This window comes from Polypterus senegalus, chromosome 1, assembly GCF_016835505.1.
Source record: "Polypterus senegalus isolate Bchr_013 chromosome 1, ASM1683550v1, whole genome shotgun sequence".
In the NCBI taxonomy this organism is placed as follows: Eukaryota; Metazoa; Chordata; class Cladistia; order Polypteriformes; family Polypteridae; genus Polypterus; species Polypterus senegalus.
The window spans coordinates 312,183,672-312,327,850 of NC_053154.1; the positions used below are offsets into that span (position 1 = coordinate 312,183,672).

Genomic DNA, 144,179 nt, shown 5'->3' on the forward strand with positions numbered 1-144,179 from the left:
CTGATGCTTTTCCTTTTTGTATAGCTGTGTAAACCCCAGGCTTCATCATCATAAAAGTGACAGAATGGACATCTCAGTGAAACAAATGCATATATTTTTAATAATACACACAACTGAAAAATAATACAGTACCACGTTAAACAAATAAAACACAAACAGAACAAACCCAAAAATAGAATTAATAAGAAATTGTGCAAAATAATATAAAAAAAAGAACAACACAAAGAAAAAACGAAGAGCAAAACTAAAAAAGTAATACAAAAAATTGGGCCAATGGCTTGAGGGATGAGAGGTCAGTGGCCTGCCTGCTTAACACCGGGGTGTCATCTTGAATGGCATTACTGGTCAACTCCAAATTCAGTCCTCCACATCCTCGTGATCGTTTCTGCCAGTCTTCACTCCCCACAGAGGTAAGGATCATCCCGAGTGAGTGCATCTCCAGTGCACTGTTAGCTTTTCCTGCTTGTCCAGCTTCAGGGTTTCTTGCCATCCTTTTCATCTTTGTGTTTTGTGTCTGAGGCCATTGATTCTGGACTCTCACCCATTTACTGAACAATTTTCCCAGTCACATTCCCAAGAGAGTCGGAGCTGGAAGTCCAGTCTATGCGCAGAGTACAATACCTCAGAACACGGCACCATGGCTGTCTTTTTTTATTCTCATCTCATTTTGGGCATGTTGGAGGCTCCACTTTACCCTAGCTTTATCCTTGCTGATGTCTCACTAGTGGCCAGTCCATTTTTGATAGAGTTTGGTGCATTTCTCTGTAAACAAAAGGAGACATGTTAGCAGTTATTTGATATTTCACTAATTTCGTGATGGGGGTACCCTTATCACACTAAAGCTCCAGCCTGTATACCATAAAAGCAAGCCTGGGGAGGATAGCTAACTACAGATGAGTTGTGTGAGAGCGACCCACCCTTGACAGGCACCACATGCTGTGTGACACAGTATAGGCTCAGGCTGAATGGGTGACATATATCTAGGTTTCCACTTATTTAATAGACCTTTTAATCCAAAGCCACTCTCAAATACCATATTTAAAGTGCATTTGTTTCCTTAGCTAACCTAAACAGATATACATATTCTGTATAGTGATGGGGGCAACATGGTGGCGCAGTGGTAGTGCTGCTGCCTCGCAGTTAGGAGACCTTGGTTCACTTCCTGGGTCCTCCCTGCGTGGAGTTTGCATGTTCTCCCCGTGTCTGTGTGGGTCTCCTCCCACAGTCCAAAAACATGCAGGTTTAGGTGAATCGGCGAACCTAAATCATGCTTGGTGTGTGTGGGCTGGGGTTTGTTTCCTGCCTTGCACCCTGTGTTGGCTGGGATTGGCTCCAGCAGACCCCCGTGACCCAGTAGTTAGGATATAGTGGGTTGGATAATGGTTGAATGGATGGAGGTATAGTGATGGCATCCGCTAGCCAGATTGTCATCACTTGCGGTTTCGATGCATTCCATCCATCCATTCATCCATCTTCTAACTCGCTGAATCCGAACACAGGGTCACAGGGGTCTGCTGGAGCCAATCCCAGCCAACACAGGGCACAAGGCAGGAACCAATCCTGAGCAGGGTGCCAACCCACCGCAGGATGCATTACACTGTGACACAGTTTTCATTTAAACTGGTGGCACACTGCATTTCATTAATCAAGAATTGAATACTATTTCTAAAGATAAACTGCAGAAATTACCATACTTTTGTTAGGGTGCCTCGTTAGCAGTTAGTGACTCAATATCATTCAGTACATTATTCACCTTGATATCATTGTATGGCTCCATTTTAACTCAGTTTTTGTAAAACTAAAATATTTAAAAATAAAAAAAATGGTCACAATCAGAAATCACACCCCTAAAGTATCATGTCATCATCCCTGTCCCAGAGCTGCCAAAGCCAAACCGACCAATCAGAACAAAGCCAAACTGACCAATCAGTTTGCTCAGTGGAATCAAACTCACAAACACTCACACAGCCAGCACCATTTTAGTTTGGAGCAGGGGTTCTGAACCTGAGGTCTGTGGACCCTCAGGGAGTCCATGGATGGGTTTCAGGGGGTCTGTGAGAGTCAAATAAAAATTAACATTTATATTCACTGTACAGCCCGATTCTTTTGGTTTAGAGTTGATGTAGTAGTAGTAGTAATGGTAGTGGAAAATGTAGTAGGAGGAGGTCTGTTTGAATTTGCACAGGAGGATTGTATTTCGGGCGGCACGGTGGCGCAGTGGTAGCGCTGCTGCCTCGCAGTTAGGAGACCCGGGTTTGCTTCCCGGTCCTCCCTGCGTGGAGTTTGCATGTTCTCCCCGTGTCTGCGTGGGTTTCCTCTGGGCGCTCCGGTTTCCTCCCACAGTCCAAAGACATGCAGGTTAGGTGGATTGGCGATTCAAAATTGGCCCTAGTGTGTGCTTGGTGTGTGGGTGTGTCCTGCGGTGGGTTGGCACCCTGCCCAGGCTTGGTTCCTGCCCTGTGTTGGCTGGGATTGGCTCCAGCAGACCCCCGTGACCCTGTGTTCGGATTCAGCGGGTTGGAAAATAGATAGATAGAATAGGCACTATATTATAGATAGATAGATAGATAGAATAGGCACTATATTATAGATAGACAGATAGATAGATAGATATAGAATAGGCACTATATTATAGATAGATAGATAGATAGATAGATAGATAGATAGATAGATAGATAGATAGATAGATAGATAGATAGATAGAATAGGCACTATATTATAGATAGATAGATAGATAGATAGATAGATAGATAGATAGATAGATAGATAGATAGATAGATAGATAGATAGATAGATAGATAGATAGATAGATAGACAGTGTTGGGAAGGTTACTTTAAAAATGTAATTCGTTACAGTTACAAGTTACCCTGTTCAAAATGTAATAGTAGTGTAACTATTTTAATTACTTGTTCTGAGTAACGTAACTAATTACTTTTTAATTACTTTTTGATTACTTTTCCAATTTTTGGATGGGTATTCTGTACCCGTAGCCTGCTTGTATGTATCCATTTTCAATTTCAAACCTGACAGTAATAATCTTTATGGTGAAATCAAGTGTGAATCAGTCCATAGCCCTGTTGTTCAAGGTGACTGAATGCTGCCTGTATATAGGAAGAAAAAAAATCTTTGATGCAGCATAGACCGAATAATGGACCAATATCTCTTACATCAATGAAGCAGAGAAAAAATAATCTGAAAGTTAATTATTGTGTCACATCCACTTATTGTTAGTTGCCAGACTATTACAGTCTATGTTGTACAGTATGTTGTATCAATTTTTTAAATTCTTTTTCCAGCTGACAGCACTTGGGGGACATCAAACAACAGAGTTATGGGATAATTCACACCGAATTTCTTATTTAAAATAGTTAAACACTTTTGATCCTCTTTTAATACACAAAGTAACATCAGAACTTTCATAAAGACACTATAATAACCACCACAAGGTCAGACTTCAAGATGCTAATAGCTATGAATTATTACAACATTATTACAATTATTAATTATGTATAGCATTAATATTAATGCTATAAGAAGAAGAAGAAGAAGAAGAAGAAGAAGAAGAAGAAGAAGAAGAAGAAGAAGAAGAGTAGTAGTAGTAGTAGTAGTAGTAGCATTAAATGGTGGTTATTATTAATTAAAACTAAATTATGGGGTAGACATTGACTATGGTGCACCACTATTGTGTTTACACTTTACAAAAAACATGTTACTTTTACTAGACAAAACATTTTACAGTCTATTTTTCAATCACAAATGCTGAAGTAGCCGATCGCTTGCATTCAAGACAATACATGTAAAACTTGGACAATGCGTAGTCTTTGTTAAAATCTACCATTCCAGGCACATTTTAAATTACATATAGCAAGTCAGGCACGCTAATATCAAAACTGACAAAATGGGAGGGAAAGTGCGTAATATGGCTCAACAACCTCCTTAGCTAGCTATCTAGAGTAGCTAGCTTAAAGTGAACCGAAATAGGGAGCTAAAATAGCCATAGGCTACATCTGCATTTGGGCACATTAAAAGCGTGTGGCTGTGAAAAGTGGTGTGGCGTCTGTGACTGTGTGACAATGTGAAGGCTTCATTGCTAAAAAAAAAACTTTCCGTTTGCTCTTACAAGCAGCACTTACCTCTAGATGTTTCCTGAGGTTGGACATTGAGGTTTTCGATGTGGACAACATCTTGATAGCCGGCAAACAAGCATTACATTGCACAGTTAGATTTATGCCCTTTTCCGCGACATATCTGAAATGTTTTCTAAATTTCCAGCTGTGAAATGCAGTTTTATTAGACATTGCTAGTAGTAGTTTGAAACTCAGATCACAACATGCCCAGGCATCTGCTATCAGACTGAGGTGATGGCGCTGGCGCTGCAATTATAGACGTGATAGGAGAGCCTATCAGAAATAATTATTGTCTGTGGGAGGGGGGGGGATGGAAAAGGACGATGTTTATAGGCCTAATGAAAACGTGCGAAACAGGCAAAAAAATATTATTTCATATTTCATAAAGGCTTTGCTGACATTTTTAATATGTAACTTAAATTGTAATTCTGAAAAATTACACAAGTAACTGTAATTGAATTACACATTTTTATACAGTAACTGTAATGTATTACCGTTACATTTATTTTGTAATTTAATTACGTAACGCCGTTACATGTATTTCGTTACTCCCCAACACTGTAGATAGATAGAATAGGCACTATATTATAGATAGATAGATAGAATAGGCACTATATTATAGATAGATAGATAGATAGATAGATAGATAGATAGATAGATAGATAGATAGATAGATAGATAGATAGATAGATAGATAGATAGGATAGAATAGGCACTATATTATAGATAGATAGATAGATAGATAGATAGATAGATAGATAGATAGATAGATAGATAGATAGATAGATAGATAGATAGATAGATAGATAGAAGGCGGCACGGTGGCACAGTGGTAACGCTGCTGCCTCGCAGTTAGGAGACCCGGGTTTGCTTCCCGGGTCCTCCCTCGTGGAGTTTGCATGTTCTCCCGTGTCTGCGTGGGTTTCCTCCGGGCGCTCCGGTTTCCTCCCACAATCCAAAGACATGCAGGTTAGGTGGCTTGGTGATTCTAAATTGGCCCTGGTGTGTGTTTGTTTGTGTCCTGCGGTGGGTTGGCACACTGCCTGGGATTGGTTCCTGCCTTGTACCTTGTGTTGGCTGGGATTGGCTCCAGCAGACCCCCATGACCCTGTATTCAGATTCAACGGGTTAGAAAATGGATGGATTGTATTTCATTATTTTAATGAGTGGCCATTACTTTTTGCATAAAAAAGGAGTGTTTTTTTTTTAGTTTAATAATACATTGTGTATGTCATATATGTATGAGACAATCAAACCGCGATAAATGAAGTACATTCTATGCATTGCATGTGAAGTTGTATTTATATGAATATTTCTGTGGAAGGAGGTCCATAGCTTTCATCAGATTCTAAAAGGGTTCTGTGACTCAAAAAAGGTGAAGAATCACTGGTTTGGAGTTAACAGATTCCTCCATACATGGTGTCTAAGCTTTGGATAGAAATTCAGTTTTCTGGTGAAGACTTACATTTACTATTGTTAGGGAAGATAATCTTTAGTTTTGGTTATGACCCCTCTCATTCTTCTTTCTTGCATTTTTCTTTTTTTTTCATGGACATTTTTTCCGTTTTGTTATGAACAACTTCTATATTTTCCATTACCTTTCCACTTATGCACAAAGTCGAACTATCATTTCCTGAACTGATACTTCAAATCTTTCTTTTGTGTTAACCAAATAACCATCAGGATACAATCATATGTCACAAGCAAAAGCTAATAAAAAGAACTAACAAAGGCAACTGAAAAAGCAATTCACATTTACAACATAATTAACAGAAACATTGTGACTCTTGGTACAACTGCTCCACTGCCAGGCTGCTCACCTACATGTAAAAAAGTCATCTTGAATAAAGGAGTGTTGGAATCATCAGATGGAGAGATTCTCTAATCAGATTTTGATGGCCAGCATAGACTTCACTACAGAAAAAGCCCAAGAGCTGGTAGGCAGCCAGTTGGCCGAGGTCTCCAGGACACTGACTGCGTCTTTGACCTTCTTTATTATTGTGGTTTCCATTTATGCTTAATCAGTATCTACCTCATTCTTTGTGTGGTTTAATATATTTGTGTGTTTCTGTGCACTAATTATGTATTTAGTGATTAGTATAATCTATAGTTTTAATATACATTTTAACTGAGAATTGTTCACAGTGCACTGTACCTGAACTCAGTGAAGTGCACTACACAGAAAATAAGGGCTCTATTCAATAAGGCGCGCACAAAAAGGCGAGCTTCAAAAGGGCGACTTTAATTGGGCACGGCGAATAAAGGCGTTCGTGGATAATTTTATACGTTCAATCATTGCCTTTATCTAATAAATTTTCTGCAATAATTTTGTTGCGTTTGCCTTTATTCGCTGCGCCCAATTGAGGTCGCCCTTTTGAAGCTCGCCTTTATTTACGCGCCCTTATTGACGGATACCAATCAACTCAATGGAAGATTTACAGTCATATGAAAAAGTTTGGGAACCCCTCTGAATTCTTTGGATTTCTGTTTCTCATTGGCTGAGCTTTCACAGTAGCAACTTCCTTTTAATATACGACATGCCTTATGGAAACAGTAGGATTTCAGCAGAGACATTAGGTTTATTGGATTAACAGAAAATATGCAATATGCATCATAACAAAATTAGACAGGTGCATAAATGTGGGCACCCCAACAGAGATATGACATCAATACTTAATTGATCGTCTTTTTGCTCCTTTGAGCCTCCAGACGCTGTCCTCCTGTAGCCTGTGATGAGTGTCTGGATTCTGGATGGAGGTATTTCTGACCATTCTCCATACAAAATCTCTCCAGTTCAGTTCAATTTGATGGACAGCCTGTTTCAAACCATCCCATAGATTGTCGACGATATTCAAGTCAAGGGACTGTGATGGCCATTCCAGAACATTGTACTTCTCCCTCTGCGTGAATGCCTTTGTAGATTTCAAACTGTGTTTTGGGTCATTGTCTTGTTAGAATATCCAACACCTGAGTAACTTCAACTTTGTGACTGATGCTTGAACATTATCCTGAAGAATTTGTTGATATTGGGTTAAATTCATCCGACCCTCGACTTCAACAAGGGCCGCAGTCCCTGAACTAGCACCACGGCATGATGGGACCTCCACCGAATTTGACAGTAGGTAGCAGGTGTTCTTCTTCCGCCATGCAAAGCACTTTTTGTTCTGAATAAATAACTCAATTTGTGTCTCATCAGTCCAAAGCACTTTGTTCCAAAATGAATCTGGCTTGTCTAAATGAGCATTGGCATACAACAAGTGATTCTGTTTGTGGCGTGAGTGCAGAAAGGGCTTCTTTCTCATCACCCTGCCATACTGATGCTCTGAATTGTAGAACGATGTACAGATACACCATCTGCAGCGAGATGTTCTTGCAGGTCTTTGGAGGTGATCTGTGGGATGTCTGTACCCATTCTCATAATCCTGCCTCTCCATATGCCACTCCTGCATTTTTCTTGGCCTGCCAGACCTGCTGAGTTGGTTTAACAGCAACTGTGCCTGTGGCCTTCCATTTCCTGATTCCATTCCTTACAGTTGAAACTGACAGTTTGAACCTCTGAGATGGCTTTTTGTAGCCTTCCCCTAAACCAGGAGACTCAACAATCTTTGTTTTCAGATCTTTGGAGAGTTGCTTTGAGGATCCCATGCTGTCAAAGGAGAGTCAAAGGGAAGGACAACTTGCAATTGACCACCTTAAATACCTTTGACCACTCATGATTGGACACTTCTGTCTATGAAGTTCAAGGCTTAACGAACTCATCCAACCAAGTCATCAGCATTGAGCAGTGACAGGCATTCAAATCAGCACAATGACAAGGGGACCCACATTTGTGCACAGCCAGATTTTCACATTTGATTTAATTTAATACAACTAAATACTGCTTCACTAAAAATCTTTGTTTGGAAAACACCGCAGTGCTCAGATGTTCCTAGGAAATGAAAGACACACCACTGGTATCTTTTTTGTTGAAAGGAGAGTAAATTATTATGCAGGCTGAGAGGGGTTCCCAAACATTTTCATATGACTGTACAATACAATACAACTGATTAGAGTAATACAATACAATGCAATAGTACAATAATATAGAATCAAGTGCATTAACTTATATGATATTTATTATGTAGAGTAAAATGAAAAGGAGAGATCAAGTGAACAACTTCAATATTATTTCATTTGCAGCTTGGGTGAAATGAAGAGAACAAGCTGCATAGACAGACTGGTACAACTTTAATGTCTCTATGCACGTCTACCTGCACAAATCTCTTGTAGTGTTTGTGTTTATGTCTTTCTCTTTATCATCAATCATATTATCTGATAGTGAAACCACCTGTCAAACCATCATCTTTTATAAACTTCTTTGATTGTCTTCTGAACTCTAACAGGACGACATGCAGAAGTGCGACTGCTGTGTCTGTTGCCGAGGCAAATGCAGGTTTGTAGAAACCACAGAAAAAACTACAAGCTGACCGCTGCCACGCACAAAGCTCTGGTCACCTGATGGGTGATGCAGGGGACATCATAACTTGGTCACTGAGGTGGCCCCGACCCCGTCTGTCTGCTGTGTCTGTGTATAGTAGAGTGGTAGGTCCTGCTACAATACTAAAATACTGAGACTCAGCCTCGTCTTTGGGGTGCAAGACACCAACTCACGTGTCACAGTCTGTGTGCATAATCATACCTATGCCTCCCTGTACATTTAAATAAATGATGTAGCTGAAAAACTACTCATTCAAGCATTTTTCAAATTAATAGGTCAGGTATTGATCCATTTGGCTTAAAAGTTAAGAGAGAGGTAAAGAATTTAGGGGTAATTATTGACACTGATCTAAATTTTAAATGACATATTAATCAGATTGCTAGGACAGCATTTTTTCACTTAAGAAATAGAGTAAAAGGTAGATCCCTTCTAACTTTGCAAGATGCTGAGAAATTAGATCACGCTTTTGTTTTTAGTCGACTAGATTACTGTAACGCACTCCTCTCAGGACCACCCAAAAAGGACAGAATCTGAACTTGAAAAAGAAAGTCCGAGCATATCACCCCAGTTCTGATGTCACTGCACTGGTTACCAGTGCCATTCAGAATTGACTTTAAAATACTGCTGATGGTTTACAAAGCCTTCAATAATCTGCTCCATCTTATATCTCTGAATGCCTCTCACCTTACACTCCAAATCGTAACCTTAGATCTTCAAATGAGTGTCTGGTTAGAATTCCAAGAGATAAACTTAAAAGAAGTGGTGAGGCGGCCTACTGCTGTTATGGACCTCAAATCTGGACTAGCTGACCGATAGAAATTCCCCAGGCTAATACAGTGGATCACTTTAAAAAACTGCTAAAACCTCATTATTTTAATATGGCTTTCTTATAATTTCATTTTAGTATAACCCTGATATTCTGTATATGCACTTAATTATCTTTTTTTTCATGGCTCTGAATTACTAACCCCTACTTTCTCTGCTGTTCTTTTTTCCGTTTTTTTGTGGTGGCACTCCGGTTCGAGAAGGGGTGTTTTCCCTAACCACTTTTCTCTCCTATTCCTCCAGTTGCACCCAGAAGACACCACCTGACTCCACCCCTTCCGGTTTCCTGGCTGTATATCATGAGGTCAGCAGAAGGAGGCATCATTCTGTGAGCAGAGCACGACACCAACAGAGCTCCTGTGACAAAATCTGAATTTCCAAGGACGACTGTGGCTATTTTGTTGCTCTTATTAGTTGCCTTTCTACTTGTGGGAGCCTGTATTTCCATTAAAGATACTTAACGTAAATGGGGATGACCGATTTGTTGCCCCAACATTTCTTTGTCTGGGACTTGCAATTCATCATATAGAGGCTCATCTTCATCCCTGCACCCAGACCTACATATCCAGTTGTGAGAAGTCACACTAAATCTGAGGGGCTGCATGTGAAGACCACTACAACCTCCATCCATCTTGTCTTTTTGAATTTTATTACCAAAATCCAATCTGTTTAAGCATACCACATACACCTCACGACACCCGAGCGTTTTTGGCTTCACTTACCTTGTACTTTCTGCCTGAAACCTGCAAATTGAAGAAAAAAAAGGGAAAGACAGTTAATTCAGAAAGAGTTTCATTTGCAGCATCTGCTTCATAATGTCCAGCCATCACACATGACACTCTGATTCACGCAGATACTAAGAGGTGGATGAGCCTGTGGAGGACCTGATAATGGACTATCTGTCAAGCAGACCTCCATTTGTGAGACTCAATGAAAGTGTGAGCAACACTGGAGCACCACAAAGAACAGGCCCGTCTACTTTACTCTGCACTCTGTACACCTCAGACTAGAAATAGAAGAGCAGGTCAGGTCACTTGCCAACATTCTCAGAAGATTCTGCACTTATGGAGGATATCAATACAGAGAAGAGGAGTCAGGGGGAGAACTTTGAGAATTGTCTGCAACTAAACATTAACAAAACCAAAGAACTGCTTGTTAGGAGACCTGGGTTCGCTTCCCGGGTCCTCCCTGCGTGGAGTTTGCATGTTCTCCCTGTGTCTGCATGCGTTTCCTCCGGGCGCTCCGGTTTCCTCCCACAATCCAAAGACATGCAGGTTAGGTGGATTGGCGATTCTAAATTGGCCCTAGTGTGTGCTTGGTGTGTGGGTGTGTTTGTGTGTGTCCTGCGGTGGGTTGGCACCCTGCCCAGGATTGGTTCCTGCCTTGTGCCCTGTGTTGGCTGGGATTGGCTCCAGCAGTACCCCATGACCCTGTATTCGGATTCAGCGGGATAGAAAATTGATGGATGGAAGAACTGCTTATTAACTTTCACCGCACCAAACAGCCTCTGTGTCCAGTCAGTACTGAAAGAGTGGAAGCAAAGATTGTCCACTCCTACAAGCACTTGAGAGTCAACATAACAAACAGCTGGGACTGGTCTCGGAAACAAAGAGGAACTATGGGAGAACGGGCAAGAGCAGGCTCTTCTTCCTCAGGAGACTGCTTTCCTTTAATGTCCTTCACATCTTCTATGACTCTATGATGGTCAGTGTGTATCCTGGGCTGGTAATGTCACTTCAAAAGCAGCCCACTACATCAACAAGCTAATTAGAAGGGCAGATTCAGTTATGGGATGCACACTGGACCCCATGGAGGTTGTAGCAAAGGAGGAGATTAAAACAAACCTGAGTGCCATTATGAACAATGCTGCACATCCTCTCTCTGACACACCAACACTAAGGATTTTCAGACAACGAAAGACACAGCTGAAGTTTGTCAAGGAACATGGATTGGACATGGATTTGGGGGGGATCCTTCATACCAACCTTAATATGCTTGTATAGCACCTCATGAGGACTGGGACTGCCAGGTCAGGAGTTTTCTTCCTTTTAAAATTTCTTTCTTTTTATTCTTTGTGATGTATGTTCACTATAGTGGGTGTTCATATTTATTTATTTATCAGTCTCTTCATGCAATTATGTATTTAAAGAGCTCCTGTTAAATGCCAGATATCTCCCTGGGGACAATTGTGGTTAGTTAATAAGTTAGTTAGTTCTATTATTGTTAAGTACATTGAGTAACTTCTGTGTATGACAATGTGCTTTACAGTAATGTGAAAAAGTAAAAGCACCCCATGCAAACTGTTGGCTTTTTCAACATCTTTCAACTGGAGAACATTAGATCTTCATCAGTTGTGTGTGATGGGGCATCCAATTCAAAGAGTGTTGCCCTCTAGGAGAGCCCTGTTTCGAAAATAGTTTTCATTTAATATGAACAAATTTAAATTATTATAGCTCATTCTCAGTGAAGCACTATGACTTCTATGCGCTAGAAGTGCTCACACCAAACCTGACCAAGCCCTGCGCAGCGAAAAGAGGCCTTTCCTTCACTGAAAAAAGTATAACATTGACGTTGTTCATTCTCTTTCATGCAACTTAAGATTAGTCATTTAGTGTTGTAGCTTGAAGTATTTGGCTTCAGATTTCAATCCAAGTAATAAAACTTAGTAAGTCACTGTAAGTAAAAACTTAGTAAGTCACTGTTGTGATGTGGGATTTTGCATATAACTTGATAAATGTTTTGTATGTCTTTATTTATAATTTAGGCAAACCAATGTAATTTAGTGGTACCTTGGTGAGAGGCATTCTTGTTTATCCCCCCATGTTTACGACTTTTCTTTGTAATTTTACGACAGGATTTGGGGGGATGTGTCTTAAACCAGTTTGATGAGCATTTCTTTGTTAAAGTCTTTTCCCCCATCCCCCACACAAAGCCAGGTTAGTGTAATATATGGTCTTGGGGGGGGCAGGAGATAAGATGTTCTATTTCACCCATTGGTCTGAGGTAGGGCTGTTTGGAATTGTCTCTTCTCAGAGGCCTTCAAGTACCATGATATCCTTTTCGCTGTAGGGAGTTGGACAGAAAACCTATAAATCTGCTTGCTCAACAACATTCTCTCTCTCTAACCAACATATGATGGAAGAAGCATCTCTCTTGCTAACCTGTGATGATGAAGACAACACAATGAAGAGCACAGCTCAGCAGCCATTTTGAACAGACATGTGGCTGAAAGCTGAGCACCAACGATGCCTTAACTAGAGACATTTTAAGTAACTGCAAGTCTGTGTGCCACCTGAATTACACATCACCATTTTATCAGGTTGTATGGTTGCCAATATTCAAATGTACTTTGCATTTTGTTATTATTTATGAATATTATCAGTAATACATTATTTTATGTGTAACTTAACTCCTGCTTGTCTTTTTACTACATCTAATTGCCTGAGGTTATAGATATAGAAGGGTAAGTTATATACAGTGGTAAGTCTGTGAGATTAGGCATTCTAAGGCTACATATTTAATAATACAATAGGGGACAGTAGAGCAATACATATATTACTCTACCAAGATAAAACAGTCACCTAAAGTAAGTTATGGTGGAGGGAACCAACATACAAATCCTATTTCAGTTAACCTAATATTTTAGGTTGTTTGTGTGCTGTGTTTGAGGGGCAGTTTGTATTTTCTTCTGGTCGAACTTTCCAGCGTGTTGGCTTTCCAACTGCCAGAAAAGAAGAACACTTCCCAGAGTGGAGTGGACGTGGCTATGCAGGTCTGGTCATTATTAGCAGCAGACTTTCATAACAGAGGATTTCTGGTAAATAATCCTGTTTCTCAACTGTTCATTTTAAGTATAAGAACTCGTAATAAAACATACTTTGAAGAAAGCTGTAGAAACGTTTAATAATTTTTTGTTGTATATTTAAGATTTAAACTGCAAAATCCTTGTGTATCTGCACTATATTTTTAAATAAATGTAAAAAGTACAGCATTTGGATGTATGTTCATAATATTTCTAATAGCATAAAAACAGGTTATGACCAATAAACCATTTTAAATTGTAACAACTTAAAAAACAGATGTACTTCAGTATAAAATGAGTGAATTACACCCAATCCCTCTAAATGATTTGACTCAACTTAAAAATTGTGGGTTCAATAAGATAAAAAGAATTATATTGGTTCAGATTGAAAATATTAAGTGTGAATTATTACCTTATTTTAAGTTGAATGGAGGTTATACTTTTTCAGTGTTGAAAACATTATGAAAACTCTTTATGTCACATGTGTAGCCCGAGTCAATCTGGGGTATGTTAGAATTCTTACATGTACAGGAGTTTGTTCAGGGTTCTTGACCTTTCACATGCGAGCTTTATAAGCACACTAAAGTCAGGAATTGTTATAAATAGTGACGACCTCAGATAAGCGGAAGAGAATGGATGGATGGATAGATGGATAGTGACGACTATACATTAAAATATTTGACTCTTTTTAATTATGCCTACAAACAGCGAATTACTACAAAAAAAAAAAATCTTCAATAATTCTAGTATAAATTCTTTCATAAGGGCACCAAAACCCTCACACCGGCCATGCATGCATTATTTTCTGTATTGAAGCAGCTACATTAGATTTTAAAGAGAACCTGCAGCTACATTGATTTTTTTTTGTTTTTGCCAGGGAAGACTACATTAATCAAACTCCTGTCAGTGACAGGCTGAAAGGGCTAGTTTAGTAATAATGTAAATTAATCGCATTTAATTCCAGACAATGACTTGTCAAAAGAGAGGGAAAGTTCTAATGAATGGTCTTTGACTGTACTCCTTGCTGACACTACCCACGATTTGCATTGCATACAGATTACCATCGCATTTTCAATCGCAAATTGTGAAAGATCGTTTTCAAAATTGAAAAGAATAAAAACTCGTCTGAGATCTTCCATGCCACAAGTGCGTCTGACCAGCCTGGCTTTAATCGGCATTGAAAAAGAATTCCTCACAGATGATGTAAAAAAATGAAGGAGTACCATTGTATGTGAAACGAAGGAGATCTAATTTGGGGAAATGAACTTACATGAATATTTAATTTCAATAAAGTGTTTATTTCTTATTTAATATGCCTTTGTTTATCATATTCATATGCTTTCTTTTCCATTCACTTTGACAGCACCTCACCTTAGGGGCATACAATCATGGAGTCATCTTCTAGCCTCTGTATGCCACTAATCTTCAGGCAAACAGATCCTACAGATAAATCTGATCTACTTGAATGAATGACACATCATAGTGACAAGGTGTATTCATTCTCATAATCGAAATTAACAAAAATTCAGATTTGCCGCAATAAAACGGTAAACCCATCCCTACAGCACGTCAAATCCATCAAATTAGAATCAGGTGTTCCAGATGAGGTGCTAAAGATTAGAGCCTCCTTAGGGAGTCTGCTAGTGGACCTGACTGTGTTATTCAAGCCACAGATATCGAGGGTCTTGTCTTCTCTTTGCTATGGAGTGTTTGGTGTTCTCATGCCAAGATCAAAAGATATCTCTAAGACCCTCAGAAAGAAGGTTGTGGATGTCTAGAAGTCTTGCAACATTGCCAAATTATTTGAAATCAATCATTCCAATGTAAGTGGTGTAGATTTCAAAACACTTCTAATTTGACCAAGACTGACCGGCCTAGCAAATTCAGCCCAAGAGCTGACCATTTGATATTAAAGGAAGTCTCCAAGAAACCGACAATTTTAAATTGTGCAGAAGTTGCTCTTGTGCACGTGTATCTACAATCAGAAAGAGATTGCACAAATTTGACCTGCATGTGAGAACATTAGAGCAAGACTAGAGTTTGCCATTAAACATCTAGAGATCAGGGCTTCTGGAACACTGTGCTCTGGACAGTTGTATGGAAGATAGAATTGTTTGGCAAGCACGGTACAGGCTGGGAAATACTGAACACGATGCGCAGTGTGCACTTCAGGACGCTGTTGTTATGTATGCAATGTTCTGACCATACTAGCGCATGTACTTTACGTAAATCTGGAGGATTCCACCAGGTGGCAGTGTGAGAAATCATCACAGTGAGAAAACAACATCCAGTTTCACTGTGTTGTGAGTTGAGGGAAGAAAGCTGTTAAAGGTAAAAATTATTTGCATTCTGACACAGAAAGTGGTATGTGAGACCTTTAAATGTATGCGTCGTTATGATGGGGAATATCTCTTTGAGGGGCACATACAGTATCTCACCAAAGTGAGTACACCCCTGACATTTTTGTAAATATTTTATTATATCTTTTCATGGGACAACACTGACGATATTACACTTTGACACAATGTAACGTGTACAGCTTGTATAACAGTTTAAATTTGCTGTCCCCTCAAAATAACTCGACACACAGCCATTAATGTCTAAACAGCTGGCGACAAAAGTGAGCACACCCCTAAGTGAAAAATGTCCAAACTGTGCCCAAAGTGTCAATATTTTGTGTGGCCGCCCAACATTATTTTCCAGCCCTGCCTTAACTCTCTTGGGCATGGAGTTCACTAGAGCTTCACAGGTTGCCACTGGAATCCTCCTCCACTCCTCCATGACGACATCACGGAGCTGGTGGATGTTAGAGACCTTGCGCTCCTCCACCTTCCATTTGAGGATGCCCCACAGATGCTCAATAGGGTTTATGTCTGGAGACATGCTTTGCCAAGGCAGTGGTCATCTTGGAGGTGTGTTCGGGTTCGTTATTATGTTGGCATGCTGTCCTGCGGCCCAGTTTCTGAAGGGAGGGGATCATGCTCTGTTTCACTTTGTCACAGTACATGTTGGCATTCATGGTTCCCTCAATGAACTGTAGCTCCGCAGTGCCGGCAGTACTCATGACACTCCCACCACCATGCTTGACTGTAGGCGAGACACACTTGTCTTTGTATTCCTCACATGGTTGCCCCACACACGTGCTTGACACGCTCTGAACCAAATAAGTTAATCTTGGTCTTATTAGACCACAGGACATGGTTCCAGTAATCCATGTCCTTAGTCTGCTTGTCTTCAGCAAACTGTTTGTGGGCTTTCTTGTGCATCACCATGCAGATCAATTTGATGCAGTGTGCAGCGTATGGCCTGAGCACTGACTGGCTGTAGCAATGCTGGCGGCACTCATACGTCTATTTTCAAAAGACAACCTCTGGATATGATGCTGAGCACTCAACTTCTTTGGTCGACCTTGGAGAGGCCTGTTCTGAGTGGAACCTGTCCTGTTAAAGCTGTCACTGTATGGTCTTGGCTACCGTGCTGCAGCTCAGTTTCAGGGTGCTGCCATCTTTACGTAGAGCAACAATTCTTTTTTTCAGATCCTCAGAGAGTTCTTTGCCATGAGGTGCCATGTTGAACTTCCACTGCCCAGTATGAGAGAGTGTGAGAGCGATAACACCAAATTTAACACACCTTAACACTTAATGAGTCACATGACACCGGGGAGGGAAAATGGCTAATTGGGCACAATGTGGACATTTTTCACTTAGGGGTGTACTCACTTTTGTTGCCAGCGGTTTAGACATTAATGGCTGTGTGTTGAGTTATTTTGAGGGGACAGCAGATTGACACTGTGATACAAGCTGTACACGTTACATTGTGTCAAAGTGTCATCGTCAGTGTTGTCCCATGAAAAGACGTAATCAAATATTTACAAAAATGTGAGGGGTGTAATCACTTTTGTGAGATACTGTATATTGCTTAAATAATTACCTGAGTGGGGCAGGAACAAATATTCACTTAAAATAATTTCGGGAGGCTTTCAATGCAATTATATTATTATTTTAACATTACACTTGCAGTCATATTTTTCAATATCACATAAACAACAATGGGGGTGTAAAATGTGGTCTTTTAAATAACCACCACCCCAGTAAACTATCATCCATGTATTTTTTGTAGCAAAGAAAGACTTCAAAAAATAAACAACTTAGTATTAATAGATCAGCAAAAAAATGAAAACATTGAAAAGGCAGTATTATTTCAAAAAGAAAACCTAATTGTAGCAATTAAATGAGAATAAAAACTATCCCTAATAGAAAACCTAATGTTGTCTATCCACACAAAAATTAGTACATAGTTTAATCCTAATTTTGTCTCTATTGGCTATTCACTTCAAAAACAGTAAAAAATCATTCTTGTTCCCAAGAGGAAGCCTAACGGTGGCTATTTAGTCAGATATGATAGCTTTTAAAACATTCCTTTCCTGCTATCAAACACGGTACACATCCACAATGTGCGCACTGTTTCTTTTTTCTTGTGCTGCAATAGGCACATCTTTGAGATGTTGAATGTACAGGCTGGTGTTTGCTGCTTTCATTGCAGATACTTTTGTCTATAAAAGGTTTCTGTAAGCTGACTGCCACCGGAGAGCTCCCTTTACTTGCAGTGGAAGCTGCTGCTGTGATTGACACTATTCTTGAGGCTAGCACATCACATTCGTCGTCACTCCTATTTGATACGTCGTCGAAAGAATGACTGACTATCATTCATATTATTATTTACAAAAGTACGAGCACTGTCACTATCGTTGGAATCCACTTCACTCTCATTGTCGGAAGGTATTTACTCACGAAGCAAATGGTAAATTTCTTCATCCGACAAACCTAAGTGATGTTATTCAAGGGTGGTGGTTGGCTGCATTGACCATATGGAAATACGGCTCTAAAGAGAAGAAACGCTTTTGTAAATACAGAAAATGACATCTACGCATTTCCTGAATGAATACTTAATGATAATGAAACGTTTACTCACCCAAAATATTAGAAGCACCAGCAAAATATTCATAGAACCTCAGAAGTAACTACAATGGCGTCCACCTGGCATCAAACTTCCACTCAAGTTGTAAACATGCGACCGAAACGCGGCCCAGTACTTCTGCTGCCATCTGACGGGTCATAGCTAAATCCAGGCGTGTGGTTAGTATGGCATGCTGCCGCCCGTGAAGTGCACAGTAAAAAACAATGTGGTGAGCAGAACCACCTAACTAACTACCTATAGAAAGTGCTTTTATGGGCGGTGGTTATTTACACTGAACACCGCCCTTTAAAGAGATATGCGATGCTTGTATTGCCTATACGAGAAATGGATGAAGAAAAGCATAATGAATACATTTGCATTTAAATCTGATGATTTGCTTCACCACATCGAACCATTCACCAAATATTGAAGCATGCACATTGATCCTGTTGGAGTTGCAATGCGGCTCGCCATCCATTACATGTTGATAGTAAACGATGATGCTGGCGTCACATACCAACTTGAACACACATGCCACTCATATTTTGGCTGGTACTGCAACTCGCACATACGTTGCGTTAATTTGTGACAAAGTGCTCAGAGGAGCGGTCAAAAGTAATACTGGGAACACATGGCAGCCATGATGAGTGTGCTTTTACGTTTTGAGCATGAAGTATAAACTGGCCCTAATAGTGGACATGTTTGACAGCATTTCAGGAGAACCACCTCTTACTACTGGAAATGTCCCGGTTTTAGGGCTGCTTTGCTGCCTCAAGTCAACTACAAATTCTGTTTCAAAGTGTGCTTGAGGAGAATGTGAGGCTATCTGTCTGAAAGCTGAACTGGAAACAGACCTTTCAACACAACAATGATCTGAAGCAAGCCCACCAATAAATGGGTCAAAAAGAAGAAAAGGAGGTTTATGGACTGGCCTAGTCAATGCCCTGAATTGACTCTCTTTGAAATGTTGTAGGACAGACAGGACATGCAAAAAAAACCCACAAACATCTTGCAATGGAAGAGATTTTGAATGGATGAGTAGTCAAAAATGTCACCGTGTTGATGTCAAAGACTAGTGGGCAGTTATACAAAACACATACAAGAAGTCATTTCTGCTAAAGGGGGCATTACCAGTGTAAATGCCACAGGGGTTGGATGGGCATTCCAACCAGAGAAGGAGATGGTTCCTTACCTGGATGGGATGCTCCAAACAGATAGACGGACAGCCCACCGGAAGAAGACGTTGTTGGGGACTCCGTATTCCCCCGGAATTGTAGATGGCAGCGGCCTTGGATACGGAACCAGTAGGGCATGCTGGGAAATGTAGTCCGGCAACACAGTCCTGCTGGGGTCCCTGGGTTCTGCAAAGGAGGGCTGCAGGGAGATGCGCTCCCAACAATAGGACTTCTTTATGACCCAGAAGTATTTCCATCGGGCAGTGGCCCTAACACCCGGGTCCTCAGTAAAAGGGACCACACTCGCTTGTCCAGGAGAGTCGGAGCTGGGAGGAAGGACGGCGACACTCAACTGGTGGAGGGCAGTGCGGGGATAAGAGTATTGTAGAGAGAGGAATTATGATTTGTAGAGAGGGAGAGAGATCACTTGTACTTGTGCTACTTGTGGAAGATTTGGTGAATAAATCATCCTTTATTTGAACCCGGGACTCAGTGTGTGTTCATTTTGGGGGTTTAGGGCCGCTGACGCCCTGCTTTCCATCACACCAGCCTCTTAGGCTAAGGGTGGACTTTCCCCCATTTTTGTTAAAGAAATGAGAAGCCAATTTTTCCTTGTGTTTTTATTCAGGTAGATCATCTTTATCTGTGGGCTCTGTTTGCATGAAGATCAGCTCTTTGCCGGTTCAAATTTGTTAAAAAGTCAACAGTTTCCATGGAGTGTACCTACTTTTTCATATGACAGCAACAATAAATGTTTTTGTACGCTTGTAAGACTCAAAGCCTTGTGAGCAGGCATCTTATAGCTTAGGTACCAGGGAAATAAGATATTTAGGAGTGCACCTCCAATGCTAGAACTTCAAAATGGTGACCTTCTATATCCCATTTGCAATGCCACCTTCCTCCCCGCTGTCCATATTGGGCACCAGTTACTGCTTCAGTTCAGAGTCGACAGCCCCTAAAGGTCCCTGCGTGAGTCATGAGTCAGGTGGGATTCAAGTCTAAACAGACATACTTACATGTCAGGATCAGGATCACTACTAACAGAAAGAGCAGCCCTGGCACAATGAGGTACATATGCCCCCTTGCCATACTATCCATTGTCTGGCTCACCATGATGGTTTGTGGGGATTCTGTTCTCTCTGCTTCAGAACCTGTGGAAAAAACATATACAAATAAAGTCTGTCAGTTCACAATGTTGTGATCTGTGGGGCTCCAGAAAACTCAAAATAGAGGCTTTTTCACAAAACGAGGCTTCACTGAGGCCTAGAAACCAAATTCAGCCTTACCTCAAAGTCAAGAAACAGGCTTAGTGGAAAAACAATTTAAAGAATGTATTAAGAAAAAAAAAAGTTAAAACAAGACAAAAAGCAAAAATGATTCACAAAAGGTGATATTTCTAAACAGACACACCTGAGTAAATAAATTCAAGTCTGAAATCCAAGAACAAAGCCAAAAACTAGAGTGAAAATATAAAAAAAAAAATCACTACAAGGAGGTATTCAAAAAGTGAACCTAATAACATGAACTGCCACTGCAGCCAACCTATGGCGTAGTTAGAATTTGATAGGCCTGGGGTGGTCCTGCAGCTAAAGTATCAAGTGGTCCCAAGCAACTTAGACTTAATATAAGAGGGTGAGGTACTTAATATAAAAGACTAATAAATACATAATTAACATCATGCAAGAAAACAATACACCTATAATAAAAATAAAATGTAAAAAAAGAATATAAAAAATTGTACAGAATAATTTGTAAAGGATAATAAAAGATCTCTCTATTATAAAAAAAAATCCTGGAGAGAAACATAAGGGCGTTGAGACGTGATCTTCACATTAAGATCACGGAAGACATTTAATAAAAACCGTGAGATGAAAGAGAATGGCCAAGGAGTGTCTTGCGGGGACCTTAAACATGAGACTTTGTGCCAAGAGATTGACTCAGGACCATCTCGGGATGACGTAAAACATGAGATTCTTGCAAGACACGCCCGACTTACAATCTATATCAAATAAGACCACGAGCAGCAAAACAGTCTAAAGGATTTGAGCACACACAGATGCGGGGCTCTCAGCGCATATAAAGCGTATAAGGACAGTACGTTATAAATGAAACGTCGACGACTAAGCGAAGAAGAAAGCAGCGTGGAGAAAAGATACTCAAAAGCGTTGGAGAGAAAAAAGAGCAAAAAAGAAAAAGAATAATCTAGGTGCAAATTCAGAAAATAAGGAAAGTAATTATCAGCCCGGAACAAGTGGAATTGAAACAAAGCAGGTCCAATCGGGCTCAGAATTAAAAGACAGAGTAAAAAACAAAGTAGAACTTCATAAAAACGTTCATAAACGTTGGTGCTAAACACATGCAGAGCAGGTTAGAGATTAGGGAAGCAAGTAATGCGAAAGGCTCAAAAAAAAAAGTTGCGATACACATGTGGAGAAAGTTAACGGATACGAAAATAGGAAAATTAGAAAATATAAAAAAAGAAAGTAAAGATCGCAGAAGTTCAAACAAACAAACTGCCTCATTTAACTACGCATCAGTCTAACTTTGGTTTTGCACAATAATCACTACACTATTGCATCTTAACACTTAATTCTACTTTATTCACATAATTGTACTTATTTATTATGTTCTACTATACTGTTACCTTTCAATCTATGACTTTTTGTTAATCTAACTGATATTCTTCTAACTTTGCACAGTTTTTGATAAGCGGATCAGGATGCATTTCACAGCGCGTTGTCCTGTATAACTATGCATGTGACAAATAAAGAATCTTGAGAATTTCAAAAACGGAGTTAACCTCACATGCATTTATTGGTTACTTTGTAAAAAAATTATTAACTGCTGATGATGTCGATCGTTTTATCTGTGCTGAAATTCCAAACAGAGAAACCTATCCTGAATTATGGTACAAAGTCATTAAACACACGTCTCACTGACCTCATTAAAAAGATTCAGCATATTGAGACTTGTAAGATTCCAAATATTGTTTTTACAGAAGTTCTGAAATAAAAGTGAAACTAATGAAATACCAACAATTCAAAGGAAAAACAAATCTTAAAAGTGTGTATCCGGAAAACCAAACATGGGGGTTGGCAAGCGAAGCGAGCAGGAGGGCGAAGAAAACATACCTGACTTAGGGATCAAACCATAGATAATCTTAAAACATGAAGAGGTGACAGGTCTCAGTTAAAAAAAAAATCTAAAGCATTTTATCAATTCTCCTAATTTAGGAAACTACTTCTAACTTCATCAGGGTTTGAAAGAGCTTGTGCGCTGTTCTTACTCACTTAGGAGCTGCCAGAGGACGGCATTTGTGCAGAGATCGGCACACACATCCAATGAAATGCAGAATGTTTTAGAAACACGGAATAACAATGAAAAATGATGTGATTTTCAAGCATTTCTCTAGCACGTTCAAAGAAAAAGTTTGCAAGGAAAATAGTACTAGGGTGTTGTACCGTGTTAGCCATTATGAATGTAGAGAAAAGCCAAGCAAAATGACCCCTTTTATTGGCTAACTAAAAAGATTACAATTTGCAAGCTTTCGAGGCAACTCGAGCCCCTGATTACATCTTGCCTGAAGAAGGGGCCTGAGTTGCCTCGAAAGCTTTCAAGGAAAATAGGAATGACATCATATGAATGTTGTAGGTTGTGAGACACTGTTGTGTTGTGAGGTGATTGTTATGTTTGCAGAATGTCTTCTCGGACTTTAGCACTCTTAATGCTGGCGACCAGGTGTCATCAGAGCCATGAAAGTACATAACGGGCCTCTTCTGCAGCAAAGGGAGTCAAGAGGATAATTCTGGACTCTCTCGTAGCATCCTGAAAAACTCCAGTATTACACATGAGTGTCAATAAGCATGTACAGTGCACCCGGAAAGTATTCACAGCGCATCTCTTTTTCCACATTTTGTTATGTTACAGCCTTATTCCAAAATGGATTAAATTCATTTTTTTCCTCAGAATTCTACACACAACACCCCATAATGACAACGTGAAAAAAGTTTACTTGAGGTTTTTGCAAATTTATTAAAAATAAAAAAAACTGAGAAATCACACATACATAAGTATTCCCAGCGTTTGCTCAATACTTTGTCGATGCACCTTTGGCAGCAATTCCAGCCTCAAGTCTTTTTGAATATGATGCCACAAGCTTGGCACACCTATACTTGGCCAGTCTCGCCCATTCCTCTTTGCAGCACCTCTCAAGCTCCATCAGGTTGGATGAGAAGCGTCGGTGCACAGCCATTTTAAGATCTCTCCAGAGATGTTCAATTGGATTCAAGTCTGGGCTCTGACTGGGCCACTCATGGACATTCACAGAGTTGTCCTGATGCCACTCCTTTGATATCTTGGCTGTGTGTTTAGGGTCGTTGTCCTGCTGAAAGATGAACCGTCGCCCCAGTCTGAGGTCAAGAGCGCTCTGGAGCAGGTTTTCATCCAGGATGTCTCTGTACATTGCTGCAGTCATCTTTCTCTTTATCCTGACTAGTCTCCCAGTTCCTGCCCCCCACAGCGTGATGCTGCCACCACTATGCTTCACTGTAGGGATGGTATTGGCCTGGTGATGAGCGGTGCCTGGTTTCCTCCAAACGCGATGCCTGGCATTCACACCAAAGAGTTCAATCTTTGTCTCATCAGACCAGAGAATTTTGTTTCTCATGGTCTGAGAGTCCTTCAGGTGCCTTTTGTCAAACTCCAGGCGGGCTGCCATGTGCCTTTTACAAAGGAGTGGCTTCCGTCTGGCCACTCTATCATACAGGCCTGATTAGTGGATTGCTGCAGAGATGGTTGTCCTTCTGGAAGGTTCTCCTCTCTCCACAGAGGACCTCTGGAGCTCTGACAGAGTGACCATCGGGTTCTTGGTCACCTCCCTGACTAAGGCCCTTCTCCCCTGATCGCTCAGTTTAGATGGCCGGCCCGCTCTATGAAGAGTCCTGGTGGTTTCGAACTTCTTCCACTTACAGATGATGGAGGCCACTGTGCTCATTGGGACCTTCAAAACAGCAGAAATTTTTTCTGTAACCTTCCCCAATCCACAGGATTGTCTCGGAGGTCTACAGACAATTTCTTTGACTTCATGCTTGGTTTGTGGTCTGACATGAACTGTCAACTGTGGGACCTTCTATAGACAGGTGTGTGCCTTTTCAAATCATGTCCAATCAACTGAATTTACCACAGGTGGACTCCAATGAAGCTGCAGAAACATCTCAAGGATCACAAGGATGATCAGGGGAAACAGGATGCACCTGAGCTCAATTTTGAGCTTCATGGCAAAGGCTGTGAATGCTTACGTACATGTGCTTTCTCAATTTTTTTATTTTTAATAAATTTGCAAAAATCTCAAGTAAACTTTTTTCACATTGTCATTATGGGGTGTTGTGTGTAGAATTCTGAGGAAAAAAATGAATTTAATCCATTTTGGAATAAGGCTGTAACATAACAAAATGTGGAAAAAGTGATGCACTGTGAATACTTTCCGGATGCACTGTAAGTAGTGAAATGTGAAAATAAATATGATTGAATTATTTTGCAAAAAAATATATTTTTTCTGCTGCTGCTGGTGGAACATTATGTAAGTGCATGAACCGAATGAATAATAACAGTTGGTGAGGAACGGGTAATTGTGCACAGCAGTAATCGACTCAAAAGAACTGAACAGACGTGATATTTATGTACATTTAGTCCCGTATGTGCTGAGGGGTACATTTAATCTGCTCAATTTAGGGTCACTGGGAGCAAGTGAATATTGTAACAGTGCTGGGTGTAAGGCAATAAGTATTGAATTTTTAGTTGATATTTAATAATCTTTCACAATTTATTACAAGTGCAGTGGCGTACAAAAGTTCTCAATGCCCTTAAAAGTCATCCTAATTTTCTGCATGACAAAAATTTGTCCATATATTTATCCATTTAGTATTTTTAATGTGAACTCTTATGCTGTAACAATTCAAAGTCCAAATAAACCATTTTCTGTAGATATTTAACTGAAGAAGAAAAACTGCCTAAGGTGTTTGTCTAAGTATTTAAACTTCTCTGATTTGGAAGCTCCAGGTTTATAAAAGTACCAGATGAATCACAAACAACACAAAGGTGACAGTCGTAATTAAACACAATGAGGTACGACTTGTAAGTCCTTTACATCTCTCTGCAAAAATGAAGACAAAGGAGCATTCTGCTGATGTAAGAAACTTCCATCCATCCATTATCCAACCCGCTATATCCTAACTACAGGGTCACAGGGGTCTGCTGGAGCCAATCCCAGCCAACACATGGCACAAGGCAGGAAACAAACCCTGGGCAGGGCGCACACACACACAGGACAATTTAGGATCGCCAAAGCACCGAACCTGTATGTCTGGACTGAGGGAGGAAACCCACGCAGACACGGGAAGAACATGCAAACTCCACGCAGGGAGGACCCGGGAAGTGAACCCAGGTCTCCTAACTGCGAGGCAGCAGCACTACCACTGCGCCACCATGCCACCTGATGTAAGAAACAAAGTCATTGAAATGCACAAGGAAGGAAAAAAATATCAAAGTGTTTGAATGTCCTGTTAAGCCACTGTGAGGTCTATCATCAGAAAGTGGAAGAATCATCACAGCACTCAGACTCTTACTAGAATAGGCTGTCCCTGCAAACTAAACATCAGAGCAAGGCCTTGATTAAAAATTCTACCATCACTTTCAGAAGTCTGCCATGTTCTTCGGCTGACACTGGAGTGAAGGTGCAGGGTTCCACAACTTCAAGAACTCTCCATTAAACAGGCCTCTATGGTAGGGGAGTAAGAAAGAAGCCGTTCTTTAAGAAGGTCCACATTGTATGGTATTTGCTACAGAGCATGAGAAAGACCAGATAAGATGTGGGAGAAGGTTTTATGGTAAGATGAGACCAAAATAGAACTTTTTGGTGAAACTTCAAAGAGGCATGTGTGTCGTAAAACTAACACTGGCCAGACCTCAAGAAACACCAGACCTATGATGACATATGGTGGTGGTAGCAGCATGCTATTGGGGATGTTTTAATGTGGTTGGACTGGGAATCTTGTCAGAGTTGAAAGAACAATGGATGGACACAAATACCACACAATATTGCAGAAGACGTTGTTCCAGTCTGCTGTGAACCTACTGTGGCAGGGAGAAAAATCATCTTTCAACATGACAAGGACCCTCAGGATAAGGCCAAAGTGACACTGGAGTGGCTCAGAAACAGAAAGGTGAATGTTTTGGAATGGCCAAGTCAAAGTCCTGATCTTCACCCTATTGAGAATCTGTGGCACTATCTGAAAACTGCTTTCCAGAGGTGCCATCCCACCAACCTAGAGGATCTTGATAAATTCTGCCAAGAAGAATGGGGAAGAGTCACTCGTGAACAGTGTGCACAACTGAGATATACCCATAAGAATGAAGACTATTATTGCAACAAAAGGGTTCTCGACAAAGTAGGCCTTGAATATTTAGGCAAACACTAGCGTTGGAGTTTTTCTTCTTCAGTTAAAATTCTACACAAAATGGTTTATTTAGACTTTAGGAATGTATTGTTACAGCATAAGAGTTCAAATTAAAAATAATAAATAAGAAAGTGGACAACTCTTTTGTCATACAGAAAATTAGGATGACTTTCAAGGGGATCAGATACTTTTGCACACCACTGTATATACGATATAAATGAAACCTTAACAGAATTAATTTTTACACTGAAGGAGAAGGACTGAATGCAGCTCAAGGGTTAACTGAGTGCTACTTAACTCTTTTAGGGCGGATGTCGACTTTTGTCGACAGGAGGGGTTGAGGGCGAATGTCGACTAAAGTCGACATCCAGGGATAGAGGGCGATAATCAGCTGTTAATGGCGACAAATCTCACTGTCACGTCACAGGCATTCCCTCTGTGCTTGGAAGAATGATAGACTCGTTGACTCGGCAACTAATCCTAGCGTGTGCGTGAGTTGCGAAATGTAAACAATGGCAAGATGGTATCGACATGTGACAATGGAGCGAGGCGAGTGCAGAAAAGAAAACACTCGGCAGACAATGACAATGTTTTGCGCATTATCGCGGAGTCGGACTCTGATTTTTCAGAATCGGATTTTATTGACAGTGATCAGGAGATTGAGCAAGAGAGTGAGAAGCCGGCATCAGCTGATCAAACACCAGCCGATGCGCGCCAGCAGATCTGCTGCCAGCTGAGCGCTTCGCGCAGCCGATGCATCTACAGCAAGGTTCACGTGGGATAAATACACAGACATTGATCCGTTGAGAGCCGAGCTGGCTACTGGACTTCACAAGACGGCATGGCTTGCTATTGGACACGACAGATCACCAGCTGCTGTACTTCAGGCTGCTCTCTCCTGATGCTGCTTTTCAGCTACCGCCAGACGAGATAAACAGGTAGGCAGAGAAATTTTTCAATCGCGGGCTGCGTTTGCATCGGATTCTCATTTTCAAAGTGTAAACACACAACAAAAGACGAGATGAAGCGTGCTGTGGTATTACAAATAGAGATGGGACAGAACTGGTGATATAACTTCAGGGAGCATTGGTCCAAACGTGCTTTGTCCCCTGGTGGCTTTGGACAGGTTATGTAGCATGGTGATAGGTACGTGCTGCTGCAAAGTTTTATTCACTTCTGTAATAAACAGAAGCAAATCCCATGGGGTGAGCTGGGCTATAATGCCATGCATAAAGTTCATAAAGTTTCAGAAGATGAAAAGAGGTGACAATACGGTTTTCATGCGGGCAGAAAACTTGGTGGCAGTGGAATGGCACAATGGCAAAAGGGTGACTTGTCTCTCTACAGCACACACTAACAATATATGTGAGAAAGTGCAGCAACAGACAATTGAAAAGTAGGCACTAAAGCAACACGTATTGTAAGCAGTGCAATGTGGCAATGACTGAAATTGGCTGCTTGGACCGAGATCAGACTTTGCAGGACTTTGCTGTGTAAAATGTATGTGATATGTATGTGAAATCATAGAGTATGCAGGCTCATACAACATGCAAGACAGTAATATTTGTCAAAAGTAAATATTTTTTGTTGATTTGATATGTTAAACAATTGCTTTGTGTTCTTTTTTAAAAAATGTTAGTTTTTGGAAAAATATTCAGCCCTGGGAGATAAGAAAAAAAAAAAAATTAGCCCTAAAAGAGTTAAAGCTGAAAGCACAAGAGGCCTCTGCCTCATCTTAGAGACGATTTTCCAAGGTTAGAATGATGTTCATGAGTAACGAGCACCCCTCCAGAAAGCAGGGATAAACTGATGGGAAAGCCCAGCCATCACTCTTCACATAGCGGTGTTGAGGATAATGGGAGAGTCGACATTAGTCAGAAATAACTCCTGTCTTTAGTTGATTGGAGGAGGTAATAAAGTTCTCCATATTAAGAGTCAGATGACGTGATGCATTACATGAGGTAATAGTAATAGAAAAGTGTAAAAGAAGATGAATTGTTTATTTGATTGCTCAATCCATGGACTGAGACATTTGTGTATAATTCTGTGCAAATAAAGAAATGTTCTGCATCCTCATCTGGTCTCCATAACTACCTTCTTTGAAGATGGAGGAAAAATTTTTCCATGACAAAAGCAAATGTGGTGGATGATGCAGTGATCCTTTTCAGGGCTCAATCACACAGCCAAGCACGTGTAATACAGAAATGGAAACCTACTAATAAAGGGTCTGTTTAATTTGAATTCATTCATTTACTTAAGATATTTTGAAACAGTGTGATCTGGTAGCATAGTTTCCAATGTTGACCTGGAGACTCAGATCGTGGATTGATAAAGGGGACTGATGTTATATCCTTCACAAAGAGCTTAACATATTTTCTTAATTGAAAAGTACAACCGACACATCTACAGTATTCAGTGTTAAAATATAGATAAATAAAGTATCTATCTATGTATCTAAAAGAGGATGTCACACACGTGTACATGGACGCAGGATGTGGTAGATTGCACTGATTCTTTTTCTCGCTTTCCTGCAGACCGCTTACAGGAGATTCCACCTGGCCCTGTTGACGTCACTTCCGGGACCGAGCCTATGAAGGAAGACCTTTCCGGCTCCGGGCCTCTGTGATGTCACGTCCAGACTTGAGCCTATAGCTGAAGACCCTTATGAGCCTGACCCTTTTGACCTCACTTCCTGTCTTCCCCTTTAAAGCCTCCACCATTTCCCTATTCCCTCAGTTCTGTTTTGGACTCGGTTTTGTGCACATCAGTGCTGTTATACATTTTGCAACTTTGCAGCCAGGATACCAATTATACGGGTGGCTGCCCAAAACCTTTTTATGACTCTTATGTCTAGTTTATGTGACAAGGTAATTAAAGTCCATTAAACACACTCACTATTAACAATCAATACAGAGATACACGAGGAAAGAACATGTAAACCGTATACTGCTGGCTTTGTGGGGAAGAAATGCCAGATCTTCACTACCACTCTACATTTATGTTAGGACATTTGTACTGAACTTTAACCTGATTACAACCAATTGCATACCTAGAACTTTTGAATTGAATTGAAGTCTTGTCACCGTATTGCAAGTTATGTGTGTGCTTGTTCTTCAGTTCCTGCTACTAGACGACTAAATGTGTGCATGTGCATGACAGCACCAGCATTATTTTTTCAATGAGCCGCTCATGCAAGAGGAGGATGTGAATCCAAAACATGTTTTCTAAGCATTACCATTGATTTCAATGCAACAAGTGTGTGGCTGTAAATGCTAAAAAACTTCTGCATGCAGGAGTTGTCTAAACTGCTCACTGTTTAAATTCTTAGAAGTGAACAGTGTTATTGAGAATCATACCAAATAACTTTTCAAGAAGTTTAGTTGCATTCTGGTAAAGTGCTAACATACAAGAAAAATGTTTAGGTGTGAAAGGACCCATGGTGTTAGTATAAGAGAACTATAAAATGTTACCATGATTGTCAATTTGTGGCTCAGATGCTGTAAAATTGTGATGTCATTTATTCTCAAACGTGACCTCCTAGTCCTCACTGGGAGTGGGTATAAGATGCTTCATAAGTACTTCTCATATTCTGTTCTGAAGTACGACAAAGTCTTTTCCTACTCCAACTTTTAGTTTTATACCTAGGAGTAATTCTGAGATAAACATAGGCACAGATCTGTACTCCACACACAAGGTAGGCCTATTAAGCCTGGCTCCAAAATTCAAGAAACAGGCTTGGTGACCTGCATGTGTCAAAAGAAGCCAAAGCTTAAATTTAAAAAAAAGTGAGAAGGAAACTGTACAACCCCCGGCCCAATGACAAAAATAATGTGCAAATTTTTACACCAACAACTGTTGTTTTGTTTTTTTTTTTTTCCTACTGTGGAATAAAAACCTACCTTTTTTTGTATATCTGCCTCTCTTATTACTCCCTCAGTCCTGGTTGGTCCCAAACTACTAGTGGGCCATCTGCTTTAGTAGACGGTTTGTGACAAATACCAAATCCAAAAATGAGGGCTGAACAGCATAAGTGAGAAAATGAATGTCCCGGCAGTAGACTGAGGCCTCTCAGGTCTTTCTAACAGCTGGGGCGTTTCCCATATCTGATACATTAGAGTCCTCCCCACTTGGGGTCAGTATATAAAACACAATGAACATAATTAAAAATCTATAATAATAAAAGGCAAAGCCCTCACTGACTGACTGACTGACTGACTCACTCACTCACTCACTCACTCATCACTAATTCTCCAACTTCCCATGTAGGTAGAAAGCTGAAATTTGGCAGGCTTATTCCTTACAGCTTACTTACAAAAGTTAAGCAGGTTTCATTTCGAAATTCTACATGGAACGGACATAAAGGTCGATAACGGTCGACAAAGTCCGCCATGTTGAACTTGCTTATTTATGGCCCCATCTTCACGAAATTTGGTAGGTGGTTTCCCTGCGCTAACCGAAACCAATGTACGTACTTATTTCGGTGGTATGACGCCACTGTCAGCCGCCATATTGAACTTTCCAACATCACTCATTCTCCAACTTCCCGTATAGGTAGAAGGCTGAAATTTGGCAGGCTCATTCCTTACAGCTTACTTACAAAAGTTAAGCAGGTTTCATTTCGAAATTCTACGCGTAATGGTCATAACGGTCAACAACGTCCGCCATGTTGAACTTTCTTATTTATGGCCCCATATTCTCGAAATTTGGTAGGCGGCTTCCCTGCACTAACCGAAACCAATGTACGTACTTATTTTGGTGGTATGATGCCACTGTCGGCCGCCATATTGAACTTTTCAACAGTCTTTGTTACTTATGGGCCCATCTTCAAGAAATGTGGTACACGGGTTCCCAACGCTAACTGAATCCTACTTACGTACATATATGCGTTCATAGCCTGCACCTCGGTCACCGTGTGAGGTGGCGTTGGCGTCCCCCATCCCAACGCCTCCCACGTTGTTGGCTGCCTGCCTATATAAGACCGTCAGTCGCTCCAGTCTCTACATTCCCTTCCTTGCTTCGCCAAGGGATTCACGTCTCCCTACTGATAACTACAGCCTTTTTATTTAATCCACGGCTTCTCCTCTGTTTTACTGTTTGTTTATTACAATTATAGTTATTGTATAGGTATTTTACACTTACTTTACATTGCTCAGGTACCCATTTCCTTTATCATTACAACCCCCATTAAAATATCTATCGAGGTGATCACCATCGATCAAAGAACTGTCACTTACCGAGTGGTTTCCATGCCCGGAGATGGCACCTATCTTTTTCATTCTCTTTGTTACATATTGCACGGCCATATCAGGCTCACTCTTGATATCCGGAAGAACATTGTGTCCTTATGTATTGAATGACTGGGACAGGCTCAAGGTGTGGACTGATGACGGTACAGGAGATAATTATACTATACAGGAGCACTAGAAGAGTGAAATGCTTAAGCCCTTCACCTATGGTTCTTAATGTGAGTTGATGGCTGCTGCTTAATTGTTCGTTTGTCACTTTCAAGTGTACCGAAATGGCCAAATATTTTACACCTTTCGACAACCGCCAATGCCTCTTAAACATCCTAGATTCACAGGTGACGATTTCAGTAGTGGACACTTTGATGTTTATGAATGTTTAAACTCTCAAAAGCTGGATGTGATTTTATCGATGAAACCGGTTGTGTACTTACAACACTTGACAGATGCCGAATGTCACTTCAACACAAGTCCTGCAAATACTGTCGTAATTGAAACAAACCATGAAACTCAAACCGATTGTGACAGCAGCAATCCAAGCTGTGAGATTTGAGACAAGATTACTGTTCACATGGCCAACTGTACGTTGCATGCTCAAGAGTAACCTCAGCGTACAGCTTGGTCATATTACAACCGGAGGGCCGAACTGACAACATGGTATACAAAGAGATCCTTAACAAATAATTATTGGTATATTTTCCCTCAGTTTAAAAAGGTTTAATTTTCTTCTTAATAAAAATTTTGATGCAGTACTTCGCCGCTGCGAAGCGCGGGTATTTTGCTAGTAATTAATAAACATGACATTGTAATTGACAGAATTATACCATAAAGGAAAACCAAAACATATTTAACATTTTGGAACAGTGGACCAGCTCTACACCCTTAGCAGAGTCCTGGAGGATACATGGGAGTTTGCCCAACCAGTCTACATGTGTTTTGTGGACTTGGAAAAGGCATTCGACCATGTCCCTCGGGGAATCCTGTGGGGGGTGCTCCAGGAGTATGGGTTACCGGACCCCCTGATAAGAGCTGTTCGGTCCCTGTACAACTGGTGTCAGAGCTTTGTCCACAGTAAGTCGAGCCCGTTTCCAGTGAGAGTTGGACTCCGCCAGGGCTGCCCTTTGTCACCGATTCTGTTCATAACTTTTATGGACAGAATTTCTAGGCGCAGCCAGGGTGTTGAAGGGGTCCGGTTTGGTGGACTCAGGATTGGGTCACTGCTTTTTGCAGATGATGTTGTCCTGTTTGCTTCATCAGGCCATGATCTTCAGCTCTCTCTGGATTGGTTCGCAGCTGAGTGTGAAGCGGCTGGGATGGAAATCAGCACCTCCAAATCCGAGACCATGGTCCTCAGCCGGAAAAGGGTGGATTGCCCTCTCAGGGTTGGGGGAGAGATCCTGCCCCAAGTGGAGGAGTTCAAGTATCTTGGGGTCTTGTTCACGAGTGAGGGAAGAATGGACCGTGAGATCGACAGGCGGATCGGTGCGGCCTCTACAGTGATGCTGGCTCTGCATCGGTCTGTCGCGGTGAAAAAAGAGCTGAGCCGTAAGGCAAAGCTCTCAATTTACCAGTCAATCTATGCTCCTACCCTCACCTATGGTCATGAGCTGTGGGTAGTGACTGAAAGAACGAGATCGCGAATACAAGCGGCTGAAATGAGTTTCCTCCGCAGGGTGTCTGGGCTTTCCCTTAAAGATAGGGTGAGAAGCTCAGTCATCTGGGAAGGGCTCAGAGTAGAGCCGCTGCTCCTCCACATCGAGAGGAGTCAGATGAGGTGGCTCGGGCATCTGATCAGGATGCCTCCTGGTCGCCTCCCTGGTGAGGTGTTCCAGGCACGTCCAACTGGGAGGAGGCCCCGGGGAAGACCCAGGACACGCTGGAGGGACTATGTCTCGTGGCTGGCCTGGGAACGCCTTGGGATTCTCCTGGAAGAGCTGGAAGAAGTGGCTGGGGAGAGGGAAGTCTGGGCCTCTCTGCTCAAGCTGCTGCCCCCGCGACCCGACCTCGGATAAGTGGAAGAGGATGGATGGATGGATGCAAATATGAAAAAAGGCACATGAATTGGGGGTGGGGGAGGCTAAAGAAATATTTTTATGAATTAGCACTGACTATATATGTACTTTAAATTTATTTTGAGCTTTAATCATTTTTCTTAGTTTTACTTAACATTTGAAATGACATTCATATTTTATATTATTTGATAATAAAACTTATATTTAAGCTGTACTTTTTGGTTTGTTTTGAATTTTCTGTAACCCCACCGAAAGCTGGGTTTAGTTGGGACTTCTATTTTAGATTATGGTTGCTATGACACTGTGATCCACCACTAGAGGGTGTGGCTTCAGAACTTGCATTTAATTATGCTATAGGTGCAATGGTATAAAGGTCACCATTATTTTGTTGAGTACCCAGTAGACTTTCAAAGATTGTGCATACTTTCCCAAAGAATAAGTGCGTGTGTGACTATACGTTGCAATTTGGCAATACCATCCATCCATTATCCAACACACTATATCCTAACTACAGGGTCACAGGGGTTTGCTGGAGCTAATACCAGCCAACACAGGGCGCAAGCCAGGAAACAAACCTCAGGCAGGGCACCAGCCCACCGCAGGACACACACACACCAAGAACAATTTAGAATCGCCAATACACCTAACCTGCATGTCTTTGGACTGTGGGAGGAAACTGGAGCACCTGGAGGAAACCCACGCAGACACTGGGAGAACATGCAAACTCCACGCACAGAGGACCCGGGAAGCGAACCCAGGTCTCTAAACTGTGAGGCAGCAGCGCTACCACTGCGCCAACGTGCAGTGTAGCAAAAAGAACCTTAAAATACACCAAAGCCAGTTCAGGACTTGTGATAAAGTGAGGTCCATGGCTGTTTGCTATTTTAAATAAATAATAGATAGATAGATGGATAGATAGATACTTTATTAATCCCAAGGGGAAATAATCGGCATACGCGTGGCTTAAAGAGGGGGCGCGGTAGTGTGGCCAGAGCAGTTCCCGGGTGTGATACTTGCATGGGCGTTTCCGCACTAAAGTGCATAGGTGTGGAAGTGTTCGTGTCCGTAATTGATGCCGGGAGCTGCTACTCACCGCACCTGTGCCACGTCCCCATTATAAATAGAAGGAGCACAACTGTGGAGGGAGAGATCAGAAAAAGGGAGAGAACAGTGGTTAAGAGAGAAGAATGGAGAGGTGCAGAGCTGGTGCGAGTGAGAGTAGGCTCACTTGAGCAGAGGCAGGCAGCTGGAAGGAGAGCCCTGGAATAAATGTTTGTCCAACACTCGGTGGGGGAAACAGGAAGCGGTCGCTCCAGCTGAGTGATCTCAGGAGCTGGAGTGATCCAGAAGGTGTTTGGCTCACTGTATAAGGCCGCGGTAGGCCGTGGGAATCAGGAAGGCTTGGGAGTGTGAGCCCCAACATGAGCGCCCTGGTCTCTGGGGAACCTGAGTCTCGGTCCGGCGACAGCTATACGGAGCCAGGGGACGGAAGGCTACCGGTTCAGCAAGGGAAGGTCAGCTGCAGCTGCAGGTAGGGTGACTCCCCTGTTGCAAGAGAAGCAGGGGAGCTGCCAAGTAGTAGGAAGAACACACTGGGTTTTTATAAAAGGGACAGTTTCCAGCCATTGTTTTTAACCTCGTTTTTATGGATTTATTTATTTGGGGTTCAATTATTTTTAACATCCACTTTTTGTTTTTTTGGATTATTCATTTATTGATGTTTTGATGAACTGCACTTTAGTTGGACACTATTTGAATGTTTTGTAATTAAAGCACTTCTGCACCTTTAGCACCATCACTTTGCTTCATTTAGTGTCCTCATTGTCCAGCTCATCTGGTTACATTTCCGACGGTGTTGGGTTCAAGAAGCTCCCATAAGAGTGATGGGAGCATGGTCTAGGACCCGCATCGTCACAGGACTCCAGCAGGTTTGGCCCGCAGAGGAAAGCCTCACCTCAGATGGCCTGGCCCTTAACTCGAAAAGCAGGCTTCCTGGCCTGCACAAGCCAAAATGTGGCTGTCTATTAAAGTGAAGCAACTTCACAAAAATGTCCTTTAAACGTTTAGTGTAACCACAAACCTCTTGACTTTAACACATAATTGAAAACAATTTACCATTGCATGTCATTCATTTTCTTAAATAATGAAAAATCAGAATCAGACAGGCAAGGCAGGGAACAAATAAGGTATAATGTGCTGTTCTCCTTGAACCCCAGCATATTTACATCCCAGGAATCTTGTATTTCATGAAAAGGGCTAAAACCAGGGTGGTAGAGAGAGACAGGCACAGAATATATAAAAACAATTCCGGTCCTGAGTCAAACAATCAATAATCTATAAAAAATGTTCAAAGTGCAATGACACCTTCAAAAATATTAAAGTGCAAAAAGGTAAACAAATAAATAAATGATTAAACAAACAAATAAATAAATGAGAATCTGATTCTTTTACTTCTTTCCTTTTGAAAGCTATTGAAAGAAAACAGTTCTCATAAAGAAAAGCTAAGCACAAAAATAAAAACAAGCCATTGACTAGACCAGCGTTTCTCATCCTTTAAGTATTTGCGACCTGAGTTTTCATAACAGTTTTAATCGCGCCCCCCTAATGTTTTTTTGAAAGGAGCCCACTAATGCCAATTTGATCTTTTTTAATTAATGATATATCATAGATGCATATTTTATAATACCTACTTAACTTTTATCGACATTTATCTAACTCTACATTTATTGTTCTAGTATCAGAATGTAGTTTAAGTTAATTTGTTTTGGTTTCAATGGATGTATTTTTCATATTTTCGATTCTTGTTTTCTTTTTTCACATCTTCGCGCCCCCCTTTTTGTTACTTCGCGCCCCACAGATTGAGAACCACTGGACCACACCTCCACACAATCCCAGAGTCCATCCAAGAGATTTTTGGAGGTTTTACTGCAGACACTATCACCTTTACCATCACTCCCACAGAACAACCAGATGGTCGCTAAAATGGAAAGATGAAAAAGGATGACCTCCAATATCTGCAGCATCATTTTTCTTGTCTGCAGGATTTCTAGAGCCAAGCACAGCTGACACATCTCCAGTTCCTTGCACTGGGCTCACGCATTACCACAATCGCAATGTTCACTGCTTCAATCAGGAAGGAACTTCCTACATTATGGGGTTCCAACTTTTGTACAGGCACATGCTAACATGCAAATGAATCCTTCATCCAAGTAACTTTACTACACTTCCTCTGGGTCCCTTATTCATTAACAGCCCTTTCTTTGCCAGCAGTTCTTTATCTACCATACTTCCAGTCTCACCCAAATTTGTAGCTCGGTCTCCTCTGGTGGTCATTCAGTCTCCTTGCTGTTTGTTTTATTTTTTAACTCTTTTCCCCAAATAAATCTGTTTGTTCTTAAAACCCCTTAACGCGCACCCGTACCGGTCCCGGGACATAACAGCGTTTTAAAAACGTTACAGTAATGTGTGCATGCCCATCTGCCATGCATCTCGACATACTACCCATCAAATGAAACTTCAAAGTCTCGTCTTACCGATGATATAAACCATTTTGACACACAACAACCACAGCACTGACACTAAAGCCTTTTTTACAGAGAAGTACATACTTTTAAGAGTTGACTTTCCCTACCTTTGAAGACCCCCTGCAAGTCAAACATCAATATTTCCGAGCAGTATTGATCCCATTGTGTCCATAAGGCTCCAGCGAATATAATCCAGTAAAACGATTTAGGTCCAAAACACACGATATATCCTCAAAGGGACAAAAACTCCAGAAAACGTTTCATAACTTGAGACCACCTACGTAATTTTTTTTCATTTATATTGATCATATCAGACGTAATTTGTTTCTGTCGGCGATAACCATGCTACCGCATGAAACACGGAAGTGTTAGCTTCTGATCGACACCTAAGTTGGCCAATTACGACGGGTCTGGGGTTGACTGGCACCTCGTATAGCCAACGAGTGTCACAGACAGCTGAAGGATGACGTAAAACTCCAAACGCTGGTAGAATCTACCAGTTTGATTGGACACTGTGACTGACACTCAAAACTTACAGCCAATGAGCAGCCGAGCATTTTGATATGTAACTTGCCATACTAACTTGTAAACAAAACGATCGGAGCTGCGCAAAGGTGGCATTTGTGCCAGTCTGCAGAGTTGGTGCGTGGTTGTTTATTGTGATTTCGCCAAGTTTTTCGCATTTTAAATATGAATAAAGTAGATAAACGTAAATAAACGCTCGATTAAATAATAGATGCATGTACGCGCGTGAAAGTATTCAATCGCCCATAGACGCTAATGGCAGAGAGCGACATGTGCCACGCCTTGTGCTTTCTGCTTGCTAGTGATTGCTGCCATCAAGTGGCACATGGAAAAACGCTGAGCTGTGTTGTAACAGTTTGTAAAAGAAATGTATATAGTTTGTGTGCATTTTATAAAAATAAAAAGTAAAAAATTAAAAATATAAATATATTTTTGGCCCATAAGACTTGTATTGACTATTTTTACATAGAAATGTGTATTTTTTATTGTTTTTATTATTTTTATAACTAATAGAGTGACACTGTGTGTAGATATAGATTCCTTTAGGTGTAAGCTTTCAGTAGAGCCCTCATTGATATCTGTGGGTTGAAGCATTCAAACGTTATTACACTTTCTCCATATGTTCCAAAATGTGGATAATGGTCCCTCTAAAAAGCCCCTGGGCATGCCCACATAAAAACTGGTGTAAAAATGTCATTTTTACAGGTATTCTTTTCAAATTTGAAATGTGAGTAGTCAACAAGTTATTCTGTTGGTACATAGTGTGTTTCTGTCCCCACCTACCTACTGCAGCTTTATTTTCCTTTATTTTCATAAACAAACTTAGGCGAGAACAAAAAAATTAGTTTTTTTTGTGAGTTCTAATGTGCATAACTTTTGATCAGTCACACCTACAGTGATTCTGACTACTAAGGGTGAAACTGGAGAATGTTACCTTTACAAAGAGACCAAACATGTGTTTATACTCCAGATAGTTCAATAACAGCAATGATTCTAATTTGGAGAGGTCGAATTACAAGCGATTTAGCAAAAATGACCCCACTTGATAAGGGGTTGGTTAACAACCTTGCACACCCCAACCCATAATCTCACATAAAATAGGCCATGAAACTCTAAGCAAGGGAGTCTTACGTTTGACGACTTGAAGTTGACAATTATTTGTCGAGTGCTCAGTAGACATATAAGCCTGACACGTGTACAGTCCAGTGTCATCCAGCTTGACATCCTTCAAAAGCAATGAAAAGTTTCCACTTGGCAGCTCCCTCATAAACAACTCTGTTCTTCCCCTAAAGTGCTCATGTTGATGCTTGTGATCATCCGCGCCCTTCTCGTGCCTGTGGACCACTGTGGTGTTGTTGAAGAGCCAATCAAGTAGCTCCAATGAAATTGACGTGCTGCCCTTCACTGGAAAACTGCAGTTCAGAATGACAGTGGAGCCCTCCATGGCCGTGACCTCTGCCACTTTATCACCTGAGTCCAACTCTGGAACAAAAAAGAAAAATCAGCTTTGATGGCTCACCTGGGACCCTTGGACTATGTCACCTATGGCCCCTCTGCCCTGTTACAGCTCCTTTCCTCTTGGGCAATTTCTTCTACTAGTTACTAGACATTTCCTCTAAACTCTACCACAATCAATTGCTTTGTCAAGACACTTCTGGATGCCAGACAAAATGCTGACGTTGATGCTGTTAGTAGTTTATGACTGAGCATTGAGTCCATGAAGAAAATGCCTGTGAAGAACTCACACAGGAACACATTAAAGTTTTGAGGCTGGAAATTATAGGTGACACACTTTCAGGTAACATTCAGTGTGGACTTGGTGCTAAGAACATTTTTTTGTAAAGCACTTATTTGACTGGGTCTTTGACGTGTATTTTTACTTTGTCTTAAAACAGGGTCATGTCAAAGCTGACAGACTGCTCTTCAGACTGGTGCGACTAAGTGCTTGAATGACAGTAACACATTAGAAGGGAATACGGAGGGATCTGTGAATTTTTCTAGCCTAGAGAACGTTCAAGACGACAGGTAGAGACTTTCAGAGAGAGGATAAATAACCCCATGCAGGAGCTGAGGGTTGACAACAAGTATGACAGTGTGAAGGGGCAATCAGATACACTGATGGCAGTAGCACAATAAGGAGGAGGACAGAGCAAGGCTATAGCAGCGGGCCTTCTTTTGCCAGGCATTATAACAGTAAAAATGTGTAAAAAGATTGTTACAGTTTTAATGTACAGTTTATTAGAGTTTAATAAACACCCCCATTGAATGGAACAGTTACAATTATTTTAAATTATCTCTGTACTGTATATTTTGCCTGCAAAACTAACGATTGTTCTTGGTATGCAGTGGTTAGTACCAAAGGTAAAAATTGGTCCAAGCTAGGACAACCAGTAGACCACTGACATGGTCATGGACACCCAAGGGTGCAGCTTGGTGCGTAGCCACAGACTGGTCAGAGTGCCAATACTGACCCCTGTCCACCACTGAAAGGTGACCTGGTCTAATGAATCACATTTTCTTTTAGATCATTTGGACATCTGGGTAGGTAAGCATCATTTACCCAGGGAAGAAATGGCAGTTGAATGCGGAGGCAGTGTGATGCTCTGGGCAATGTTCTGCTTTGGATGCTGGCATTCATGTTACTGAAAAGACTTGCAGACTACATGAGATAGATAGATAGATAGATAGATAGATAGATAGATAGATAGATAGATAGATAGATAGATAGATAGATAGATAGATAGATAGATAGATAGATAGATAGATAGATAGACTGATGCTATATAATATGTGAATGGTCTTGATGACTCCCTGCCCTTTAGCCTATCCCCATGTTCATTTCAGACCTGTCACTCAGGTGTAGTCTTTGTTAGTTACAGAGGTCTTTAAAGAACCTGAACTGCAATATGTGTTGTAATAAAGTTCATTCAACTATGGAATATATGAATATATAAAATGACATGGTTCCTGTGTCATTTCCACTCATGTTCCATTGTGTCTTTTCACCACCTGCTACTGCCCACTATGCACATGTATACTGCTCAAACAAATTAAAGGAACACTTTGAAAACACATCAGATCTCAATGGGGAAAAAGTCCTGCTGGATATCTCTACTGCTATGGCCTGATATGGTGATGTGTGAGGAATGGAATGATGCCACATTGTTTGATGAAAATGATCAACCTACAGAGGGCTGAATTCAAAGACACCTAAAAGTGAAAAAATGATGCGGCATGCAGGCACATCCATTTTGCTGAAATTTCATTCCAGCAACTCCAAATTATACTCAGTAGGTTGTATGCATGCTCCTAATGAGACGACGGATGGTGTCCTAGGGGATCTCCTCCCAGATCTGGACCAGAGCATCACTGAGCTCCTGGGCAGTCTGAGGTGCAACCTGGTGGCGCCAGATGGACCAAAACATAATATCCCAGAGGTGTTCTATTGGATTGAGGTCAGGTGAGTGAGTGTGGATGGGGTCAGTCAATGGAATCAATTCCTTCATCCTCTCACCACATGAGGTCGGGCATTGTCATGCACCAGGAGGAACCCAGGACCCACTGCACCAGCATAGGGTCTGACAATAGGTCCAAGGATTTCATCCCTATACCTAATGGCAGTCAAGGTGCCGTTGTCTAGTCTGTAGAGGTCTGTGCATCCCTCCATGGATGTGCCTCCCCAGATATACCATCACTGACTCACCACCAAACCAGTCATGCTGAATGATGTCACAGGCAGCATACCATTCTCCAAGGCTTCTCCAGAACCTTTCACATCTGTCACATGTGCTCAGGGTGAACCTGCTCTAATATATGAAAGCACAGGGCGCCCACCAGTGGTGGACCTGCCAATTCTGGTATTCTATGGAAAATGCCAATCGAGCTCCACGGTGCTGGGCAGTGAGCATAGACCCCACTGGAGGACGTTGGGCCCTCAGGCCACCCTCATGAAGTCTGTTTCTGATTGTTTGGTCAGAGACATTCACACCAGTGGCTGGCCTGCTGGAGGTCATTTTGTAGGCTCTGGCAGTGCTCATCCTACTCCTCCTTGCCCAAGGAGCGGATAGCAGTCTTGCTGAAGGGTTAAGGACCTTCTACGAGGGGCCCTGCCCAGATCTCCTAGAGTAACTGCCTGTGTCCTGGAATCTCCTCCATGCCCTTGAGACTGTGCTGGGAGACACAGCAAACCTTCCGGCAATGCCACGTGGTATTGATGTGATATCCTGGAGAAGTTGGACTACCTGTGCCAGCTCTGTAGGGTCCAGGTATGGCCTCATGCTACCAGTAGTGACACTGACTGTAGCCAAATGCAGAACAAGTGACAAAACAGATGAGGAGGGAAAAATGTCAGTGACCTCCCTCCATCTGTTAAACCATTCACTCCTGTTTCGGGGGTCGTCTCATTGTTGCCCCTCTAGTGCACCAAAGCAGCTGAAACTGATTAACAAGCCTCTCTGTTACTTAACTGACCAGATCAATATCTCAGAGGTTTCATTGACTTGATGCTATACTCTGATTAAAAAGTGATCCTTTAATTTTTGAACAGATTATTTAAACCCCCACACATATTTCCCTCTTCAAGTAAAAGTGTTAAGGAAGTCTTTTTTTTTTTTGCTCACCTTGACCAGACATCAGCAAGAACAATCCGAGCAGAAATGTGGATAGCATGATTTTAGAACCTGAAAAAGACATACGAGAAGTTGAAGAGACAATCAGTAATCTGCTGGTGAAGTTTTTAGGCATTTGTCAAGTAAAACTGTCCCTGAAAGTGACAACAGTTGAGATTCACTGGGTATCCTCAAATGTAACATGGCTGGCCTGCCTCAGGAAATCTGAAACAATGTGACCCATGTCGGGTGATGGCTCCCAGGCATATCCCCCTCTATACATTACAATCGTGTGTCACCAATATCAGTCTGTCAAGTTCTCTGTAGAATCTGAGAGATGCTGTCAGGACAGAACAAGTCAGCCATTGAAGCTTTAAGTAGAACCATCGTCAAAGTGTGAAGGCCAGGAGCAGACTAAGCTTTTAAGTAAGGCCTGCAGTGAAATCCTGCACACTTAACCTACAAGGCAATGGATTGTGAACACTCACAGTAATCGATTTGTTAATATTTGCAAAAGTCACAAACATAGTAGTCAGAGAAGAAGTTTAATACTCTTGGACTTTATGAAAATTCATTTGTGTCTAAACATATGTTGCAAATTCAATCCCAACCTCTGAAATGAGTCCCTTCTACAAAGAATTAACCAGATGCAGGCAAGCACTTCATTCTGCACTTGTACAATACAATACAATACAATTTATTTTTGTGTAGCCCAAAATCACACAAGAAGTGCCATAATGGCTTTAACAGGCCCTGCCTCTTGACAGCCCCCCAGCCTTGACTCTCTAAGAAGACAAGAAAAAACTCCCAAAAAACCCTTGTCGGGAAAAAATGAAAGAAACCTTGGGAAAGGCAGTTCAAAGAGAGACCCCTTTCCAGGTAGGTTGGGCGTGCAGTGGGTGTCAAAGAGAAGGGGGTCAATACAATACAATATACAGAACAAATCCTCAATACAGTATAGAAATAAACATTTTACAAGTAAGGAGCAGAATTTAACAGTAGATGATATCACATAATATGAATTTGAAATTGTTTAGAGTCCTGGAGACCTCAGCCATCAAGCTGCCTCCCCCATTTGGCCATTCCACAGCTGAAACAGTGCTGGGCCAGCCAATCCGATGAAAGGACCCCTCTATCCCATGATTGCAGTGATCTTCCATCAGGGATGACTTTACCTTAGGCAGGCAAAACAACTTGGCAGGTGGGCCGTGGGCACCAAGTGCCACATTTGAGTACCGAGAAGAGAAACAGAATAGGTGAGGGTCAGTAACAAGTCATAACTATCATATTGCTTATGTTTTAGTGCTAATGACTGACAACAGAGATGCAGTCTGTAGAGTTAATCAGCAGCTCTAGTCAGGGTGTGCTGAACTGAAGTAGTGAGTCTTCAGCCGGGATTTAAAGGCTGAGACCGAAGGGGCATCTCTTATAGTAGAATTATAAGAAGACCGGCATCCTGAGATCTTAATGTGCGCTCTGGTTTGTAAGTCATGATAAGTTCAGACAAGTAAGCCGGTCCTTGGCCATTTAATGCTTTATATGTTAAAAGGAGGATTTTAAAATCTGCCCTAAACTTAACCGGGAGCCAGTGTAAGGATTTAGAAACTAGAGTTATGTGTTTGTATTTTCTTGTTCTTGTAATAATTCTTGCAGCAGCATTTTGGATTAACTGGAGGCTGTATAAAGAACAGTTTAAACATCCAGTGAACACCGCATTGCAGTAGTCAATTCTACTAGAAATCAAGGCATGAATTAATTTCTCAGAATCCTATTTAGAAAACGCCTTAAATTCTCAAGATTTTTAAGACGGAAGAAACATGATTTGGACAGTTTTGTAATATGCGCTTTAAATGACTTGCTAGAGTCAAAGATAACTCCTAGATTGCGGGCTGATTCAGTAAAATTAATGGGGATTTCAACTGAGTTAAATGATGACAAAATGTTGCTGTGATCAGCGTCATTCCCTCCAACAATTAACATCTCTGTTTTATCAGTGTTTAAAGATAAGTAGTTCTCATCCATCCACTCCTTCAATTCACTAACATAACTAATTAAAGACAATATTGGAGAAACTTCATTTGATTTAAATGAAAGGTATAACTGGGTGTCATCTGCATACGAGTGAAAATTAACATTATGTTTCCTAATGAGAGATCCCAGTGGAAGCATGTAAAGTGAAAACAGTAAAGGTCCCAGTACTGAGCCATGCGGGACACCATATTGAACTTCTGTGTATAATGATGGAGTCCTGTCAGCACATTTCTGTACATACTGGAATAGATTTGATAAATAAGAACTGAACCAAACGAGCATGGGGCCTGTAAGCCCAACATCGTTTTCTAGCCTGTGCAGTAAAATAGAATGGTCAATGGTGTCAAATGCTGCACTTAAGTCCAACAACATAATTACAGTGGAGTTTCCTTCATCAGAGGATATTAAGAGTATCGTTTACAACCCGTGTTAGTGCCGTTTCTGTACTATGACCAGTGCGGAAACCAAACCGGAATTTCTCAAATAAATTGTAATGCGTAAGGTGTGACTGAAGCTGATTGGCGACAACTTTTTCTAGCATTTTAGAGAGAAAGGGTAAATTTGAAATAGGCCTATAATTATTTAATATGTGTGGGTCTAGGTCTGACTTTTTAAGTAATAGTTTAATGACTGACACTTTTAGTGCATCAGGTAATGTGCCATGCAATAATGAACTATTGATAATGTTTAGAATAGGCACTGCAAGAACATCCATTGCACTTTTCACTAGTTTTGTTGGCACTGGATCTAGGGAACAAGTAGTGGGCTTCATTTTAGAAATTAAAGTTAAGACTTTCTACTCAGTTACAGGATTAAAATTACTAAAGTGCTGAATGCAATGTGTGGCAGGGTCTGCTAAGCTAGTATTTGGTTTGTACTGTGATGCTGAGATCTGGGATCTTATATTTTTAATTTTCTCATTGAAGAATTCCTTGGAATTGTAGAAACCTGGTTAGCTCTTCACATAGTATGGCACAGTATAAATGTAACTATTTTTGTCTGTCTGTTCTGCTGCCTTCCCAAACACATACTTGTGTGATTGGTTGGTGAAGAGAATGGTAATAAGGATGGAACCAAGACCCCTTTATTTAACCCCAGGAACCCATTAAAGGTCTGAAAACCAAAATTGTGTTGGTAGGGAATCCCTGAAAATAAACTTATAAACATATTAAAGTATACAAAATCAGTCACTGTCCATTATTGAAGAAAGAAAATATTTGAATTGATTGCAGAAACAGGCAGGAGTAACAAAAAGATGGTAGTCTGTGAGTGGGCGGGTCTAATCACTTGAGATGTGGCAAGCTGGGTGTGGCTAGACATTTGAATGGCAGCAGCCTGTAAGAGTCTCAATGCATAGCAGACAGCAGCTGGTCCGGTAAGAAAGGAAAGTTTCCAATCAAGTCAAGTTAGGGAGCATGCACTGGTACAGTGCGTTGCCAGACCCACCACATGACGAAACAGCTTGGGATCCCGGATGGCAATCCCCCAGGTAGACACACGGTCCAGTCCCACCCTCCGGAAATGACCATCTATCTGCTGCAGCCAGGTGTTATGTGGGCAACCCTATGGCCTGGTCCAGCCACTTGGGTCCCCAACAATAAGGATGCTGTGTGCTGGATCACCCGCTGGGAATCTCACCACTTGGCCATAGTGCTGTAACTGACGCTCCCTCACAATGCAGATAATGTGCCTCATTCGGGACTCCATTAGCAACTGCTCATTGGACACAAAGTCAAACCAGTGGTACCCAAGGATTCTCCGAAGAGACACAGCACTCAAGGAGTCCAGTCTTCATCTCAGCTCACTGGATAGCGTCCATGTCTCACAACCATATAGCAAGACAGGAAGTAAATTATATTTCATGTTGTGTTAGAGTTATTTGTTGCTTAATACGTTTTCATTCTGTTTGGCTTTGAAATTAACATGCAAAAACTTTTTTAAACTTAAACTTTTACTGTAATACTTCAGTTAAAACAATTTTTTAAATTAAATTAATGAAATATCGCATTGAATTTTGATTACGTGTTTGGAATTTCATAGTGACAATGCAACATATAACTGCCTGTGATTGAATTCCATTTCTTTCTCTCTATTAAATAAAATAGCTTTTTCGAATTCTAACGTTATCCACGGAAGATGTACTACATTATCTTTCTCGGATACATCCTTCTTTCTACAGTAATTCTTCTGGATATTGTAAGTTGATATTTTCATCTTCCACACGATCACCACCTACAGTTTCAGCAGAGTCTATTGATATGCATTTAACCAATTTGCCATTGTGGATGATAGGGCGTGCTGTTGTCCCGTGAAACCCAACAGACAGATGCTCCGGACACAAGCTTAAAAGCACTAATCAGATTTTTAATCTTTTTTTCAATATAGTGCCTCCAAAGCACCATATCCACCAAACACACCACAAATCAATACAATACATTTCCTCCTCTCCTCCCAGCAAGTTGTGTTTCACTCCCTCGCAACTCCGGCTCTATTGCTGGATCTCCACCAGTCATTTTGATAGTCCTTGACTGTAAAAATGGGGCAGATGGAGAATTGTATTTTTCTTCCTTTCTGGGCTATTTGAGAAGTAGAAATCCCTGCGTCTCCCTGCAGCGTCACCTGGTGGCACCCACGGTACCCAGCAGGGCTGTTAAGCCAAACCCCATCATCCATAGTGCCCTGCGGGAATCCGAGGAACCGCAAAGTTGCAGGGACAGTGCCATCGAGCATCCTGGGTGTGTTGGCCGGGTTAAGTGGCCTGCTGTCCATCACACTATGTAACCGATCGACATTTTTGGTATTAATTCGTTTGACTTTTTCGTTTTTCTGTGCTAAGATTGCCTGTGTACTCATTTTTTCTGTTGATAATCATTCATGATGAAGTTCTTCAATAAGATTTGGACATAATACTTATTCTTTAATTGGGAACTTAAAGTGAGGAAAGCGTTAAAACTTATAAGAGCTAAGAGAACAGGATATGTGTCTGTCAAAAGCATTCACACGAATGAGAGTTGATAGTTCCGTGTGTGTGGTTGAATATGGTTGAGAGGAAGGCGGGACTTCAAAAATTTCTCATGGCCAAAGTCTCTTCTCGTGAGAATTGAAAAAATCTTTTTAAAAAGTCTTGTCTCATCCAAAGCTTTTTTTATACAATAGAGAGACATCAGGAGTGCCACACACCCCTTAAAGACTGCTGTAGTTAAACCCCTGCTCAAGAAAAATAATCTGGACTGGAACAGAAAATTTCTCAATATGCAGATGATATGGTACTGTATACATCAGACCCACAAAATACTGTGACTGCAGTCTTAACAGCACTTAGAGAATTTCAAAAGATCTCTGGTCTCAGAATTAATCTGAATAAAAGTGTGCTCTTTCCAGTGAATTCTAAAGTATACAATATTAGATTAGACACTCTATCTTTTATCATTGCAGATCAGTTTAATACCTCAGGGTAAATGTCACAAGTAAACATAAAGCTCTTTCTAAGCTTCTTTTTTTATTTCAAAACATTCCAATATATTCTATATATTATATAACTAAAAATGTAAATGTTCGTTTGTTCAAAATCTTAAATCTCCGACAGTTCTTCACCGATTGCTTTGAAATTTTGACACAATGTTGCATTCGAATACGCGCGTGTTTTTATTTACCTACTATTATATAGATGTCACACCTGTGACAGGCAAAAACACAATTTTTTTTAAAAACAGCTCCATCTGTTGGACATAAAAGCAACACACGCTACACTAAATATTTCAACTGCGACATTGCTACCAGGTGGAAGAACTGCTCATTCCGCTTTGAAATTGCCATTGAACATGCAATTCATTGAAACTCCCACGTGCAACATTTCCAAAGCATCTGGCATGGGAAAAGTATTGCAGAAATACAAACTAATTGTTTGGGATGAATGCACAATGGCACACAAAAAATCGCTCGAGGCTCTTGATCGATCATTGCAAAATTTGCGTGGAAACATCAGATCATTTGGGAACACATTAATATTGCTTGCAGGATATTTCAGGCAAACATTACCTTTAATTGCTTGTTTGACACCAGCGGGCGAAATAAATGCTTGCCTGAAATACTCTACTTTGTGGCGACACGTAAAGACATCCAAATTAACTACAAATATGCGTGTCCAGCTGCAAAACCATCTATCAGCTGAGATATTCTAACATCGATTGCTGGAAACTGGGAACGGAAAGGTGCCGGTTGATCTGACCTCAGGACGAATTTCATTGCCTCATAACTTCTGCAATTTAGTGACGTCAAAAGAAGAATTGGTTGAAAAAGTATTTCCCAATATTCAAACCAAATATCTGCCAGGGATGCCATCGCACGTTCTGCAATTGAAAATCGTCGTGCCAATTAACATGTTGCAAAATATTAACCAGCCAAAGCTTTTCAATGGCACGCGGCTTGAAGTAAAAAAATTGATGAGAAACGTCGTAGAAGCAGCAATCTTGACAGGACCTTTCAAAGGTGAAGATGTCCTCATTCTTCGCATTCCGATGATTCCAATGGATATGCCATTTCAATTTAAGAAAGTGCAATTCTCAATTCGATTTACGTTTGCAATCACCATCAACAAAGCTCAGGGCCAATCTTTAGAATTGTCCGGCTTAGATCTAGACACGGATTACTTCTCACATGGACATTATATGTTGCGTGTTCTAGAGTCGGCAAACCAGACAATCTCTATATCTGCACAGACAATGGAACAAGAAAAAATATTGTATACCCACAAGCATTGTGAAATTAAACATATTAGAAACGGGCGCTTTCTCTTTCCATTTAACCAGACTCTGCCACAGCAACGCGTGGCCGGGTACAGCTAGTACATCAATAAATCATTTTTTAAGCAATTAGATTCAACCATAACCTCATTTTTTTGGAACTTAAAACATCCCCGCATCCAAAGAGCGACCCTTCAAAGACTTAAGACAGAAGGTGGCATGGCTCTACCTAATTTCCAGTTTTTTTACTGGGCAGCAAACATACAAGCTATAAAAACCTGGACACAAACAGATGAACATACACAGGCCTGGTCCGCAATAGAAATAAAATCCTGCAGTACTTCTTTATATTCCCTACTTTGTGCCCCAATGAATACAAGTTATCGCCAATATACTAACAACCCAATTGTACTTCACTCACTCAGAATATGAACCAATGTAGAAAGCATTTTAAGATGGAGAATCTTTTATCTTTGGTACCTCTGCATGAGAACCACCTCTTTCAACCCTCGCAAACATGCAGTTTTTAATATCTGGAAAAGATTTGGGATTAAATTGCTCAGAGATCTTTAAATAGACAACATCTTTGCATCTGTGGACGATAGGACGAAAGTCGAGACAACAGCAGGCCGACACCAATAAAAAGTAAAAAAGCAATTTCTTTATTCTAGGTGGCAGAGAGACTATGCAGCCCCTGGCAGCCAGTTCCACTGACAGTTAGATCAGATAGCCTAAAGAAAGAAGGAGTTGGCTCAATTTTATACCAGTTTGTTTACTAAACAAAAAGATTAAGTATGGCAGTTCAATCTGAGGTCATGCAGAGTTTGCAAGTAGCTTAAGGTGACACATCAGATCAGTATTGGAGAAGTACATGGTCGTCTATGGCATATCCATAGTCCCAGGCTTCCTACCCAGGTTAGGCTATGCAATTCAGCTAGGGCTAATTTAGTAAGACAGTTACAGAGACAACACTTTGCAAAACATGTACTTCCTTATTCTTCTGCACCATCAGGGTTACAACACTTCAATGGCTATGTGGCAGTTACAATTTAAGAATCTTATTATAACTTACATTTCGTACATAATGATCATCACACATAATAATTGGTTATACCATATCAAAAGCTATCTTAAAAGTTAATTTAGTACATCCTTAAACTGTACACAATCTTAATTCTTTATATATATGATAAATAATCATATAGAAATAACAAATTATATAGCTCTCTGCATCATGCTTAATGCAAATTACAGTTATTGGTATTGAGAGTTAAATACTTATAATCATTTCAGTTTTCTCTTTCTCACATCCTATGAACAATTACAATCAAAATTTAACTTTCCAGGCACACACATTTCTTTCACTATCTTCAAATTAGGAACTTTGTTAATCAGAACCTGCCGATTTTCCTCATCTTGCACCTTCGTCCATGCTGGAAAAAATATTGCTCAATGTTGAGGACTTAGACATAATCTCAGCAGTATATAAAAATTATTTTACAGTCCCTCCCATTCAAAGATCCAAGAGGACAATGGGAAAAAGATCTCTTAGTCAATATATCAGAAAAGGAACGGAAGGCAGCAATGCAGAGAATTCACTCGAGCTCCATATGCGCAAAGCATACAATTATTCAACTTAAAATTATATATCGAGCACATCTGTCTCGCCTAAAACACTCCAAAATGTTTCCAGGTTGAGATCCAACCTGCAAACACTGCAACCAAGTTCCAGCTTTACTGGGTCACATGTTCTGGGCCTGCACCAAATGAACATTATTTTGGACCAAAATGTTTAATTACCTCTCAGACAGCCTCGGTCTCATAATCCCTCCTAACCCATTAACAGCTGTGTTTGGTGTTCTTCCAGATGGGTTTAAAGTGGAGAAGGACAAACAAACTGTGATTGCCTTTACTTCACTTTTGGCACGCAGACTTATTTTGCTAAACTGGAAGAATCCTAACTCTCCTCTTATAAGTCAGTGGGAAACTGATGTTTTATATTATTTAAAATTGGAAAAAATCAAATATTCAATTAGAGGATCTGTACAGAAATTTTTCAAGACCTGGCAGGATCTAATCAATAATATTTTAGAATGAAATATAAAATAAATAAATAAAATAAAATAAGCGCTTAAGGCACCGATGAAGCAATTATCTCCACAATTCTTTTTCTTCTCCATCCATCTCTATTGGCCTATTAAACTCAGTTGGCCATGCTCTTTCTCTCAGGGGTGGGGGGCGACTTGTTTTCTATCCTATTTTTTTTATAAAAATTAATTTATTTGTATGGAATGATTACAATAAAATTAAAAATAATAAAAAAAAAATAAATAAAAACCCTTTGTTTTATACCAGCGTCTTGTCTAAGTGAGTAAATTCTGTTAAAGTGAAACAAGTAAAAATCAAATAGGTAAGGTTATTACATTTCTGATAATGCTAATTGTTTATACAATTCTTATAAAGTATGTTAAACCAAGAACATTTAATTTAATAATAATGTTTATAATAATTATGTTTGTACATTCCTTAACCGTGTGGTGTAAATTGCTGCTAAATAGTGTTGTTTGTAGCATTAATGCCACCCACTGATCATTCGCCTTAATAAAAAGTAAAGTGTCTGTGTATCTATGTGTTCTACTGGTTGCCATGTCTCTGTCATTCCAAAAGATGGCACATCACAAACATTTTTGAAATCATGAACACATTAGAATTTCACAAATCTGTTATCATCTATTTGTGGTGATTTATAGATCTAAATAAGTAAAGGATCTTTCTGGAAGCTTCATGTGGATGGTTCTTTGGACAACTGAAAATGGCTCACCCTTATTTTTAAGACTGTGGAGCTCAGACAGACTGGATGATTTTCGACACCATTGCTCTGTTCCCAAGACTAATCAGAATCCAGCAGTGTTTTTACCTAGAAGCCTGTAGATGACGCTTGTCATCCCTGGAATCAAACGCAGAACCCCAACCTGTGATTCAAGGACCAGAGCCAGGGGCATCACCAGCATTAGGGTTAAAAGCTTTCCCAGGTGGCCCAGTGAGGTTAGAGATGGGGAATGAGGCTGACATTAGGGAGGAAGACAGTTCAAGTGTTATCATCACAAGTACCCACCCATCCATGTTTGTCAACCTTTTGTTTTCCATTGCAGTGTGGCAAGACCCTGGAGATCATCCTGGCACAGTCACATGAAAGGGATAAACCAACACTGGATGGGATGTCAGTGCACTGAAACACATTTATTGTCTCGTGGAGTTGTTGTCTACATATTAATGTGTCTGCATGTTATTAATATATATGAATGATTTGGGTGGCACGATGGCACAGTGGTAGCTTTGCTGCCTTGCAGTAAGAAGGCCTGGGTTCTCTTCCCGGGTCCTCCCAGCGTGGAGTTTGTATGTTCTCCTCATGTCTGCATTGGTTTCCTGCCAGAGTCCAAAGACATGCTGGTTAGGTTCATTGGTGAGCCTAAATTGTCCCTAGTGTGTACTTGGTGTGTGTGTGTGCCCTGTGGTGGGCTGGCGCCCTGCCCGGGGGATTTTTTCCTGCTTTGCGTCCTGTGCTGGCTGGGAATGGCTCCAGCGGACCCCCGTGAGCCTGTAGTTAGGATATAGCAAATTGGGAAATGACTGTCTGACTGACTGAATGATTTGGACAGGAATATAAATAACAAGCTGGTTAACTCTGCAGACGATACCAAGCTATAGCAAGTTCCTCTAATTACTATGCAAGGTCTATGACACATACACAAACCTCCTACCCTTAGTAAGAGTTTGTGTCTAATAGATTTGGAAAAGGATGGAACCTTAGCCCTAATTTGATCCCTTTTTTAAATGGTGTCCCTTTTAAAAAGAGATTAAAACCACCCAGACCATTCAATGAAGCAAATATATTGGATAAATCCAAACATAACTCTGTACATATTCCCCTTTAGAACATCCCACATAAAAAAACCCTGAATGAATAAACAAATAATAATTTAAACAGGGCTACAACAGAACAACTTCAACTGTAATGAAACTGAGCTTATGCAGAAAAAAAAAGAAAAGAAAAGGAGAAAAATACTCCTACTTACAGAAAGAACGTGAATGTAATCAAGATGTACATTGTCACACACGTGCGAGTGGGAGGCAGCTGAAGGGCTTATTTAACCGTAACAACTTGTCTGACCAGGAGGCGGAGGGGTACACTGACTCTCTTTCTCAGGTCCCTACAGACCGTTCCCGGGAAATCCCACCAGGTGCCGAAACTCAGAGGAAGATACTTCCGGTCCCGGCCCCGTGGACGACATCACTCTCCTTCCTCTGGTGATCAGTTCTGTCTTAGACTCAGTAGTGTAAACTACCCTGTGCAATTTTCATAACTTTTTCAGCCTGGACAACAATATACGGGTGGCTGCCCCAAACCTTCTTGCGATGTCTGGAGTCTCTTATTGTGACAACATATACAATATATACATACAGTTAGGTCCATAAATATTTGGACAGAGACAACTTTTTTCTCATTTTGGTTCTGTACATTACCACAATGAATTTTAAATGAAACAACTCAGATGCAGTTAAAGTGCAGACTTTCAGCTTTAATTCAGTGGGTGAACAAAACGATTACATAAAAATGTGAGGCAACTAAATCATTTTTTGAACACAATCCCTTCATTTCAGGGGCTCAAAAGTAATTGGACAATCGACTCAAAGGCTATTTCATGGGCAGGTGTGTTCAAGTCCGTCGTTATGTCTTATCAATTAAGCAGATAAAAGGCCTGGAGTTGATTTGAGGTGTGGTGCTTGCATGTGGAAGATGACAACATGCGGTCAAAGGAGCTCTCCATGCAGGTGAAAGAAGCCATCCTTAAACTGCAAAAACAGAAAAAAAACATCCGAGAAACTGCTACAATATTACGAGTGGCAAAATCTACAGTTTGGTTCATCCTGAGAAAGAAAGCAAGCACTGGTGAACTCAGCCACGCAAAAAGACCTGGATGTCCACGGAAGACAACAGTGGTGGATGATCGCAGAATCATTTCCATGGTTAAGAGAAACCCCTTCACAACAGCCACCAAGTGAACAACACTCTCCAGGGCTTGGTGGCGATCGATATCCAAGTCTACCATAAAGAGAAGACTGCATGAAAGTAAATACAGAGGGTGCACTGCAAGGTGCCAGCCACTCATAAGCCTCAAGAATAGAAAGGCTAGATTGGACTTTGCTAAAGAACATCTAAAAACGCCAGCACAGTTCTGGAAAAACATTTTTTGGACAGATGAAACCAAGATCAACCTCTACCAGAATGATGGCAAGAAAAAAGTATGGAGAAGGCATGGAACAGCTCATTACCCAAAGCATAGCACATCATCTGTAAAACATGGTGGAGGCAGTGTGATGGTTTGGGTGTGCATGGCTGCCAGTGGCACTGGGACACTAGTGTTTATTGGTGATGTGACACAGGACAGAAGCAGCCAAATGAATTCTGAGGTGTTCAGAGACATACTGTCTGCTCAAATCCAGCTAAATGACGTCAAATTGATTCATGATACAGATGGACAATGACCCAAAACATACAGCCAAAGCAACCCAGGAGTTTATTAAAGCAAAGAAGTGGAAAATTCTTGAATGGCCAAGTCAGTCACCTGATCTTAACCCAATTGAGCAGGCATTTCACTTGTTGAAGACTAAACAGCAACTGAAAGTAAAGCCGCTGCAGTAAAGGCCTGGCAGAGCATTAAAAAGGAGGAAACCCAGCATCTGGTGATGTCCAGGAGTTCAAGACTTCAGGCTGGCATTGGGTTTTCAACCAAGTATTAGAAATGAACATTTTATTTCCAGTTATTTAATTTGTCGAATTACTTTTGAGCCCCTGAAATAAAGGGATTGTGTTAAAAAATACTTTAGTTGCCTCACATTTTTATGTAATCGTTTTGTTCAACCCACTGAATTAAAGCTGAAAGTCTGCACTTCAACTGCATCTAAATTGTGTCATTTCAAATTCATTGTGGTAATGTACAGAGCCAAAATTAGAAAAAAGTTGTCTCTGTCCAAATATTTATGGACCTAACTGTATATGTTATAAACATACACACACCTCCCTTTTCCCCAGTCCCTGTTTAACAAATACCCCATTCCCTGTGTTTGAGCCCACCCTTGTAGGTATTCCAGGGTTGACTCCAGATTATATGACAAAAAGAAACAGTCACTGCGCTTTCCCTTTATGTTGTAACGGAGCACTCTCACCAGTTAGGAGCCGAGGCCTGTCCTTGAAGCCAATGTCCGCCTCACCCGAGTGTCATGGAATCAATTGAAAGACAAAGTCAAAAGAGAAAAACAATTGTCGTTTTTTTGCTTGCTTGCTTGTTGGATCACAACTTTAATTTTCCTCTCTAGGATCCTCTAATCCTTCTCAAAAAGCACGGCTACTTTTTTGTCGAAAGTCTCCTCTCTTACGTCACAAACAGTGCCTTAATATAACGACCCACAGGCACAGCTTGACCCCCTTCTCCCCTCAAAGTGACAGCCTACAATTACTAAATTGCCATATTTTCAAGAGGAACAAGGCAGCAGAAACAGATACATGGAAAAAAAATATGTAGTAACCGCTACAAAGCTGGGTGGATTGGTAGATAATTGAGAATCGGTTGACTTATCACAGAAGGACTGGGACAGCAGACAGGCTTGGGCAGATTTGTGGCTGGATAATGAAATTTAATTCCAGTAAATGTAAAGTGTTGCACATGGGTAGTAAAAATGTTAAGTTTGAATACGCATATGGAAGGTCTGAAAATCGAGAGTCCACCTTATGAGAAGGATTTAGGAGTCGTAGTGGAGTCTAAGCTATCGACTTCCCGACAGTGTTCAGAAGCCATTAAAAAGACTAACAGAATGTCAGGTTATATAGCGCCTTGATGTGTGGAGTACAAGTCACAGGAGGTTCTGCTCAAGCTTTATAACACACTGGTGAGGCCTCATCTGGGGTCCTGTGTGCAGTTTGGGTCTCCAGGCTACAAAAAGGACTTAGCACAGCTAAATTAAAAGTACAATTTTGATTATTTCATTTGACTTTTATACATTTTTTGGCACTGAAATCAAAACCTAAACCTTTTCCATCATTTAACATTGTCTCTCTATTATAAAAAAAAAATCCTGGAAATAAAAGCAGGGCGACGAGATGTGATCTTCTCGGAAGTTCTCGGAAGACACTTACAATACTCGCGAGACGCAAACAATATCAAATAAGAGCACTCAGTCGTGTAAAGGCACGTAGCACACACAGATCCTGTGCTCTCCGCACATATAAAGCGTATAAGGACAATACGTTCTAGATGAAACGTCAACGACTAAGCAAAGAAGAAAGAGCAGCGCAGAGAAAAGAGACCCAAAAGCGTTGGAGAGAAAAGGCAGATAAGAGATTATGAAAGCAGTGGAATTCGAAAGGCTCAAACAAACAATGGCACGATACACATGCAGAGAAAGGTAAAGAATATGAAAGCAGTAAAATTCGAAAGTATTGTAGTGTCCCAGCCAGGTTGAAGCCTTTTATGTTTTAAGTGAATGTTAGGTCCGATTGAGGGAGGGCAGAGTACAGCACGGAAGACTGATAGCAGCGCGACAGCAGATGATCCAACGGAGCCTCCTTAGCATGCGTTGAGCCGCCCCCCCTTTGACAACACGAGCAGCATTACACATCCTGAGAAAGAGATTTAACCACGCCCGGGGACGGAAATAAAGAACAAGTATTGTTTTTACAACGTCACACGAAACAAGGCAGTGAGACATCATTTAAAACAAGTCCACGGATATCTAACCTAGCAGTTGTTGGATTGCTGTTGGCAGGCATGCTTCATGTGCTCCCAGCTCTTAAAAGAATGACAAGTGACCAGCAAAACACGCAGCTCGCCAGCAGCAAAAAGCCAGCAGATGATCAGAATGCTTCTCCTTAGCGTGCCCTCAGCCAACCTAACCCTCGCCCTACCCCCTTCACAACGTGAGCGACAGAGATGCGAAGTAGCAAAAGGACAGCTGCTGTACAGGCTTTGAAATGATCGACGGGCAGAGCGACAGCAGAACAGGCAGCTCGCCAGCAGCAGAAAGACAGCAGATGATCCGACAGCATCTCTTTAGCGTGCGTTCAGCCGCACCCCCTTCACAACGTGAGCAGTGTTATACGTCCTGCGAGAAAGAGATGTAACCACACCCGGGGCCGGAAGTAAAGTATTGTTTTTACAAAAGTTTTAAAATAAAAAGTGAAAATAATGCATATGTAACAATCCCCATGAAACTAACAATCTCTTTAAATTGTATATTCGGTAAACCAAACCCAGGGGTGGACGAGCGAAGCTACAAATGTAGTTTTTTTTTTACTGTTTTCACACTATAATTCATTATTAGTATTTTATTTGCATGATGATTTCCTTGAATTTAATATTTTCTAATATTAAAATCTATGTCTAAAGCAAAACACTTATTTCACTCAATAGTAAGGTAAGAATATAGCTGGTATTGAACACAGTGATGAGTCATGGCAGCAGGCAGCAGCGTGTGAAGCCATTAGAAGCAGACATAATTCCCATATTTTTTTTTTCTCTGAGTGGGATCGCAGAGCCAAGAACTGGCATTGAGTTCAGAAAAAATGTCTGGCAGGAGAAAGCTAGAGGTTGGTGCCAAAAGCATCATCTGAACTTGTTTGGTGGATCCAGATCAAGTGCTGCTACCACTGCTTCCCACTGAGCTTCATTTAATGAAATAGTTTTAAAAAGGCCCATGTAAAGATGGAGCCTGCTTTATGAATTTGTGCCAAACACTTCCAGGTTTGCTTGGGGTTAAATTAAAAGAGGGGCCTGATATTAGAAAACCGATTTCTGAATTTTACAAAATTTGGTGGTGCAATGAACAACCTGCAATTTGAGGCTTGAGTATCATTCAAAGAAGTAATTTCTATGTTTAAAGACAACAATATAGACCCAAATTATTAAATTATGGAAAAATTTATTAGTTAAGTTTAAGGAAGTGGGCTGCAAAAGAAGTTTCAACATTCAGTTTTTTTTTTGGATTTGCATTTGGAATTTTTACCAGAAAACCCTGAAACAGCAAGTGAAGAGCAGGGTGAAAGATTCCAACAGGATATCGAGAACATGGAAAGAAGGTACAAGAGATGGCGGGATAACAGTACAATGGCGGACTACCCATGGAGGAGTCATTAAAGTGTACAAGTGATAGGCCACAAAAAAAAAAAAAAATTAGGAAGTGACAAAATGTAAATTGTAAAAAAAATACAGTAACGATACACTACATTAACTGTCTATTTACACAGCAATAATAATAATAATAATAATAATAAAATAATACAATAAATGGTTAAAATAAAGATCTTGCATATTTAAATACATGTTTACATTTAATCATTGTTTTAGCTGTCGATATCAATTGATTCAATGTGCAAGACTAAATTCCTGTAAACTCTTAATGTGCAGAATTCTATATTTGCATAAAGTAAGTATATTTGCATAAGGACCACTCCTTTTTCGGGAACATTTCAACTTCCTGATAACCCACAATCCTTTGTAAAATATTTTTTCAGTGTGTTCTGAATGCATTTTGTGGTTATTGAAGCTGGTTTATGCAGTATGACCGACAAAACTTTATCAGATCCTTTATTCTTTAATGGAACTTTATAGTTCTTTACTGGGTTGTGTGGATCTTTGTTGGACGATTGCTTGATCTAGCGCCATTTTATTCTGGGAAGGTTTCTCTGCATATGAATGTGGTTCTTTGTGCTTTGAAAAAACTTCTTAATATGTACAAAACACTGAAACCTTTATGGTGGGCTACCTAGCAGGACATTAATATGTGAAGAAAACCTGGACTTAGCCAGTGTTGATGAATGTACCAATAGTTCTTTTTAGATCTGGAATCAGTGGTATTTCAAAAATCTGTTATCATCTATTCATGGTCACTTATGAAGCCTATTATGGATCTAAATAAATAAAAGGTTCTTTCTGGAATCTTCATGTGGATGAGTCTTTTGGCAACCAAAAATAATTCCTTATGGCATCTCTCAGAAGAACCACTCTGGTACCTTTTTATTTTTAAGAGTGTATATCAGAAAATCAATGTTTTCTTCTCCACCGGACAACTTGAATTACACTCTGTAAATACTGAATCATGTCCAATAACTAAAATAACTGTGTGTTGATATCATTTGTATATTTTACTGTTTAGTCATGTTGCTAATCTCATACATATAAGTGAACTGTGAATTGCAGGTATATTTTAAGTTAAAACTTACATCACTGAGCTATTTAGCTTGAGTTGGTTTGATTTGACGTAAGGATAAGGGGTACATTAAAAACAGAATGAAACAGTCCAATTGAATATTAATGATGATAGAAATATAATTGTTGACAGCATTTATTTTACTGAAACAATCGGTACACTAATCTCTGCACCCGACTGTGTTTTTGACAGTTAAACGAGCTGCCAGTCATTTAAACCTTTCAAAGCAGGACCAGATTATTAGAGTGCAGAGATGTTCTATATAAGTCAGAGAATGTGCATGGTTGGTTTCTTTGCATACATGTTTAAAACTATTAGATTGACAAATTTATTTTGTTTCAAATTGATTTAGATCAATATTATGTGCATTGATAAATGATCTAATTTGCTAAATTTTAATGACATTTCTTTTCAATTGTGTACTTAAAGGGCGGCACAGTGGCGCAGTGGGTAGCGTTGCTGCCTGGCAGATAGGATGCCTGGGTTTGCTTCCCGGGTCCTCCCTGAATGGAGTTTGCATGTTCTCCCTGTGTCTGCATGGGTTTCCTCCCACAGTTCATGCTGGTTAGGTGCATTGGCGATCCTAAATTGTTCCTAGTGTGTGTGCCCTGTGGTGGGCTGGTGCCCTGCCAGGGGTTTGTTCCTGCTTTGCGCCTCCCTGTTTTGGCTGGGATTGTCTCCAGCAGACTCCCGTGACCCTGTAGTTAGGATATAGCAGGCTGGAAAATGACTGACTGACTGTGTACTTAAATGTGAGGTGATAGAAGCGTTCTAATTATATTTTTATTTTGTTCACGGTTGCAAATCCAAATAGAAATAACATTTCACAATTAAAACATATTTTAATTTTGCAGAACTGCTGTAATTGTAAACCATTTACTATTACAATTATTATAGACAAGTCACTGTGTTTCCACTTTTTTTTTTTTTAATCGTTTTAATGAATATGATGCCTACGATACCATGTTCAGGGTGGCGCAGTGGTAGCGCTGCTGCCTTGCAGTAAGGAGATGTGGGTTTGCTTCCCAGGTCCTCCCCGTGTGGAGTTTGCATGTTCTCCCCGTGTCTGCGTGGGTTTCCTCTCACAGTCCAAAGACATTAAGGTTAGGTGCTTTGGCGATCCTAAATTGTCCTTGGTGTGGGTAGTTAGGATATAGCATGATGGATGGATACCATGTTCATGTTTAAAGCCACGTGGTCACCCTTGGGTTTGTAAAGCATTTCAGTTCGGGTGTTAGCAGCTGTTAAATGTCACCGCAACACATCATTGTAACAATGAGCTCGGCAATAACTTCGTGTTCCTTTCCTGTTAAGATTGAGTAAAAGTGCGCCTTCTGTCTAATTCAATTCAAGCTGAAACTTCCTCCTGAGGTGTTCCTTTCCTTTGGGCGTTTCCCACTCTTCGAATTCTTACCACGTGTTTTTTTTTTTTTCCCGCTGGCTTCATCTTTATTTTTCTGTCAAACTATTCTCACCCTATTATTTTACAATTTGTACTGTAATCAACAGTCGGATCCGAAACTCGATATTCTGTTTCTCCAAAAAGACGTAAAAACTAAAAAAATCGGTGCAATTGCGGTATCCCCCGTTATTCAGTTCTATATACTCCACACCCCCGCGCACATCATATAATCGATAAATAATGAAGGCGGTTATCAAGCACTCACCAGTACCCTCCGCCTCCAGCCGTTGCTGCAGTTCGAGTGAGATGCGGTCTCCTGGACACAATCAGTTGAGCCCGCCTCTCACTCTCCGAGTTTACTTTCATTTTCACCGTGTGACGTTCGGGAAGTCGGGGAGGTCAGTACGGAATTGCCCCTTTTTGAGAGTTAAGCTTTTATTCGAATCGTAATTCAAAAGGTTGTCCCCATTGGGAGTTGCTTTTAACGTTGGACGGGCGACGGCACCTGCTCGGGTGGAGACAGGGTAACGCAGCCGTCTCTGCCTCTTCCGTAAGTAAAAGAAAATGATTTCTGTTGTGCAATGTTGTTGTTTTTTTTATATTATTCGGGAAATAATATGAAAAATATGGTGTCCATAGGATGGTGTCTACTTGATGCTTAATGTGTACACTCGGGGTTTGGCTGTCATCTCCACAACCCCGCAAAAGCCGAAACTGACGTGAACCAGTTGTTCACAAGGTGCCTTTCGGGGTGCGCACTTCAAGTCGGTGGGTGGGTGCCTCTTGGTGGCATTTAGCAAACATGCTTAGTGTGCGGTTACACTTTTATGATATACTTCTAAAATTAGGGGAAAAAATGCATGCGAATGATTAGAGATAAATATTTGCGAAGGGCGCGCTACTGCATTGTTGTCGCTGCCACCTGTGACTTAGTTCTCGCAATCGGGTCGGCTGCGTGTTGATGGGACCACAGTTCCGTATTGTTATGTTCAATCCGTACTCACAAAAGTAATTAAAAAGGCAGCGTGGAGACCCGAATTAGTTCAATTACTGTACTTCACCTGCGTCTTTGCCGTCAACCCGTCTGATGGAACTGGAATAATACAATGAACTGAATTTTATACTCACAGAGAAGGCTCTTTATCGTATATGACTTTTTGCACAAAGGTCCTCCATGTACAATTGCAGTTATGACTCAAGTACTGGTCTGAAAGGTATATATCGCCTTTCACTAAGCAGGGAAAACAACATAATACGAGGCAGTAAGTCAGTACGCCAAATACGTCACTTTGTTGTTAGCAATGTTGTTCGCACTTTGAAGACTGGCACAGTGCTAAAAATTAAATTGTATCGTTAGCAGGAAGCAGGGTGGTGTCTCGAGCATTGTAATAAGTTCAGGCATTGTTCTGGAGTGACGGGTTGATAGGCGTGGTTATTCGTTAAATCAGCCGGAGAGTAGAGACACGGAGGCGGGCACTCAGACTGCTGCCATGAAATTCAAATACAGCACGATGGACCATTGAGGAGGCAGCGCTAACTGTGCAGCCCAATCAGACGTCTTTTTATATATTTCGTTGGCAGAGTGTCTAAGCAGTTAGCCCAGCTATCTCACTTCACCATAGATTTGTGTGGAGTCCGTACTGTCTACTTATGTATGTGTTGTTTTCTTCCAGTTGTTCTCCCTCCCAAAAACCGTCGGTACTGGCAAAAAATGCAGGTGTCGGGTCATTTTAGGACGTTATGTCATGTAGGCTCAGGTGCCGTACAAATTTTTGAAAATGCTGGTCGGTTGGGGGTAAAAATCTTTTAACACTACAATAACAGACAATGTATTGTTGTTTTCTGTATCGCATCGTTATCCAACCTTCTCTTTGACAGCTCAGCGGGCAGGGAAGTTCAGTCAATAGTGCAGAGTAAAAATAATTGTAAAAAAGAACACAATGTTTGATAACACTTAACACTAATATCAAAAACATGGTGGTGGTAGTATCATGGTTTGGGCCTGTTTTGCTGCATCTGGGCCAGGGCGGCTTGTCTTCATTGATGGAACAATGAATTCTGAATTATATCAAGAGAATTCTAAAGGAAAATGTCAGGACATCTGTCCGTGAACTGAATCTCAAGAGAAGGTGGGTCATGCAGCAAGACAACGACCTTAAGCACACAAGTCGTTCAACCAAAGAATGGCTAAAGAAGAGTAAAGTTAATGTTTAGGAACAGCCAAGTCAAAGTCCTGACCTTAATCCAATCGAAATGTTGTGGAAGGACCTGAAGCAAGCAGTTCATGTGAGGAAACCCACCAACATCCCAGAGTTGAAGCTGCTCTGTACGGAGGAATGGGCTCAAATTCCTCCAAGCCGGTGTGCAGGAATGATCAAAAGTTACCAGAAACATTTAGTTGCAGTTATTGCTGCAAAGTGGTGGGTTTGGTGGTCACACCAGATACTGAAAGCAAAGGTTCACATACTTTTGCCACTCACAAATATGTAATATTTGATCATTTTCCTCAATAAATAAATGACCAAGTATAATATTTTTGTCTCATTTAACTGGTTTCTCTTTATCTACTTTTAGGACTTGAGTAAAAATCTGATGATGTTTAAGGTCATATTTATGCAGAAATATAGAAAATTCTAAAGGGTTCACAAACTTTCAAGCACAACTGTAAGAGTTCACTATATAAGAACTGCTAGGCAAGCTTTTTAAGACAAGACAAGTTAAGGACAAACTGCGAAATGGCCATTGTACATTTCTGTGTGTCAGTGTCAGCATGACATTGGATCTTCATTTCCTTGTTTGGAACGGCATGATTTACCTAAGTGAGGGCCTGCACATGCTGGAGAAAGAGTATAAAGCCTTGGAACATTGCCCGGCACACCTTTGAAGCCGACGGCCTGATGGGAGATAATGTAATCCGATCTTGAAAAGCCTTCCAACACAGTGATGAAAATGGCAGACTCTACACATCTGGCCCCCACTACTCGAAAGGTGTTGTCATGGCTTCCTCGTCTGTTATGCCGCGTAAACCGCCATTGAAGAAAGCTGTTCTTTCTCCTATGTGATTTCTTACCGTCGTATCACTAAGGGAGGGGTATCGCCTTTTAATATCATATCTATATAGTTTCAGGTTATGTAACACGCTGTAATTACAAAAGAACTTATTCCAATCAGGGAGCTAGTGCCCCCTGCTGGATACATAAGCCAACCTAGAGTCATCTGTAGGTTTTCTGATTTCTATAATGATCTTGAAGAGATACTCTTCATAAACTGTATAAAGCAGAAAACAAACACCTCGACATCTGGGAGTCTGTTTGCCATGACACTTGCCTTCAACTGCTCCCCAAACAACAATGTAACAGGTGCTTATAGCTCCTTCTAAATCTGGTGGGCCAACAGGAGGACAATCTCGACCGCCGGTCGCTTACCAATGACTGTCCCATCAGGTCTGGCTCCAAGGTGGTTTAAAATTTCCCTTTTCCAGACATGGTTATCGGGTCTTTGATAATTCTTTTCTTAGAGGTCATGTGAACCTTACAATCTGATCCCTCACCGAGGACTAATTTGTTTTCGGTGATACTACCAGGCGCAATTACCCCAAACAACATAGCACCAAGGATCACTGAAGTGGTGTCACCAGGGTTGGTGTCAGCCCCCAGGCTTCTTCCCGTACCAGACCTTACAGAATCCTTGAGGTCCCTAAGTTTTTCTCCATGTAGGAGCCCCCTTGAATTTTGTGGTTGTGGCAATTGTAGTGACTCTGATCAGCTACTAGTAGGATAGTGTGCTGGTTCAGGGGGTGGTCTTCTGGTTGAAGCTCGTCCAAACAGGAGGTGCTTAAAGACAGACTGGAAATCACTGCAACCAGAAAATCCTCCCCTGATGACCCCTCAAAATCCTACTCTAAAGGGGACATATGCCCCATACCTTGACAAATGTTTAATTACATCTTTTCTATTTTTTTACATTTAGAGCCATGGCAGGTTTAGTGATTTTCTTAGGGTCATGTAATGGCTCAGAAGTGGCAGCATTTTGGCCTCCCGTCTAATGCCTTAAGTAGTGTCCAACCCGGAGGTCTGCGTTCACTAAACTGGGCACAAAGCTCCTATTATCTGTCCTTATTCATCTAATTACCTGTAACATCTGATTTTTGTTATTTTGTAGGCTCACCTGGAGCTCTTAGTACCCTGGAAATGACTGATGTATTGGGTCTACAACCTAGACATGCTGAGCAGAGGTGAGGCCTTTCATTTATTTGAATTTTCTAGGGTGAAACTGGAATACAAAAGTATTCTTGCCTACTAATTCCCTCAATTAGGCTTTAATGAGGCATGGATCTGATCTCAAGTTTCAAATGAGTGACCTGCGGTTCAAGTAAAAGTGTGACTTAACCAAAATAACAAACCTTGCCTTTCTCCCTCAATCACTTAAATAAAGTGTGACAATGTCCCATGTCAGTATTTTATGATTTTCTTCAAATCCCAGGTGATGTGACTAATTTTGTGTTACCCAATTAAAAGGTCACATTTTTCTTTACCTCTGCACTTCTCCATCACTGGGGGGTTATGGCATCCTTGCACAGTGTGCTTATGTGCCATTCCAGGGACAATCATGAGTCTGTACTGTGAGGTCTGTGGTTGACAATGTGAACCTGTTTTTCATCTCTTCCAGTGTTCATCTCCACAGTTTTATGTCTGCCTTTTCATGTCTTTGCAAGTAAAGGTAAGTATTTAAGCAATATATTCTGTCTGTCATCAGTCAGTCATTCTCCAACCCGCTTAATCCAAAACAGGGTCATGGGGGTCAGCTGGAGCCAATCCCAGACAAGGCGCCAGCCCACTGCAGGACACACCCACACACCAAGAACAATTTAGAATCACCAATGCACCAAACTGCATGTCTTTGGATTGTGGGAGGAAACCCACGCAGAAACGGGGAGAACATGCAAACTCCACACAGGTAGGACCCGGGAAGCAAACCCCGGCCTCCTTACAGCGAGGCAGCAGCGCTACCCACTGCGCCACCATGCCACCCAATATATTCTGGAAAGATAGAGAAATTAAAATATAGCTTAAGTGACCATAAGAGAGACAAATTTTGAGAAGTTCATTTAATTGGCTCATTAATAAGAAGGTTCATAAGTAAATGCATTTACAGATTAGTTTATCCTGCTCCTAATTGTGTCCACTTTCCAGCCCAGGCATCACAGGTTTGAGTGAAGGACTAGGATAAGGTACAAATTTTTGGTCTCATTCTGTGCCTGACCTGGAACCTACCTGTTTCATGTTTGACATTTCTTGAATGACAATTAGGTTTCTTATTTATTATACCATTATTACAGTGACTAAGGTGTTCTGTTTGATATTTGCCCTCATTCTGGCACAATTTCTGAATGGCGGGAACCTTGTTCTTTACAGCTGCTATACCCATTGCCGACCATAAGATATATTCCTCACATATATAAGATGGTGGTGCACATCTATTGTAATTTTTGAACTGAAAATTAATAAATGTTGGTTGTTTTACTTTCTTAGAGCTATTAGGGGAAAAACCTAATTAGTGATGGGTATTTCATGAATGATTCATTCTTTTTGAATGACTCATGTCAGTGAATTGATTTGCAAGCAAAAACAAATCTGATCAGTGGAGCTCAACAGGAGCACTCCAGTGCATGCATGGGGCATCTTTTGTTTTGCACGTTGATGTTTGTAGCAGATGTACAAGTGCCACCCAATTCTATTTCACTTCATATATGATTCTTTTAAGTTCCTGCTGAATTCATTGATGATTCTCTCATTCATTATAAAAGTAAAATGCAGTAACAATAGATTTATATTAAAAAGTGGTAATTTTTTCATAAATTGTTTGTGAATTTCCCCTTGGGATTAATAAAGTATCTATCTATCTATCTATCTATCTATCTATCTATCTATCTATCTACTATATAGTGCCTTTCACACATCTATCTATCTATCTATCTATCTATCTATCTATCTATCTATCTATCTATCTATCTATCTATCTATCTATCTATCTAAAGAGAATATATAAAGAAAATATATTTGTGTCTTTGTTCATTTATCAAATTAAATTACAGTCAAACAAAGCCAAACAAAAATTATTATTCTGATTTCTGATAATTATTTAGAACTTTAACACATTTTGTTTTTAGGTTACTGACTTCACAGGGAATGTATCATTCACCAATTCCTTTGAGTTCAAACTGAGCCATTACCTGAGAACACATCACACAATTCTTGCTCATTTGATAGTCAAACTGAATCATAATTTGAAAGCTAGTGTTATAATTCTCATTTACTTTATTGACAAACTGAATCACTAATGGAGAATGAGGTGAGTTATTCTCATGCACTTGATTGATAAACTGAATCTTTACTCGAAACTTTACTGTTCATTTGATTCTTAAACTGAATCAGTACCTGAAAATGACTGTCATGATTCTTGGTCACTGGAGTGACAAAATGAACCGTTACTCAAGAACAAGTCACACAATTCTTGTTCACTTGATTCTCGGACTGAATCATTAACTGAGAATAAGGTCAAAGATTCTCATTTATTTGATTTGCAAAGTGAATTCTGACAGGTGAATAAGGTGTGAGATTCTCATTCACTTGATTGACAAACTGAATCATTACCTAACAATGAGTCTCATAACTCTTGTTCACTTGACTCTCAAACTCAATCATTACCCGAGAGCAAGTGTCATGATTCTTGTTCACTTGATTGACAAACTGAATCATTACCCAAAAACAATTTGCATAATTCTTGCTCACTTATGATTCTGAAATGTATTTATAATATTTTAATTGTGCATTTTCACTATTTTTTATGCTTCATACTTTCCAAAAGGAAACTGTTATATGTAATGAATTATCAGCATGTTTAATTTTAATAATATAATATAATATAATACAGGGTTATTCAAAAAGAATGTACTGATTTCATTACGCAATATTTTATTAAGTAAAAGTAATACAAAACTCCAGCAAAGTCACAAGTATTTTACTCACAAACAAGTTTTATTTCCTGTCTTACAATTGTTCAATGTGGCCACCACCTGCAGCACGGGCAACATCAATGCAATAAGAGAATTCCTCCCAGGCGCGTATCGGCATATCACGTTCCACTGAAAGTGATGAGGTAGTTTTAGAGCTTGTCCATTTTTTTTGGACAATGAGTCATAAAGAATGATTAGTCGCGTCATTCTTCCGGCAACATTCAGTTGTTTGGTGGTTTCGACAGTTTCAAGAGAGTGGGTGTCTGTGTAAAGGAAAATGTCCAGTACGGTATTAAGGGGGCCCAAGACCTTGCTCTTTGTGCTTGGCTTGTGAGATCTCCAGACCTCGCCGTGTGTGATTTTTTCTTGTGGGGATATCTAAAAGATTACATATGTTCCACCGCTACCCACTAACCTCGATGAGCTTAAACATCGAATAACAAAAGCGATCCAGTCAGTGGAACGTGATATGCTGAAACGCGCCTGGGAGGAATTCTCTTATCGCTTTAATGTTGCCCGTGCTGCAGGTGGTGGCCACATTGAACACTTGTAAGACAGGAAATAAAACTTGTTTGTGAGTAGAATACTTGTGACTTGGCTGGAGTTTTGTATTACTTTTCCTTAATAAAATATTGCGTAATGAAATCGGTTCATTGTTTTTGAATAACCCTGTATAATATAATCTATACTAATAAAAGGCAAAGCCCTCACTGACTGACTGACTGAATGACTCACTCATCACTAATTCTCCAACTTCTCGTGTAGGTAGAAGGCTGAAATTCGTCAGGCTCATTCCTTACAGCTTACTTACAAAAGTTAGGCAGGTTTCATTTCAAAATTCTACGTGTAACGGTCATAACTGGAACTTACTTTCGTCCATATACTGTAATAGCCTGCAGCTCGGTCGCCATGTGAGGTGGAGTTGCGTCTCGCATCATCACGCCTCCCACGTAATTGAGTGCCTGCCCATATAAGGTAAATATTCGTGGGTGAAGGACTGTGCTTAGCATATTCATAAGTGCAGCTACTGTGGAAACCCTCCCTCAGCGAAAGTGCGAGAGAAACTTTTAAGTGCTGGGTCTGAGCTAAAATTAAATATAGTCGTGGACATCGCAAGATCGCACAAGATATTCGCGAGATACAAGTTTAATGAGAAGACGCAGGGTATAAAGCCTCGATGCTAAAGACCTGGCGAAGTCATGCCTTCTCTGCTGGCCTAAAAAAATATCTGAATCACAAACTGATGTTAATTATATTTTGTCCATGAATACTTACTAAATAATTCCAAATAGTCTGTCCGCTTCCTTTCATAGCTTTTCCGATGGTTGTGCTGCTTACAGACATGTATTTTCGTATTAAAGCATTTAACCAATCACATTTCAGCCATCATTTGTTGCCAGGCAGAGAGGCCTTCACAATCGTTCTGCAGGCCCTCTAACACAGAATAAATGTCGATTAAACTGTTGCTTCAACCAATCAGATTTTGAGTTGGTGTCAGTAGGGCCCTCTAGCAGGTGTACAGCAACGTCACCGTATTCAGACCCATTGATTGGATAGTTGCCGATATGAGGAACTCTACGAGGCCACTGAACGCACCACAGGCACTCCGAGCGCACTACCACCAACTCCATGGCAGGATTCTGGACAATATTATTTGCCAGACACAGACCAGATTTCAAGACCACGAAAAACTGATGTTTGTCACTCTCCTCAACCCCCAGAGGTTTCGTGAATACAAGAAAAATTTCCCGCATGCAGCCTTCTCCAGTTTAACACAAGAGCCACGGAGCGGTTTTTGATCTGTCTCGGCTAAAAACAGAACTGACTGTAATGTATGCCATGGATGATTTTGCAGGAAAATCTCCCACTGATCTCCTTGACTTCCTTCATCAGAAAAATCTGAATGAGAGCATGGGGCAGCTGTTCACATTGGTATATCAATCAATCAATCAATCAACATTTATTTATATAGCACATATTCATACAAAAAAAATGTAGCTCAAAGTGCTTTACAAAATGAATAGAGTAATAGAAGACACAATAAAAGATAAACATAAGTCAACATTAATTAACATAGAATAAGAGTAAGGTCCGATGGCCAGGGTGGACAGAAAAACAAAAAACTCCAAAAGCTGGAGAAAAAAATAAAATCTGTAGGGGTTCCAGACCAAGAGACCGCCCAGTCCCCTCTGGGCATTCTACCTAACATAAATCATATTTTCATGGAAGGACCTGATGATGATGGTCACGTAGACTTCTGGCTTTCAGTCCATCATTGTTGGAGCATCATGATGCTTTGAGTAGGTGGTGGTGGCGCAGGCCGCCACCACAAAGAAACCAGAAAAAGAAACAGAAGAGAGAGTAGGGTCAGTACGGATTTTAGAGCCACCATGAATAGTTATTATGAAGAATTGAACATACAGAGTATCAGTATTATGTTAAAGTGAAGTTATAAAAGGCCATGTTAAAGTAATGTGTTTTCAGCAGTGTTTTAAATTGCTCTACTGTATTTGCCTGGCGAATTCCTATCGGCAGGCTATTCCAGATTTTAGGTGCATAGCAGCAGAAGGCAGCCTCACCACTTCTTTTAAGTTTAGCTTTTGGAATTATAAGGAGACACTCATTTGAAGATCTAAGGTTACGATTTGGAATATAACGTGTCAGGCATTCCGATATATAAGATGGAGCGAGATTATTTAAGGCTTTATAAACCATAAGCAGTATTTTAAAGTCAATCCTGAATGACACAGGCAACCAATGTAGTGACATCAAAACTGGAGAAATGTGTTGGATTTTCTTTTCCCAGTTAGGATTCTAGCAGCTGCATTCTGCACTCGTTGCAAATGATTTATGTCTTTTTTGGGTAGTCCTGAGAGGAGTGCGTTACAGTAATCTAGTCTACTGAAAACAAAAGCGTGAATTAATTTCTCAGCATCTTTCAATGATATAAGAGGTCTAACTTTAGCTATGTTTCTTAAATGAAAAAATGCTGTCCTAGTGGTCTGATGAATATGCGATTTAAAATTCAGATTACAGTCAACGGTTACCCCTAAATTTTTTACTTCCGTCTTAACTACTAATCCTAGTGCATTAAGTTTATTTCTGATAACCTCGCTGAATCCATTATTGCCAATTACCAAAATTTCAGTTTTCTCTTTATTTAGTTTGAGAAAATTACTATTCATCCATTCAGAAATACCAGTAAGACATTGTGTTAGTGTATCGAAAGAGTCGGAGTCATCAGGTGCTATAGATAAGTACAGCTGTGTGTCATCAGCATAGCTGTGGTAGCTCACATTGTAACCTGAGATAATCTGACCTATATTTGGCGGTGACCATTTCCGTGTACACTGCTTCTGTCGAGCGGATATTTTTAGCCCTAAAGCGAATAAAAACTTATGGCAGAAATACGACAGGGCAGGTTCGACTTTCAGCATTAACTTCGATGGTGATAGAAAGGGGCTTTTTGATGGAACTGAAGCGCACGGATAATACCTACGACAGAGTAATTGAACTGTTTTTGAGGAAAGAGGAGGATGGATTTTATTTACAAATAATCCGAATTTTTGATGAGTAAAATGTTGCGATTTTCCTAAATAATATTGCAAGTTTATGAGTTATTATTGATGTTTATTATGTGTGTCGCGGCTGTGGCTGCAGTAGAAAGAAACTTGTTCACCCCGGTTTGTCTATTCAATAAAGGCATTTATTGTGGCTACAGGAGTTATCTATCTGCGATGCAGTGGCTCTTTATACTGTATTTCTGCATATTAAGATGGTTTTTATAACCATAAATTAATTTCTCAGGGGTGGGTTAATTCAGATGGAGTACTACTGAATGCCTAGGTGTGAGATGCACGGTCCGCCACTGGACCAGATGATACGTAAATTTGATGAACATTACAACCCGAAAATAAACAAAACTGTAGAGAGGTTCAGATTATACTTCTCCCAGTGCGTCTCTCTTAATTCTCCGTGCGGGAACATTATCATAAGGCTTAACAATCTTATTGTTACACCTTCTTCGTGCACTGAACCGTCCTTATTACGAAGTCTTCCTTGCTTTACCGCTGGCTGCTTCTTTCCAGTCACCTTCCTAGCTCTTTATTTAAACAGTTTTCCTTCTCACTTTTCTGCTCCTTTGCTGTCTTCTCCCTTGTCGTTCAAAATACGCGCCTCCTTGCCTTTTTACAGTCAGCTCCCCTTACGTCACACCATGGTACGTTTAGCACAAGTTAATACCGGGAATGCCTGTTAAACATCTTAGATTCACGAGTAGCGATTTGCGCAGTGAACACTTCAATGAATGAAACCTGTTATCTTTACAACGGTTGACAAACACGGAATGTAACTTCATAACAACACGTCCTCCAAATACGAACCTCGTTGAAAGAAATAATGATAATCAAATCCTTGATGACAGCAACATTCATAACAGTGACAAAACAATTACATTGACAATCCTGTTATGTTATTTTTGAAAAGTTTTCTTTTCTATTTCACTACTTCTTTAACACACTACTTCTCCGTTGCGAAGCGCGGGTATTTTGCTAGTATAATATAATATGTTCTTCTTCTTTCGGCTGCTCCTGTTAGGGTTTTCCACAGCGGATCACCTTCTTCCATATCTATCTTTCCTCTGCATCTTGTTCTGTTATACCCATCACCTGCATGTCCTCTCTCATCACATCCATAAATCTTCTCCTAGGTCTTCCTCTGTTCCTCTTCCCTGGCAGCTCTATCCTTAGCATCCTTCTCCCAATATACTCCGCATCTCTCCTCTGCACACGTCCAAACCAATGCAATCTCACCTCTCAGACTTTGTCTCCCAACTGTCCAACCTGAGCTGACCCTCTAATGTCCTCATTTCTAATCCTGTCCATCCTCGTCACACCTAATGTAAATCTTAGCATCTTTAACTCTAAACACCTCCAGCTCTGTCTCCTGCTTTCTGGTCAGTAGCACCGTCTCCACCCGATATAACATAGCTGGTCTCACTACTGTCCTGTAGACCTTCCCTTTCACTCCTGCTTATACCCGTCTGTCACAAATCACTCCTGACACTCTTCTCCACCCATTCCACCCTGCCTGCACTCTCTTCTTTACTTCTCTTCCACACACCCCATTACTCTGTACTGTTGATCTCAAGTATTTAAACTTATCCACCTTTGCTAACTCTACTCCTTGCATCCTCACCATTCCTCTGACCTCCCTCTCATTCACACACATGTACTCTCTGTTGTTCCTACTGACCTTCATTCCTCTCCTCTATTATCTCTACCTATCCAGGGTCTCCTCAACCTGCTCCCTACTATCGCTACAGATCACAATGTCATCAGCAAACATCACGGTCCACGAGGACTCCTGTCTAATTTCGTCTGTCAACCTGTCCACCAGCATTGCAAATAAGAAAGGGCTCAGAGCTGATCCCTGATGTAGTTCCACCTTCGTCACTTCTACCGCAGACCACACCACTGTCACACTTCCCTCGTTCATATCCTGCACAACTCTTACGTACTCCTCTGCCACTCCTACTTCCTCATACAATACCACAGCTCCTCTCTCCTCACCTTGTCATATTCTTTCTCCAGGTCCACAAAGATGCAATGAAACTCCTTCTGGCCTTCTCTATACATCTCCATCAACATCCTCAGAGCAAACATCACATCTGCGGCGTTCTTTCTTGGCATGAAGCCATACTGCTGCTCACTAATCATCACCTCACTTCTTAACCAAGCTTCAACTACTCTTTTCCATAACTTCATGCTGTGGCTTATCAATGTTATCCCCCTGTAGTTACTACAGTCCTGCACATCCCACTTACTGTAAAAATCTTCTTTCTCTCCCATCGCACACCCAACTTACGGTGCATATGCACTAACAACATTCATCATCACACTTCCAATTTCCAGCTTCATAATCATTACTCTGCCTGACACTCTTTTCACCTCCTAAACACTCTTGACATGCTGTTCCTTCAGAATAACCCCTACTCCATTTCTCCTCCCATCCACACCATGAAAGAATAATTTGAACCCACCTCGATCCACCTGGCCTTACTCCCCTTCCATTTAGTCTCACAATATATCAACCTCCCTTCTCTCCATCGTATCTGCTAACTCTATCCCCTTACCAGTCATACTGCCAACATTCAAAGTTTCTACCCTCAGTTCCACTCTCTTTACTTTCCTCCTGTCCTTCTGCCTCCGGAGATGTCTTCCCCCTTCTTCTTCTCCTTCTTCTTCTTTGGCCAACAATAGCCAAATTTCCTCCAGCACCCTGTTAGCTACCAGTACTGGTGGCGGTCGTTGTTAACCCGGGACTGAACCGATCCGGCATGGAAATTTGTATTGTTTTCTGCATATTGATTTGGCAAAATTTTACAGCGGATGCCCTTCCTGACATACCCCTCCCCATTTATTCAGGCTTGGGACCGACATGAAGAAACACACTGGTTTGTGCATCCCCTGTGCCTGGGTTATAATATAATATAATATTTATGAATTATGTGACCATACAGTCATGCAGTGATTTCGGACACTATTTTGGAGCGGCCATTTGCCTGTATCCAGGTTACCTGTATGTGGGTTACAAAGTTTACAAGTCATTGCAATTGAGGCTGTCAGTCTGGTGTAGACTGGTACACATACTTGCGGGTAACGAGTAACACCAACCGATCTTCCTCATCTCGGTGGTAAGTCAGTAGTATTTCTCAGCCACAGGATCATGCTGCAAGTGGGTTACAGGTCACAAGGTTTCTATTGTTGGCTCGCAAGTGGGTCACCTAATCAATCTGAAGTGCTGTATAATTTATGTTTATAAGTGAGCTTGTTTCACCAAGGAAGACTCCCAATCAGACTCATTGCTGGTTTGCAGCTACTGAAAGTGAGTCATTGATGAATTTAAAGAGGCAAAACTGGAGAGCAGGACCATAAATGTTGAGAAACACTGATGTAAGGAAGGTGGTGCAATCCAAAAACGTAAGAATTAGCCATGTGAAGCAGCGCCGATGAAAACAAACCTTAAAGGGCCCTCCAAGAGTCAGAAAACATATAAGACTCAGTGAAATAAACGGAGTGACATTAATAATAACAATAACAAAAAGATTTATTACTTTAGCTGGTTTTGGCAATTTCTAGAACATTTTCATCCTATTAGTTTCCTATGACCCTCAGGCATAAGTAAGAATCCCCTTAAATCAGTCAGCTGTAAATTGACACATGACTGTATACGTTGTGAGTTATGCAAACATGATTTATTTATTTATTTATTATTAGCTGCTCTGGGTCCTATTAATGGATCAAATAAATCAAATGGGGTGGCACGGTGGCACAGTGGGTAGTACTGCCACCTCGCAGTTAGGAGACCCGGGTTTGCTTCCCGGGTCCTCCCTGCATGGAGTTTGCATGTTTTCCCCGTGTCTGTGTGGGTTTTCCGTCCAAAGACATGCAGGTTAGATGCATTGGAGATCCTAAATTGTCTCTGGTGTGTGCTTGGTGTGTGTGTGTGTGTGTGAGTCCTGCAGTGGGCTGGCGCCCTGCCCAGGGTTTGTTTCCTGCCTTGCGCCCTGTGTCCGCTGGGATTGGCTCCAGCAGACCCCGTGACCCTGTAGTTAGGATATAGCGGGTTGGATATCGGATGGATGGATAAATCAAATGAACAGGTGATGTTCAAGAATACAGTCAGTAAAGTGAATCAAAGTCCCCACCACTGTACACAGGCTAGTAAAGGACCTGACTTGCTGAAAATCCACGTTTCACATTTTAGTTTAACGTTGACTTCCCGTCCAACCCCTGACAATGAGTTTGCTTTTACCTTCGGGGCCTACCATTCCTAGGTATCACCATCTTTCCCAAAAAACTTCCTCTCTTTCAAAAGAGACAGTACCCGTTGCAGTCTTAGCAGGCAGTGTATACTTTGCAAGATGCTGTATAATATAAAAATGGATTGCTGCATATTGCCACAAGCTAAGACACCCACCTACCATTCAGTCCTAATTCAGTGCTTGAGCTGTCTGCCTTTTTTGCTCTTTAACTCTTTTAGTGCTAATTTTTTTTTGTTTCTTATCTCCCAGGGCTGAATATTTTTCCAAAAACTAACATTTTTTAAAAAAGAACACAAAGCAATTGTTTAACATATCAAATCAACAAAAAATATTTACTTTTGACAAATATTACCGTCTTGCATGTTGTATGAGCCTGCATACTCTATGATTTCACATACATATCACATACATTTTACACAGCAAAGTCCTGCAAAGTCTGATCTCGGTCCAAGCAGCCAATTTCAGTCATTGCCACATTGCACTGCTTACAATACGTGTTGCTTTGGTGCCTACTTTTCAATTGTCTGTTGCTGCACTTTCTCACATATATTGTTAGTGTGTACTGTAGAGACAAGTCACCCTTTTGCCATCGTGCCATTCCACTGCCACCAAGTTTTCTGCCCGCATGAAAACCGTATTGTCACCTCTTTTCATCTTCTGAAACTTTATGAACTTTATGCATGGCATTATAGCCTGGCTCACCCCATGGGATTTGCTTTTGTTTATTACAGAAGTGAATAAAACTTTGCAGCAGCACATGTCCTATCACCATGCTGCATAACCTGTCCAAAGCCACCAGGGGACAAAGCACGTTTGGACCAATGCTCCTTGAAGTTATATCGCCAGTTCTGTCCCATCTCTATTTGTAATACCACAGCACGCTTCATCTCGTCTTTTGTTGTGGGTTTACACTTTGAAAAACGAGAATGCAATGCAAACACAGCCCGCGATTCAAAAAATTTCTCTGCCTACCGATTTGTCTCGTCTGACGGTAGCTGAAAAGCAGCATCAGGAGAGAGCAGCCTGAAGTACAGCAGCTGGTGATCTGTCGTGTCCAACAGCAAGCCATGCCGTCTTGTGAAGTCCAGTAGCCAGATCGGCTCTCAACGGATCAATGTCTGTGTATTTATCCCACGCGAACCTTGCCGTAGATGCATCGGCTGCGCAAAGGCGCTTAACTGGCAGCAGATCTGCTGGCGCGGCATCGGCTGGTGTTTGATCAGCTGATGCAGGCTTCTCACTCTCTTGCTCGATCTCCTGATCACTGTCAATAAAATCCGATATTGAAAAATCAGAGTCCGACTCCGTGATAATGCGCAAAACATTGGCTGGCGAGTGTTTTCTTTTCTGCACTCGCTTCGCTCCCTTGTCACATGTCGATGCCATCTTGCCATTGTTTACATTTCGCAACTCACGCACACGCAAGGATTAGTTGCCCAGTCAACGAGTCTAACATTCCTCCAAGCACAGAGGGAATACCTGTGATGTGACAGTGAGATTTGTCGCCATTAACAGCTGATTATCGCCTTCTATCCCTGGATGTCGACTTTAGTCGACATGCGCCCTCAACCCCTCCTGTCGACAAAAGTCGACATCCGCCCTAAAAGAGTTAATACAGTTTTTAACCAGCGTGGATTGCCCCTTGAATTTTATTTGTGAATTCAACAATGAGTTAATTTGGAATCAATAATGATGGATTTACATGGTACATTTCTTAAACTTTATGTAATCTCCACTCTTATCATGCCTACTACGCCAGCAGCCCTCTCATAACCATGTCTTCTGTTCTCATCAGCGTCACATCACACCATCACCGTACCTGCAGGTGAAGATGTTCTTCTGCCTTGCACGTTTCCACCTCTGGACTGGCATGACCCTAGAAACTTCCTAATCATCAAGTGGCAGCACGACTATTCCATTATTTATCACTATGAAGATGAGGAGGAGAGGCCAGAGCGGGGACTGGAAAAATACAGAGGAAGATTTCAGCTGTTTCACCGAGAAGTCGCCAAAGGAAATGCATCAGCACTTTTGAAATCCATTCATCTGACAGATGCTGGGGAGTACGTGTGTATGGTCATCTGGAGGGCCGGTCATGAGGAAATTCAGATGCAGCTATCCATAACTGAGAAGCACCTCCCAAGTGAGTATCAGGAGGAGGAGAAAGAAGAGGGTCCTTACAGAATGAATGGTCCCTTTGCCATCCATTTCACATTCTCACATGTAGTGGCTGGCCACCATCTTAGTGATCTGCTATCACGCAGTGTTTGACAGTGGGGCTCTCCCTATTTCAGCCTCACTCCAATCTGCTGCTCCCCACCTGAGCAAATCCTGGGCAGTCCAACAAATGTCACCGGTGAGGAAGTCCCCTCTTGAGTTTCATGTCCAGCAGCTCTGAGTGTGTACGTGCAACTGATAGGACTGCTGCTTGAGTAAACTTCTCACTGGTTACATTTTGCTGCTTCATTCAAGATTCTCTCGGGGGAGACCAGTGAGTGTAGTGAGGGATGAAATAGAGAAGAACGGAAAGAGAGAAGGCAGATTTTGATTTTGTAATAGCTATGATGTATCACCAGTGTTACGTTTTGACAGGTTCTGCCAAAATAATGACTGCTGTTTATTTCTCCCTTAGGAAATCAACTATTCATCTTTGGCTTGTTCAGTATACTCACGGTGATTGTGTACACTTCAGTTTTTAAAGGTGAGCATCCTACCAATGCCAGGACTATTCAGTTGGCAGCGGCTCAGCCAATGTTAGAGCTTTGAGCTTTCAGAAGGTCACATATATCTCTGTTTCAGCAGACAGTTGTCTTTCTCCAGTACCTAAACTGAGTCTCACTCACACCCTCAAGTGACTGAAATAGTTAGACAATAGTATTTTTTTTAAAGAATTCGGTTCCCCATTTTTTAAGAATCCATAAGAGTATTGGGTTTAAATACGTTGTTACCATCTTACGGATAGCCTTGTGATCTGTTGGTAGTGTCCTCTTAAGGTCCATCATGAATAATATTGGAATATCTAATTAGATTTAAATTTGAAGTGTCTTTAAATTTGACCAGTAGGGGGCGCTAAATTTTGAACCCCCCCACCCCACCATTTGGGATCAGAATTTTGGAACAAAAAATTGAAAAATATTGTAGATTTATAGAATTTGAATAGTTGGATATGGTTAGGACAGATTTAAAAAATCCTTTAGGCTTAATAAATAATTAATAGAATGGGTGATTTCTTTAAAATAATGCAATTATAGGTAGAGCAGTGTATCCATGCATCGGCCTTCGGACTATAATCCCCTACCTTAATCCTGACCCCTTCTCAGGGGTTTGATATAATTAGTCAGATGACTCCATGCTATTTTTGTCCCATGTGGACAAAAACATTGAATTGAACTGAAATGTACAAGTGAAACCTGTATGTCATATTGTCATTGGGTGGGAGTACAGCAATGAGCACTCAGGCATTCAAGGTCCTGCTGCCTAAGTGTGCCACTGCTCCAACGTTGGGATGGACGTTTGGAGGATGTGCCTCTTTATTGTCAAACAAGTTTTCTTTCTTTTAATAAATAAACATTCTTTATTTTCTGTGTCCTTTTAAATAATACAGCTAAGCTCCGATGGATGCATCACAAGTCTCATGACCAATCAAAGTGCTGAAAGGGTCTGGCGGGTGACAACAAAATGCCATTGTGTCTGCTCCCTGCTCTCCTGTGCTTTACAAAGGTAACGTCTACACCCCAAACATCACCAATATGGAAGGATAACTCCTGGATTTTGTCTGTAAAGCATTATGAAAACTATTGATCCACTTCACAATGGGAGTGGCCAATCAAAAAAAAAAATGATGTAACTATCTTACTTTCCAGAAGATGGATGACATGAGATGGAAGTGGGGGGAATCCCTGGAGGAGTACTTAAATGCTCGGTGCAGTGAACCATTTAACAGTAGAATTACCAGAGCCTATGAAAAAACTCGTAGATCCGTCCCACCTTAAATTGCTTCTTAAAACCATTCTCACCTCTCTACAAGCGTCTTTTGTAATCTAAATGTGCTGATAAAGAAAACTGTAAGTATCCTCCCACCGACTTAGAACGTGCACAAACTTCTCCCAGCTTATGCCTCGATTATCTGGGAGTGAAGTGGAGTTTTAGAGTGGAAATAATAGATCATTATTTGGAATACACGCATTTCACGTGTGTTCCGTTTCTACAGTAATCCGTGTAAACACATTTTTAAAACGGAAACGTTTTTCATACTGTAGTAGTAAATGACAAAATGTAGGCATAAACTATATAATGTATGAAGCCTGAAGTCCAAATATCAAAGAAACACTTTCACAAAAGGTACAAATATAACAGAACAAGTATGCTTTTATTCAAAAATATAACTGCAGAAAAAAGCCGCCTTAGCACGCCACATTGACACACACTTACTACAATTTCCTCGGTAACGTAATGGTATCAGCAGCTGACTGGTAATCAAAAGGTCATGAGTTCAATCCCGCATGATTCAATTTTGAGAAGTAAACTGCTCTTATTCTTACTATTTTAGAATAAATACATACATTTGATTTCAGTGTGTAACAGCAGGTGTAATTTATGATACTTGTAAAGGTTAGTTTTATTTTTTTATTCACTTTTCATTCTCAGTCTCAGTCGTGTTCAGGATCCTTCCCTACCCCCCATCTGAGAATGCTGTTTTCACATAAAGATGCGCTGTAGCTCTGCAGTGTACTTGTGACTTCATTCTCGTACCAATGCTTGCGAACTGAAGTGCCTGTGTGCACTTTTCGCGGAATTACACATCTATTTTTTGAGCATTCCTGTGTCGCTCAAACACAGGAACATATGTTGGTGTACAAGTATAACAAAACAAGTACACTTTTATTCTAGACTATAAGTGAAGAAAAAATAAAGCAAGTTACAGTAGGCGGTTGATCTGACAGCTTGCGTGGTGCAATGCTAAGAACTGCTGATTTCCGATCTGTGCTATATAAAATCATCACATTCAAATATTAACAATTCCCACACACCCTTCCTACATTTACGACATGTGTACTTGTTGCAGTGTACATGTCTCTCTGTGCTATGGTTCCTATTACACTGAATGAGCACTTGACACTGTACTTTCCTCCCTATATAAATAACATTCGAGCTATAGTGCGTCTCCAAATAAATCACATTCGAGTATAGCGCGTCTCCAAATAAATCACATTTGAGCTATAGCGCGTCTTTATGTGAAAACAGCAGTGTCAGATGGGGAGGAGGGGATCCTGAACGCGACTGAGAGAATGGAACTAAATTAAAAAAAAAAAAAGCTAACTTTTACAATTATCATGCATTTACACTGGCACTTACAGACTGACTGAAATCAAATGTATGTTTTTATTCTAAAATAGTTAAGTACATGCAATATTATTTGAAAACGAACAGCGTCAGATCGGGTTTGAATACACGCTGACGCTGTTACAGAAGGAGTCAGCTTATTCAGTGCAGCAGTTTCAACGCACAGTACCTGCAATATTATTTGAAAACGAACAGCATCAGATCGGGCGCATATTCAAACCCAATCTGACGCTGTTCGTTTTCAGATAATATTACATTAGTGCGATGATGTTTTTACATATATTGTCTCTTTCATTCATCTTGTGGTTTGTAATCAGTGACCGCGTGTTTTTTCCCCGATCTTGCCAGTTCACACGTGTTGCTGTATGGTGGTGTTTCTTTTGTACTCCAGGACACGCAGAGGACAGAATAGTACAGAGCAGTAAGTTCAGCGCTATATGCAATCAGACAGACAGGCAGAGAAGGCACTAGATATATAAATAAACAGGGAAGGCACTGTATAATAGATATATAAAAAACAGCTAAGGGGATAGATATATAGATAGGTAGGAAGGAAAGGCACTATATGATAGGCAGACAGGGAAGCTCCTATATAATAATAAAATTACTGTTATTACTATATACATAGACAGGGAGTTCAGGCAGGTAGAACGGCGAACGTTAAAAATAAATAAATTTTCTTCCTAGCAGGGAATCGAACTCGGATTTCTTGAGGTACAGCAAGTCTGCTGCGCTTTAAGTGATGAAATCTTACCACTACGCCACAGAAAGTTAAATTCTTGAACCTTTTATGAAAGTGTTTATTTGATCTTTGGCTTTCAGGCTTCACACATTTTATAGTTTATGCCTACATTTTGTAACACTTATTACTAAAATATGAAAAAGTTTCTGTTTTAATATTGTGTTTACACAAATTACTGTAGAAACGGAACACACACGAAATGCGTGTGTTCCAAATAACAATCTATTATTTCCACTCTAAAACTCCACTTCACTCCCAGATAATTGAGGCATGAGCTGGAAGAAGTTTGTGCATGTTCTAAGTCGGTGGGGGGATGGGATAGCCGTCAGCTTGCAGTTTGTTTTTATCGGCACATTTACAGGACAAAGGAGGCTGGCGGAGAGGTGAGAACGGTTTTAAGAAGCGATTTAAGGTGGGACGGATCTACGAGTTTTTTCGTAGACTCTGGTAATTCTAGTGTTAAACATTCAAACCTGATTTGTCAAACAGCGGATTTAACATCAAAGTAGCCCAAGGAAATGTCAGCATCCTCCAGTAGAGTCCATCCTCACTCTCTGTGGGACGTCCTGGTATGGTACCTGCTCAGCCCAGGGCTGTGAGTCCCTGTAGAGTTTGGTGAGATTATCCTTACAAAGAAGAACAGTCATATTAAAGACCTCAACCATCCTGCATTAGTCTTTTTTAGGACCCTTAGCTCTCCACCCAATAGATTTAGGGATAGTTCAATCCCTGGATCATAAAGCTACTCACCTGACAATTATATTGCCAATTACAGGAGTTTTTCTTCTATTCAATGCCTGGCATTATATTCACTGTCTGCATTTGTACTACTGATCCTTACCTATGGGAGATTTGCCAGTAGGACTCTCATCGTAATTACCGCCACATGAACTGGATCCTTACGTGCTTTGAACATGGGAAAGGTGCTAAATAAATAAGGTGTACCATTATTATTAACCTTGAGTCTAAACAGGCTCACTGGTTAGTCAAGTAAGATGGGACTTTAGAAATTTCCACAGACTGAGATTTATAAAATGGAGTTACTTTCAAGAATGATCTGTTTCACTTACTACACTTTTGTAAGATTTTCCTTTGATCTTTACTAAACTATGTTTACAGGTTTATTGGGCTCTTATTTTCACATGTACAGAGTCAATAAAATTATTACTTGCATACACAAATCAAATTGTGAGACTTGTGCTACTCTCTGGTGCCTGAAGTTAATACAACTGCATTATGGGAAGGCAAATTTCAACATACAAATCTGAAACATACTGCACTCAATAAAAGGTCCTTGTCTTATAGTGATGATATTCTGCTTGAGACCCGGTCTGTTTAATTCACACTGTTGGCAATAATGAGTTTAGGAGAATCAGCACTTCTAAATCCATTGTGTCCACTGGTGTCTGTGCATTATGTTATGTGGGACACTGAGCCCGTCTCACAAAGCCTGACACCAGGCAGAAGACTTATGGCAGAGCAAGGCATACTACATTGGCGAGGCTGAATAAGAAAAGTAAAGGTCTTATGGCGGGATTTATGCATAAAGTAGTTCTCTGGTTGGCTCCTTTAATTTCTGTTAGCATCATTACTATCTTCTTTTTTTCCTTCTTGCTCCCAGTAACTAAAAAAAAAACTCCTTTGCATACACCTTCTTTTCCATCTGCACTTTCTTTTTGGAGCCAAATCAGCAAATCACAGCAGTATATATAGAGAATGAATTGTGACAGATCAGGATTTGAAGGTGTAACATATTGACACCTTTTAGGTGTCCTGGAACACAATTTGACCACTTTGGGAATTACATCTGTCTGTCTGTCAGTCAGGATGTTATTTCTTTATTTATTTACTATTGCCAGGCAACATTGTTGCTAGGAATTTCATCTATTCATATTACAAAGTAAATACAATTCAACAACAAGCAAAATGCAATACAGCATTGTTTCTTGACCATTCTGGTGTCTTTATGCCATGCTAGTAAGTATCATTAAAAGTGAGGGTATGTCCCTCTTGATGAATCGAGCACGACTGTTGAAGCAACCCACTCATGACCCACTGTGACACACTACCATTATAAACAACAGCAACTTGCACCCCACCAGTGGCAGCACACAACCCACTTTTTGGTTGAGAAACACTGCAAAACAGGACACCATCACAACAATATATAGAAGTGGTGAAAAATATATGGCACAAAACACAAATATATAAAACAATATAGTAATGTAGAATTACACTCCCACCAGAGTGATAGATAGATAGATATGAAAGGCACTATATGATAGATAGATAGATACAGTGCATCCAGAGAGTGTTCACAGTGCATCACTTTCTCCACATTTTGTTATGTCACAGCCTTATTCCAAAATGGATTAAATTCATTTTTTTCCTCAGAATTCTACACACAACACCCCATAATGACAACGTGAAAAACGTTTACTTGAAGTTTTTGCAAATGTATTAAAAATAAAAAAAATTGAGAAAGCACATGCACATAAGTATTCACAGCCTTTGCCATGAAGCTCCAAATTGAGCTCAGGTGCATCCTGTTTCCCCTGATCATCCTTGAGATGTTTCTGCAGCTTCATTGGAGTCCACCTGTGGTCAATTCAGTTGTTTGGACATGATTTGGAAAGGCACACACCTGTCTATAGAAGGTCTCACAGCTGACAGTTCATGTCAGAGCACAAACCAAGCATGAAGTCAAAGGAATTGTCTGTAGACCTCTAAGACAGGATTGTCTCAAGGCACAAATCTGGGGAAGGTTACAGAAAGATTTCTGCTGCTTTGAAGGTCCCAATGAGCACAGTGGCCTCCATCATCTGTAAGTGGAAGAAGTTCAAAACCACCAGGACTCTTCCTAGAGCTGGCCGGCCATCTAAACTGATCGGGGTAGAAGGGCCTTAGTCAGGGAGGTGACCAAGAACCCGATGGTCACTCTGTCAGAGCTCCAGAGGTCCTCTGTGGAGAGAGGAGAACCTTCCAGAAGGACAACCATCTCTGCAGCAATCCACCAATCAGGCCTGCATGGTAGAGTAGCCAGACGGAAGCCACTCCTTAGTAAAAGGCACATGGCAGCCCGCCTGGAGTTTGCCAAAAGGCACCTGAAGGACTCTCAGACCATGAAAAACAAAATTCTCTGGTCTGATGAGACAAAGATTGAACTCTTTGGTGTGAATGCCAGGCAATACGTTTGGAGGACACCAGGCACCACTCATCACCAGGCCAATACCATCCCTACAGTGAAGCACGGTGGTGGCAGCATCATGAACTGGGAGACTAGTCAGGATAAAGGGAAAGATGACTGCAGCAATGTGCAGAGACATCCTGGATGAAAACCTGCTCCAGAGCGCTCTTGACCTCAGACTGGGGCGACGGTTCATCTTTCAGCAGGACAACGACCCTAAGCACACAGCCAAGATATCAAAGGAGTGGCTTCAGGACAACTCTGTGAATGTCCTTGAGTGGCCCAGCCAGAGCCCAGACTTGAATCCGATTGAACATCTCTGGAGACATCTTAAAATGGCTGTGCACCGACGCTTCCCATCCAACCTGATGGAGCTTGAGAGGTGCTGCAAAGAGGAATGGGCGAAACTGGCCAAGGATAGGTGTGCCAAGCTTGTGGCATCACATTCAAAAGGACTTGAGGCTGGAATTGGTGCCAAAGGTGCATCGACAAAGTATTGAGCAAAGGCTGTGAATACTTATGTACATGGGATTTCTGAGTGTTTTATTTTTAATAAATTTGCAAAAACCTCAAGTAAACTTTTTTCACGTTGTCATTATGGGGTGTTGTGTGTAGAATTCTGAGGTAAAAAATGAATTTAATCCATTTTGGAATAAGGCTATAACATAACAAAATGTGGAAAAAGTGATGCGCTGTGAATACTTTCTGGATGCACTGTAAATAGATAGATAGACAGATATGAAAGGCACTATATAATAGATAGATTTATTTGGTGGAGACAAATACAGCTTTATGCAGAAGCTTAACTAATCTTGACCGTTCGTTGTTCTCCTCTCTTGATAAATGAATCTTAGCCTGGAGAGCTCTATTAATTTTTTACATCCAAGATGTCTCACTTAAAGGTTTTTCAATGTTGTATCTGTCCTCGTTTCTATATGAAAATGGGGAATTCCAGTCTCTGTATTATATCTTGCCTGACGAAGGTGCCTGAGTTGCTTCGAAAGTTTGCGTATTGCTATCTTTTTAGTTAGCCAATAAAAGGGATCATTTTGCTTCTCATTACATCCAGAGTTTCTCGACACACTTCTGCGTTAGCGTGTCAGAGAGAGGATGTGCAGCATCTCTTAGTTTTGTTTAAGCTTTCTTCTCCTTTGCAACCTCCAGGGTGTCCAGAGTGTGTCTCCAATGTGATCAGGCTAATTAGCGTGGTGTCATCAGCAAACTTAAGCAGTTTAACAGATGGTTCATTCGGAGGTGCAGCCATTGGTGAAGAGGGAGGAAACTGAACACATCCAGAGGGAGCGTTGCTGTGCTCAGGGTCAGGGGGCTTGAATGATATTCACCCATCTTTACCGTCTAAAATCTGCTACTTAGAAAGTTGGAAATCTGGAGACATTTGGCATAGTCCACATAGTTTGTTATGGCAAAATTCTTTTGTGATAGTATGGAATGCAGAACTGAAATCCAAAAATAAGGTCCTGGTGTAAGTAGGTGGAGAGTCCAAATACTGCAAGATGTGGGGCAGAATGTCTACTGTACCCTCAACTGACCTTTTGGCATGGTCCATGACCCTGTACTAGGTCAAGGAGAGAATCTGTGACAGATCTGAGATGCTGAAGACTTCATTATTACAAAGTTTAGTATCACAGGCCTGTAATCATTGAGAGTAGAAGTATTTGGCTGATGATTATGGGTTCTCTGAAGCAGTCATTGTGCAAAGGACTGAATTAATATGTCTATAAATACAAGAGCCAACTGATCAGAACAATGCGCAAGTGTGGATGGAGAGATGTTATGTGGACCAGGAGCTTTACGACATTTCTGTCTCCAGATGAGCAAATGGACTTCATGTTCAAACATGCCAAGAGGCGGAGTGGTGGCTTTGAGGCTAGGGATCTGCACTGGCAATCGGAAGGTTGCGGGTTCGAATCCCGTAAATGTTAATAGGGACTCTGCTCTGTTGGGCCCTTGAGCAAGGCCCTTAACCTTTGAGTAGTGAGAAAAGTGCTATATAAATGCAAAGAATTATTATTAAGAGTGGGCATGGAGTTGGAATATAGGAGAGAGAAGTCAAGCGGATTGAAGTCTTGATTGATGGAGAGGGGCTTCTCAAACCTGCAGTGAAAGCTGTTCAACTGTTAAGGTAGAGAGGTATTAGTCTGTGGTTTTGCATTTGAAATCTGCAAGCCTATGAACGCCATATCTCCAAAATGAATCATTCATTCTAAAAAAAATCTGGCACCACTATTAACACTGAAAATGGCAGAAGCCCTTTCAAAATGTAACATAATTTCAATACCGACTTGGTAAAACTGCAGCTTTATGTAGACAAAGTTGGGCTGTTTTAATTTCAGGGTCATCAAGAATCCGCACCTTTTAAAAATGAGAGCATGGAGATGTCAAAAATGAAATAAAAATTAAACTGCTAAGAAAATTTCATGCGTGAATATTCACACGGACTCTGATTTTAAAGTTGAATTTCTCAGACCGCAACAGCCTTTCAGTATTGTTTCCCAAACAGAAGGCAGAAATGATTAGTTTATTTCCTCTTTATTAGTCGTTAATTACAGTTTGTGATTTTTCCAACAAATATAGGCATAAGCAAAACTTGCAGTAAAATCAAACACATTCATATTTATGCTGCTGCACTCGTAGTATTTTTCCAGGAAGAGCAATCATTAAAGAAGTTAAAGTGCAGCCGCTGCCAACAGGAAAAAATCAAAAGATAAAAATATACAGCATTTGAAGAAGAAGAAAAACACACTGATATAATAAAAGTGCATTGCATCAGACATTATTACATTTGTTTGGGGAAAGCAGTGTTTGTATGAGGGGCAGACTGGAATTTAGTGTTGCTCCCTCACTAAGTCATCCTTTGCCACGTGTCTGTCTTTGTGAGGTCTTCACGCTCTTCCCTGTGCCCATATGGATTTGTTTTTCTCCCAGTCTTCCATCCTTCTGGTGAGTCTAACTTGGTGCCATGTGAGTGAGCGTGAGCTTCAGCTGGACTTGGCAGAGTTGAAAGTTGCTCTTTGTAGGTGGGGTCCATAAACAGGGATACAGTAAGGCCGGTTGTGAAAAACAAGGCATGGAGTGTGGGAAGTGTCTACAGTGGGGTTCTCCTCACAGAGAGGTCCATACTCACAGCGATATTTGGTAAGGTGATTCGTTCAGATTTGATTTACATTTGCTCGAAATCGTGATGGCATATTGGCATCAAACTCTAAAATCAGATCTTCCCACATCGTAAAACGGATTTGAATAAAATATTCTACTAACAAATATGGCATCCTCAGTCTTATTCTTGCCACCATTTTCTGAGCAAAAGCAACTTGGCATGCAATTCTGAAAAAATTATACTTCATTCAGCTTCATTCTGGCTTGGCTATCAATCCATCCATTTTCCAACCTGCTATATCTGAACACAGGGGCTGCTGGAGCCAATCCCAGTCAGCACAGGGTGCACGGCAGGAACAAATCCCGGGCACAGCGCCGACCCACCGCATGGCACACGCACACACACAGGACAATTTAGGATGGCCAATGCACCTAACCTGCATGTCTTTGGACTGTGGGAGGAAACCCACGCAGACACGGGGAGAACATGCAAACTCCACGCAGGGAGGACCCGGAAAGCAAACACGGATCCCCTTACTGCAAAGCAGCAGTGCTACCACTACGCCAACGTGCCACCCTGGCTTGGTTAACCATCCAACCATTATCTAACCTGCTATATCCTAACTACAGGGTCACAGGGGTATGCTGGAGCCAATCCCAGCCAACACAGGGCACAAGGCAGGAAACAAACTCCGGGCAGGGCGCCAGTGGCTTGGTTGTATATCACATATTTTGATTTTTTTTCCCCCTATTTCCTCATAATGTATGTAAATGACATGCTGCAAAAAGTGCATAAAACTGAGTGTTGATTGGCTTTGTAAACTTGCAATGCAGAAGAACAAAGAAGGCATTGCTTGGATGAAAAACAGAAAGTCATTAACTCATTTCATATTTTTTATCTCGTGTATAGTGCACGATGACATTCCAATTTGCCCGTTAAACCCACAAGCACCACCACGTCGCCACTTTCCTTGTCTGTAACGTACTCCATAGGTTTTGAGAAGTGGACAAATCCCACTACTGACACCACAGTGTGACTTTCATCAAGTCACCTCACCTGCCTGTGCTCCACCTGGATAAACAAAAGAAATGTAACCAAAAGTATTACAAATGTCATAAGTCGCCTTGGGTAAATTATTACTTAAATAATAAGTAATAATTATATTGGGGAAGTGCATTTAATGACTGAAATTGACACTAAAATAATACATCAAGACATGACCACTGCTTGCTACTATCAACTTAAATTAATTTTTAAAACTGAAGAAATGCTGCTGTCATTGCAGGCCTGAGTCGTAGGCCCATATCAATTAGTGCAGAGGTTCTCAAACTGTGCGGCGCGCGTGAAGCTGTACAAGGGAGGGGCGTCAAATAAAGGAACAAGACATCAAATTCATTTTTTACATTTTTATTTCAAATTTAAATGTGCAAGCATATAATCACAACGAATGCATTATAACTAAAATTAAAATAAAAATTCGAAGGCATAGATCTAATGACTAACTGACGAGCGGCTCCGCTGCTGCTGCTTTTATAGTCACGTATTTTCAATCCAGAAAGTTCGAGACGTATCGGTATCTGTCTCGAACATTCGAGTAACAGTAGATCAGGTGATAATGCGGCGCGACTGCACCACGTTGACAGCGTAGCCAATATTGCCAAATTGAGTTAAATAATTTACTGTGTATTGGGTTATTTTCATCATACAACTAACAGCGGTATAATATTTGTCGGACGAAAATACGTTCGTCTCGCGCAGATTGACTTCATCGGTGTAGTCGTTTGCGAGATTTTAAAAAATTAAAACATATTTAATCGATTCTTTACATAAGAAAATAATTAAATAGGAATAAATAACTCAGAATTGTTATCAAAAACCACACAAAGCACTTTAACAGTTATTAAAGCACTTAAAAAAAAATGAATTGCAAATATTTCATCGAAGTTAGCCGAACACATGCAAATCGTATGAAAGTAAAAAATGATAGGATACCGCGACACCGCACGAGTATCATACCTTTGTTAGTTGTATCAGGGGTTATTCTCATCTATCTTATATTATGCAGGGGGTACAGAATTATTCTAGGTGGAAAAGGAGGGGGGCGCGAAATACGAACGTTTGAGAACCGCTGAATTAGTCTTTTAGACAAGCTGCAAATGTTTAAGTTGTCACAGGGTGAGCGAAGAAGATCAAAATGATCTGAAGACTACATACATTTGTAACATAGGAGAATATTAGAGACTCTGAGAATGGAAAGTTTGCTATTTTATATGATTCTGTACAAGCAAGTAGCACAGTGACCACCGCTGCCCGTTTCACTTTATTGCAGGAGCAGCTCATCCAAAGAATACAGAGTGAGGATAAAAGTATGATGGAAATGGCTCAGAACTGGCCCGTCTCTACAAATGCGAAATGTCTGATTGCTTTTAAATGAGTTGCATGAAATTTTAGATGTCATGATGAGTGATGGTGAGTGACAGATACTTTGTCATTTATTCAGTGTGGAGAAGCAGCTTAATTCTTCTTATTTCAGGAGCTGTTTCAATATTGGATGGACTTCATCAGATATGATCAGATGATTGTGGGAAATGCAGAAGGGGAGTGGAAATGAATGAATAAGTAATGGTGAAAAAGTGAACACATTACAATTAAAACTAAAATATCATACCCAATCATTAATTCTTAGAGAGTTTGTCCATATTACTGGTGAGTTGCATCATCCTGGTTAATGTTTATTAACCCAGGAACAGAAATGATTCACTTTCTACTAATATTTGAATGAATGAATCATTTCGACCCTAGAATACAGTTGAACGTACAAACGTCAATAGAACATGTTGAATTTGTGAGTACAACTAGTTAAGCATGCTCTACTGGAATATCAATGGTGTTCAATGAAAACCTGCAACACAACTGGGCAGATCTGATCAAGTCTGACTGCCAACTATGAGTCTGGGACACAGACAGGCGGACATGTTGTTCTCAAACCACCACACGTTTATTATCCAATAATATATACAAGTATTTGGTCACTCAGACCCAGTCTCATGTGCACAAACCCCAAAGTCACAATCCTGGCCACAATATCCCTCTCTTCGGGCCGCTCCATTCTCCTCTCATGCCTTGTCCTGCCTCCACCCGACTCCAGCGCTGAATGAATGGAGACGGCCCCTTTTAAACAGTCCAAGGATGAACCCCAGGTGTTCCCAGCATTCCTCCTCTGGCCACGCCCTGGTGTGGCAGAAGTGCTGGGGTAACAGGTCCCCAAGGCATTGGGGCGCCTCCTGGCGGTGACCACGGGCCCCTACAGGGTGGAAGCTTCCATGCCCTGTACCCGTGGCCCCCAGAGCAACCAGGAAGGCAGCCCCCACGTGATCCAGGGTGGGCTCTGACCCTCTTTCGGTCCCTTACGGCGTCCCGGCCGGGTCGTTGCCCCTGGCATCCCTGACAGTATATATATATATATATATATATATATATATATATATATATATATATATATATATATATATATATATATATATATATATATATATATATAAAGAGATTGTTTGTTTCATGGGAATTGTTACATATGCATTATTTTCACTTTTATTTTAAAACTTTTGAAATAACAATATTATATTTCCGGCCAACGGATGTGGTTACATCTCTTTCTCGCAGGACATATAACGCTGCTCACGTTGTGAAGGGGGTGCGGCTGAACACACGCTAAGGCGATGCCATTGGATCATCTGCTGGCTTTCTGCTGCTGGTGAGCTGCCTGTTCTGCTTGTCTCACTGCCCGATCATTTCAAAGCCTGTACAGCAGCTGTCCTTTTGCCACTTCTCATCTCTGTCTCTCACGTTGTGAGGGGTGTGTGTAGGGGTTGGTGAGGGTTAGGTTGGAGAAGCATTCTGATCATCTGCAGGCTTTTTGCTGCTGGCGAGCTACATGTTTTGCTTGTCTTTTGCCGTTGTTTTAAGAACTGGGAGCACATGAAGCGTGTCTGCCAACAGCAATCCAACAACTGCTAGGTTAGATGTCCGTGGACTTGTTTTAAATGATGGCTCACTGCCTTGTCTCACGTGACTTTGTAAAAACAATACTTGTCCCTTATTTCCGTCCCTGGGTGTGGTTACATCTCTTTCTCAGGATGTATAATGCTGCTCGCGTTGTGAAGGGGGCGGCTCAACGCATGCTAAAAAGGTGCCGTCAGATCATCTGCAGTCGCACTGCTATATGTCTTCAGTGCTGTACTCCGCCCTCCCTCAATCGGACCTTAACATTCACTTAAAACAAAAAAAGGCTTCAACCTGGCTCTGATGCTACAATACTTTAGAATTTTACTGCTTTCATATTCTGTACCTTTCTCTGCATGTTTATCGCACCATCGTTTGTTTGAGCCTTTCGAATTCCACTGCTTTCATAATCTCTTATCTGCCTTCTTTTCTCTTTAGCACTTTTGGGTCTCTTTTCTCCACACTGCTGTTTCTTCTTTGCTTAGTCATTGACATTTCATCTAGATCGTATTGTCCTTATATGCTTTATTTGTGCGGAGAGCACAAGATCTGTGTGTGCTACGTGCCTTTACACGACTGAGTGGTCTTATTTGATATGTTTTGCATCTCGCGGGTCTTTTAAGTGTCTTCCGAGATCTTCCGAGAAGATCACTTCTCGTCGCCCTGCTTTTCCTTTCCAGGATTTTTTTATAATATATATATATATATATATATATATATATATATATATAAACAAACACCATTTTTCCATGCTTAATGGTATGAATTTCACAGGTCATGAAATGCAAAGTTTTGCGAAATGAGATAAATTCACCTTTCACTCTAATCACTGGCTCATCACTAACATTATTATAAACATAGCCTGGGCTCATTAAAAAAGTGTAATCGCAGACTGCAATACTTGTGAGGTCATTCATGTAATGCCCCAACATCGCAAAAATGCCCTCAACATCTGTCACATAACACCCATCGCGTTAGACTATAATTAATATTAGGTCCCCGTTACACTATAGTTAAGATTAGGGTTGTGTGAGGGTCATCTGAATCAAAGGGCATTTCGTGACTGATGTTGTGGGCATTACCTGACCCACATCATAGGTATTGTAGGCTGCAGTTAAACCCTTCTCGGGCTCAGATGATCACCTCATCCTCAACCACCCCGATGAAAAAAGGTACGTTTCAGGAAGAAATAGGATGTGTGTGTCAATTTGCACCAGTTCTTTATTTGATAATAATAATAATAATAAACAAGGAAAACAACTGCTTCATAATTATGGGCTTTGCCTGAGTTACTAAGAATCGCTTTACAAAAATCTGAGTGTACAAAGCGAGGAATTTAATAACTCATTTTCATCCAACAACAGACAATGAAGCCGAGAATTGATATATACAAAGTCCGTTCTGATCTTCAGATGTGTACTGCCAGCAGTAACATCTCATCATTTTTACAGTCCTGCTGAGTGTACCTCACTGCAGTGGGCGGGGCTGGATTCCAGTGGCATCCAATCCCAGGGTCATTCATTCTCAGGTTTGATTCTGTGTTCACCAGCTATGGTTCAATCAGCTTGACATGTTGTGTGTTCTTAGCTGTCTTCCCATGCTATCTTGAGCATTGTGGATCAAAAGGAAATCTCGAAAGATCAAAAAAAGTCAAAAAAGGAATGAAAGACCATTCCTTTGAAAGTGAAAGTTGTCGTAGCAAAGTATAGGTATGCCACCTTATTAAGCAAAATGTAATGAACGGAAACTGTCTTTAAAGAATGTTTGATAACTGATGTTGTTATTGAACTATTGTTTGCATTAATTTGGGTGATTTTTAAGTAAAAATGGAGAGCATTTACTTTTTAGATTTTCAAATCAGGAATGGGTTAGCTTTGCAAAGCAGGTGATGCATGTATTGTATTGGATGCTCCAACAATGATGGATGGATTAAAAGGCAGAATTCTACGTGACCATCTTCATCAAGCCCTTCCGTGAGAATCCTAAATCCAAAGAGGACTGTTTCATTTATGTTAGGTAGAATGCCCAGAGGGGACTGGGTGGTCTCATGGTCTGGAATCCCTACAGATTTAATTTTTTCTCCAGTCGTCTGGAGTTTTTTTGGTTTTTCTGTCCCCCCTGGCCACTGAACCTTACTCTTATTCGATGTTAATTAATGTTGATTTATTTTGTTTTATAATTGTGTCTTTCATTTTTCTATTCTTTATTATGTAAAGCACTTTAAGCTACTGTTTGTATGAAAATGTGCTATATACGTAAATAAATGCTGTTGTTGTTGTTGACAAAACATCAACTTGCCTTCCTGCTAGCCCTGCCAGACTGTAAGTTCAGGATACGTTGCAACACAAAAAGGAAGGTGACCGAATGGAGAGGAGTAGGACCACCAAGTGAAATGAAAAACAGATGTGACTCTAAAGCAAAGGTTAGGAATGCACTGATGATGAGAGGGCAATCGAGCCTGGACAGCACACATCCTTTGTGTCCACTTGTCAGTGTGAAACCCGGTTGACCCTCACTGTGGAGGGGTCTACAAAGAAGAGACTGAACAATGAGGATTTCCAAGGAGAAACAGAAAGGCTTTTGTATATTTGAGTAGGTATGGCAAAACCTACTGCCAATGCCAGGGTGACGTGGGCATGCAGTTAGCACCCCATCAGGCCAGATGATTTTGATGAGATTAACTAATGAAAAGGGCATAAATTTAAAATAGTTTTTTTGGGGCTGTTATTCCAGTGCTCTGGAAACTAACATTAATCAATAACATTTTGATATACTGTCAAATAGCAAACATATTTCACCTGGATTCATTATTAGGAGTTTGTTGTGAAAGGCACTATATCACATTGAGAATTTTCACACCCACATGCTTTTCTGGTCATACCATGCATCTGAAAAAGGAAAAAAGAGGACGTGCAGCCATTGTTTGCTTGTTTTCTTCTGTCTTCCCAATTAGACTGAGAGGCAATAGACATGGTAGAGAGGAGGACGAGCACACATGTTGTCTTCATCATCCAGTGCACGCAAGTTTTCTCCACTGTTTAATTCTTTTTTACATTTTCTCTCTGCAGAGAATAAAAAAAGAGAACAAAATTAGCAGGGGGGATAATTACTGCCTCCCATGTCTGCTAGCAGAACATTGCTGATGGATGGTCACATCACAAGGCCTTCCTGTGCTTCAGCTCTTTTGTATAGTCGTCACTGTCTGTTGTAGTAACGCTGTAAAGTCACTAGGTGGTGCTGATGGCACAGTAAAACTGTCTAAATCGATTCACCACATACCTGTAGTTTGACAAGTTTAACAAGAACATAAACTTGAGAAGCAAGAGGAGACCATTCAGTCCTTCAAGCCAATTTTGTTTGGATAATAACAGAGCTGTTCCAATATCTCATCAAAATCACCTGTTCAGGATCAGGGGGGCAAGGTGCTAAATATGAGAAGTCCAAAGGATCCCCCTAAAAAAGTCCAAAGGATCCCCCTAAAAAACTGAATTAGAATTATGAGGGTTCTTGAATATAATTGTTAAAAGTGTGCTATGGTATTGTTACTGGGTTTGTGAAGCAAACCTGTAGCAGCGGTTAGATGTCTGCCAGCTGTATGGTGGCTGGGTGGGGTTAAACACTACAGTTACAGGATGTCTCCATGGCAATAGGATGGGCAGGGCTAGACACTTGAGTGGCAGCAGGCTAGGAGAGGACAGACGCTTTGGGTGATGGCTTTGGTTTGGCCAGGACTACATCCATTCCTTTAGTCTTTTCTCTTTAAATGTGCTTATTTTTTTTGCTTTCTTTATGTTCTTTGTTTTATGTTTCTAAATATGTGTTGCCTTCTTTTGTTTCTATTTTCACATTCCTTAAGGAGTATTGTTTTATGATTGTGTAATTGCTTCGAATTTTATTTTAATTTGCTCTTTTGTTCTGAGTTTCTTGCACATTCAAACTAAGGAGATGGGACCACCTAACAGTGTAGCTAAAGGACCACCCTCAGTCTCATGTCTCAAGACTAATATTGAGGCGTTAGTGACTCAAATCCTGTTGTTTGCCTCTTTTAACATTTCCTTCTGCATCTTTTAATTCTTCTAATTTTAAATCATTATTTTCATTTCTGGTTTTACAATTTGGATTCTGGACTTGACTTTATTCTGTTTTCATTGACCTCTGAGGTAACCTCTAATTGCATTTTTGCTTTCCTTTCCTCTTTAGAATCTTCTGAATTATTTATTTCTTAAATTGTAAAAGATGATCATTTTTGTTATGTAGGCCATGGGTTTCAGGGTTCCCCTTTCCCTTTTTAAGATTGTATAGACTCCTACGGGTATCACAGACAACAAGCTTGCCCCCCAGAGTGTGTAGATCAGACCTACTTTGAACCTGTGAGGTCTACCAGTGATTTTTTTTAGGCTTTCAAGAGATCAAGGCTGCTTTTGAGATTTATGAGTTCATAACATTGAAAAGCCTTGTAAGGACTTGAAAAATCAATGGAGACTTTCATAGGAAACAAACAAATATAAGTCCCACCGATCCATTCATGTTTGACTTGGTCTCAGTGATGCCGATGTGGTCTATTTTGGAGGACTGCATGTCCTGAAGATGGTCGCCATGTTAATGAGGTGGCAGGATGTGGTACTTGATGGGTACGCATATAGTATAAGTGCAGCTGTGTATCCTGTTATGAAGAGGAGGAGAGGCCAGAGACACTAAAATCAGAATCATTGAATAGGCCTATAATGTTATCATCCTTTACTCCATATTAATGTTCTACCTCTCATAATAAGGGTTAGGCATTTATCTTTCAGAGGTTTTACAACTCAACAATGACTTATGTTGTCCAAATACAGTGGTTCTTGAAAGTTTGTGAACCCTTTAGAATTTTCTATATTTCTGCATAAATATGACCTAAAACATCATCAGATTTTCACTCAAGTCCTAAAAGTAGATAAAGAGAAACCAGTTAAACAAATGAGACAAAAATATTATACTTGGTCAGTTATTTATTAAGGAAAATGATCGAATATTACATATTTGTGAATGGCAAAAGTATGTGAAGCTTTGCTTTCAGTATCTGGTGTGACCCCCCAATAACTGCAACTAAACGTTTCCGGTAACTTTTGATCTTCCTGCGCACTGGCTTGGAGGAATTTTAGCCCATTCCTCCATAGAGAACAGCTTCAATTCGGGGATGTTGGTGGGTTTCCTCACATGAACTGCTCTCTTCAGGTCCTTCCACAACATTTAGATTGGATTAAGGTCAGGACTTTGACTTGGCCATTCCTAAACATTAACTTTACTCTTCTTTAACCATTCTTTGGTTGTGTGCTTAGGGTCGTTGTCCTGCTGCATGACCCACATTCTCTTGAGATTCAGTTCATGGACAGATGTCCTGATATTTTCCTTTAGAATTCTCTGATCTAATTCAGAATTCATTGTTCCATCAATGAAGGCAAGCCGTCCTGGCCCAGATGCATCAAAACAGGCCCAAACCATGATACTACCACCACCATGTTTCACAGATGGGATAAGGTTCTTATGCTGGAATGCAGTGTTTTCCTTTCTCCAAACATAACGCTTTTCATTTAAACCAAAAAGTTCTATTTTGGTCTCATCCGTCCACAAAACATTCTTCCAATAGCCTTCTGGTTTGTCCACATGATCTTTAGCAAACTGCAGACGAGCAGCAATGGTTTTTTTTGGAGAGCAGTGCCTTTCTCCTTGCAACCCTGCCATGCACACCATTGTTGTTCAGTGTTCTCCTGATGGTGGACTCATGAACATGAACATCAGCCAATGTGAGAGAGGCCTTCAGTTGCTTAGAAGTTACCCTGGGGTCCTTTGTGACCTCGCCGACTATTACACGTCTTGCTTTTGAAGTGATCTTTGTTGGTCGACCACTCCTGAGGAGGGTAACAATGGTCTTGAATGTCCTCCATTTGTACACAATCTGTCTGACTGTGGATTGGTGGAGTCCAAACTCTTTAGAGATGGTTTTGTAACCTTTTCCAGCCTGATGAGCATCAACAACTCTTTTTGTGAGGTCCTCAGAAATCTCCTTTGTTCGTGCCATGATACACTTCCACAAACATGTGTTGTGATGAGCAAACTTTGATAGATCCTGTTCTTTAAATAACACAGGGTGCCCACTCACACCTGATTGGCATCCCATTGATTGAAAGCACCGGACTCGAATTTCACCTTCAAACTAACTGATCATCCTAGAGGTTCACATACTTTTGCCACTCACAAATATGTAATATGCAATCATTTTCCTCATGACCAAGTATAATATTTTTGTCTCATTTGTTTAACTGGTTTCTCTTTATCTACTTTTAGGACTTGAGTGAAAATCTGATGATGTTTTAGGTCATATTTATGCAGAAATATAGAAAATTCTAAAGGGTTCACAAACTTTCAAGCACCACTGTATGTTATAGCATACAAAGTTGAAAACCTCTGTAACGTTTTTAGCAAAAAATACACTTTGAATGTCATTCTCATTTGCAGACCTGTTATAATAAGCTTCCAAAACACCAAAAACTGCAAGATTCAAAAACATCTTTACATAAAAAAATCTGAAATATAGAAAGTGGAAAACAGAGAAGGTGGAATGCAGTGGGGTCATCTAAGAGAAGACACACCCATCCCATTCAGTAGATAACAGCCTGTCTGTTGAATTGGAATGAAATTGAAAGAAGACATTAAAGAAAGTCGATGGGGAGCCACTGGAGCAGCAATGGATTAATGCGGCCATCTTTGAGGGAAGAAAGAAAAATGTTGCAAATCAGTATTGGGGTATGGAATACAGCATTTTAAATGCTGTACTTTAATTATAGCAATGAGAAGATGAATGCCTTTTTTTTACTTCTGTTTCTAAAAAATTTTGCATTATTTTCTGTTCTTCTCGGCAGGTCTACTAGGGTAGAGTTTAAAAGGTTTAGGAGTAGTGCAGGAATACCAAAGTAAGACCGCATTAGGACTTTTTGAGGGTTTTGACTGAGCTGGAACTTTGTATTCTATAGCTGGCTTTATGTTTATTTGATAAAATATTTTTGGGCACAGTTCGTTATGCTCAGACTATACAAACCACTAGCAAGACCACATTTGGAGTTCTGTGTGCAGTGCTGGGGCCTCGTGCATAACACCATGCATAGAATTCACACTAAAACATGGCATAAGGACAAAAGTGGAAATGTGTCTACTCACAAAAAAATCAAGATGCATAAATCTGTGTGTTCGCCTACTTCCACGTTCTTCCGCTCCATAAATCCCGGTCAGTGTGAAAAGTAACAGACGTGCACGCGCCTGCTGCCGCACCCGAACTCCTCCCAGAATTACACCTCTTTGAATATGCAAATCAATATAAATAGCCCTTAAGCTCAGCGTTCTGTGAAAAGGCAATGGCAAAGTACCTGGGAAAGTAGAAGAATTTCAGCGAATAGCAAGTGGAGGCAAAGAAAAATGTACTATTTGTTGATTTAAACAGTGGGATAAACAACAAAAGGAAGTTGATCGAGTGACATAGCGTGTCGGAGAAACTCGGAAGCTCACGTTCACAATGTCGCAAAGTGCCTGAAATAAAAAAGAAGTTGTCATGAGTTGTAGCCCACCGTCTGAGTGTCATATGAAAGCTTATTAGGGTACAGCGAAAAAAAAAGGCACACAGTGGGAAAAAAGCACGAAATGTCAACTTTAATCTCGAAATTTCCACTTTAATCACGTAGTTTATTTTGTCATTAAAATAGAACATCATAAACTTCATCTTAAAATCATTTAATTTACTAGTTTCTCAAATCCCATCATAACTAAAGTAGCACGTTAAATGATTTGTTTTGTATTTGATCTTCTATGTGCTCTGTGTGTGTGAATCACTACCTGCTCCTTAAATGGGCTTTCTCTTCCTCCGACAGGACGCAGAATCCATTACATTCGTAATATTACAGCTCTCTGAATTATTAAAATACTGAGATGTATACTTGATATCATTTTCATGATGATAGGAGTTAAAGCATGTTATTAAACATGGGAACACGATGGCGCAGTAATTATTCATGTCTCATGCAAGATGCTTGCTGCGCTGTGTGCGACCTTCGATGAAATACTTTATTGTGGCAGTACTGTCTCTTTCAAACGTACTAACCTCCAATTCCTGTCCTTCCTTTTCTTCCTCCAAATACCCAATCACCACACAATCAGCTCTGTAATAGACGTTAAGCCATCTGTAAGCTTAGAACGCTGATTCTTCAAAACTTTTAAGGAACATTGAAATATCTTTGTAGTACGTGCTTAATTATTTTATCCTTCCAGTGTCGCGCCAGCACAAGCAAGAATACAGCACGAGGCAGGAACAATTTGTGAACGGAGCATCATCTCCTCGCTAGCACAGTGACACCGTGTCCATACATGTTTAATTATTAACAATATAGATTGTTCAAATGAAGTTAAAGTTTTATCTGTATAATATAATAATCATATTTTGCTGCATTTCATCTTAAAAATGATATCGTCATCATATGTAAATACGCGCTTTATAAAGTGGCTCAGGTTGTGCAATATTATAACTGTATCGCAAGTTTACAGTGAGATGGTTGTACTTATAAGTACAGACAGTTCTACAAGAAGCACTTGATGGAGTGATGGAGTGTGTTTGGAGTTCTTGGGATGAAACTGTTTATGAACCGCGAGGTCCGTACAGGAAAGGCTCTGAAGTGTTTGCCATATGAGAGCAGTTCAATAGACAGCATAGCTGAGGCAGCATGTGCTTGATGCTGTATACTGATAATTCTCTTTACGATCAGCTTATTGTAGAGCTGTGATTCCACACTCAGATACAGTGATATAAATACTCTGAGTGGTGCAGTGAGAGTAATATGGAAAAAGATGATCCAGTGTTGCGACCCCTAACCAGAGCAGCTGAAAGAAGAAGAAGAAGAAGGTGAAGTGAGAGTAACAACGCTAAAGCAGCTGTGGTGTTTAGAATAGTTTGACCATTCTGTGGACCATTATATTGTTACACGTTAATTACAATCAGATGCATTAAACTAATAAAAAATATGTGGTTAATTTCAATGCATGTATAAAGCCGCATCAGGGATGTGGATCTAAAAAAGAAAGGGAACCACACTGGAACAGTAGCACTGCTTTGACGCTGGGTGCCACCACTTTGCAAAACCGAGCGGTGAACTTGCATACTCCAGGATTTTAGCTATCATGAAAGTGTGTGTGGCTTTACGCCAAGTTTAAGTTTTATACATCACGATTTGAGTGTGGAAACGGGCTTACACAACATTTTTGTGCGTACGCACAATTTATACATGTGGTCCCTGGTCTCCACAGTACAAGAAAGACATAGCAGCACCTGAAGCTGTACAAATGAGAGCAACCAAAGGTGAATCCCAGAACTTAAGGGGATGTCTTACTGTGAAAGACACAGAGAATGAAACCTGAATAGTCTCGAGCAGAGGAGACTGTGTGGGGACCTCATCCAGGTATTTAAAATCCTCATAGGCATTAATAAAGTAGATGCAGAAGAATTCTTTTAACTTAAGGGTGAATTGCATACTCGAGGACATCAGTGGAAATGAAGGGGAAGCACCTGTACATATAGATCTGAAGCCAGGAAGCACCTCTTTACACAAATAGTTTTGGAATTCTGGAACAAACTACCGAGACATGGAGTTGAAACAGAAACCTGGTCAACCTTTAAGAAGAATCTGCATGAGATATTGGGACAGCTTAGCTATTGGCTAAACAAATGGGCTTGATGGACTGAATGGTCTCCTTATGAATGTTCTTATGTTCTGTGGTGGGGTGGAGGTGGTGCAAAGAGCTGCCCTCATCACAATCATTATTTTCTAGTCTATTCTATTGGCCTGTAGATGATATGGCGGTACAGGCGTTACCAATTTTCCCTCATAGCATCAGGTGTTTGGGTTCCAACCTAGAGTCCCTTGTGTTCCCTTGTGCCCATGAGATGTCTTTTTCTTCTAGTTGCTATCCTTTATCTCATAGTCACAATGGTTTAACTGATGGTGAGCTCTAATATGTTCCTCGTTCATAGGTGAGTTTTCGATGTGTGCCCTGAGGTGGACTAACATTATGTCCAGGATTTTTTTCTTGATCTGCCCACAAGCTTTAAGTAGAGTAATGGATGGATATTAAATTTGGAATAAGCAATATGGATGAATGTGATGTACAATACAATCCGTGCTGAACGCCCATCTTCATAGCAGACAATCAGCAGGCAACAGAGATGTGTAACACGAGCAGAGGGGATAAATACAGCTTATGAATACAGCAGGCTGAATCTCAGAGCCACAGCAACCACCATCGCGTTCACACCAAGCAGATTTCCTCCTGTTGAAAAAGAAAATGTCAACATGATTAATTAGGTCGTGTGGATGCTGGTTCAATTTCCACCCTTGACCTAGAGTAAGTACCTTACTTGAGGCCAACACGTCACTTTGGGTAAAAGGTACTGGTCAAATCTATGCTAATGAATTAAAAGAGGAAACCATTATTAGAGAATATATACTCTAAAATGAAATTTCAAAATCTGGGAGGGAAAAGGAGAGGAGCAGCTGAAGAAAATCATTGGAAATAAAATCACAATTTTAGGTTGAAATAAAAGCATTTTTCTTTGAGCTTAGTAACAATTACAGGGTGCCATGTAAAACAAATATTATATGTCTATGTGTTTGCTGGCTGATTCTTAAGCTGACATCTTGATGACCTTAAACCTTTGCTTCACTAGGACACCAGCTACACAAATCAAGCCAGGTTAACCTCCACCCATCGGTCTATTCATTTATTAGCAAATCTGCTAATTACAGTTCAGAACTGTGTAGCCAAGAGCCTATCCTGGCAGTGCCAGGGGGCACACTAGACCTGATTTACTTACTCAAACACACAGACCAGGCCAATTTAGACAGACCATTTAATCTGACCTGTACATGTTTGTGATGCGAGAGGAAAGCTGGAAAACATGGAGAGCACCAAGAAAAGGAACAGGGAGAACATGCAAACTCCACAAAGTCCGTCATAATGCTGCCATGGTAAGTAAATAACCCCAGAAAAATCCACAAATTCGGAAAGAAGTGCAAGTTCTGCACTCCGACATTCAGGCTTTAGAGTCGGAGGGTGCACATCAAGCTATCATCAGCCATTATGCTTTTCCTCAACCCTTTCACAAATGTAAATAGAATTTAATATTCTCTTATGAACTTAATCCGATTTATGGAAGTGTTGGACGTGAGCCTATGCCAACGGCACTGGGCACAAGGCAAAAATCAACCAGTCCATCGCAGAGTTCTACTCATGTACAAAACTACATTGAATTACATTGAAAACCCCATTTAACTAACATACACACACACAGATACATTTAGAAACCTACACAGACACATGGGGAGAGCATGCAAGTACCACACCAAGATGAAGCAGGTCGGGGATTTCAACCCCAGATGCAGTGGTAACCATCTGTGCTAACATTCTACCCTGTTACTAATTATTATGGGTACAATGGGATATAGATGGATGGATGGATGGATGGATGGAGGGATGTACAAATAAGTAGAGTTACCTGGAATAAGATTCAAACTTTGAATAGTTAAGACAGCAACTGCACTAACAATTGTGCCACAATATTAAAATGAAAAACCAGCAGAAGCCAAGACAGGATCACCACAACCAAGTGCAAGTTTTAGTGAATGTCCACAGATCAGACAGTGCACCCAAATTTTAAATATTATATAGGACCTTTTCTATAAAGTTTACCGCCATAAGGCATTTAACAAAACCAGTTGTTACCTTCATTATGTCAACATGAGGGCAGGTAGGTTAAGAGACTCCCTCACAGTCTGAACCAGCGTAAGCAGTCAGGACACAGTAGCAAGCTGGTGCATGGTCACCTCAAACTGTGTGCTGTACAATGTCCAGCACCCCTAGTGCCTCCATTCCATGCTTATCCTCCAATCACATAGGCTTCATCTGCATAAGCCACTCCCACTCCTCTAAATTGTGCTGGGCTCAGCTAAATTCACGGGTCTCCTGAGTCCCACCACAAATGTCACACTTTGGCCACAGCTCTCTCCCTCTGGCTTCAGAGTCTTTCCATTGCATTGATGTGTTTTGTGTTTTAAGTGTATGTTATGTTTTAAAAACATACAGTATGTTTGGGTTTTCTTTCTTAGTGTTCATATTTCCTGTATCTGTTCAGAATATTGGTTTAGTTATTTCTTTGCCTTATTTTTCTTGTGCTCTGTATATAGAGTGAAAGGGGACTCTAGCTGTTGGACCTCCACTCGCCTTCTCTAGTACCTTCAACACCATCCAACCTCTGTTTCTTAGCGACAAGCTAAAAGAGATGGGAGTAGCTTCACACCTAATGGCATGGATCGTGGACTATCTTACAGACAGACCTCAGTATGTGCGTCTTGGGAACTGCAGGTCTGACATTGTGGTCAGCAGCACAGGAGCGCCGCAGGGGACTGTACTTTCTCCGGTCCTGTTCAGCCAACATACATCAGACTTTCAATACATCTCGGACTCCTGACACGTGCAAAAGTTCACTGACGACACTGCTATGGTGGGCAGCATCAGGAGTGGGCAGGAGGAGGAGTATAGGAACCTAATCAAGGACTTTGCCCAGAGGGGACTGGGCAATCTCATGGTCTGGAATCCCTGCAGATTTTATTTTTTTTCTCCAGCCGTCTGGAGTTTTTTTTTGTTTTTTCTGTCCACCCTGGCCATTGGACCTTACTTATTCTATGTTAATTAATGTTGACTTATTTTATTTTTTACTGTGTCTTTTATTTTTCTATTCTTCATTTTGTAAAGCATTTTGAGCTACATATTTTGTATGAAAATGTTCTATATAAATAAATGTTGTTGTTGTTGTTGTTGTTAAATGGTGCGACTCAAACCATCTACACCTGAACACCAGCAAAACCAAGGAGCTGGTGGTGGATTTTAGGAGGCCCAGGCCCCTCATGGACCCCGTGATTACCAGAGGTGACTGTGCAGAGGGTACAGACCTATAAATACCTGGGAGTGCATCTGGATAATAAATTGGACTGGACTGCCAATACTGATGCTCTGTGTAAGAGAGGGCAGAGCCGACTATACTTCTTAGAAGGCTGGCGTCCTTCAACATCTGCAATAAGATGCTGCAGATGTTCTATCAGACGGTTGTGGCGAGCGCCCTCTTCTACTGGTGGTGTGCTGGGGAGGCAGCATAAAGAAGAGGGACGCCTCACGCCTGGACAACCTGGTGAGGAAGGCAGGCTCTATTGTAGGCACGGAGCTGGACAGTTTGACATCCGTGGCAGAGCGACGGGCGCTGAGCAGACTCCTGTCAATCATGGAGAATCCACTGCATCTACTGAACAGGATCATCTCTAGACAGAGGAGCAGCTTCAGAGACAGACTGAGGAGACCCCACACTATGGAACTCTTCAGTTCCACCCGGGGGGTTAAACATTAACATTATACAAAGTTATTGTCTGTTTTTACCTGCATTTTTATTACTCTTTAGTTTAATATCGTTTTTTGTTTTTTTGATCAGTATGCTGCTGCTGGATTATGTGAATTTCCCCTTGGGATTAATAAAGTATCTATCTATCTATCTATCTATCTATCTATCTATCTATCTATCTATCTATCTATCTATCTATCTATCTATCTATCTAAGGCCTAAGCTGCATCAACTCTAGGGCTGAGGCATTAGTTCTTGCTCATGTTGTGTGGTTCTCTCATTCTTAAATATCTGAAATTTCAAATTATGGATTTGTAATTGTCAAATAATCATTTAATGGACATTGGGCTCTTTTAAAGTTCAGAAAAGTGTTTAGACCTCACTTCTAATTATCAGATTTGATGATTTCAGCTGCACTCTTTGCTAATAGGGGCTGAAAATCAGGTGCGAAGCTCTGAAATCCTCATAGGCAAACAATGACAGTTGAATGGTGGGTACTGAAGAGCGCAGTGACATTCAGCATGGCACTGTCATAGGATGGCACCTTTTCACCAAGTCAGGCTATCAAATGTCTGTCCTGCTGGAGCTGCTCCATGTCAATTGAAAGTGCACTGTGAAATGGAGCAACAACAAGGTCAGACATGAAGTGGCAGACCACGTAAGCTCATAGAACAGGACCAATATGTGCTAAAGCGCAAATAAATCTGACGTCCTCAGTGGTAGACCTCACTAGCAAGTTCTAAACTGTCTCTGGAAGCAACATCAGCACAAGAACCATTCATCAGGAGTTTCAAGAAGTGGATGTCCATGGCCAAGCAATGTTAAGCATTGACTACAGTGTTGTAAAACACATAGCCATTGGACCGCGGAGTGACAGAAACAAGTTCTCTAGAGAGATGAATCACTCAGGTGTCACAAGAGCAATACCTGCCCAAAGTCATATGGCAAATTATAAAATTTAGTAGAGAAGAACTAATGGGGCTAGGGCTGCTAGTTATATTTGAGTGAGGTCCCTTAATTCAATGTAGCGTAATCTTAAAGCTACAGCATACAGCAGCATTCGAGAGGATTGTGTGCTTGTGATACTCCTATGTCATGGCGCAATTGCAAAATGGTGGAAGCGGTTTTTCATTTGGACAGTGGCACCTCAGGTTGGTAGTGCAGGTAGTAGCAAGAGCTTGAGCTGAAACAGAGAAGTTATTAAGGGAATTGGCTAATTAAGCACGCATGTGTGATTGCAAGATCAGCGCAGCCATCCCTCATTAGTAGCTCTGGATGTTGGTAAGTGCAGCTCCTACACTACCATATAGAAGGACTTTGTGAAAGAAAGAAAATGGAAGATAGAGTGAATCAGAAAGAGAAAAAGACAGAGAGACAAAGACAGTGTGCTTGGAAGTGAGGGCCGATCAAGTGAAAGTATTCAAGGGTGCCGGTCCAGGGAGACGGGTCAATCCTGCTGGGCAACAGTTTGGAGCAGCAGAGACTGAGGGCTTGAAATGACTGACAGAGGTGATAGGGAAAGAAAGCCAGGCTGGTGAGGACTTTTAGCAGGTGCTGGCAAGAGGTGGCTGTTGAGAGAGCTGAGAAGACTCAGTTCAGTGGCATTTCATTTCTCACTGAGTGAGAGCAGAGTAGGCAGGAGGTTCACTAGAGTGAAGAGCTGTGTGATCGTGAATTATGTATGGCTTTTAATAATATTGCTTTAATTATTGGATTCACCTTAGGGCCTTATTTTTATGGAAGTATTTATTTACCGAAGACATTTTATAATTACACTCTGACACTTTTGTTTTATTGTACATGCACTTTTGTACTTTTTGCACAAGAATTTGTTGTCATCTCCTCGCTTGTCCTAGTCCATCCCAGTTCCTGACTTCTAGATATAGATATTGGTTTCCATTGGCTGCTGACATGGGGCATCACAGTGATACCAATAACTTTGGGTAAGACACTTTACTGGCTAAAGTGGTCCATTCATAAAAGGTAAGGAAGAACTGGCCTGCACAGATCCACGGCCACAACCCCATCAGACACCTATGGGATGAACTCAAAGGCTGATTGCCAGCTTACCTTATCATTAAACAACAGAGCCAGACCTCACAATCATTTGAGTGGAAGCAAATTCCCATTACCATTTTTTTAAATCCAGTGGAAACAAGAGTGCAGTCTGTGATAGCAGCAAAGCAAGGATTAGCTCCATATTAATGCTTAAGGGTTTGAAATGAGATGGTCACCAAACACATTGGGGTGTGATGTGCACGGTGTCCATGTACTTCTGGTCATGTATTGTGTGATTGTTTCTTTAGATTCAGGACATAATTATGGACATTTTTTTTCAGTTCCTTATATATACACTTCCACGCCTTTTCCATCCTTTTTTCTTGCCATCATTCTGGTAGAGGTTGATCTTGGTTTCATCTGTCCAAAGAATGTTTTTCCAGAACTGTGCTGCCATTTTTAGATGTTCTTTAGCAAAGTACAATCTAGCCTTTCTATTCTTGAGGCTTATGAGTGGCTTGCACCTTGCAGTGCACCCTCTGTATTTACTTTCATGCAGTCTTCTCTTTATGGTAGACTAGGATATCGATACGCCGACCCCCAGGAGAGTGTTGTTCACTTGGCTGGCTGTTGTGAAGGGGTTTCTCTTCACCATGGAAATGATTCTGCGATCATCCACCACTGTTGTTGAGTGGCTGGGGTGGGAGTGCCAAGGTCCAGGGCTCCCAAGGGACAGGGGCGCCCCCTGGTGGTGACCACGGGCCCCTACAGGGTAGAGCTTGAAAGCTCTGTACCCGTGGCCCCCAAAGGAACCAGGGCGGTCACCCCCACGTGGTCTGAGGTGGGCGTAAGCCCTCTTCTGGTCTTCCTGAGCATCCCGGCTGGGTCGCCACCCCAGTCATCTCCGACAAAAAATATATATATATATATAGAGTGCTAAGGGTTGTGTCCTTCTGTCACATGATCAAAACCACTGGGGCTGCAACCTTGCTCTTGGTCTTAAACAATAGCTTATGATGTGATACGTGCTGGTGAATCAAAAAACTGAGCAGCATTAACCTCTGCCAAGTTATCAGGGCTTATGTCTTTCTTAAGGCAAACTACTCAAGAGGGTGACCTGGCAGAAAGGAAAAGAACAGCAGCAACATCTGCCAAGTAGGAATTGTATTGCTAAGGTCACTCATAGAAAGAAGATGCTAAGATAGAGCAGTGCCATCTGCTGAGCATCAAGAACAGAATATAGACCACATGCACAAACTGACCTGTGCGTATGTCGTCACACCAAATTAATTGTTCTAATCACAAAGTACAGTGCTACACACTGAGAAGGTATGGATAAGAACTCCAGAGGTGACATCATCAAGCCAAACACAGGACTGAGCAGCTGGCTAATTCTGTGGCTCATGTTCCACGGTACAGAATGCAAGAACAAAAATGACTGAGAAATGTATGCTGACAAACAAAGAGATCTTCAGATACTCACAACTTCTGCCCATATGAAAACATTGTTTTTACATCTTTACATTAATGGTTTTGAAGAGGGCTACTTACAAAAGTTAGGTTGGCCAGGTGCTCACTGCAGGTTGGGATGTTTTCATACTAAAACGAAAAGAATGTGAAGCCCAAATGGAAGTTTTCAGCCTGCTGTATATGAATCACGTTTTGTTTGCGTGTAAGATGTCTGTGTGTTTCCCAGTTATAATTATCATTATATAATTAGTAAGACACTCAGTTTTGTTTCTTTGGGTCTGGGGTTTGTCAGTTCCCATCTCCATTTCTAAAATCTGTAAGTTTGACCACTGTTTAATAGTTCAGGGTCAGGCATATTTCATTCTTCAGTTTTAATCATATAGCCTGGTTCAAGTTTATTTTTGTTTATTTAATCATTTTGTTATTAATTCTGTTTTTGGTTTTGTTTTGCATTTCTGTTTTTGTAATATTGATCTTATTAAATCCTCTTCAGCATTGCTTGGAATTCAGGAACAGTGCCTCTGGATTGGCAGACTGGGATGGTGGTCCCCACCAGAAGGTGTGTTCCAACTTTAGAGGATCACACTCCTCAGCCTCCCTGGTAAGGCCTATGCCAGGGTTCTGGAAAGAAGGATCTGACTGTTGGTTGAGTTTCAGATTCAAGAGGAACAATGCGGACTTCATCTCGGATATTAAACACTGGGCCATATTTTTACACTAATGAGGATTCTGGAGGGTTCATGGAAGTATGACCAACCAGTCTACATGTGTTTTGTTGATTTGGAAAAGGCATGCAACTGCATCCCTCGGGGTGTCCTGTTGGGATGGCTTTGGGTGAATGGGGTCTCGGGCCTGAGGTTGTAGGCTACTTGGTTTTTGTACAACTGCTGTGAAAGCTTGACTTGTAATTCTAGCAGTAAGTCAAACTCACTCTCGGTGTGTGGGTCACTTCCAGTGCTGCATTTGTTTCCAATTATGTTCATAATTTTTATGGACAGAATTTTTAGGTGCCACCAAGGAATGGAGAGTGTCCAGTTCATTGACCTCAGGATTGCATCTCTGCATTTTGCAGATGATGTTGTCATGTTGGATTCATTGAGCTGTGACTATGGATGTGCAGTTGGAGGGTTTTGCAGCTGAGTGTGAAGCAGACACCTCCAAGTCTGAAGTTAAGGTTCTCAGCTGGAAAAGGGTGGAGTGATCTCTTCAGATTGCAGACAACTCAATCAGAGATGTTTAAGTATTACAGGGTCTTGTTCATGAGTGAGTGATGAAGGGAATGGAGGATGTGGCATTAGAGTGGCATTAGCAGTCATGCAGGAATTGTACCGGTCGATCATGCTGAAGAGAGAGCTGAGCTGAAAGGCAAAGCTCTTGATTTACCTGGTCAATCTACATTCCTGTCCTCAGCTATGATCATGAACCATGGATAGTCCATCCATCCATTTTCCAACCCGCTGAATCCTAACTACAGGGTCACGGGGGTCTGCTGGAGCCAATCCCAGCCAACACAGGGCACAAGGCAGGAACCAATCCCGGGCAGGGTGCCAACCCACCGCAGGACACACACAAACACACACTAGGGCCAATTTAGAATCGCCAATCCACCTAACCTGCATTTCTTTGGACTGTGGGAGGAAACCCACGCAGACACAGGGAGAACATGCAAACTCCACGCAGGGAGGACCCGGGAAGCGAACCCGGGTCTCCTAACTGCGAGGCAGCAGCGCTACCACTGCGCCACCGTGCCGCCCACCATGGATAGTGACTGAAAGAAATAGATTACAAATACAGTGGCAGAAATGAGCTTCCTTCGCAGGGTGTCTGGGCTCAGTCTTAGATAAGCACAGACATTCAAAAAGACCTCAGAGTAGAACCTCTGCTGTTCCGCATTGAAAGGAACCAGTTGAGGTGGTTCAAACCTCTGATTAGGATGCCTCCCTGTGGAGGAGTTTCAAGCATGTCCAATTGGAAGGAGACCTCAAAGCGGACCCAGGACATGCTGAAGAAATTATAACTCTCTGCTGGCCTGGGAAAGTTTTGGCTTGACCCTGGAGGAGTTGGAGGAGATGATGGAAAAAAAATGAACATCTGAGAATCTTTGGTAAGACTGCTACCCCCTGACCCAGCTCAGATAAGTGCCAGAAAATTGATGGAAGGATGGATGGATGGATGGTTTTCTTTGATAGTGTTCTTATCAGTTCTTTTGCTAATAGTTGACTTGCTGAGTTTCCATGTAGCGTTTTTCTCCCTGTCTCCCTTCCAGTGGGGCCCAAGGAGGTGGGGCTACCTAATTAGCCTTACCTAATTACCTAATCACCTAATTCCTGCCCCAGCACTATTTAAACTGAACCTTAAAGAGCAGTCCACAGCTTCACCAATGTGTCACTTTTTAGATTCATGTTAACACAATCATATTTTTGGATTGGAGCTTCTGGATTTTTGAAACAAAAATCCATTTTTGCTCTGTTACGTCTCTCTTGCTCCTTTTAAATTTCCAATACATATCTAATTATGAAAGGAGCTTTGGTTTATGTGTCGGTTTAATGATTTTTCATCTTCTTCAGTTTTTCTTGACATGCTTTAATGTTTGCCTGCTAAAAGCTTTAGCCCTATTTTGGGTCAGTGCAGGCCAGTAAGTCAGACTTTTTAATATGGGGCTAGGTAACCTGGGAATGAGGCCTATCCAGTAGGCCCTGACAAGAATTTAGGAAAGGTTTGGTCTTTTCACGTTTTGTTTGAGTCCTCCTTCTGTTTTGCTCTTTGCTCTAAATATAAAAGTTAGTTTTGAAATTACAGCTTTTATTCAATTTTATGGCACTAGACATTCAAAGGAACAAATGTAAATACTGCTTCTCACCTTAGTGTTGCCCTCTCCCTTTTAATACTCCTAATGGAGAATGTGCTCCTGGACTCTTCAAACTCACATTTGGCTGAGAAGCCCAAGTCTACTCACTGACCACTTCTGCTAACACCAACACCTATGGCAGGGGTGGTGAACTCCAAACCTTGAGTGCCACAGTGGCTGCAAGTTTTCATTCTTACCATCTTCTTAATTAGTGACCAGTTTTTGCTGCTGATTACTTCTTTTAATTAATGTGACTCGGGCCCCATAGTTGTTTCTTTTTCTTTAATTTGCAGCCAAACAATAATGAAACATAAAACAAGCCACCACACGGCCAGCTCCCCTGTGCCCATTACACAATAGATAGATAGATAGATAGATAGATAGATAGATAGATAGATAGATAGATAGATAGATAGATAGATAGATAGATAGATAGATAGATAGATAGATATCTGAAATTTAAAGAGAGGTGATGGTCTTGGTAAGGTTGATCTCTCAGGTCACCAAAACATTTTGACATTGGCGCTCTTAGAAAGAACAGAAAAACAACAGTTTTCGAAATATGTGCTGTGGCAGAACGAGAGCTGCAACAAGCCATGAAATTAAATAACGGGTTTAATGAACAGCAAGAATTGGCTTCTCATTAAGAAAGTGATTGGAGTTTGAAGCCCCAGTTTAGCTGCTCATCTGTTAGCTCGTCTCACATCTCATTTCTGCTTGGCTGTCATTTAATGAAGAAACTGAACTGAACTCTTCTAACAGGGCTATTAAAGCGATGAAGAAAAAGTTAATCAGCAGTGAAAACTGATCACTGATTAGGAAAAGAGTGAGAATGGAAACCTGCAGCCACTGCGGCCCTCCGGGCCTGGAGGTCGACACCCCTGAAGTATGGCTAGTGTTCTTGACTCCTGGATGGTGGTGTTATGTACTTGTGTGTATTTGAAGTGTGTTGGGTTAACCCCTTACCATTGAAGACGTTCAAATGAATGGTTTCTGTCTTCACTGGATCTCTGTAGGTCGAGACTTTGCACTCATATTTTCCGCTGTCTGCTTTTGTTACTTTTTCCAGTACCAATGACATATTTCCATTTGTCATTTCAGTTTGGAAGACTTTTACTCTTCCTTTGAATTGCTCATCTTGGGTTTTAAGGTCAACACTGGTAGTATTAGCTAGATAAACCATCCTTCCTTCCAGTGACCATTCAGCTTGGATGATCTTTGCTCCACCACTCGAGGAGAACTTAAACATCAATAACACATTTGATCCAGTGGTCGCATTTACATTGGGCTCCACGGTGGACATCAAACCTAAGATTAACAACAAGAAAAGATGAACAAATTAATAAATAATTAGATGGCTCAATGACTTTTATTAATTATACATTTTATTTATATAGCATCACTCCTATTCTTAAAGTGCTTTTCGACACTCATTGGATGAAAAAAACGTTGGCGAGCCTGTCCCGAAAAAAAATGGGGAATGAGTGGGAAGAATTATAGGACGTAGAAATCAACCTTCCAAGAAATTAGCCAGTCAGTTACGTCACATTGCTGCCTATCTTCTCATTTCTGGTAAATCATCTTGCAGTAGAAAGAAAAATCAAAAGGGCACAAGCAGGCAAGGAAATTCTCAAAGATCCAAAAGTTCCAATACCCACTGGAGCTGCCCAAATTTTGGAGATGACTAAAAGGAGAAGAAGGATAGAGAGGGAAGAAACACCGTTGAGATGTCGTGATGCTCTACACATCCTGATTAAGATAAGATAAGCGGTTCTTAATTAGTGTGTCTCCTCAATTTAAGAGATGCATTAATGCAAACAACTTTAAAAGTGTTGTGAAAAAGTATTTGCCCCCACCCTGATTGTGCTATGTTAAATATGTTCAGTCAGCTGAGCTGATTGATCAGTGGACTTTGGTAAGGTGTGTTAGTAACTCGGGGGCAATTACTTTTTCAAATGGGTGATAGGGGTGTTGAATAATATTATTCTTTAAATATTGAAAATAATTATTTAAAAAACTGTATTGTGTGTTCACTCTGGTTTGATTTCTCTAATATTGCATTTTTTCTTATATTCTGATGCCATCAATTGTGTAAATATACAAAACCACAGGAGATCTGGAAGGGGGAAATACTTTCTCACCACACTGTGAAAGAGTGTCAAGGAGGTTTGTAGATGGGCTGTTGACCCGGCTATGGTGTTTGGTGGTACCTTTGCCAAATGGGCAGCTAAAATAATTCAAGGGCAGTGGTGGGCTGTCTGCACCCAATACACTTGGTGGCATCATCCCTCCAACATTATTCATGGCTGGAATCCCATGTTTTCTGGATCTTCCAATCTTAAAATGTGGTCTTTGATCCAAAATCTAGCCTCAGGTTTCAAAATTCACAAACCTAGAAGCTGGCTGTTTGGTTAGTGAAGGCTCTATAAAATGGGTAAAAGCTTTTAAAATTCAAATAACCCATAAAAGAAGGGAAGAACCATCAGGCCTCTGGCCCAAATGACTAAGCAACGGTCGTTTAATGTTAAAGGTTTTATTAACATGGTTCCATAAAAACAATATGAAAAAGGCAAAGAAAGAAGAAAAAATTGGGAGTGGTCACCCTTAGACTTTCTCGTATACTCAGAGATGTATATGTGAGGAGTAAGCCATAAGAAAAGGATCATATGTTTATATTATGTACATGAAAGTATAACCAACAACAAATTAAATTACCGTATATGCTCCAATAGTGGCCCCCAGCGTTTATTTGCAAAACTAGCCTCGGCTCTCGGCGGTGAATAGAGACCGGCTGCTATTAGAGAACGACCATTATTAACAAAAACCTTCAGAACGCAATATTTTTTCGTGCGTGACGGTACATGTAGGTACACAAAAATATCGGCTAATATTACAAACAGCTCCTTTATTTCAATTTCACATGCTGCATAAGACTGTTAAAGATAAATGGCAATGTCTTTCTATACCTTTCACTGCTACTCGTCATCCGAATCTGCAATGATGGCTTCGTTGTTGTCCAGTTCACTATCGTCTCCCTCTTCTTGCAGGTTTGTCCGTATTTTGGTCAACCCGGCACGAAAATGAAGCAGTTTTAGAAACCGGTAAATCCATATTTCTTATATATGCAATGTGCTGACATGCACATGTATTACACACGCAAAGATACAGACGCTTACAATGTACGCTAGTAGGCAAATATCAAAGCCCCGGCTACTGTTAGAGACCGGCTACTATTGGGCCACGTCCCTTCTGAAGCCTGGCGCTTATTAGAGACCGGCGACAATCACAGACTCAGCATTTATTGGAACATATACGGTAATAATATATTGAATAATTATTATTAAATAAATTGGACCCTGCAGCTGCATGAATAAAGGTAAAGTACCACTTCCAGTTAACAGAAATAGCCCAAAAGTTGATAAAGATCTATGTTTAGTACTGTCACACACGTGCAAGTAGGAGGCAGCTAAAGGGTCTGAGTAAGTGTAATAAAACATCCGACAAGGGGGCGGCAGAGTGCGCTGACTATCTTTCTCAGTTCTCTACAGACCTTTCCCGGGAAATCCTGCAACGTTCCAGTGCATAAGAAGACATCACTCCCAAAGCCGGCCCCTTTGCTGCCATCACTTCTGGTTCCGGCCCTTTTGATGACATCAGTTCCTCTACATGCCTTTAAAGCCTCCATCTTGGGCTACTATAGTCACTTCTATTGTGGACTCTGTTCTATGCACATCATGCTTCAAAAACGTAAACTTTTGTAGCCGGGAAACACAATATACGGATGGCTGCCCCAAATCTTGATGATGTCTTTTGTGCATTATTATCACAGTACCTAATACTTATATGCAACATTTGGTTGACCTAAGTGAAAGTGTACTCATGTTATCGTGTTTACACACACACAGACAGAGACACAGACATAATTCTAAAAATAGTATTTTCGGACTCAGGGAGGTCTAAAATGTCAAGATTCATCAAAATCTCGAAATGGAGTTTTTGGACAATTACAATATTTTCCTTATACTTTACATCATACTGTATATGAGAAAATAAAAAAAAAGTGCTTAAAAAGGCAAAAGCTCAAAGTAAACAAAACTCGTCCAACATCCAACAATCGAAACTCAAAGACAATGCACAAAACCAGAAGTCAATCAAAAACCAAGTGATCCAAAAAGCAAAAGTTCAGAACCCACAATGTAAAAGCCAAGTGCTGTTGAAGGTGACGCTGCCAATCTTCAGTGCTGCACACTTTACATGGCATCTTCTCAAAGTCAATGCCACTCTAAGTCACTTCTCATGTAGAGTTCAGGATTTCCTTTTTATCATAATGTGAGCACTCAGAGGTCAAGTTGCTCAATCAGAGATTGAACTTGTGACTTTGTTGTGTTATATAGTGCTTTTCTTCCTGATACGTCTCCCAAAGTCCTTCACACATCAATTACAGTTGTTTCTGTATATCTGCAACATAAAGCTCAGCGAATGAGGTGATCTCCTGAGAATCGTACAGAGTACAGAGTAACGTTACATAAAACTCTCCTTCCTTTTTGCCATAATTTCGGATTCCTGGCTACGTTGTGCATGTAACTTGTATGAAAAACAGTAGACACAAAGCAAGAACTATCCCTAGGCTGATCCTGGACTATACAAGTCCCCTTGTGGTAGACCACCTGGGCCCACTGCAGTTTGGCAATTGGACAACAATTGGAGCAGAAGATGAAATTATCTGGACAAAGCTGATTCCCCTCTGGGGACCAATAATTTCTGTTCTATCTATCTATCTATCTATCTATCTATCTATCTATCTATCTATCTATCTATCTATCTATCTATCTATCTATCTATCTATCTATCTATCTATCTATCTATCTATCTATCTATTATCTAGTGCCTTTCACATCTATCTATACAGCTGGAAAATGTTTACAGAATCTGATGAAAATGAGTGAGGAAGGCATCAAGAGGCCTCTGAGAACTCTGAAGGAGTCACACGTTACAGTGAGTGACACTGAATTAACTTTGCAGACAACAACTGTGCCCAGAAGCTTTACCAGTCACAGCTTAATAGACAGAGAGATAACAGAGAGGATATCTCAGCCGAAGGCACATGGGTGACTCTGAAGTCACCTAGAAGAAGGTTCTACAGACTGACAAGATCAGAACTGAGCCCATCAAACTAAACACCATGTTACGCTAAATATCATCATGTAATCCTCACCGTGAAGCAAGATGCTGGCAGCATCAGTTCTCTGCAGCAGGCCCTTGAAGGCATTTGAATGGTAAATAAGTGTAGCAAAATACAAGGAAATCCTGGAGGAAAACCTGATGAGGTCTTCAAGAAACCTGCACCTTGGGAGGACACAACAATGAGCCCAAGTAATAAAGTCAAAGTTCCTCAAGAATGGCTTCAAAACAACAGTGTGAATGTCCTGGAGTGGCCAAGTCAGAGTCCTGTTCAAATTCCAGCAGAGAATTTTTGGCTGGACTTGACACAGCCACCATGACACCTGACTGAGCTGACCAGTTTGACAAAGACACAGAAGTGATTGAGAGAAAGACCTTTAGCACACAAACTCAAGACTGTCATGGCTGCTGACTGCTAAATACTGACTTGAAGGGGGTCCACAGTTATGAGATCAATTATTTTTATCTTATATTTGTAATTAATTTGGACCACTATGCAGACATCTATTTTTACTTCAACATTTCTTTTGATCAATTTTATTTAAAAAAAAAAAAAAGAATTACACCCACTATTGTATAACAATAAATTAGGAAACGCTCAGAAGGGTGGATACTTTTTAAACTAGGTACTGCAGAACATTTCTACACTCTACAGCAATCCACGACACTTCACAAGTACAACTTACTTTTACAGTTTTAGCAATGTGAGGACTTGAAGGTGAATCGGCTCACTCTGGGATACACTTTAACCGAGGGGCAGGGATTGAAACTGAATCTGTGACCTTGTTGTGTTATATTGTGCCTTCTCTCCTCAGTATCCACTCAACATCCTTCACACATCCATTCCAAATAGCTTCATTAGTTTTAGGGTGTGACGTGAATCCTGACAGCTGCAGTGATCCACTTGGAATCACAGTCGTGGAATTGCCATAATGGAGCAGTTCAGAACTTTACCCACTAGGTGGAGACACAGCGCAGAATACACAAATACAAAAAAGACCCATTTGGGTTTCATGTTAAGGTTTGATTCATTCCAAATTATTATGATGTACAGTTCAAATTTATTGTTGTTATCTGTACAACTCTTCTGGGTGTTTGTATGATTGACACAATGGTTGGCATACTGTATATTCTAAGCTTATTTTCATATACACGTCTAATAATGTTTTACATGTTTTACTTTCTAGCTGGAAACAAATTTCCCCCTCATATAATAAAAGTGTAACCTAACCAACCTGCTTAGTTCAAATTTAGTGCTGGGGTGAGTGGTGGGCTTCCCATCCAGGCTGCATTGGGCACAAGGTAGGAAACAATACTGGACACAATGCCAGTCCATGACAGGGAGACATTCAGTAGGCATAAACTCACATTCAGAATCAGCGATTTATCTAACACACACTTCTTTGTGATGTGGGTGGAAAACCCATCTGGAGACAGGGAGAACATCAAAACCGTGGGGGCATTGACTGGGCGGTGCATTTAAAATCAGGACAGAAGGTCGATGATATAGCAGTAGTAACCGCTGCACCACCATGCCACCCAGACTTTACACGGCAGCTTTACAGCTTGAAAATGAGACTTACATGGAATGAAGTGCAGAATCTGGACCACCAGACAGAGAGTGTACGAGGCCTTCATCTCTACTGGAAAAAAAAAGAAATAAAGAATGTGATTAGTCTACAAATTTGAGAGTCATTTTCCTGATCTCCCCAGCACATGGACAAGTATTTAAGGTGGACATCATGAGAGCCGAGGCATCCAGCCCACAGCCAAGTGAGTTTTCCACAAAGACCCCCTCACCTGGATTGATTCATCACACAATTAGTCATATTGGTCTAGGCAGCAAGGTTAGAAAATGACCACATGGACTGAACGAAGCCCTGGATTCAATAAATACTACCTTACAGAAGAAATGGCCAACCTGTACTTAACATGGAGCTCATCCAGTGAGTGAAATAAATCAGTACAGACATGAGACCTGCCATCATCGTCGTCTCTTTGGAACCAGGGTGAAGAAAGGGACAAAAAATGAAGATGAGTGATACCCCCTGCATGCTCACTGGCACCCAGACCTCTGTAGACCTTGTGTGGTCAACACGCTAAGTTGCACACGAGATGTTGCTGGTCATCTTCTCAGAATTGGACGTGTCCTGAGCAGTAGACCAGCCGGGAGCTCATATCATCAGACTTGTTCTAATTCTGATGTGTTTCTGACTTGCTTTAAAAAAGTCCTGTTGGTGTTTCTTAATCATGACATGTAATTCTGGGCTGAGAGAGAATGGTGGCACAGCGATTAGCCCATCTGCCTCATAGATCTTACAGGCTGAGCTTGCACTGGGGCCCCATCTCTCTGGCTGGTTATTCTCAGGATTAAAATGATTGAAGGTTACTTCAGGGTTGGACCCACTGCAGCTCTGTGTGTGCGTGAGAGTGCCCATCGATGGACTGGCATCATGACAGGAGTTCCTGCCTGCTTTGCACCCAATGTTTTTTTGTAGGATCTGCTAACCCATGAACTTCTATTTACAGCAGACCTATAGATGAAGAATGGGCAGGAGAATTAGCTGCGTCCTTCATCATTCCTTTATCACTAATATGTTACAGGATATTCTGTGGGAAAGGAGCCATATAAAGGAAACATGAATGTAGTAATGTCTTGTGGTAATAATTATCATGAAAGCAGCTAATACCAACCTGGAGAAATGGAATAAAGTTCTGACAGTGTCCGCTGTTCATTTGAATAAAGAAGAATTAATAGCTAAGGGTTTTTAACGGTGCTACAGGTGGAAAATCAGTTAATCTGGTGTCTCTTATCTAGTTAGAATATGGAGATCTATCGATCTATCGATATATCTATCTATCTATCTATCTCCTTCCTGTTTTGCTGTCGCTATGCATGCTGGGTGGTTATCTCGAGTGTGAGCGAGTGGAACTGGTGGTGGACGCTGTGAGGTGAGTGTGGTGATTTTTTTTTTCTTCTGATTTTCTACTTTCTTATTTCTATCTTTTCTTTTGTGTAAACAGATAAACTTGTTTTTTGTACTGAATGGCTTAGGCCATGGCAGCCGCAATGGCTACGAATCTTGAGCGTCTAAGGGCTCATTTATACTTCACGCGACGCGACGCATGCTGCAGTGGACGCTCCTGTTACGCAAGCATTGTAGTGTTTATACTTGCACGCGTACTTTACGTAAATCTGGAGGAGTCCACCAGGTGGCAGTGTGAGATATTATCACGGTGAGAACATGTTTGGCTTCTCTGTGTTGTGAATTGCCTAGAACACCCATTAAATTACGATGACACCTTACCGCAATATCTGTGAAAAGGATGTTTATTGATTAAATCCATCAATCCAGGGATGTGTCCATTCCAACAAGCATTGGGCACGAATGAGAAACAATCCCTGGACGAGGTCTCCGCTCATCGCAAGGTGAATACAAGCACACACATACACTAGCGTCATTTTAGCGGCACCAAATCCCCAAATCTGCTTATCTTTGGAAGGAAACTGGAGCACAGTGTGGAATACAAGCAGGAAATACCAGCAACGTAACTCCCTGCGAGACAGCAGTGCTATTGCTCCGCCACCGTGTCACCCCCATGTGTGTAATTATTAACAGTATTCATTATTTAACTGAAATTATATGTACAATGTAACATACACACTTTAATGCATTTCATCATGAAAGTGATATCAAGTATAAATCTAAAGATTCTAAATGTGCAGAGAGTTGGAATATCATACATTTAATTTGTTCTGTGTGGTGATCTTTTGCTGCTTGCCGCAGCTGTCAGGTCCAAGAAGCTCGTAGCGATTAAAAACTGGGATGACGTTTACGACGGTCTGCTTTAATGATAAAGTAAACTACGAGGTTAAAGTGGACAATTCGAGATTAAAGCCGAAATTTCCTCTTTAATCACAAAAATACATGTTTTCACAGTGTCCTTTATTTTTTTCTCAGTGGTTCAAATATAACGCTATACATTATGTTGCTGTTGTTAAGTTGCAAAAATAAAAAAATTAAAAAAGACGACACAAAAGATGGTATGTGAGACTTTTAAAATGTATCGTGTCATTACATTCGGGAACTATCTACATGTGACAGAAAGCCTCTATGCTGATCCTACGGGATGGATTCTTCGATGTGGTGAAGCAAAATGCCGACATACAAATGCATTCGTGGTGCTTTTATATTCAAGCGTCGCATATTCCCGATCGTAATGACACGATACATTTTAAAAGTCTCCGTGCCGTCTATTTTTTTTTTTTTTTTGCAACTTCAAATCGGCAACATAATGTATAACGCTGTATTTGAGCCACTGAGAAAAAAATAAAATGCACGGTGAAAACGTGTATTTTGTGATTAAAGTGGAAATTTCGGCTTTAATCTCGAAATGTCCACTTTAACCTCGCAGTTTACTTTATTATTAAAGCAGACCGTCAGAACGCTATCCCAGTTTTTCATCGCTACGAGCTTCTTGTACCTGACAGCAGGTAAAGTAAAAAAATTAAAAAATAGACGGCACAAAAGATGGTATGTGAGACTTTTAAAATGTATCGTGTCATTACGATCGGAAATATGCGACGCTTGAATATAAAAGCACCACGAATGCATCTGTATGTCGGCATTTTGCTTCACCACATCGAACCATTCATCAAACAGTGAAGCACGCACGTCGATCCCCGAAGGATCTCCATAGAGGCTTGCTGTCACATGTAGATAGTAAACAGAGACTCTGACGTCACGTTCCGACTTTAAGCACACTGCGGCCCCCGACTTTTTGCTGGTACTGCAACTCGCGCACGCGTCACGTTAATTTCTGAGGACCTGCTCAGGGGACGCGTGAAATGAACACTGGGAACGCGTGGCAGCCATGATGCGGACGCGTACGCGTTCTGAGCGTGAAGTATAAATGAGCCCTAAGCCGCCGCCATGGGAGTAAACTTATATCGGAGGAGTTTGTCCCTTTGGAGGCGGGGGTTTTGGCGATAGGCAAAGTGGTCGGATGTGAAAATATCATGTCAGCTTCACAAATGAGCGGGTCTATCGTGGTTTTTTTGAGCTCTGTGGATTTAGTTCCCACAGTGGTTGAGAAGGGGGTTGTTATTAATGGCTCCTTTGTACAGGTTTCCCATTTAGCCGTCCCGTCGAGTAACAATTTCAAATGTCCCGCCCTTTCTCAAGAATGAAACTATAGCAAAAGAGTTGGAGAGGCATGGGCGCTTGGTATCGAAAATTTGGTATATTTCTTTGGGCTGTAAGTCGCCGGTTTTAAAACATGTCTTTTGTCATTTCGGAGACATGTTTATATGTTTTTAAATAGAATAGATGATGAATTAAATGTGGCGATGAAGTTTAGAGTGGACGGCTTTGATTATGTGATTTTCGTCACTTCTAACGAAATGAAATGTTTTGGGTGCGGGAGTGAAGCCCATTTAATTAAACAGTGTCCTGAGAGACAACAAGGGAACACGAAAACTGGCTATGCAGTTACAGAAAAAGAGGGGCAGGAAGTGGAAAGTCGTCCAGTAGTAGCTGATGGCGCAGAGGCGCAGGGCAGGGTGATAAGAATAAAATGCTACTAGAGCTGAAGGGCAGGAGAATCAAGTGCCTCCCAGAGATGAGCCGAATGAAGGTGGTAGTGAGACGGTAGATCAAACAGCGGCTGCAGCAGAAAGTGTGTGGGGAGACATTGATATGGACGAGGGAGGCAGCAACGAGACAGAGGAAAAAAGTGAATTTAAACGTCCTGCTCAAAAAGGCAAGGAGAAAGAGAAGATCGGGCACGAAAGAAAATTGTTTTAAGTCAGGGCTCGGGGGTCGTTGGAGAGGATCCCGCCTATGGTCCTTGTCAGGAGGATTTTCCCGTCTTCGCGGAGACGGCCGATAACGTCTCAAATGCGGGGAGTGTCGGGGAAGAGAACGATGATGGCAATATCTCCGATGGGTCTGCTGCCTCGGAGCCCCCAGAGTTAAAAGCCAGGGGGTTACAGCGCTCAAAGTGTAAAAGAGTTTTTGGTGAATGCCGCCGGAAAAAAGGGGGTGGACATGGCCGAATCTTTCCCAGATATTGACCTCTTTATATCGTCTGTCCTCGGGTTGCGGCGAGACAAAGCAGCCTCCGCAATGATTGACATTAAAGATCTCGTGAGGCTAAAGAATTTAACAAGTAAACTGAGAAAACAGTCCAATCTAAACACCACCTAATGGCTAAGCCCCCTGTTAAATCTACTCCACAGTCTTTGTGGTGGTCCCTGTGTTTCATTGTGTGTTCATATATATATTCTGTTACCATGGCATTTGTACGCATAGGAACCCTAAATATTAACGGGGGGAGAAGTCTAGATAAGAGGGTCGCACTTTTTGATTTTATCAGACAAAAAGACTTGAATGTCACCTTTCTACAAGAAACCCACATTGATGAGCAAAATCAGTGGGAGTGGAGCAGGGATTGGAAGGGGGACATTTTTTTTTAGTAATGGGACAAATGTTAGTGCTGGAGTGGCCGTTTTATTTCTTGGAGGGCTTCAAGTAGAAGTCTGCACTATTGATGAGCTAGTGAAAGGGAGACTCCTGAAAGTGACGGTGAAACTTCAAGGCAGTGTCGTCACTTTCATTAATGTGTACGCCCCGAATGAGGGTGAGGAGAGGCTCCACTTTTTGAACAAGTAAGAAGATCTTTTATCCAAGTGTGACCCTGAGGAAGTGGTGGTGTTAGGAGGGGATTTTAATTGTACACTTGATGCCAGAATGGACAGAAATAATGGACTGGAACCGCACCCTCGCTCAGCACGAGCTTTGGGTAAAATAATCATGGACTTTGGGCTGGAAGATGTATGGAGGGCTTAACATGGGGCCTGTCGGAAATACACATGGGGGAGGACGAGTATCAACACGATCTCAATGGCGAGACTCGATCATTTTTACAGTTTTAAACACCTGTTAGGGTTATTTAAGGTGTGCTCTATTGTGCCTACTGGATTCTCTGATCACAGTTTGGTGTGTTGTACACTTATTTGTAACACTTACAGACCCCGTAGTCCATACTGGCATTTTAACACACTCCTCCTTAAAGATCAGAACTTTAAAGAGTTATTTGTTCATTTCTGGGGAGGCTGGAAGGCTATGAAGAAGGAGTTCACCAGCTTACAACAGTGGTGGGAGGTTGGGAAGAGTCACATCCGGGCCTTGTGTCAGGAGTATACCAGAAATGTCACCCGAGTATTGCGGTCAGAAATGGCAGCTTTAGAAATTAAAATAGCTGAATTTCAACAGCTTCTAGAGAAGGGTCCAAATGAGCAGCTTCAGGGGAGCCTGACTTCTGCTAAACTGGGGTTGTCCCACCTGCTTGAGACCAGAGCTCAGGGGGCTTTAGTGAGGGCCCGCTTTCAACGACTGACTGAGATGGATGCACCAACTCAATACTTTTTTGGTTTAGAGAAAAAAAACTCGCAGAGTAAAATCTTACATTGCATAAGAACACCCGATGGCAGAGAGACACAAGAGCCCAGTGAAATAAGGCAGGTGGTCCGCGAATTTTATGAACTTCTGTTTGCTGCAGATGGTGATGGTGGCAGTGAAGACCAACAGGCCTTTTTGCAGGACTTACCACAGCTTCCCAATGCAGATGTGGCAGATCTAAATAGTGAGGTGACCTTTGCAGAACTCACCACAGCCCTGGGACAGCTGAAAACAGGAAAGGTCCCGGGAATCGATGGCATACCAGTGGAGTTTTATAAAGAGTTCTGGGATGTCATTGGCCTGGACTTATTGGAAGTGTTCCGGTGGAGTTTTAAAACTGGTCTGTTACCTCAAAGCTGCCGTAGAGCCGTGATCACGCTGCTGCCGAAGAAGGGAGAATTGTGTCTCATTAAGAACTGGCGGCCAGTGTCTCTCTTATGTGCAGATTATAAAGTTCTCTCTAAAGCCTTAGCTAACAGGATGGTCCAAGTTTTAGGGAGAGTGGTGCATCCTGATCAGAATTACTGCGTGGCTGGCAGGTCCATCTTTAATAACATTTTTTTAATTCGGGACATTTTGGCTGCTGCAGAACTGTTTGGTTTTCAGACTGGTCTTATTTTTCTTGACCAGGAAAAAGCTTTTGACAGGGTCAGTCACTCATTTTTATGGAATTCCATGAAGCCTTTTGGGTTTGGGGAATCTTTTATTAAATATATTCACTTACTTTTTAGTGACATTTCTGGTATCGTAAAGGTCAATGGTGGCTTGTGCGTGCCTTTCAGTGTCAGAAGGGGAGTCAGACAGGGCTGCTGTTTGTCCGGCATGGTATATGCTCTGGCATTGGAGCCTTTTCTGGTGCACCTGAGGGAGGTACTGACTGGTCTCTCCATTCCCAACTGCAACATGGACCCTGTGAAAGTCACTGCTTATGCAGATGATCTCGCTGTAGTCATCACAAGCCAGAAGGATTTGGACAAACTAACGGACTGTCTGCGGAATTACAGCAAAGCGTCTTCAGCTAAAGTGAATTTGAACAAAAGTAGTGCAGTGCTGGTTGGGAACTGGACAGGATGTAGTCCTCCTCAACTGGAAGAGGGTCTGCAGTGGACAACTGGAGGCTTCCTGTACCTGGGAGTCCATCTCGGAGATGACCACTACATCCAAAAGAACTGGGAGGGTCTGTTGGACAAGGTTACAGCTCGGCTTGCCAAGTGGAAGTGGATACTCCCTCAGTTATCCTATAGAGGACGGATGCTGGTCATTAATAACCTGGTGACCTCCAGCCTGTGGCACAAGTGTATTTGTCTGCAACCTCCACCTTTACTTGTTCAGCAGATACAGGAGGCAATCATGGATTTCTTTTGGACTGGTACCCATTGGATACAGAAGGCGTTCTATTCTTACCATTGGATGAAGGCAGACAAGGACTTATTGACATTACCAGCAGGATTGCTGCTTTCCGCCTTTAGACCATTCAAAACTGCTGTACCCTGTTGAGCAGAGCCAGTGGATGAACTTGGCCGTACTCTTCTTTAAACAAGCCAGGCATATGGGACTTGGGAAAAGTTTACTGCTGTGCCACTTAGATAAGATCAGGACTTTACATGTGCCAGAGTTTTATAAAAGCATTTTAGCAGCGTGGCAACTACTATCAATAAAAAAGGACTGTGATGACCTCTCCCCTTTTTGGGTCCTTGATGAACCGCTGTTCTACAATCCTGCTGTTGGCACTGCTACAGGACTTTCTGAAAACTTTATTAATCATTTCATAATACATGGAATAACCACAATAAAGGACATAATTGACTGGGAAAATTACACTTGGAAAAGTGCACAAGTGGTAGCAGTGGAGACAGGAGTGCACTCAGTCCGCCTAATGGAGAAGTTTCTGTGGCAGGTACAATCATCAATGGACAGGGAATCCATGACACTCCTGCACAGAATTTTCACATCACGACTGAAGCCAACTGACGAAACAACTTTTTCTACACTTACTGTGTCTCCGGCGTTTGAACTGAGGGATGGAGAAACCGATGTTTTAGCCTTAAGTTCTCTTGAGGCGTTATCTCTACCTACAGTACCGGGGAAGCAGCTGTACAGGATATGCGTGAAGGTGAACCACCTGGAGCAGCTGAGGACACAAAGACATGACACACCTTGGAGAGACAAGCTTGGAGCCCCTCAAGGACTGAACCCCGCCTGGAGGTCGTTGTACAAGCCGCCATTGGCCAGTAGGGTGGGAGACCTGCAGTGGAGGTTGGTACATGGGATACTAGCGGTGAACTCCTTCTTATCGATTATATGTCCGGGGGTCTCAGATTGCTGCCCTTTTTGTGGTCTGAGGGAAAGTGTTTTCATGCTTTTATGTATTGTGAGAGGCTCCAGACCTTTTTTAGTAAAATTGAAAGAATAGTAGAAGGGCTGGGGGTCCCGTATAATGGCACAGTGTTTGTGTTTGGGGTGAGAATTACTAAACACACCAGAGAAAATATGAACTTAATTAATTTTATTATCGGGCAAGCAAAACTGTCAATATGGAAGACCCGTAAAAACAAGATTACTGGGAGTGGAATTGAAGATATTGTTGTCCTTTTTTAGAAAATTGTGTGAAAGTAGGATAATAGTGGATTTTAATTTCTGTAAGTCCTCAAATAATTTAGCACAGTTTAAGGCATTGTGGTGTGTGAATAATGTACCTTGTAATTGTGATAATAATATTTTGCAATTTGTGCTCTGACTTTGGTTTTTTTACTTATAAATTGGGTTGATAAATTAAGAATAAGTGGGATTGGAGGATGGAAATAATGGGAGGGATTAGATAAATATATATATATTTATTTATGTAATGGTTTGAAACTGAACATTCATCATTAGGAATGTGTGTACATGTTTTATGCAAGACTTAAGATTGAGTTTGGTTTACTGTTTTGATTTATTCCTGTGTTTATTCAATAAAGTTTGGTTTTAAAAATAAAATATCTATCTATCTATCTATCTATCTATCTATCTATCTATCTATCTATCTATCTATCTATCTATCTATCTATCTGTCTATCATATAGTGCCTTTCATATCTATCCATCTATTGTGTTTTTCATATCACAGATGTTCTCCTGCACGCCGACATCCCGGACTGCTATTTCTGCTTCACTTACCGTGTCTGCTCAGCTCTTCCTCACTATAACGTTTCTTTGTTGAATATGCAAACTGGAAGAGTCAATGCGGCACAATGTCTTGCTTTTTGTAATTGGAGGGTACAGATGGAGGAGTTTCAGTGTAAAGACCTTAATGTCAACGTGACCCTTCTGATGGTATCTCCGTATTAGTGCCATGCGGCTGCTGAGTGCTGCCCAGCCAAAGAATTTCCGCTGACATCGTGCCAGTCACGAGTCCTTATTTCCTTATTTATACTTCTGGCAGACTACGGAGAAAAAAAAAAAAAGAGTAACCGCCATTCTGTCTCAAGTGAAGTCGACCAGCTCACTTCAGCAAATCTGAAAACAAACCACCCAGCCGCTCCAGGGAAGCTCAGCCTGCCCAGGAACAGTGAAAAGTGGAGCGCAAAGACATTCCGGGACGGCAGAGGCAGACACATGAGGGACACACTTAAAAAATGACCTGCTGGGGATGTTCACTTTACTGTATGTATTGAATTTAAATTACATTAAAATAATAATGTTTGCTGTTAAGTTTTACTTAACTTTCACTAATTATATTGACTTAAATGTATTTGTTAAAACAAAGCAAGCAGATGATTTTCTTTCAACAGAGACATGTTGTCATTACTCACTTATGTTAATCTCACTCAATATTAAATTCCTCAAAATATGGTATTCCTATGTTACCTATACACAGTGTGTGTGTGTGTGTGTGTGTGTGTGTGTACACTCACCGGCCACTTTATTAGGAACACCTGTTCAACATCTTGTTAAGGTAAATATCTAATCAGCCCATCCCATGGCAGCAACTTAATGCATTTCGGCATGTAGACCTGGTCAAGACGACCTGCTGAAGTTCAAACTGAGCATCAGAACTGGGAAGAAAAGGGACTGAAGTGACTTTGAATGAGCCATGGTTGTTGACGCCAGACGGGCTGGTCGGCACATTTCAAAAACTGCTCATCTACTTCAGTTTTCACATGTACAACCATGTCTAGAGTTTTCAGAGAATGGTCTGGAAAAGGAAAAATATCAATCAAAGAAGCATCAGGTCTCTGAGTAAAAATGCTTTGTTGATGCCACAAAACATTACAGCAAAATAAGGCAAAAATGGGGTCTGACCTGTGTACCTGATAAAGTGGCGGTTGAGTATATCTATCTATTATATTGTGCCTTTCACATCTATCTATCTATCTATCTATCTATCTATCTATCTATCTATCTATCTATCTATCTATCTATCTATCTATCTATCTATCTATCTATCTATCTATCTATCTATCTATCTATCTATCTATCGGATCTGCTAACCCATGAACTTCTATTTACAGCAGACCTATAGATGAAGAATGGGCAGGAGAATTAGCTGCATCCTTCATCATTCCTTTATCACTAATATGTTACAGGATATTCTGTAGCAAAGGAGCCATATAAAGTAAACATGAATGTAGTAATAATGTCTTGTGGTTATAATTATCATGAAAGCAGCTAATATAAACCTGGAGAAATGGAATAAAGTTCTGACAGTGTCCGCTGTTCATCTGAATAAAGAAGAATTAATAGCTAAGGGTTTTTAACAGTGCTACAGGTGGAAAATCAGTTAATCTGGTGCCTCTTATCTAATTATCTATTATATAGTGCCTTTCACATCTATCTATCAATCAATCATATAGTGCCTTTCATATCTATCTATCTATTATATAGTGCTCATCAGGTGTACATACCTTACCACCCCTTACAGGGATCGAATCTCGGACGTTCACATAAATGGCAACCACAGGGCTTGACTGTCTGAAATTGCACTCCAAACCAGAGGATGGTGCTATTACTTAAGAACTCTTATCTTCTTCCTAGTTTAGAAAGGACATAACACCAGTGATGTCACTTGTCCTTTTTAGCCACCTGAACCTGCCCCTTCTGCCTCCAAGCCCTTAAAACCATTTAGGTTTTATCCTTTTTTTTTACATTTTGGTGTTTTTTTCCTAGTTTGACTGTGAAGCCATTTGTTATAAAATACAGTATATCAATAGATAAAATATATCAATAAAGAGCAGAGAGAGCAGAACACAAATTGGTGAAAGAAGTCCCTAAAACTCCCAGGATTTCATCACAGGATGTCCAGGTAGCTCTTAACACTGTGGATGTCATTACAAAGAGGCTGCACAAATGAGATCTACATAGAGGTGTGCCAAATGGAAACAGAAAGAAGATTTGGACAGGACTGTGGTTTACTCAAAAACACCTAAACAAAGACCAGGACTTCTGGAACAGACAAGGCAAAGATGGAGTTATTTGGTCACAGTACCAGAAGACAGGATTGGTGAAAACCTTAAGACAACCTTTGACCAGAAGCGAATGATACCAAGTAGGTCATTAACTTCAGGCTTGACAGAAATCTCTGGCCTGTATATCCCTTTGTACAGAACTTCATGTGAATTTCTAGCAAACCAACCTGACTTCACCCCCATTTTAATGATGCCACAGTGCCTGTCATGGCAATACTACAGGCAAGGCAATGGATTCCACCTCATCAGCTTTCAGAGTGCACATGGAAGGTGCAGAAGCACAAAGGACATCCCTGTAACACACAAACTAATTTGGAGGATTTAGTTTATTCTCTTATGTGACATTTGGGGAGGAGAAAAGGTACAATATGTCCCTTGGGATGCTCTAAAGTCAGAAATGTAGATATTTAATTTTACTGATAAGCAGCATTCTTTGTAAGATCAGCACTGCCGCCCTATCTCCCTACAAAATGGATGTGCCTGTACCAGATATCACTCTCATAAACGGCTTTGATCTTTTCAGTTTTCCTTTGTAACCCTCTGGTAGACATGGCCAGCTAACATTCACAAAAATAACTGATGAAGGCCGTTATGTGGAGTACCATCCACCCATTATTCAACCCATTATCCTAACTACAGGGTCATGTGGGTATACTGGGGCCAATCCCAGCCAACACAGGGCACAAGGCAGGAAACAAACCCCAGGCAGGGCGCCAGCCCACCGCAGGGCACATACACACCCACACATCAAGCAAACAGTAGGGACAATTTAGGACCGCCAATGCACCTAACTTGCATGTCTTTGGACTGTGGGAGGAAACCGTAGCAATTGTTCCCAAATTAAGTCATTGTACTCCATACAATAAGCTTGACAGATAAATTGTTTCAGTGAAGTCAAAAATATGAAACTATTTTCCCACAGTTACGTATCAATCCATAAGTCAACGCGTCCCTACCCCTATCACTTTTTTTACAAAGCCAACAAGAGTGCACATCAAAGTAACAAAGGAGTGAGAAATGACGAGCTTCCCTACAAGCCCAGCTCATTTAATAAAATGAAGCTCTTTCAGCTTCTGTGGTCTCAGACACTTCTCTATTTTTAAATTTCCAGGCTTGTTCATGACATTGAGGAGCTAAAGGCCTTCTGTGACTCACTCATGTTTGCTGGTCACAAACCTAAGCTGTGTCATAAGCCTTTATTTACCTCCACGGGTCACTTGGCTCCGGTGCAAGATGTCCATTCTAGGGCAGCTCTTGGCCTTCAGTTCATTTATTTAAATCTTCTCAAATCCATTTGGTTCATTTCACGCTCATGGATGGCTCTCGGTCTAAGGCATGAATGAGCTCTGGATGGAGAGAATGTCCATTGCTGAGTCTGATTAGATAAATCAGACTTCATTTTTAATGGCAGTGATGAGTCTCGGTTTAAAGATTCAACCAAGGATGATGTGGGTCCTCACTGAGGTCTACTGTGCAGCTACTGAAGATGTGCTCCGGTGAGCCCTTTCCAGTGTAGAGATTTGCTGGGCTGGGTAGGACATCATACAGGGTTTGAACCATGAATTTGATATGCTGTGGTTCAGTCTGACAGATGTCCATCCATCCATTATCCAACCCGCTATATTCTAACACAGGGTCACAGGGGTCTGCTGGAGCCAATCCCTGCCAACACAGGCTGCAAGGCAGGAAACAAACCCCAGGCAGGGCGCCAGCCCACCGCAGGGTGCAGACACACACACACCAAGCACCCACTAGGGACAATTTAGGATTGCCAGTGCACCTAACCTGCATGTCTTTGGACTGTGGGAGGAAACCCACGCAGACACAGGGAGAACATGCAAACTCCATGCAGGGAGGACCTGGGAAGCGAACCCAGGTGTCCTAACTGCAAGGCAGCAGATAGGAAAGGCACTATATCATAGATAGATAGCAAAGGCACTATATAATAGATAGATAGATAGATAGGAAAGGCACTATATAATAGATAGATGGATAGATAGGAAAGGCACTATATAATAGATAGATAGATAGATAGGAAAGGCACTATATAATAGATAAATAGATAGGAAAGGCACTATATAATAGATAGATAGATAGATAGATAGATAGATAGATAGATAGATAGGAAAGGCACTATATAATAGATAGATAGATAGATAGAACTGTATTGCTCCCCAGAGGGGAATCAGCTTTTCCAGATAATTTCATCTTCCATTCCAATCATTGTCCAATTGCCAAACTGCAGTGAGCCCAGTTGGGACTCGTATAGTTCAGGACCAGCCTCTCAAAGGTCTTCATGATGTGAGAAGTACAGTCAGTGCCACTGGTGTGTAGTCATTAGGTGAAGAGGTGTGTGCCTTCTTTGGACCAGGAACAATGCAGGACATTTTCCACAGCAGTGGCCCTTTCAGAAGCCTTAGTGACAGACTGAACAGGTGACAGAGGACCCCACAAAGTAGGTCAGCACTGACGTTAAGAACACGAGGACAGACTCCATCTGGTCCTGTCACTTCCCCTTTGTGTTCCTTCCTCAGTTGTCTCCTCACTCGGTCTTCAGGTAAGAAAGGCAATACTGATGCTGAGAAGTGGAATCACCATTTCAGTTGACGTGATGGGAGTTGTTGATGTAATGTCATGGAATCTTGAACACTTATCTGCAGCTACAAAGATCTGCATTTCTTCACACATCCTTCTGGAATGCTTGGGGACTTACTGAGTGAGTTGCCACTGTGTCCTTTGGGACATTTTGACAGGCCAAACTTTCCTGGTCTTGTTCCCCTCTGTTCCAGGTGTTTTTGATTTAGTGATAATGGCCGCTAATGTAATTGTTTGGAGACTCAGAACGTTACTTTATCACCCTCCCCTTTCCTGTCCGATAAGATTCAACCATTTTTGTTTCCCTCATCTGCTCTGGATTTTCCACTGACAGAGGCCTAGTGTTTTTTTTTTTGTTTTTTTTTGTGGGTCAGAATATGAGGAGTTTTACAATCAACAGGACTGGCTTTGTTCAGTCAATTAACTTTGGTTAGCTGTTTGAGTGAGTGACTTAAGGGGGCAATTACCTTTTCACATGAGCTAAACATGGGTGTTGGGTAACTTTACTACTTACACAGCCATCCATCCATCCATCCATCTTTCTAACCCACTCATTCAGGGCTGCGTCACAGAGAAGGTGAAGCCTGTCTCAGCAATTTCTGTGCCTTGCCTGGGAAAGGGCACCAATATTTCTTAAGTATTGTGGACACTAGAGGGCACCTCAAACTCAACATGACAGACACCAGACACAAGTTAAATGCACAAAGTGCTTGTTTATTTCTGTAAACTCTTCTTAGTGCTTTTCCCAGCACCGCAAGTAAATGGCAATATGGCATCCAATGATTATTTATCCCTGTCTCTTTCTCCTCTGCTTTTCCCAGCAAGCTTTGTCCACCTTTCACCAGACTCTGGCTCCTCCCTGAGGGGTCGGTCTGGTCCTTTTATATTGTCCAACCAGAAGTGCTTCTGCTGACGTGATCTGTCAGCACTTCCAGGTCAGGCAGAAACCTTATGCCCCATGTTTCTTCCACAGCACCCAACAGGGCTGAGATACAGAACTCCAAGTCCCATGGTGCCCTGTGGGAATCTGGGGCACCACTCTAAACCAGGGAAGCTGCCATCTAGTGTTTTAATAATAATGATAATACATTTTCTTTATTTGTAGGCGCCTTTCTAAACACTCAAGGACACCGAACAACAGATAAAACACACATTACAAACAAAACTAAAAATACAAAAATTACAATCGGACAGAGCAATTGTAGTCAAAGAGAAAAAGCAGTCTTAAACAGATGAGTCTCAAGTTTAGATTTGAAAACTGAGAATGAATCAATATTTCTAAGCTCAGATGGTAGGGAGTTCCAGTGCTGGGGAGCAGAGCAACTGAATGGTGGTGAGAGACGGATGAAGAGGACAGTCAAGTGGATGGAGGAAGAGGATCTGAGGGTGTAAGAGGGAATAGTAACATGGAGGAGGTCAGACAGATATGGAGGGGTGAGGTTGTGGAGAGCCTTAAAAGTTAACAGGAGAATTTGGAAGTCAATGGGGTACTAAACCGGAAGCCAGTGAAGCTGCTGCAAGATGGGAGTGATATGGTAAATAGAGGGGGTTCTAGTAATGATGAGGGGGCGGGCAGGTTATAAAGAGACTTGCAAGAAAGACCAAAGAAAAGGGAATTGCAAAAATCCAGATGAGAAGTGACCAGGCTATGAACAAGGATAGCAGTGATGTGGGGAGTGATGTATTCTGGTGTACCTGAATCATCACCAGAACCCTAAAGAGGCCTGCCATTCCACCATCCTTCCACTTCTATCTCAGCTGCCGGCTGTCTCTTACAGTATATGAAGTAGTAATTTATAATTGTTGTTCCATGTGTACTGTGATTTACCTTCTTTAATATTTCATTTTGTCTAAAGATCTGGGGCCTCATGCATAACGTCGTGTGTAGAACTCACACTATAACATGGCGTAAGCATGAAAGTGGGAATGTGCGTACGCACAGAAAAATCCAGATGCAGGAATCTGTGCGTACGCAAACTTCCACGTTCTTCTGCTACATAAATCCCGATCAGTGTGAAAAGTAACGCACATGCACGCGCTTGCTGTCCTGCCCCAGCTCCTCCCAGAATTACGCCTCTTTGAATATGCAAATCAATATAAATAGCCCTAAAGCTCAGCCTTCTGTGAAAAGGCAATGGCAAAAGCACGGGGGAAAATAGAAGAATTTCAGCGAATACCAAGTGGAGGCAAAGAAAAACGCACTATTTGTTGGTTTAAACAGTGATATAAACAAAAAAAGGAAGTTGATCGAGTGACATAGCGTGTCGGATAAACTCGAAAGCTCAAGTTCACAAAGTCACACAGTGCCCAAGATAAAAAAAGAAGTTGTCAGATATTAAAGTCGCCGTGAAAAGCGAGTCGTAGCCCACCGTCTGAGTGTCATATGAAAGCTTATTAGGGTACAGACAAAAAAAAATAGGCACACAGTGGGAAAAGAGCACGAAATGTCAACTTTAATCTCGAAATTTCCACTTTAGTCACGTAGTTTATTTTGTCATTAAAGTAGAACATCATAAACTTCATCTTAAAATCGTTTAATTAACTAGTTTCTCAAATCCCATCGTAACTAAAGTAACACGTTAAATGCTTTGTTTTGTATTTGATCTGCTATGTGCTCTGTGTGTGTGAATCACTACGTGCTTCCCCGCTTTCTCTTTCTCTGACAGGACACAGAATCCATTATATTCATAATATTACAACTCTCTGAATAATTAAAATACTGAGATGTATACTTGATATCTTTTTCATGATGAAAGAAGTTAAAGCATGTTGTTAAAGATGGGAACACGGTGGTGCAGTGATTGTGCGCGACCTTCGATGAAATTATTGCAGCAGTACTGTCTCTTTCAAATGTACTAACCTCCAATTCTTGTCCTTACTTTTCTTTCTCCATGTACCCAATCGCCACACAATCAGCTCTGTAATAGACGTCAAGCCATCTGTAAGCTTAGAACGACGATTTTTCAAAACTTTTAAGGAACATTGAAATATCTTTTTTGTACATGTTTAATTATTCTATCCGTCTGTCCTTTCAGTGTCGCGCCAGCCCAGCAAGAATACAGCACGAGGCAGGATCAATCCGTGAATTTGCTACCGCTGCGGCACAGTGTCCTCACATGTTTAATTATTAACAATACAGATTATTTAAATGAAGTTAAAGTTTTATCTGTATAATATAATCAACATATTTTGCTGCATTTCATCTTAAAAATGATATCATCATCATATGTAAATACGCGCGTTATAAAGTGGCTCAGGTTGTGTAATATTATAACTGTAGTGCAAGTTTACAATGAGGTGATTGTACTTGTAAGTCCAGACAGTTCTATTTGGAGCAGTTGATGGACTGATGGAGTGCGTTTAGAGTTCTTGGGATGAAACTGTTTGTGAATCGCGAGGTCTGTACAGGAAAGGCTCTGAAGCGTTTGTCATATGAGAAGCAGTTCAAATGTGAAGCATGGCTGAGGCAGCGTGTGCTTGATGCTGTATACCGATAATTCTCTTTCCGATCAGCTTCTCAGAGTGGTGCAGTGAGAGTAATGTGGAAAAAGATGATCCGCTGTGGCAACCTCTAACAGGAGCAGCTGAAAGAAGAAGAAGAAGGTGCAGTGAGAGTAACAACGCTAAAGCAAGTATTGGTATTTAGAATAGTTTGGCCATTCCATGGACAATTATATTGTTACTGGTTAATTACAATCAGATGCATTACACTAATAAACAATATGCGGTTACTTTCAATGTATTTATAAAGCCGTGTCAGGAAAGTGGATCTAAGAAAGAAAGGATAACCACACAGGAACAATAGCACTGCTTTGACGCTGGGTGCCGCCAGTCTGCAAAACCGAGCGCAGAACTTGCGTATGACAGGGTATGAGGTACCGTGGAAATGTGTGTGGCTTTACACCAAGTTCAGGTTTTATACATCATGATTTGAACGTGAAAACGTTCTTATGCAAAATTTCTGTGCGTACTCACCGTTTATACATGAGGCCCCTGAAGATCTGAAGACCTTTCATTGCGGCAATAATCCCAAAAAAAAGAGGATATCTGGAAGGGGGCAAATACTTTTTCACAGTACTGTTTATCATACTTTCACGAGCGAGCATTTTGCAAAGACACTTCACAGGTCCCGACAAAAAGGCAGAATTGATTTCTAAACATTTGTCACATTTTAACATTGCAGATGAAGTGACTTGTTCAGGGTGGGCCGAGCTGCGGATGACCCTGAGGAGTTATTTTGTGTATTTATATATCCGTTTAAGCACACTTTACATTTCATCCCAGCATTTGCATGTTGCAGATGGCCCTGGAGACCTTCAGATTCGATATGGCATCTTTCCAAAGTGCACCCCATCCCAGGTTTGGTGGCTGCAGTGACTTGTCCTCAGGTTGACACTGAAGTGACGATATTGTGCTTCTGAGCCCACACACCACCAATACTTAAGCGCAATGAGCTCTTGGCTGAACCTTCACCAATAACAAAGAGCCCTTGAATATTCTTAAAATGTCTACTTTGCTCACAGCAGCCGAGTTAAGAAATTGGCCCAACCGGGCCTCACTTGTTCCCTCAGGACCTTAAAGTCAAGTGCTGGAGGCCTGGCCTTCCTTGAGGCGCTCCTCTCCTAATTTTTCCAATGACTTCACCAGGATGTTATCCTCTGGCTCTTTGCCCCGTATGTCACATCCAACAATGCCAAAGTCATCCAAGTTTGCTTTTCCCATTGTTGTCAGGAGACCTGCCTGACATTTCTAGTATTTATTAGCCGTCTTGGATTTGGTTACCAAAGGGATATCTCAGTGAAATGACAAACACAGACATCTCGACTGTCCACTGGGAAGTGCATATCGGCCTGTGTTAGAGCTTTAAGATATATATTTTTTCTCCCGATAACTTTAAGCAGATTCATTTGTAGTCGTGTACTTGTTCTTTGACTTTTCACTGATCTTCATCCACCTTCAGCAGTGGTGTTTCTGTATTAATGTCTGGTATGGACAGCCCTGCCACTCCTTATACACAAGAATTCACAAACTTGCAGGAGTCATTTCACTTATCAAAATGTTTAGAACGTTCTTTAACTTTGTCTTCTGAAGTCTTTTCCCCCAGTTTCCCCTAATCAAGCAGGAAAGTCAAGTGCTAAATTATCTAAACCACAATCCGTAATTCAACCGTCTTAATTATGCAAATAAAGCCACAGTCAATAACTGAAAGATTGAAAAGAAAACAAATTACTCAAAAGTCAAATCCAAATTCAAAAGACAGAGATGTGCCATTTAGGAGACGCTGAGGACATAAGTCGGAAAAGCACTTCTAAAAAATATTCATTAGAGGGGGAAATCCAATCAAAATCCCTGGCTAAACACAGAATCTTTAAAAAATTAAAAGATGTATTATTCATGAAGAAATGTTCTTAAATAACAATAAAGCTCTGTGGAGCACAAAGGTAACAGGATTTGTCCAAAGCAATAAAAAAATCCAATGCACTCAACAATTCCAATGTGAAATAGTGAAATGTCAAAAATAAAGTAAATCGCTAAGCACAGTAAATTCACAAAAAGCACAAGGACTCAGAACTGCATTTGAAATGAACCACCAGGATCTGTGGAAGTGGATATCGGCCTGTGTTGGAGCTTTAAGATATATATTTTTTTCTCCCGATAACTTTAAGCAGATTCATTTGTAGTCGTGTACTCGTTCTTTGACTTTTCACTGATCTTCATCCACCTTCAGCAATGGTGTTTCTGTATTAATGTCTGGTGTGGACAGCCCTGCCAGTCCTTATACATAAGAATTCAAATACTTCTAGCAGTCATTTAACTTATCAAAATGTTTAGAACATTCTTTAACTTTGTCTTCTGAAGATTTTTTCCCCAGTTTCCCCTACACAAGGATGATCAGAAAAGACAGCACAGAAAGTCAAGTGTTAAATTAACTAAACTCAACCCCTAATTCAGCCATCTTAGTTATGCAAATAAAGTCACAGTCTATTATCAAAAGACTGAAAAGAAATTACCCATACGTCAAATTCAAAAGACGGAGTGTGTCATTACGAGTCCCTGAGCACATAAGTCACAAAACCTCTTCCAAAAATGTTCATTAGAGGGGGAAGTCCCATCAAAATCCCTGGCTAGACACAGAATCTTTAAAAAATTAAAAGATGTATTATTCATGAAGAAATGTTCTTAAATAACAATGAAGCTCCATTGAGCACAAAGGCAACAGGATTTGTCCAAAGCAATAAAAAAATCCAATGCACTCAACAATTCCAATGTGAAATAGCGAAATGTCAAAAATAAAGTAAATCTCTAAGCACATTAAATTCACAGAAAGCACAAGGACTCAGAACTGCATTTGAAATAAACCACCAGGATCTGCAGAAGTGGAAATCGGCCTGTGTTGGAGCTTTAAGATATATCTTTTTCTCCCGATAACTTTAAGCAGATTCATTTGTAGTCGTGCACTCGTTCTTTGACTTTTCACTGATCTTCATCCACCTTCATCAGTGGTTCTTCTGTATTAATTTCTGGTGTTGACAGCCCTGCCAGTCCTTTTACACAAGAATTCAAATACTTCCAGCAGTCATTTAACTTATCAAAATGTTTAGAACATTCTTCAACTTTATCTTCTGAAGATTTTTTTTCCCAGTTTCCCCTACACAAGGACATTCAGAAAAGACAGCACAGAAAGTCAAGTGTTAAATTAACTAAACCCAATCCATAATGCAACCATTTTAATTATGCAAATAAAGTCACAGTCTATAATAAAAAGATTGAAAAGAAAAGAGATTACCCAGAAGTCAAGTCCACATTCAAAAGACAGAGATGGGATAAAATCCTACTTGTGCCCCTAGGAGTCACTGAGCACATAGGTCGCAAAAGCTCTTCCAAAAATGTTCATCAGAGGGGGAAATCCCATCAAAATCCCTGGCTAAACACAGAATCTTTAAAAAATTAAAAGATGTTTTCTTCATAAAGAAATGTTGTTAAATAACAATGAAGCTCTGTGGCGCACAAAGGTAACAAGATTTGCCCAAAGCAATAAAACAATCCAATACACCCAAAAGTTCCAATACAAAATAGCGAAATGTCAAAAATAAAGTAAATCGCTAAGCACATTAAATTCACAAAAAGCACAAGGACTCAGAGCTGCATTTGAAATGAACCACCAGGATCTGCGGAAGACCCTCTGGATTTACAGTTGCTGTTGGTGATTGGTTGGTGGCCCCGCCTCTTGGGGGCCCACCCACAAAACATTTATGTAAATGAAGGCTATGACTGAAAAATCACTGGAAAAGTCATCTAAAGTGACATGGCTTTAAGAAGGCTAGCAAAAACGGGCAGTGCCAACTGTCTGGTACAACTGTGAAGATTTCATTCATGTTATTTTAAAAGAAGTCTGCTGAGTTCCTGTCTGCATTTCTGCTAAACTCCTAGAGCGTTAAATATAAAAATAAAAAAAAGGTTGTATAACATGGTGGACATTTTCTTTTATTATTATTTGTCTGTTTATTCTGGGTGAGGGTGGGGAATTTATTTTATTTTATTTTTTTAAGATTAAAAATTTGATTTTTTTTTCTCTGTGATGAATGTGATTGGCTGCGTTTCTCATATTTTAAAAGTTGTAGTTTTGTTTTACTTAAACATATGATCATCAGTTGTCAAATGCATGTGCATGGGAGACAGTTTAAGGGCTCAGATAACAGTAATTCTCCATCGACCCAGGGGATGGCGCTGTGTTAAAACACTCTCTCTTTTTCTCCTTTTTGATGACATAGACTAAGCTCTTCTTTCAAGATAACCAGCCGTTTGCTTACTGCACAAACACAAGTTACTCCCGGGTTGTCTGACAGCATATCCACTCTTCTACATAAGCCTTACAGCACAACATCTGGATGTTTCTTCAACATTCAACACCATACAGCCTCACATAAAGACTAAGAAACAAAACTGCATGGATGTAAATCCACAGGTTATTTTGGTTATGACATCTCCAATGCCTCATGATTCTATTTTGTACATGAAAGCAGCACACACTTTCTCCCTGAAAAAGGGACACCTGATCCCGAAATGCATAGACTGCTTAACTATAGCGGTTACCTTCCTCAAAATGTATGAAACTCCTGAGGCATCTCTTGGCAGTTTGACAAATGGCTATCTCAAAATAAACACCTTCTAGAATAGCCTTTCCCTTGATAAACTTGCAGTCAGCAGATCTTCTTTGGAGTGGTCCAAGTCCAACCTTTTCGACTGGTCCATTTGTATCTCCTGGTCAGACTCCTTGTCTTATCCCCAGAAACTCCTTGCAAGGATCAGTTTTAGGTCCACTTCTCTTTTCTCTGTACATTCATTCCATAGGCAATGCTATTTCTTCTCATGGCTTTTTCTACCACCTCTTTACAGAACATGCACAGATGTTCCTCTCATTTCTCTCTTACAACCTATAGACTTCATCACAGTTCTCCATCTCTTGGCCATTTCATCATGGATGAATGATCACTGCCTTAAAATTGACCTTTAAAAATCCAGTATCTTGTACTTGCCTTCTGATTCCCCTTCCTCACAGTTTTCTCCATTGAGACCTAGAAATTAAATTCGCCTGAACCCAGACTTGTAAGGCTTCATGGCATAGATTCAACAAGAGATTTTGCTCCATATTGACATGATAGCATCACGCAGTTACTTCAGATTTAACGGCAACATATCCATGATGCAAACCTTCGGTTCCACCACATCCGCTAGGCTGGAATGTGGTTTTCTTCTATCAAGGTGACCAATCAGGGAGTGAGACAATTGTAATGATCAGGATCCAATCAGGGAATAGTTATGGAATAAGCATGAACAAATCAGTGCATGATTTGATAGATAGGTAGATAGATGTGAAAGGCACTATATAACAAATAGATAGATAGATAGATAGATAGATAGATAGAAGTGAAAGGCACTAGATAGATAGATAGATAGTGAAAGGCACTATATAATAGATAGATAGATAGATAGATAGATATGTGAAAGGCACTATATAATAGATAGATAGATAGATAGATATGAAAGGCACTAAATAATAGATAGATAGATAGATAGATAGATAGATAGATAGATAGATAGATAGATAGATAGATAGATAGATAGATAGTGTTGTGAGTGGCTGGGGTGCAGGGCCGTTCTTAGCAGTTTGGGGGCCCTACGTAGTACATAAATGTGCAGACCTCGTATGGGGGTCCGGGGGTGGAAGGTGTTCTAATAAAATGTCCGGAAAAGGCCTTAGATGACCAGCATCATTTGCGTTTTGGGATGGCGCATTTCTACTGCCAGTTGTACTAGACCTCTCGACAAAGTTCAACAAAGCTCCTTTTTGTGAAGCAATAAAAGCTTCTTGAGCTGCTCTTTTCTTCCTTTTAGTACACCCGGAGTCATAGCTTCATTTTGTTCCTGACATTATTCCTACACAGTACCGATCGAGTAACTCAGTAAGTAAATGTACACTTTATTTCAGTTCTTCCGCGTGGACTACGTCGACCAGAATAGATGCGTTACGGAGTGGATAACTAAACTGTAAGTGGTAAACTGTTCCTGTAAACAGAAAATCATAATAGCCTACCAGTACCAAGTATGTAAGCTTACAGGAACCGACGACCAAAGACCAAACCAAGTTTGGTAGGGATTAGCTAATACCGGGCCCCGGAGGTACGAGGATTAGGATGTAGGGCCTATGTGATATATTAGTTTTACGTTTAACTAAAAATCCAAATAATAATATATGATAGTCTCAAAATGCACCATCCGCCACGATCCATGTTGTGCAATGGTTTATCCAGACTGAGCGATCGCTATTTATAAATTCCCAGTCCCATGGCCTTGCCCCTGATTCCCTGCCTGCTGCCCCCTGCTCCTACCCTTCACCTCCGAATTCGACTCAGAGCAATAAAATTTAGGATGAGGAGGGTATCGTGACACACGACGTGAGGGACTGGCACAGACAGCTGCATTGCCAGAGGCATGACAGGGGCCCCAGGCCCACAGCCGACAAAAAAAAAATTGTAAGTCAGGGCTGGGCTGGGGCCCTACGCGGATGCGTAGTTCGTGTATGCCTGAGAACGTCCCTGGGGGGGGTGGTACCCAGCCGGGATGCCTGGAATGTCCGGAAGAAGTATTATGTCTCATCCAGACCACAAGGGGCCGCTGCCCTGGTTGGTATGAGAAAGTTCATTGGGAGGCACCTGGAGCACGTCTGGCTGAAACATAAAAGAGGCTACCTCCCTCCTTTCGTCGGCTGGAGTCAGGTGGAAGTGTACATAGATCTGAGGAGAGGAGTGGAGGCGGTGATGAGAGGCATTGTGAAAGGGTACTTGGTGCTGGGGGACTTGTAAATAGGAGAATATGTGCAATAAACGTGTGTGTGGTTTGAAACCATCGGTGTCTGCCTGTCTGTGTCCGGGCTGCTCTCCACAATAGATAGATTTGAAAGGCACTATATAACAGATAGATAGATAGATAATAATAATAATAATACATTTTATTTATATAGCGCCTTTCCCATGCTCAAGGCACTTACAGAACATAAGAAAGAACGGCAGGGTATACAGTATATAGCATAGTACAAAGCAAATTAATAAATAAGAAGATTAAGACAGTAAACTCAGAGAAAGCCTAACAGACAACAGAACTGATGGTCTAGCACACACACACAGGTTACATGAGCATCTTGACAGAGAGGTAAACTGAGAGAAGGGGAATGAAGTCAAATTGAGCTAAAAGCCTTCCTGAACAGATGAGTTTTAAGTTGTTTTTTAAAAGAATTCATGGAGTCAGCTGACCTGATTAATTTCGTAGGTCATTCCAGAGTCTGGGCGCTATACAGCTGAAGGCCCTGTCACCCATGGAGTGAAGATTAGTGTGGGGCACAACAAGATTGCCAGAATCAGAGGACCTTAGTGGACGGGCAGGCACATAGTGATGGAGAAGGTCACTGATGTAGTTTGGCGAGGTTATTTAAGGCTTTGTAGGTTATTAGTAGGATTTTATATTCGATTCTGTAAGACACAGGGAGCCAGTGAAGACGGAGCAGGATGGGTGTGATGTGCTCGCTGCTGCTGGTTCGAGTAAGAACTCTTGCAGCTGAGTTTTGAATAAGCTGGAGCTGTGATATAAGATTAGAACGGGCACCTGCCAGCAGCGAGTTACAATAATCTATGCGGGATGTGATAAAAGCATGGACAAGTTTCTCAGCATTAGAAAAGGAAAGGAAGGAGCGAACACGAGATATGTTACAGAGGTGAAAGTAGGAAAGTTTCTTAATGTGATTTATGTGAGTGGAGTAAGAAAGG

General features: G+C 41.0%; 3 protein-coding genes and 1 long non-coding RNA gene across 7 annotated transcripts in view; 2 read left to right on the plus strand and 2 right to left on the minus strand.

The window, feature by feature from the left end:
- Positions 1–201: 201 nt before the first annotated feature.
- LOC120515174 (CD276 antigen homolog) lies at positions 202–62,619 on the minus strand. 2 transcript variants are annotated; one of them, XM_039735934.1, is made up of 6 exons: positions 62,295–62,619; positions 42,741–42,800; positions 39,253–39,603; positions 20,380–20,514; positions 10,153–10,173; positions 202–762 (listed from the first exon to the last, which is right to left on the minus strand). In XM_039735934.1, the coding sequence occupies exons 2-6, from the start codon at positions 42,787–42,789 to the stop codon at positions 722–724; spliced, it is 597 nt and encodes a 198-aa protein (XP_039591868.1). In that variant the 5' UTR covers positions 42,790–42,800; positions 62,295–62,619; the 3' UTR covers positions 202–721. The 2 variants fall into 2 exon arrangements, with proteins under 2 accessions (XP_039591868.1, XP_039591863.1); XM_039735929.1 differs by lacking the exon at positions 62,295–62,619 and adding an exon at positions 61,432–61,503.
- Positions 61,546–79,850, plus strand: LOC120515190 (CD276 antigen homolog). Its single transcript, XM_039735944.1, has 6 exons — positions 61,546–61,716; positions 65,328–65,400; positions 65,835–65,885; positions 77,802–78,149; positions 78,639–78,707; positions 79,611–79,850. The coding sequence occupies exons 2-6, from the start codon at positions 65,364–65,366 to the stop codon at positions 79,658–79,660; spliced, it is 555 nt and encodes a 184-aa protein (XP_039591878.1). The 5' UTR covers positions 61,546–61,716; positions 65,328–65,363; the 3' UTR covers positions 79,661–79,850.
- A 15,244-nt stretch (positions 79,851–95,094) lies between these two features.
- Positions 95,095–144,179, minus strand: part of LOC120515200 (V-set domain-containing T-cell activation inhibitor 1-like) — a 62,265-nt gene continuing 13,180 nt past the window's right edge. The window contains exons 2-4 of one of the 3 annotated variants that reach the window (XM_039735964.1): positions 118,941–119,000; positions 113,143–113,484; positions 95,095–95,460 (exon numbers count right to left, since the gene is read on the minus strand). In XM_039735964.1, the coding sequence (XP_039591898.1) occupies positions 95,348–95,460; positions 113,143–113,484; positions 118,941–118,995 (510 nt within the window). In that variant the 5' untranslated portion in view covers positions 118,996–119,000 and the 3' untranslated portion in view covers positions 95,095–95,347. Of the gene's footprint in view, positions 95,461–101,489; positions 102,743–113,142; positions 113,485–118,940; positions 119,001–144,179 lie in introns of those variants that run through there. The other 2 variants (XM_039735957.1, XM_039735973.1) reach the window with 2 other exon arrangements.
- On the plus strand, positions 120,269–129,670 carry LOC120515212. The gene is made up of 3 exons (XR_005630619.1): positions 120,269–120,309; positions 127,926–128,461; positions 129,310–129,670. It is a non-coding gene; the product is annotated as an uncharacterized LOC120515212 (long non-coding RNA).

Coding starts and splice junctions, on each gene's coding strand:
- LOC120515190 (XM_039735944.1), top strand. CDS start 65,364: ATGTATTGGGTCTACAACCTAGACATGCTGAGCAGAG. Junction 65,401..65,834: donor CCTAGACATGCTGAGCAGAG/GTGAGGCCTTTC, acceptor CATCTCTTCCAG/TGTTCATCTCCACAGTTTTA. Junction 78,708..79,610: donor GTACACTTCAGTTTTTAAAG/GTGAGCATCCTA, acceptor TAAATAATACAG/CTAAGCTCCGATGGATGCAT.
- LOC120515174 (XM_039735934.1), bottom strand. CDS start 42,789: ATGCTATCCACATTTCTGCTCGGATTGTTCTTGCTGATGTCTGGTCAA. Junction 39,604..42,740: donor CTTGCTGATGTCTGGTCAAG/GTGAGCAAAAAA, acceptor TTTTTGTTCCAG/AGTTGGACTCAGGTGATAAA. Junction 20,515..39,252: donor TCAACTTCAAGTCGTCAAAC/GTAAGACTCCCT, acceptor TTTTTTCCACAG/GTTCTGAAGCAGAGAGAACA.